Here is a 127634-nt window from a genome sequence, read left to right as displayed (position 1 = left end):
ACAGTAACTTATGCGTCTGATCTGAGTGAAAAAAAACTGAAAAGTGCCCAAACAAGAATTTGATTATTATTTTCTGGCTCACACTTCTCAGGAATAAATTATGAACATTAATGTAAAGAAGATGGTTATTACCAAAATCTAGGAGGAATATTCGGGTTTAATTACCATCTTTTAATAATTGCACATACTCAGCTTGTCTTTTCTCTTTTATTGGCTTATTGAAGCTTTTTGGGAACGGTAATAACCTCTGCCAGTTGTTCAAATAATAAAAGACAGAACGCATTAGTGCAATTATCAATATAAAAGCCAGGAGGGGGGCACCAACCCCTTTCTCAAAAGTCAAAATGCCATCCACGCCCACCTAGAGAAGAAAAGCGAGTGATACCCACCGAGGCATCGGCTCTTCGGCATAAAGTGACGGGTTTGCTCCTGATGACGAGTGTTCGAATCCCGCCTCCGACTTACCTGATACACATGGTGAGTGGGTCGTTGCGTGTATCTGTAGGGACTAGTCCTACTCCCGAAGGGGGTGGGGACATCCTACGTCATTAAAAAAAAAAGAAAAGAAAAAGCGAGTGTTAAAGGGAGTGGCGATTTATCATATCCTCTTGTGCAACATCGTGTCAAACAGTTGTTTTAGGCCCATCTATTGGATTGGCCATAGCTTAAAATTCACTAATTCCCTTTTTCTTTAAGCCGTCGGATCTGATGGTTGAACTTAGGATGACATCGGATGAACGGTTTGGATCATCTTGGTGGGTCTAATCACTATGTTTTTTACATGCAAATTCAACCACGTACTACTAGATGGCGGTCCTCACAAAAAAAAAAAAAAAAAAACAGTCATATTATCTCTAACTTACACTAAAAAATTAATAAAGTGAACGCAATTGATGATTAATCCTTTTTTAAGAGATTGATGAGAGTTTAATTAAATTCTTCCCTAATTTAACCAAAAAAACTTATCATAATTTTTTAAAATGTCCCCACTTTATATACACGGATTTGAAATTTGCCCATACAAAAACCAGTCATATACTAATCCATACAGAAACATGTGAGGGCATTTCAGTAATTCATTGGATCCTCATCCGATTCAAACATGCCCCATATATTGAATATCGGCCCATAACTTTCCGCACTAATGTGGATGTTGGAATACGAAACGGTACAAGATCTGTCAGGTTGAAATTAGGGTCGAAGATCCATTTGTATTAGATCGGAACCGTCCAATTATCCAACTCCATCGACAGCCCTAAGGAGACATAGATATGATCGAATCTTTACATACAAAACAAAGGACATTTCAATCATTTTAAGTTAGGGAAAGTGTCAATGGGGATAGGACTCAATCACAGCTTATAGTTGAGAAATAAAGAATGACGATAAATGCACCCCTTTTTTTTAACTCTACACACGAACGTGTAGTGGTTTCATGACTATTGTACTCTTTTGTTTTAGTCATAAAACTAGCGATAAGGGTGGTCCTAGTCGAGAAAGGGGGCCAATATATCATCTTCCCTGCTCATGGGTCCTTCTGAAATTAAATTTTTCCTTCCAACCAGTAACTTTGTCCCGAATATTTTCGAGCTGTCATAAGTGGGTGGTTTGGTCATTTAAATTCTCGTGTTTTTTTGTGAATCTGTATTTTTCTCCTTGGTCTTGGATTTTTCTCTCTTTTAATTAATATGTGTTGGGCAATGATAAATTCGCACCCCCTGGAGTATACATACGCACCCCTTGTAATGTGATTTGACGTCAAAAAGCGTTAAAGCTTGGCGCTGTTTATATTTTACCATGAGGTATGATAGAGACAGAGGGACCTTTGAATGGATCCACGTCATTAAGTGCAACCTAATGACGTGGATCCAGTGAAAGACCCTTTTCCGGCTGTTTAAGCAAGGGAGCCCTTACTTTTATGATTCCTCTTTCCCCATTTCAAAAAATACATATACAGGGGCCCTTTGGAATTTGGATGTAGGGAATTTTTTTTCCATGGAAAATGTTTTTCAATGTTTGTAAAATGTAAACCCATTTTTTTCTCAACTTCGAAATTTTTTCTTTCATCGACGAAAAGTGGAAAAGGAAATCCCTGGAATTTTGTTTTCTGTGCAATTTTATCTTTTCTATGGAAAATACTATATTTCACAAATTTCTTTACCCTTTATCCAAACACCCCATAGGTAATTGTCATACACAGTTGACAGTTTTCTAATTTACTTTTAAACTCTTTTTTAATTCCAAAGATGATCTGAATAACCAGCGAGAAAGGTGGTAGTAAAACGTGGTGCCACTATCAAAGTAAGAGAGGGAGGATATCATTTCCCTATATATAAATGCACATATAGCAAAACGGTATTTCCACCTTCTTATACAAAAGAGGTGCAATATACAGTTATTATTTTTTACCTTCTTATACAAAAGAGGTGGAAATACAGTTATTTGCATGAGAGAACAACCAGACAGGCTCACTCTTTAGCAGATTTTGTCTTATTCATTTAATTCATCGCTGGCTGTTCTCTCATGCAAAAAGCTGCGAAATTCCCTATCAAATTCCAAGTGAAAATATATGAAAACGATGCTGTCATCCGTTTCCGAATATTTCCACCCTCTTCAGCAAAAGAGAAACGTAGTTATTTACACGAAAAGACAAACAAAAAGGGTGGAAATATCATTTTCACACTTATTTTCCGGTATAATATAGAGTCTTCTTGAGGGGAGTAGGAATAGGATAACCATTCATGCATGTGTCAAACATGGAACATGCAATGGTCATGCATAGCATATATTTTGGTGAGTGGGTCCCACTTGAATGACACGGGAGGAGATAGGTCGTTGTCGGACTCTACCTTCATCTTCCGCACGCACTAGAAGAGACAGAAACGCTTTCTTAGAGTGGTTAATGGGACCCACTCCACTTCGTTGTAGATTTTACCTATAATTTTTTTTACAAAGCAGAGAGACAGGTTATTTTTCCCTGGGGAAGGGGATTTTCTTTTCCTGACCAGCATCCATGTCAGAAAAAAAAAAACTGTACTCTTTCTAGAACGGCTTCTTAGTTCTTACACAATGGATGGAAAAATATGAGCGGGTAGAATACAAGTGGGGCCCACTTGTACTATGATCCAGACCATCTATCTGATATGGTGGGCCCACTTGTACTTATTCCAGCTCATTTATTTCCTTGCTCAACCATCTTATGAAAGTCCAATTTTTCAGTGTTTGAACCGGACCCCACATCCAAGTAATGGTCTTGGGTGCAGGGTTATATACTGAGACTTTGTGTATGCATCATTTCTACCATCGAACTCATGTACATGTCCATCGTTTTCCATTGTCCGAGCAATGACCCACATCGTAGGAATCGGATAATCCTCACCGTTCGATCAATATGTTTGCTTTAATTACGTGGTCACCACTTCTATGTTATACATTTCTTTATAGATATTAAATACCTTATAGTTTTAGAGAGGTTACATGATGTGTGCGAGGGAAAATGTGAGCGGGTGGAAACATTCATGCCATGCAACAAAATCAACTCCCATTGTATAAAACCTTCAGTATTTTTAATTCTCTGTTTATTTTTACCTCATAAAAGTTTAGTCATAAAAATTGCATTTTTAAAAGATTAATTATTTTTTGTTGAGACCCAGGTAGATCTCACCCTTAATATTTACCCGTGTGGATCTTCCCCGAGGGATGTTCTCCATCCACAAAAGTACACCTGGTTACCAGGCCCGCCAAAAAAATATAAAAGGAAGTTAAGAATTTTTGGGATTGAGCCTCTAGCTCAATGGTCAAGGATTTATTCTTCAACCGAGAGGTCAGAGGTTCAATCCCAACTTACCTACCAAAAAACGTGAAAGAATTTCTGCACTCAAGTCGCATAGCATCATTTTTGTAATATAGTATAAAGTTATAGACATGCAGCAGTTGGTGTGGTGGAGTAGGTGGTAAAGATATGTAAATTTGCCCGATAAAATACACAGATTCAATGAAACAAATTGGAGATTGATGAAAGTATGGATCATATGTAGAAACATGAGAAGACTTTGGTGCAAGACAATGACAAAATGAGACACAGCTGGCAGGAATGAGATGGTCGTTGATGCCTTTTCTCTACCATCGTCATCATCATCATCATCGTTAACCCTTGAAATATTATGCCACAAATGATGAAATTACATTGAAAGTGTCATTTGGGCCCAATTAGCCTTGAAGTCACTTTCATGATGATTGCTAAAAAGGCAATTTCGGGGTCCGATAAGAGGGTATGTGAAACCAAGACCGTTGATCTTGTAGAACATCTAGAGGCCGCTAAAATAGTAAATGTCCCGTCACAGACACATTCCATGGATAAGAAAAAGCACTGCAACAAAAGCAAGGGTTTAGCTTTCCGAGCTCTGATTGATAGAGCTTATGATTTTTTTATCAAGGAGTTGTCCAACTTATGGCCGCAGTTTGGATCAATGGATCCGGTAGAATAAAAGTGGGACCGAATAATTGTCTTTTAGGAAGTTTTAGCACTTTCCATGTAGTTAAAGCTCCTAATGCCTCTCTCTTAGGAAGGAGCGTAAAAATGACTTTCTTTTTAGAACTTTCCATGTAGTTAAAGCACCTAATCTCTCTCTCTCTCTCTCTCTCTCTCTCTCTCTCTCTGCAAGGTCCGGAGGTTAGAGAATTGTTTGTTTTGTCAAAGTGGTAGTAACTAGCCAATTTAAAATTCATGTCTGTTTTTTCCTAACATTTGTCTCTTTGAAGTCTGCAAGTGTCGTTCCTTGCCAACCCACTTACTGAAAACCAAATTTGATGAAAAATCACCCTGACCAGGGAAAATAATCATTAAAGGAGCAGGAGCGATAAAGGTAGAAAAGCCAAATTGTTCTTCTTTAGAAAATTGCTTGTCGGGGTTCCACACAAAAGCAAAGATCCTACATATCTGAGAAAGTGAATTGATGTGGAAGGGGTTATAATTGTCAATAATAATAATAATAATAATAACAATAATCTGGACGGGCTTATAAGGACTTGGCCACCCTCCCCTTAACAGCTAGCATTTAAGGGTAAGTTTTACCTGGGTCCAACAAGTGGTATTAGAGCCGGGGCGTGGTAACCTCCGTGCACCATTGAGGATGGAGAAAAATCCCTCGAGAAAGATCTCGGTAACCCCGGTGTACCCTCGAGGATGGAGAAAATCCCTCAGGGAAAATCTCGTACTTCCTACGTTACTTTTGTGTTTTAGGGGGGTTCCACATGAAAGTAAAGATCCCACATCAGAATAGTGAATTGATGCGGAAGGGCTTCTAAGGACTTGGGCACCCTCCCCTTAATGGCTAGCTTTTAAGGGTGAGTTCTACTCGGGTCCCAACATTACTGGGCAGTACACTAGTACTTATATTTAATGGGGTGTGAAATCTAATGTGTGCTTGCTTAACATGCTAATCCTCTACACCTACTATCCTTATCCATCATGTATAGTCAATATATATCAGCAAAATGTGTCACTAAAAGTAAAACATATTATCACTAGTTCAGTGTTACAGTATCTTAAACACCATCTTCACTGGGGTTAATGCTTTTAAGTAAATTATGATTGTTTAAACTTAAAAGCATAAAAGATTTATGGGGGCTAATGATCATGAAACTTGGAAAGGAAATTTAGTACAGTCGACGTTTGGCAACCATAAAAAAAACTTCCCTTGAAGAAGGATTTTTAGGATTTTTCCAAAGTTTGCGAAGTAAAAATTATTTCAAGTAAAACTTTCTAAGCTTTTTGTTAAAAAAGTTTTTTACGGAAATATTTTTATCCAGGCTCCGTTTCTTTCGACGTAACGTCCATTTTTACGTCGAAAGAAACGGAGCCCCAAGGAAAAACTTTTCAGGAAAATTAATCATGGTCGCCAAACATGCCTTATTGCTTACATGAGTAAACCAGGGACAAAACGCTGAGACTTGGGTCATGATCATGAGAGTATACGGTCTTATTTGCTGATAAGATTCTTCTATGTTGAATTTGCAAATAAAAGATTACAGCTTCTTTGGATGCCACTAAATGTAGAGGACTGATATCCACACTACCATATTTTGATAATGACACAACTCACTGTCCTATACTTTTCTAATTAGATAGATGTCAAAAGGTTTTTACATTTCCCAAAAAGCTCTCACGAGCCAATTTAAAAGTAAAGACAAGCTGGGTTTGTGTAAATATTAAAACATGGTTGTGCTGATATAATGATTATCTCATTTGTTAAAAGAGCGATGATATTTTCACTCCCCCTGCATTACGCATGCGCTCCCCTTATAACTGATTTGAAGTAAAAAAGCGTTAAAGTTGTCCACTGTACACGTCAAATCACGTTATAAGGGGGGCGCATGTGTAATGCAGGGGGAGTGAAAATATCATCAAAATGATTAGTAACCTTATATGTAAATAATTTTAGAAGGTGCCAAAAAGAGGCCATTTAGGCTCTGGATTGTATGAATGTTCTGGAAAATTTTGGAAATGATTTTTTTCCCAATACTTGATGTTTTTTCCATTGTTCGTTTACATATAAAAATAAGTGACTTGAACTACCGCAGTCGAAGTTTTACTTTTACTCACCGGCACCTTCAATTTAAAATGAAATCTCTAACATTTTTCATTTAATTTCCTGCAATCCAAATAGAGCCAAATTGATAATGGGAGACAGTTCAGGGGTACCAAAGAGTAGATTGATAGAGATTGACTTCTCCATTGAGAAAGAAAGGAGAATCTAATCTGCAAGTGGGTTTTGGATTTTCTTTTAAATGCCATTTTTATCTAATTTGATAGACATGGTTGCCAAACATGTCCTATTCTTTTCATGAGCAAGCTGTGGTCAAAACCCATGACTGGGACTTAGGCCATGACCATGACAGTACAAGGCCTTATTTGAGAGTAAAGATTATTTTCAGTTGAAATGAAAGATTACGGCCTCTTTGGATTCCATTAAACATATGTAACTGATATCTGCGCTACCATATACTGATAATGTCGCTTCTACTTTGTTTTACACTTATTGATTGGAGGTTCATAGCATCATGAGTATTATAACCGTGAAAAGTTAATTAAAAAAAGTGTAAACCAAAGTGAGTAGTGATAGCATCAGGAGTATTATAAGAAGTTTATAACCGTGAAAAGTTACCCATTTTCTGCGAACAAACCTATCTCATCTGTTAAAATGATTAATAACCTTATATTGCGAAAGAGAGGCCATTTAGGGAATTAAATTGATAATGAGACGACGGTTCAGGGGTGCCATAGACTAGATTAGACTGATAGATATCAACATCTCCATTGAGAAAGAAAGGGGAATCTAATCTGCAGGTGGGCCAAATACTTTTCAATTATCTTTTAAATCCCACTTTTATCATCAAATAGTCTTTGAACAATCGCTTTTGAGGACTGAAATGGGTCTCAAAAAGAAAAAAGCCAGAAGTGATTAGCATTGCCAATAATTGGTTCACACAATTGACAGATTACATTATACACATCATTAAACTAATGAATATACTAATCAACTGATTAGGACCAATTTAAATAAGTGATGATTCTCTGCTAAAATAATTTGGGTGCTCCTAACAAATCAGGAGGCATTTTAGAAGAATCTGGAAACATGTCTGTTTTTACTTTTTACTAGGAGAAGCTGACATTGCAACCTCAAGGAACTGTTTAATATTGCAGTTTTCCCCAGATCTAACAACGATATAATCAAGATTTATCTAGTGTAATGGTCGATTAAGTCAGCAGTTTGCATTCAATTTGGAAAGCAAAGTAAAAATTTCAACTAAACACACCATATACATGTGTTTTTCTGGGCATGCTCGTGCACACGTGCATGATCATGTACCTCTTAACAGTAACACGATGTTAGTATGTGGTGGATCCTACCATACCAGAGAAACCCAAAAAAGGAAAACGAGAAAAGTGAAAGACAAACCCATAAAGGTTCCTGGAGCTACTTTGAAATGAAAAGTTCCACGGTCTTCCTTGTCGGCTTCAATACGTGTTCGAGAATACACCTTACTATTTGTACAATATCTTCTTCCTGGTACGAGGTCACGAATTTCACTGCAAAACCAAGGTTTCTTCTTTAGCATCGCCTGTTTTTCAAAAAAAGCTAATGTAGAATTATCCAAATTCCTCCAAGGCCATGTTCACTTTTAAATTTTGAATCCAAAATTGATTACTAGACTCAAAATTAAACCTAATGGAGTTGAATATCAGTTTTGGGACCAAAAATTAATGCAATTTTTAGTCCAGTAATCAATTTTGGACTCAAAATCAATTCCCAATATCCAATACAAAAGAGCCAAGGAGAATTTGGAGTTGAGTGGGGAAGTGAGCCAAGGAGAATTTAAGAGGATTCATACTATCAAAAGAGCACGAGAAGTTCAATCTTAGCATTCATTTGCTAGTCATTGATGTAGAGAAGTGATATATTCACACCCCTTTCTTCCCTGGGTCACTATTTAGGACTACCCTTCTAAACTACAAGCGGGTGGCCCAAAGAAGAAAAAGGGGTGAATATCATTTCCCTAAAAGTAAGATCCCCCAGTCATGAGTCCAAATCTTATGACATGAGATGCCTGATTTGTGGGTGGACCCAAAATCTCATAAGATGCCTTTTGTCCTACTAAGCCAGAACAGGATAGGTACAGTTTGAAGTTTGAATTCCCCCAAGAGCGGGTCATTGCCTCGTGTGTTTGTGTGTGTGTGTGTGTGTGTGTGTGTGTGTTTGAGAAGGGTTGGTATTATGGCCGCAGTCAACAGAAAGGTAGGGAAAGTAGTGAGATGAGGAAAGCAAAGGTGCTGGTTAGTTTTGGCTTTCTTTTCCTTGTGGGGGGAGCCGGGAGGAATGATAGAGCATCAAACAATACATACGAAACCAATATTGCCGTATAAGGACAAGCGAGAATGAAGACCGACAGGTTGGATATCATCCTTCCTTCCTCTTAACTCATTTACACGTGTGGTTGGTTGACTCCATGTTTTCCAAAATACATCTCCCTCAGTTGGAATTATAATTCGCATGGTGCGTATTACGCATACCCATTTTAGCATCCCTTTCACTCAACCGACCACACCAACCAAAGAATAAATGGGGAGACTAACTGCCTGCTAGACTAGTCTTTGTAACTCTAAAGAAATAAATGGAAGGGGAGAAGAAAAAAACATAGAAGCAAGGCTGGTCTCACGGAGAATCAGATGAGAATTCCGTATGTTATAGGGAAGTGATATATTGTCTCCCATCTTGCCTGTTCCGCACTATCAGATTTTGATAATGGCACTAGCAACTTTTTTTCAGACTAATCTAATTATTTTCACGGCCGTTACATTACTCATTATGCTATAACATCCAATCAGCAAAAGGTCAAATAAAGTGAGTAGTGCCATTGTCAAAATACGGTATACTACCATATTTTGATAATGGTACCATTCCCTCCTTTTTCACTTTTCTAATTAGCCTTTTATGGCTGTTACAATACTCAAGATGCTATCCACATCCAACCAGAAAATTGTAAAACAAGGTGAGTAGCGCTGTTATCGAAATATGGTAGTGAGGATATCAACCTCATAACATATTATATATGCTTATTTATATTTATACGGGCTACTGATATTCGCACTATGTTTTGACAACAGGGCAATCTCACTGTCACTAAGAGTTGTTCTGGGAATTGTAATAGCCTCTGATAGCAGATTAAATAATAAGACAGTGTGAGTTCCCCCATTGAGCCTGTTTCACCTTGGTCGCTTCTAAGTTTGTCGCCGAGAAATCAGCTAGGGATTAAAAACATGTTTTTCCATGACTAATCACAACCAAAAATGTCAATGGGCTGTATTGAGGTGAAGCACTTATTCGCGAGGGAGGTGAAACAGCCTCTTATAAAAACATAGTACTGCCCAATATATAAGCTACTGATATTCCCACTACCATGTTTTGATAGAGACAAATTCACTTTGTCTTTTCCTTTTTAATTGGATACGGTCACTGAAACCCTGAGAGCTTTTTGGGAATTCTAATAGCTTTTGACAGCTAGTTAAATAACAAAGGAGAGGGTGAATTTGTCTCATTATATAAACACGGTAGTGCAAATATCAGTCACCTATACGCACCTTGAAAATTCGGTTGGTAGGGACAATGTGTCCCAAGGAATTGTGTATAGATAAGCCCAAATAATAATAATAATAATAATAATAACACCATTTGAAAAATAATAATAATAATAATAATAATAGCTAGCATCACGTGTGCATGTAACAAAAGACAAGGGATTCCTGGCACCCACATGGGTACCCTTCCATTGCTTGTACCCATGGTTTTAAATTTCGACCGAAATCTCGGATTTCGGTGGGGACCGAAACCGAAATTTCCCGAAATCCCATTTTTCACTAAATTCGGAAATTTCATTTTTGGGACTTTTTTAAAATAAAAAAAAATTGTTACAAAATTCCGGCCAAATTTTCAGAATTTCAGTCTGAAATTCCGAAATTAATTAAATACTATTTTTAATTTCTTACCAAATTTCGACCGAGATTTCGGTTTTCCCATGGACCGAAACCGGTATTTTAAACCATGCTTGTACCAATAGGGTGCAAATAATGTTAGCATGCATCATAATTTTGCTAATACAGCCACTACGAATCTGTGGCCACTGATCTAATAGATAAGATTACCATACCTATTTGTTAATTAAAAAAATCTTTAAAATGTGACATCTTAACTAGTACTACATCAACATCATGTGTATTATAATTGTTAGTTAGCAGTCATATAATGTATGCAATGTCCTAATTTAATATTTTAATATTTGTATATTATAAACCTTGTCTTTTTATGTATGCTTTGGTTAATGTATCAATGAGAAACTATTATATGTATTCTTATAGGATCAACAATTTGAGTCACCATAATCTATAATATACTTTAGTACAATGAACCATCTATCTTGGGGATTGGCCACAGCCCAAAAGCCACACCAATCCAACAATCAATTTGCAGCTAGTGATCAGATGGTTGGGATCAGTCAATTTTAGCAAAAGTAGGGCAATGAATCATCAATGGGCTGATGAAATGAATAATTAGAGCATGGTGGTTGACCCAATCACAGTATCCCAATAAAGCCATCTACAGGCTTTTGATTGTATTATTTCCGTGCCATATATTATATATGAGGAATGATAGATACAAGGGAGGCCTTGCATAAAGAGCCCCAAAAGGGCTCATGATTATATCCACGTCATCAAATGTTACTGATTTTTCTTCTTCAACCGATTTTAAAATGCAACTGAGAGCCCTTTGGCCGCTCTTTATGCAAGGGCTCCCTTGTATCTATCATTGCTCTATATTAATAATATCAATAATTCATTCAACTCTTTGTAAATGGACTGCTATTGTCACCCTCAGAAGACTAATTTCTCACAACCCAAAGCACTTGTAGAAACCCCTATGATGCCTTCAAGTCCTAAAATTGGAAATTGTAGATTTAGGGGCTAGAAAATGCACCACCCTAAACATACTCATGCTAATTAGAAGGCTTCAAAACCTTCGATTTTGATCCTCAATGGGCCCAACAAATGAATAATGTCGATCACGTTGGTAGGTCCAATCACAATATCCTAATATAACCCCACAAGAGGGTTTTATTTAGTCTTTTCCTCCATATATATATGATATAAATATTTAATAATAACATCATTAATAACCTGCAATATCTACATACCCTATCCTTCAATCGCTTTATAAAGGGACTGCCACTGTCACCCCCAGAACATTACTTTCTCACAATCCAACGCAAGTATAGAAAAATTCTAGGATGCCTAAAGTCTATTAAAAGTGGAACTACCAGATTTAGGGGCTGGAAAATGCACTCCCCTAAAGATAATCATGCTAATAGAAGGTTTCAAAACTTTCCATTATGAGCCAAAGGAAATTAGGATCAGCTAATTGTGGCAAATTAGGACCTTGGGTTGGCACATCAAATGAATAATATAGATCATGTTGGTGGGCCCAATGAGGATGTTGATTGTTTCCTTTCTCTACTATATTACATTAAGAATAACATCAATAACGACATGCAAGATAAAAATCATCTTATCATTCCCTCTCTTTATAAAGGGACTGCTACTCTCACCCCACACGACTATATTCTTTTTTTTCCCCACACGACTATATTCTCATAGCCCAAAACACTGGAAATAGCTGATTTAGGGTCTGGAAAATGCACTCCCCTAACATACTCATGCTAATAGAGGGCTTCAAAACCTTCCATTTTGAGCCAAAGAAAAATCTTGACATTATGCCACTTCTCATGTTTCTTTCTCCCATCAATCATGGTAGGATTTATTTACTTTCTCCCACCAATCAGGGTTGGATTTATTATTCTCTTTTAAGTGTCCGTGGAAGAAAACCTCCTCGAATTATCTAACTGCAACTCAAGTTATTTTCTTCTGCAGTGACTCCTTGTCCAGCAACATAGTCGTCGGTTTCATAATCTTAATATTGCGATCACCAGTTAAATTTATATATAAATCCTAACAAACCTCAATGATACATTCAAAAACTAGGATTAGACACCTAAAGCAAGCCTCAGAATGGGAGTGAAGGAACTTCCAGTTGTCTTTTAATATGATTAGATGGCCATTTTGCGGGTGATATAGTTTAGTTGTTCAAGGGAGGATGTGCTTACCCACGCAAATAGAAAACATACCCCAAAGGCTTTAAAGTTCCATTTCTTCCACAATCCATTAATCACATAAGGGTCTGTTCCAATCGATGTAAAACATGCATAAAACAAATTTTCACGGACTAGCCGATTGTGTGCATGTTCCAATCAATGTAAACTTTAGTTAATGTGTTGAAACTATTTCCAAGAGCCCCCCCCCACCCCCCACCCCTACAATGAAAGCCCTTAAACATTTTACCCCAAAAAGTCGGTAAACCACTTACGAAGTAAAAGATAAGCCTTATTCGACCCAACTCTCTCGTTTCATCCTCATTTCCATTTTTTGTCTCCCCTTCCTCTCTCGTTGGGCACTCTCTGGATCAGATCTCCCTCGTTGGGCTCTCTCTGGATCAGATCTCCTTCAATGCTGATTTCAGAACAGCAAAGAAAAAAGGAAACCCTTTTCCTATTTCATAATCCATTGTCAATCTCTGCATACAACACATCTTTCTCCAATGTTACCCACTGTCATCCACATAACAAAGGCTTATGAATTCTGTTGCCATAAAGGGTGGAGGCTGTGGAGCTAGCCATTCTATTAATCTGCTCCCTCCCAAGTGTGCTGAAATCTGTTCCCTTCCATTGCACGATGTCCAATCTGATAATTTTGTGCATTTTTATCTGTTCACACCAAGCCTAAGCATATTTTTCGTATAAAGTATAGCTGAATCATGTGTTCTGAATCTTCCAAGTATTTTCCAAGTGTACTGGAAAATATGGGGGCACTGCACATGGCTTGTGATAACTGTCCGTTCACTTAATATTTTGTGTTAGTTAGCTTCTTAGATCTGATTGAATGCTGCAATTTTTAAAAAAAAACTATACCATAAAATACTATATGCATAGGAAAGTACATGAAAGGGCTTGAAATATTTAAAACAGCTGTAGTGAATTAGTTTCCACTTCCTAACTTTGTTGATACTTGACTACTGTTAGTTCAGCAGAGACGATGGTTTCCTTATTCATTGATGCAAATATGGTCTCTTTCAAAAAATCATTATGAATATTTTTTTTTGGAATGGCAGCAGATTTTATTGAAGCAAGAAAAGACTGAGATGGTCAATACAAGACAACCTAGCTAAAATAGAGAGAGAGTAAATACAATCGAAGGGAATACACCCAAATCATAGGAAGCTCAGAATGAAAGAAAAGTCTAAGGGGGAAGGAATTAAAACAACTCAAATGCTTCCTTGGATACACCATCTCTAGCTAGTTTATCAGCTACTACATTCGCCGACCTTCTCACGTTCTGAAAAGAGATCAAGGAGCAGCCTGCCCTATCCTGAATCTCGTCAAAAAAATGTGCAAACCGCCAAGGATATGAATGAGATCCCCTAAGCCATCTAATGATGTTGAGGTAATTACCAGTGTTTAAAAACGCGGATTTGACGCGGAACGCGCCCAAGAAAAATCCTTGTCGACTCGGCGCGGACGCGGCCAAGAACGCGGTTGACACGGTTGAAGCAGTCATAACTTGGGAGAGTCAAAGGAGTTTATTGACTCTGTACGGCAAAACGCGGAATGCGGATGTGGTGCAATGCGGAAAGCGGCCGAGGTAAAAAGGAGTCGACTCGGGCGAGTTCCTTGTCGAGTCAAGGAGTTTTTAAACACTGGTAATTACCTTCCACCACAACATTATCCACGGATTCCCTCTCTAATAATTTTATGCCCTGACGCACAGCTCGCACTTCCGCCTCATTAGAATCAGTGACTCCAATGGGACCCACGAAAGAACATCGTACAAACTCTGTCTCATCTCTAAGCACACCCCAATTCCATCTGGTCTAGGGTTCCCTAGGCTAGACTGATCAAAATTTCTGCATGAATGAGGAGCCCACTCTTGTACTATCATTGGCCTTGCCTCAACACTAGATCAGGTTATCCTTCCACCCCGCCCATAAATCATAGGCAGAAACAAATCTAAAACATGGAAGGATCTTCACCCATGAGATCGATAGGGCAATCACTTTAAAATAAAGAGAAGAAGAGCTCTTTCCTTTTGCTTTGAATACTCGAGCCTTTCTGGATTTTTACACAAGGCTGGGTCTTTTTCCCATATTATTTTTTTGAATGGATTTTTCCCCCGTATTATAAACGAATATAAATAACATAATTCTTTTTATTTATATATTGTATTTTACAATATATAGTTTATTATATTTTTATTGAAAATTAAAAATGATTATATTTTAAAAAAAAATAAAAAAACAAAAGCAACACATGGGTAAACCGAGCCATGCTCTTTTATACTTAAATTTATGCTATATTTTCTCAATATTTGCTATGTTTTTTCCATAAATAACATACAATACACAAATTCATTTTTTATATAAATGCATAGGCACCACATTTTACAACATATAAATATAATTTTACAAAATATAAATATAATCTAGTTTTTCACATCGTTATTTCCTATATCTAGAGACAATTTCTGGATGAATGAGAGTGGATTGATAGTTTTCTAGTTTAGGAAATGCATGTGCCGGCTCAAGATCTAATGCAAAAGTGGGTCTCCGAGAGGAAAGATAGTTTATCGTGTGGGTTGGGGATAGAAATACTTGGGTTTTTTCTTCTTTTTTTTGAGATACTGCAACCTGGCCAAGTTCATCATCTCAAAATGGTTTTGGCGATTGGCTCATTCTCACCTCGTTAAAGTCTGAACAGGCTTGTAGTTACTCTCTCGCCCATGTCAACAGAGAATTGTTGGGCATTTCAGCCAAAGACTTCAAGTATTTTAGAAAAAAATGGGTATTGGATAGAATCACTCCCATCGCTAGGCCTACTAGGCCTTTGGGAAATAGCTTTAGTGCTGCGCAGCGAGCCAGGGAAGATGCAGCCGAAGTTGCCCAGAGAGCTATAAGTGAAGTCCTGGGAATGAAAATGCCCGTAGAGGTAGTAGCAAGAGAGGCCAGGCCGGGAGGCGTGAGTCAAAAGCAGAGCTTACTAATAGGGGAGGGGGGTGACCGTGGGACAGGAAATCCTGCCACCGAGCCTGCTTTGGTGTGAGCTTTTTCTGAGTGTTGAAGCAACTTGTCGCCACATTATCCGTCTGGATCACAAAGTGCAGCCCCAACAGGTAGTGCTTCCAAGCGTTCGGGCAGTGAATTACTGCAATCATCTCCTTCTCGTGGGCAAAGTAATGGGTCTCGGCATCTTTGATTTTCCAACTTTCAAATCCGATTGGGTGTCCATTTTGCATGAGAACTCCAACAACAACATCTAATGCATCTGTATGGACTTCAAAAGGCGCCTCAAAGTCTGGTAACTTGAGAACAGGGTCAGTTGTCAACTCGACTGGAGAACATCATCTGCCCTAGAGGTAATGATACTCAGGAGCAATTTTCACCTATGAGAATCGAAGCTACGCACGTTCATCATCATATATGTCAATTAATTTCTGACTTTGTCATTTCTTTTCTTTTTTTTAAGAAAAATATGATAACCTCAACCTAAAACTCTACTGTAGGCGAGTGCAATGAGGTCCGTCGGGTGAGGGACCGAACGCAACGACTAAACACGCTCCTACGGCTTAGAAGACCTCTTTGATTCGCTTACCCAACTTAAAAAACTTCATTGGTTTATATTTCAAAAAAAAATTACATAATTTTTAATGGTAAAAATAATTTACATCATATGAATATAATTATGTAATGTTTATTTCTTTTTTCAAAAATGTCAATATCACCTACATTTTGTGTTTATTTGAAGCATATATGTATGTGGTTGTATACATTTTGAGTTTAGAATAAACCTTACTTTTTTAGACATGTGTCACAATGCATGTCACTGAGCGTTTGTTCTTGTTAAACCATTATGGATGGTTGTCTCGCTTATGTGATGGTTTCTAAGTATGCATTTGTGCTTATTCTAACATATCCTGAAGTTTCATCATTAATCTCCACCACTGGCATGTACATTCAAAAAATTTTGTGGTTTTACAGTATTTCCATCGAACTCTATGACCAAAACTGACATATTTCTATTCTTGTGGTGACTAAAATGTGTACCGAAACCAACATTTGAAACCTCGGTTACTATGCAAAATGAAAAAGAAAATACAATATGAGGAACTCAATTTTTTAAATGAGCTTTTAAAAAACCAAAGTACCGAACTACCCAAATCCTAACCCATTTTTTAAAACCAAAATAAACCTAAAGTACCTAACAACAAAACTTTCTAAACTAACAAACAAGACTCCTAAAGAAAATAAAATCCTAACCCACAAACAATACTCCTAATGAAAATAAACTCCTAACCCACTTGTTCGACATAATACACTATTCAATGTCAATTGCCACAGCAGATTGGGATTGCACATTGCTGATATCCTACCCCCTTGTAGTGGGATCAACAATCACTTGTTAGATCATATACGAAAAGGGAGACTAAAGCAAATTGCATAAGCATGCATCTTGTAACTTGAACATTACATCAAACAAAATGAATAAAACACACATCACGACAGAAATTTAAAGAGGAAATTGATGGAAAGAATCTTACACCAAGGTAGAAGAGGAAACTCCCAACGTTGCTTAGGCACGGTAATAACATATGAAGCTACCTGCATAACAATTGAACAGTCTTCCCAATGCAATGAAGAAAAGGGGATAGGAAACAATTTGCATTAAATTATTGATTTGTACTATGTAGATGAGCGTACCAAGATTGACGCAGCAAGCGAACGAGGAGAGCTATAAAGCATTGACATCTCTTCGACCTCATAGAGGAGATCCATGATATCCATGCATACATGAAACTCCACAACTTCCCCTACCTTTGCTACTTCCCTGAATGGACAATGAAACCAAATAAATAAGAAGACAGATTATGCGGATTTAATTATTTAACATGGCAGGAAAGTTCATTTTACTTCGTACCATGAGTTTGCCCAATGAATGGGTCTTTTAACATCTTACAAGTGCAGCTCACGTTAGTAACTTGGAAAAAATGTGTTAGGATAGAAATAACCCCCGTTTTCGGAAAAAAAAAAAGTAATTTTGATATCATTTTTTGTCATTACACTCAGCCTTCTTTAAATTACAAATATGACATAAAAATTGAAACCAAAATTGCCTTTTCTCAAAAACCCCAAAATAAATGATCAAACTCTCTCCCCTTCGCCCCTCTTCTCTCATTTCACCTCCTCGGTAGGGTTTCTACTTTCCCGACAAAGAAGCCAACAACGGATAGTCCAACAGAGAACAACATCTACAAATTGGTGGTGTTCCTGTCGGTCTAGTCTTCACTATCTACTTAAGTCCTAGCAGTCTCACTGCAATCGCAATCTTATCGGCCTCTTCCATTTCCATATTTCAACAAAAATTGAAACCAAAATTGCCTTTTCTCAAAAACCCCAAAATAAATGATCAAACTCTCTCCCCTTCCCTCCTCTTCTCTCATTTCACCTCCTCGGTAGGGTTTCTACTTCCCCGACAAAGAAGCCAACAACGGATAGTCCAACAGAGAACAACATCTACAAATTGGTGGTGTTCCTGTCGGTCTAGTCTTCACTATCTACTTAAGTCCTAGCTGTCTCACTGCGATGTTGATTTCATCTCACACCTGCCAGTCGGTTGTCGCAATCTTATCGGCTTCTTCCATTTCCATATTTCAACAAATCTATGGAGTCCGCCCAATGTGAACACTAGCGGTAGATACCCCCTCGAATCAAAATCAACTCTCCTGTTGTGCTAACCCCCTCCCCCCCCCCCCCCTACCTACAATCATCTTTATTCATTAGTACGTATTTGAATTGAAAAAACGAGAAAGAAACATTTCAAGCAAATTGAGACGGGCTTTCCTTAGAACATGTAAACCTCTATGCCTGCTTTTTTTACATATTTACGAACAACACAAGAATTGAGGAGATTTTCGCACAATTTGCATTAGTAGACATGGCAAGAAAAAAAACACATGAATTCCAAGAATTGCAAGCCAACTTCCCAGTCTGGCATTTCGTTTCCGGAGATAGAGAAACATTGGGGAGGGGAAAGGGAGAGATGATTTTTAACAGAAGGGCAATTTCAATATCAATTTTAATGCCATGTTTCTAATTTAAAGCATGCTGAGTAATAATGACAAAAAAGCCAATTTAGAGTTACATTTATAATTTTGACAAAAACAAGGGTAAACTTTGTCCAAAACATTTACAGTCTCACTGAAACTAGATGCCCCTCCTATCCCATCATTTTTTTTCGTAGGCAAGCTGGGATCCCATCGATTTAAGAACTATGAAAGAGCGAACACACACACACACAGATAAAACGATGATCATCATCCATACCAATACTCACACTATACACTACACACACCTCCAAGAAAGAGAGACAAATGTATATAAAAGAGCTTACCTAAACTGGATTACTAGCTCTTCCAAGTAGATGAAAGCAATGTCTGAAGCTCCAATCTCAAATCTAAAGACCTGAAAAAGACTTAGTTGAACCCAAATATTAAATTAAACCTCTTCATTCACATGAACTTTACCTTCATGAAGACCAGCTCCTGCAGAATGACATCATATTTGTCAATCATCATGGAGATAATGGAACTTAGAAGAAGCCAACTTTTGGATATCAAAGATTAACTCACAGCTTCCACGAAATCTCGTATAGTGAAATGCTGATCCCTAATAATCTCATCTCCCAATGACTTCAAACTCTTTACAGCTAGAGAACTAGTCTCGTGTAACTACAAAAGGTAAAGATGATATCAAAGATTTATTTATTTTTTTGAATAGCAAAAGATGATAGCAAAGATGTGAACAAAAATGATGATGATGATGATGACAAGCATGAGAACCTTACTTTACTTGATATCCATATAGAAACAAGGGCAAAGAGCTGCAAATTGCTCTCTCGCAAGGGTTGCAAAAGCCAATTTCCAGAGCCGTTGTCCTGTAAGAACCTGATTTTCATATTGCAGTGAAATTAGTAAAACAGAAGTATAAAACTTATATTGCAATAACGACAAAATTTAAAAGAGACTCATAAATTCGGAGAACCCAAAATCTTCATTACAGAAACAGAAAAAGGAAACCACTGAGTTGCATATCATTAAGCCCACAAATCAGCATTTCTTTTATTCAGTGTATAAAGGCTATGCTATTTGGGGCAAGAGGTGGGGAATGGAGGACTGATTTTTATCATACATCCAATCCCAAGGCACCACGGATCAAATAAAAGTACATTCTGCACCCAAGGAAGCCGTCTTTTGTAACCTACAAACCCTCTCCAATTTGACAACATGCAATCTTTTCCAATCTGTTAGCAACTGAGATCAGAGTTCCATAAATTAACAGGTAATAAACCCAAAAAAATGATCCTTTCGATTTACAGGGGTTAGTCTTCTAGGGAGCAAAATGTATCTTCGCCTCTATGCATTAAGATGGGATACAAATTTCTACACCTAAGGATCTGATTCCAATTACCAACATAAAACTTAAATCGATTAAATAGCAAGAAGAACAATCAACACATTCACTCTTCATGAATTTGTCTCCCCCTCTGATATTAAGACAAAGAACAACCAGTTCAAGGGATCTAAAGATTTTGTAATCACTTCAAATGTGAGAATTGTGAATTTGATTTTATTCAGTGAAACTTTGGAGATTTTGGATCGGAATTGAAAATCTGGTGCAGGGCGAAAGTGGTGTACCTTTGGAGAGATGGGAAGAATCGGTCGGCGAACAACGATAGCGCAGTGTATTTGACGATCGGAGGAACACCAAGTTGCTTTGGAGAAAAAGAGAGTTAGGGTTAGGGAGAAGATGAATTCAGCATAGAAATAGAAATGCGGAGAAACAAAAAAAAATGAGCTAGGGTTAGGGTTAGGTTAGGGAGAGGGTTTTACCGAAGAACAATGGATGAGAAACCCCACCATGTGAGTCCGCAAGTGTCCTAGCATAGAGATGGATGCCTCCATCTCTCTCTCTCTCTCTCTCTCTCTACTTTGTCTGGAATTTCAAATCTCCCTGCCCCCCGCTCGTACCCATTTTAATAAGAATGTTTGGACGATGATAAATTCGCTCCCTGTAGGATAATTCGCGCCACTCTACCGTGAAATTGAGGTAAAAAAGGTGCGAATTATCCTGCGGGGGTGCGAATTTATCAATCCTTTTGTTCAAAAGGCATACGGCTGCAACTTGGGTCGGGTTTTACTCGACCCGCATCGACCCGACCCGAAAATAGCTCGGGTTGGGTTCATGTTTCTCGGGTTTCGGGCAAACCCGCATGAATCTCGGGTCGAGCCGGATTTGAAGGGACCCAACCCGACCCGAGTTACTTAAGTTATAGTATGTATTTTTTTTCTAAAACTTTGTTACTTTAAAAGTAAAAACTTAAAAAGTAAAACTAACGCACACACGGAATCACAGGGACTCTTTACATCTTCTGTTCATTTTCCCCTTTAGCTCTAGGGTTTTAAGTTTCAACTAAATTAAATAGTTTGTTGTTTATCTCTTATGAGTGTAATCATTTTCATTTAGTAATGCATCAATTTATTCTCTTTGGACTAGTTATTAGTTAATGCATTAAAGAGTTTGCCATGCTTGAGTTTTTCTACTTCTATGAGTTGAGTTACCTTGCCAAATAAGAGTTTCCCTTAAAAAATTGTGTCAACGTAAAAAGACCCGACCCGATATTTATCATGGATAGAGCCGGGTTTGGGAATCGTGGGTTTTCGAAAAAAAAACCCGACCCGAGATATTTCTCGGGTAGAGTTGGGTTCTTCAAAACCCGACCAGCCGGACCCGAGTTGCAGCCCTAAAAGGCGAGATGCTAAAACACGCTTATTAGTCTTCCATCTGCCCCTAAAAAATGCTTATTAGGCTTCCTACTGCCCCTAAAAGACACTTATTTGGCCTCCTTCTGCCCCATGATTTACATGATCTCACCTGTTGATGTTCTACAAGATCAATGGTCTTGATTTCACATACATGCTCATCTCCTTTGTAACTTTGTAAGACCCAAAAAAATGCCTTTTAGCATTGATTGTAAAAGTGACAGTCTAAAACACCTATTTCTTTGATAAAATGATAAACATTGCCCTATAAATTAGGGGTGCAACTCAAGGTCGATTTTTGGGAATTCGGGTTAGCTAAACCCCAAAATGGGATTGGGTTCTGATTTCCAATACATATTTTTAGGCCCTGTTTGTTTTAGATTGTTACCACCCATAGTGAACTCCAAACGAATTATTGGAAATTTTGAGTCATATAATCTGTCTTGGGCTCACAATTCGTGGTCAGTGGTCACAATCTAAAACGAATATGGCCTTAGCAAAAGCTCAACCCGACCGGACCCGACCTGACCTGACCTGACCCAAGCTGCACCCCTACTATAAAGGTACACAGTAGATATTGGGGGAGTCAATTGGGATAACCCTCACACAAGGATGTCTTCCTGTTCATTTCGCTAAACATTCTTTTCAGAGAGAAATTATATGGTGCCTGACTGTGAAGTGTACTGTAATGTGGGCGACTGGGCGGTAAATTCACAAGTATGTCTTCCTAAAAGAACAGGAAGACATGATAGTAATTAGCAGATCCCAAATGAAATATCACCAACAACTTCACGTTGCTATTCAATTCTATCCAACAATTGTTGTGAGTTGTGACATAATAGTAACTAGCTTAACCACAGTCAAATTTCTCTAAAGACAAAGCAGTTATTATATCATATTTGTGAGGGAAATTTGATTTCCCTGCGAGAAGACTGATCTTTATATAGACATTAAGTTATATAGACTGATCTACTTTGTCTGGAATTTCAAATCTCCCTGCCCCGCTCGTACCCCTTTTAATGAGGATGTTTGGACGATGATAAATTCGCTCCCTTCTAGGATACTTCGCGCCCTTTACCGTGAAATTGAGGTAAAAAAGCGCAGCATAGCCTACTTTACAGGGGTGCGAATTACTCTGCAGGGGGTGCGAATTTATCATCTCCCTTTTGTTCAAAAAAGAGAGATGCTAAAACACGCTTAATTACTCTTCCGTCTGCCCCTAAAAGACGCTTATTAGGCTTCCTACTGCGCCTAAAAGACACTTATTAGGCCCCCTCTACCCCCTGATTTACATGATCTCACCTGATGATGTTCTACAAGATCAATGGTCTTGATCATGCTCACCTCCTTTGTAACTTTGTAAGACCCAAAAAATGCCTTTTAGCATTAATTGTAAAAGTGAGGGTCTAAAAAACCTATTTCTTTGATAAAATGATAAACATGCCCCTATAAATTAAGGGTGCAACTCAAGGTCCATTTTTGGGAATTCGAGTTAGCTAAACCCCAAAATGGGATTGGGTTAGTTCCAAATTTCCAATACATATTTTTAGGCCCTGTTTGTTTTAGCTTGTTACCACCCATAGTGAACCCCAAACCAATTATTGGAAATTTTGAGTCATATAATCTGTATGGGGCTTACAATCGGTGGTCAGTGGTCACAATCTAAAACGAACACGGCCTTAGCAAAAGCTCAACCGGACCTGACCCGACCCGACCCGACCCAAGCTGCACCCCTACTATAAAGGTACAGAGGAGATATTGGGGGAGTCGTTTGGGATAACTCTTACACAAGCATGTCTACCTGTTCATTTCTCTAAACATTCTTTTCAGAGAGAAATTATATGGTGCCTGATTGTGAAGTGTAGTGTAATGTGGGCGGTAATTTCACAAGCAAATCTTCCTAGAAGAACTGGAAGACATGATAGTAATTAGCAGATCCCAAATGAAATATCACCAACAACTTCACGTTGCTATCCAATAATTGTTGTGACATAGTAGTAACTACTAGGGGGGTAAACGAGCCGAGCCGAGCCGAGCCGAGCCGAGCTTGGCCAGGCTCGGCTCGGGCTCGAACCAGGGCTCGGCTCGGCTCGGTCAGGCTCGGCTAGGCTCGGGAGCCGTCGTGAGCTTTAACGAGCCGGTTATAAAGTTTCGCCTCTCTCACTAGCAAAAGCAAATTTCAAAAAAAAGTAATGATTACAAATAAAAAATAAAATAAGCTGATTTTCGCACGTCTCACTAGCAAAACCAAATAAAAGAAAAAAACGTAATGATAAACAGCTTTTATAAAGTTTGAAATGGAAAATTACGAATAAAATGTACTAATTTATGACAATTAATAAAAAATTACCAAAAAATTTTCAAAGTTATGACAATTACGGTTTTCGATTTTTCACAGCCGTTCATTTTTGCGTTGACATTAAATACGTACCATCATACCATCATTACATATTTCAGTATTTATTTTTTCACACGAGCCTTAACGAGCCGAGCCGAGCCGAGCCTGGCCTAGCTCGGGCTCGGCTCGTTAAGAATTCGAGCCGAGCTCAAGCCGAGCTCGAGCGAGCTTCCGAGCCCGAGCCAAAATTGACACCCCTAGTAACTACCCTAAAATTTGAGAGAATTATATTAAGGGAAGTGATATTTATGCCCCTTTTCATCACCGGGGACAACCAGTGCCAGTGTACGTGGCAATCAAGGCCACTAGATTCTTCTGACATCAACTACATTAGGCCCCCTTTAGTCATTGGTATACTGGCACCAGGTGTCCCTGGTGATGAAAAGGGGCGTAAATATCACTTCCCTTATGTTAATCTTGGATGATTTACATTAAGCACAAATGAGTGTTTTTATAGAACACCCAAATGATAAACATAGCAAGAGAATAAGATAATTATGGAAAGACACTATCCTAATCTAATTCACTTGCCTAATCTAACCCAATCAACCAATATAGCCTAATCAAATCAAATCTTCTAATCTCAGAATATTTGATCTTGATTTGATTTCATTCTCTAATACTAGACTGATCATTATATAGACATTGAAGTAAACCAGATCCCAAATGAAATGGAAGTAACCAGACTTTAACGAGAAAATCAAATGTTATGAGCTCCTTATTTGGAAGGTTTGCACCAAAGCTCATTCAAATTTGGGTAGGATGTGCAATCTACTTTGGGCAGATGGACACTCTAGATCAGGTCCAAGATGAAGCCATGGCTTGCCGGTGTCTCTCTGTTTCATTTTCCATTGGGTTGATTAAATATGCAAAACATCACTCGCTTCAATATCCATTACATTCCACTATGGAGGCGACTACCAAATTTATGAAAATCCTCTTCTTTATCGACGATGACCTACGGTTGGAGAAACGGGTGCCTGCAATTTGGTTTGGGCTACAAGTATTCCTGCTTGTCTGTCACGTGGGTGACCCTTGTTTGGATCCTTGGTTTAACGTCGCTGGTTACTGAGGTTCAATCACTCGATCTTGAGAGGGGTCGTGACCTGCGGCTAGAGAGACATGTGGCTGGAGGTTGAAGGCTTCTATTGGTTTTCACAGTTGTGTGTTGTCACGGCCAAAATCAGCCGAGTCTATGAAGACCAGCTTTTGCTATGTGGGAGAAGAAGGTAGAAAGATAAATCTCTTTTGGAAACCTAGCCTGAGAATTCAAGATTCCTTGGAAAAGAAAATTACAGGTCTAAGTGGGTTTTTAACTTTCCCTATTTTTGGAAGAATGTTTATTTTGAGAAAAACAAAATCCTTGCTAAATGAATTAACCAAACCTTGGAAAGCTTATTTTTTAAGCAAAGTTTTTTTCCGAGAAAGAAAAATGCCTACATCCATGCCCTAAATATCAATGAGAAAATTCATCAAATAAATGGTTCACTACTCGAAACATAAAATATATGGGAAAATTGTTTCTTCGCTCATAGATAGGGTGTCCACAAAATCATCCTAACCCTTCCATTTGTGGAGGGAAAACTGGGCAGATTCGTGGATAAACAAAATCTGTCTATTTTTCCCTCACAAATGGACACCCTAAGATGATCCAATGGAACTGATTTTTGGTACACACCCTATCTATGATAGGACCCATCAAATGAATGCTTTGGATCCTAAAAATTGTGGGCCCACCCCTGTTTTATGTACTCGAGCACATATAAGCTATCTACGCTAGAGCGCAGGAACAATTTTCCCATAATTAAGTATTCTCCATGTTTCAAAAGTTTCTAACTTTTTCACATATATTATGCATGCTTCATATTCTATAACCATACATGTGCTTTGCACGGAACAACCACTAAGAGAATATTGTATATGGTGTGATAGAGCACCATAGATAAACTAACCTAATATTTTGGCATGAGTAACTCTTATAAAATGTTACATATTCGTCCATTTACTATTACAGAGTTAGCTCAAATCAAATTAGAAAGGAATGCAAGTATTTATTAAATTAACAATGCTAAAGAATCAAGTGCGATATTGGAAGAAACTAATGTAAATCTTTCTTCTCTGAAGTGCGATATTGGAAGATATTGCACCCTCCATGAGCATTCTCACCCCTCCGCAATTATTCTTGAGCACTCGCAGCCAAGGAGAAACTGCCACTCGCTCCAATGCAACCGGGATTTCGTTAACACCGTGGAGGATTCTTGTCCCCTTGGATTCCTTGGGTTATTAGGAATTAGGAATAAAATGAGTTATTAAAAATGAGACATTATTTGGTGGCCGGTGAGGGTGGTACATCAAACGTAGCACCCATGTTATTTGGCCTAACAGTAGCCTCTTAAAAAGTGCGCTGTTGTTGGATCAAATATCAACTGCGCTGCAATTGGTTCTTCCGATACTGGCACTACCATGTTTTGCAACGGCTTGTCTTTTCTTTTTCTTCTTTAATTAGCTTCCGATAGCTTTTTGAGAACTATAATAACCTTTTGACAGTTGTTTAAATAATGAAAGACTATATGAGCTAGCACAATTATAAAAACATGGTAGTGCAAACATCAGTAGCCTAAAAGTTTATTAAACTTGAGTATTTACTACCACCAACAGTTTGGTGCTTTGGCAACCATTATTTAAAGGGATTCTTCTGCTTCTTTAGGTGTGAAGCCGGAGACTGAGATGAGCAAAAAATCCTCACAATCCTGTTCGGCTCACCCATAAAGCAAGTTTCCAATTTTCACCTACAAAAACTAAAAGTTGAGATTCTTCAGTCGCTTCTAAAGATTCTCATTAATCCGTTTCCGGACTCCCTAATTCTTCAATCTATTTGATTTTTCCAACAGGATTATATTTAACAAAGGTAGATAATGCATCAGATTTGTGAATTAGCAGAAATATCCAATTAAATTGGCTAAGTACGCTAACAAAAACTAGTAGCAGACGTCAGAAGTGAGGCTCCCAAATGTGAATAAATAATTTCCCAAGGAACAAGTTACTCCGAAAGTTAGTTAAAAAAAGTACCAAGGTGCCACACGTCAATGGTGGCTGTCTCACCAACATACGCTTGAGAAGAAAGATATAAAGTAGATGATCCGATAGGCTCTAGGGCATAGAGACTATTTGTGAAGGAGGACCTTCCCGGAGGATTGGTCCTTAATGAGACTAATCATTCTGGGTTTTGGATGTAGTCCTCCAAAGAAATGCTGCCCTTCTTTGAGGTGATGAGCTGAAATTACAGCTACATCTTATGGGTTCCGGTTGCTTTTAGAAGTAGAGATGAATGTCTCGTGCTAGGGAAACTTACAGATCGAGACGTAGTAAGCCACTCGAAATAATGTTAGGGCCCTAAGTGGTGTATGAGACTAGGTAGAACCCAACCATAGACTAGGTGGGACCCAACCATCTGATATGACACAGGCTTAAAGGGCCTAGCTTAGAGCGTTCCATGAGCTCTGGAGAGTTTGCCTGACATAATCCGATCTTGACTTTTACTCAGCAGTAGATGAGGGATTCAAGACACCCAAATGCTTAGCTAAGAAAGATTGTAATACTTAATAATATAGCTACTGAAGCTTTATTTGCGAAAGTGTAAACCTTTCCGCTCTTTACAATAGTTATGATGGCATGAACATATGAAGTTAACAGAAATTCGCTTTCTCGGCTTAAGCAATGCATAAGCGGAAAACCAGTCAAGTCCGACAGTCACACGAAAAAAATTGTGCAAAAATGACTGTTAAAACTTAATGTGCTGTAATGACTAGTGCAGCTAGCTCCATTGCAGACAGGTTCAATCATGAAGCTTGCACCCTCTTCTTTACGGCAAGGGCTGCAGCTCTGTACCATGCAGCTGCAGCCATGGCACCCGGGTCAGGGACCGAAGCAAGGACATCTCCTGATACATATGTTGAGCGCCCAGCCTGCATGCAAGTCAAAACCATAGTCAATACACTCAACTATGTTGTTGCTAGCTAATATCACTATTTTTGGTTTTGGATCTTCCAAATCATTCCAGCAGGAAATTCAGCTAAATTATAACAAGTATTTAGAGGGCCTATTTGTATACCTCCAAAAGGAAAATATCATCCACATTCCCATGTTTTGGTAATGAAAGTCCATACATTATTAAGCAATTTTATGATTGGCTATTAAGATAATCTCGGGAATCGCAACAATAAGATTTAAAACAAATTAGAAGAGTGTAAAGTCAAGAATGGAGTGTCACTATTGAAACAAGGGGTCCCGTTATCAATATTATTTGCATATCTATACAATATTTAATGGGACCTGGAGGTTATTTAAAACCTTATAAATGTAAAGTTTCCTTTTAACTGTTAAATACGTTAGGAATGAAGATTTCTTTATAACTCCGGCGTAATTTTTACCTTAGAAAAAAGTTAGTTATAAAAGCATGGTAGTTATTGCATGAACAATGTTTATATGCAAATGGTTTTGAGGTTCAACATGATTATTTGCAAGCAATTCTTTTAATAGTTGTAGAAATGATATAATTAATGGCTTTCAAAGAGACCTAAATGCCCATTTGCAAATAACATCAAATTTAAACAATTTTACATGCTAATAAGGGCCGATTAGGCAATTGGCTCTGCGAGGGGAAGTATCTAACCGTAGGCGCCTCAACAATCAAGCGTCTATGAATAATCATTCCATTTGCCTCTAAAGAACCAGATGAATACGTCAACTTTTTCAGTAGAGTAATCCAACATAAAATCCTATGATATTGATCAAACCATTCATGCCTGAAGGAACCACCATCTAAAACGATTGGTTGTGGACTTGTAGGGCTACCAACCTAGCAGGTGGAGTCCCTACGTGACAACCCTCCAACCAAAAGAGCAGATTACTAACACTGAGAATTTGATGCAAGTGACCACTAGATTGTGCCTGCCTTTTATGATGAAAAAGTTTCTATGTTGGTTCCATTTGGTCCACAAGTCAGGTTAAAAAATAAAAATGACCAGGAATATTATGGCTAGCCGAGAAGAAAATTGGGTTTCTCCTTAAAAGATATTTGCCACTGAAATCATGAAAATCTTGAATAAATATAATGATATTCAACCCACGTTTTCTTCCACATCATCATTAGGGTAATTCAATTTCCTGATGAAAGTACAAAATTATTGTTACCTGTGGATGCATATGTTTGGTAGACTCTGCACCGCTTAATGCTGCTTCAGATGAAAGAATAAAAGCAGTCACTGGGTTGTCCCCTGCACCTAATCTCTGTTCAAGAAGATGAGTCACCATAAAGTCCAAAGCACATACTTAATTTGATAATGGCACCCCTTCTATAATAGATGCTTAAAATTGAAATATGGGGCTGAGGATGGTCCCCATCACATAATAATCATCACTCACCTCACGCAGAACTGCTGATGCCGGAATAAGAGCATCCAACAATGTGCGATAGCCCGCCATGGCACCGCCATATTTACTGACTGCAGAAATGGCTGCTTCAAGAGCATCGGCCCCTGGACCAACAAGCGGAAATTCCTTAAGAAATAATACAAAGAGATGAGAAGATGACTCATTTGTGAAAATGATTTCATAATAGCATCTCACATTGTTTGGATGTGATGACAGCGGGTGCACTTCTATTCAACTTTGCATATGCTGCCCTGCAGAATATATCATATCTGTAACAGATAAATATTGAAGAATTTAGTTATCATATTAGAGCAGTATTATATTGTGAAATAACAACCATTAATAAAGAAGGTAAATACAGTACATGACCCCACTAGTTCCTCCCATCACCCTTCGAATAGAAGCTCCAATTTCATTGACTGTTTCTGCAGCATCATTCAGAGGATAACTGTGAAGCAGAAAGCTCTGATTAAAATAAATAAGTTGGAAAGAGGAAACAGCCTACTCTGGAACCATGAAATTGTAAACCAATACTGGAAGCACCTCCGTTTATATCAGTACAGATCTGCCAATAATGACATTCAATACAATGATGAAGTCTGAGGTTGTGCTGACTTCCAAGTTGAACTTAAAACAAAATAGTATTCTAGAAAGAGAAATGCTAACAAGACAATGATTGTCAGGCGGTTTTCTAAGTCAGTTTAGGGCCCACATGTGCGATGTGGATGTGATCAAGGTTTTAAATTTCGACAGAAATTTGAAATTTTGGGTTTCGGTCAAACCCAAAACCGAAATTGGGTAAACTAAATGTTACAAAATTTCGAAAGATATTTCGTTTTCCCTGAATTTAAGGAATATCTCCAAAAAATCTGAATTTTATTCTTTATTTAATATTTAACTGAAATTCCGGTAATTTCGTTCAAAATTTTGTGCGAGATAAAATATTAGTTTATTTGATTTCGTTAGAATTTGTCCGAAATTTCGAAATTTCAGCCTGGTTTCGGTGAGGAACGAAACGCATTCCGAAACCGAAATTTGAAACCTTGGATGTGATAGGGTCTGTTGATCCAACTGTCGAACACAAGTACAACCCGTATGCCATTGGCCCCACCTTGATCAGATGATCCTGGCTTGCTTCATCCAATAGGCCTCGTTTAGAGTTCCACAAAGAGAAGCTAAAGTGTTGATTTTTTAGGTCATAATCTGATCGATGTCATATTCGTTTGACATGGCACTAGGACCACATGGGATACCTCATAATGGCCTGCAATATCAATGCTTCAGATTAGAAGCACACCACTAAGTAATACCCAATGCTGATTGTCAAGATTGATCCTAATGGTGTTTGTCCACATAATCTGACTCCTTTTTGAAAAACACTGTTGGATATATGTAATAAGCCTGAGGGCATAGTGTCAATGTACTTATCTTTCTCTTATTATAAATACATTAGTTAGTCAGGGAAATCTCGCCCTCACTAATGTATTTAAAATAAGATAAAGATAAGTACAATGACAACTATGCCCTCAGGCTTATTACATATATCCAACACTCCCCCTCAAGCTGGAATGTAAATATTATACATTCCCAGTTTGCTACAAATATCATGTAACTTCGACTTAGGCAATGGTTTGGTGAAAATATCTGCTAACTGGTCCACAGATGGAGTAAAGGAGACATGTATCTCGCCCTTATGGATTCTCTGGCGAATAAAATGGCAATCAACCTCTATATGCTTGGTTCTCTCATGGAAGACGGGATTAGTGGCTATAGGAATCGCAACCTTATTATCACAATAAAGCTGAGCTAGAGAAGAAGAAGAGAAACCAATCTCTGTCATGAGGGAACATAACCAAAGAAGCTCCCCACTTGTATGGGACATAGCTCGGTATTCTGCCTCGGCGCTGGACTTTGAAACTACCTCTTGTTTCTTACTTTTCCACGACACTAGATTGCCACCAACAAAAGTGCAATAACCCGTGATTGATCTCCTATCTGCTGGAGATCCTGTCCAATCTGCATCACAATATCCTTCCACCCTGACATGTCCATTTTTCTTGAATATCAATCATTTCCCTGGTGCCCCTTTCAAATAGCGGAGAATCTGAACTACTGCTGCCCAATGAGAGGTACGAGGAGCACTCATAAACTGGCTAACTACTCTAACTGTATAAGAGATATCTAGGTGAGTAACAGTGAGATATATGAGCTTACCAACCAATCTTCTATACCTGCCAGGGTCTTCCAACAGATCCCCTTCCTCTGGAATAAGCTTTACATTGGGATCCATAGGCGCAGATACAGGTTTTACTCCAAGATTCTATGTTTCTTCCAGTAAGTCCAACACATACTTTCTCTGTGATTGAGATATCCCATGAGAGGAATATGCCACCTCTATCCCAAGAAAGTATCTTAGGCGGCCCAAGTCCTTTGTAGCAAACTCTTTTTGTAAGAAGGTCTTCAATCTCTGAATTCCCCCTGAGTTACTACCTCTAATGATGATGTCATCAACATACACAATCAACAGAATGCACCCTGCAGAGGATTGATGACTAAACACTGAATGGTCTACTGCACACTGTTTAAGTCCAAAACGTATGATGGCCTCACTAAATCTACCAAACCATGCTCGTGGAGATTGTTTCAAGCCATACAGTGATTTCTTAAGGCGACAAATAGAGATTGTTGTCATTGTACTTATCTTTCTCTTATTATAAATACACTAGTGAGGGGGAGTTTTCCCTAACTCACTTTTTCTTCTCTCAACAAACACATTGGCATGCACATACAATATCGGTACATACTTTGCATGGTAAGGTCAGGGACATTTTCAAGGTCCAAGACTAACCCAAACTTCCCCACATGTTGCATGGTGATTGGTGATGCGCAATGAGCGAAAATAGCATGCAAAATGTGTGACTTGGTGCACATTAGACTGCGTCAAAATGTGTGACTTCCCCAAATGTTGCATGGTGATTGGTGATGCGCAATGAGCGAAAATAGCATGCAAAATGTGTGACTTGGTGCACATTAGACTGTGTCAAAATGTGCACTAACAAAAACATAATCTAAGTTATTCAAGGTTGAAAGGCAAAACACTGCCTTAACAAGCAGCCCCTACGGGCTCAACCCCTTGCAACATCTTCATATCATTAGAAAGAGAGTGAGATTTGACATAAAAAAATTGTCAGTTCAAAGAATCCTGGTATAGATGAGTGACATTTGTCATACAAAAATTGTCGATTCAAAGAATAATGGTGTAGATGATCTTCAAGTCTTTGACCAAGACCAAGATAAAGATGGCTAGAGTATTATGGGCTTGTCAAGAGTTTTTGACGGTGTTAAAGCACCAAAGATTAAATGACGCCTTCTCCAACAGCTTAAGCTTTCGGAGTAACTGGTCGATTCACATGGTATCAGAGCAACAGGTCCTCAGTTCGAAACCTTGATATTATAAATTCCACATGCAATTGCCATCCCAAAAGTGTGGCAGGGCCACATGTGCCACGTGTAGGCCAACCCTAAAAAATTGCAAAATATGATTGTGCAAAGCCTACAACAAACGGTGGTGTGCTGTGTGCATCAATTGTTTGATAGAATTCCAAAGAAATATTCGGTCACATGAATCTCGATCATGTTGATAGAGCACGACCATTTGGTTAAATGTTTGAGAGGAAGCATTCATTTTGGACATAACTTGTAAAAACAAAACTGGTTATTTGGTTTGATGGAAGAAATTTCCTTAGTACATCTCTTCCAAGAGGAGGTCAAGTTCTCTCTAATAAGGATATATTGAAGCAATGCAAAATCTACAGTGAGTCAAGCCTCAATAAAAAACTCACGCATAATTACAGCATTGGTGCAGTTCCATCATTAATGTATGAGAAGCTTGACGACGAAGACAATCCATGGAATGACTTAAAGTTCACCCTCAACAGAAATAACTTCAAATTCAAGCATTAAAACTAAAGCCCATTGTGATTAATATTATATAACTGAATCTTATTTATCATAACAAAACTTAGGCTATGAAGCAATGAAAATGTTTATACGTCAGTGTATTAGACAGCAAACAGCAACAGAAAATTTCCAGCTATTATATGAAAGCAATGAATTCTGTGATAGCCACCAAGTTCCATAAAATCAATTGAAGTAGATGTACAGATAGCGACTAGAGATAAACTTACTGTTTCCTCATGTCCTCCAGAATAGCTCTTGCACCTCTAAACATCTGTAAAAGCACATTAATCCTGATGAAGTGCCAAACAAATGCACCAAGGAAACAATTAGCCACACCAATTTAGGTTACGAGGTGAACTCACTGTTGACCCGCAGTCACCGTCACCTACTTTGCTATCCCATTCGTTTAAACTATCCCTAAAATTGATAATTTCATTTGTTGCCGCTTCAATAGCCGCCTGAAGAATATAGCCTTGTTCATTCAGCTCTTGCGGTGGACCTAGTGCCTAGCCAACAGCAAATGTGGGACACTCATTTTTAGCTGAGAGAATAGTAGAAGGGGAGTAGGTAAAATAGAAAGAAATGATTTGGCAATAATAACACTCAATAAACAGTGTGCACTCATATTTTCAATATACGATCATCGTAAATTCACCTAGAATCATCAATTGAATGCATGTGACTAATACAATAAAAGAAATAAACAGGCAAAACTCTCACTCATAATGAAGCCAAGAAAGTCCTCACGGATAGTGACATCTTGAGAGAAGATTAACAGATGTGGTAAACATACTTGAGCAAGATCCAAAATCTTGTCTAAAATTGCATAAGTAAGAGAGATGGTAAACATACTTGAGCCAGATTCAAAATCTTGTCTAAAATTACATAAGTGATTCTTCGTGACAGAATCAAAACGTGCTCCTCAGTTTTTATAGAAGAAATCACCTCATCAGTTTGCTTTTATGCAAAATATTTGTTCCAAGTTCACTTTCACAAGTCTGATAATTATCAACTAATGGAGGACATCATAATACTAAGATCAAGGGGCACTAATCCATGTTTTAGCAGTCACCTCTCAAAAGAAGACATCAATTTCAAAGCATAAAATTTAGCGAGTAGATTTATCACCTATGATCAGACAGTTGACACAGTACTAATAGAATAATTAAAACCTTTAATAGCAAATAAATACTTCAAGTGTTACCTCCTCACTTCTTGTTGAACGAGATGCTGGTACTGGAACAGGAATCTTAGCAGGTGGGTGATTTCCTGCGTGTTAAAGCAACTTTTAATAAGTTTATGTAACGTAAGAATCAACAATCATACTTAAGCTTTTGTCTCTACTAGTGATGGTAGCACATCCTACTGAAAAGGGGTTTTTTGTCGGTATTAAACTATTAAACTACTAATGAGGGGAAGATTATAGATACTTCATCACATCACAAGATCATTTACACCAATTCACTATTTTAGTCAAGGTGCCTAAGCAGAGGTCTATTGCCAGGGGTTTAGTGGCTTATGCAATTCTGACTCTGCATGATCATCCAGTTATTAGGCGATTGCCTTGTTGCCTACTGACCTCCCAGAGTTATGCCAACAGAACTCCTATTGAGACAATTGGACCATAGGGAAAATATTCAAAATTATTGGTATCCTACCACCAACACCAACAGGCCAGTATGGAGCCTTAGTTGGGGCATCCAAAAGCTGCAAAATTGCCGGATCTGCCTTCATAACAGAAATGGAGAATCCTGTGGATAACAAAAAGAAGAGTGAACTTTTAAGCAGTTAAGACCACAAAACTTCTTCCCACTCTGAGACTACATATTATTTCAATGGTGCCACATTTTTTATAAGTTCAATGCAATGGTTGGCAAATTTAAAGATTAGTTACCATCATAAAAATTTTCCATCTTTTATTTCTTCTGTATTAACAATTTATATTAAACTCTCTCTGGAACAGAAGTGTGTAATCAATAATATTTCAGTGGGCTGGCCCAAGGTCAGGCTTGTAGAAGGGGCCTGCGTGGGTCAAAATGAGGGCATTTCGTCTTAAGCCAGGCCCAGGGTTAGTATTTTGGCGATAGCCTACCCATAAGAACTAACCTGCCATATCAAGAGAAGTCATGAAGGATCCCGTATAAACTCGGTCAACAGCCAGTCCATGTTCCAGTTGCAGTTGAGGAACTGCCTTCCTTGCTGCAATCATCAGTTCCATTATGGGGGTACCACCTAATCTGCATTAACAGAAACCATCATCATTTATTTCCTCCAGAATACATGTTGAGGACTCAACATAATATGACTATCAATGGAATGAAGAAATACAATCTAATGAAAGAAATTTAAAGGATTCCCGAAGAAAAATAAATAAGCTAAATAATTTTTTAAATTAAAAATCGAGCTCTGTTAATCGATAGATCTGAAAAAAACTCACATAAAAAATTGAAGCTAACACACACACACACACACACACACACACACACATACATATATATATATATATATATATATATATATATATATGAGAAAACATTTCCTACACACTTGTGTAGGTAAGTTACCTACACACTAGCTTAAAATACAGTGGGGGCCCACATTTTTTGGGTGAGATCCAAACCATTCATTTGAATGGTCCTCACATAGATAGGGTGTCCACAAAAAATCAGATCCATAGGATCATCCCAACCATTCAAACTATGGAGGCAAAAAATGGACTAATTTGTGAAGGTTTATACACGTCCATTTTACCTCCACAAATCGTAGGGTTGGGATGATCCTATGGATCTGATTTTTTGTGGACACCCTATCTCTGTGAGGACCATTCAAATGAATGGTTTGGATCACCCAAACAATGTGGGCCCCCACTGTATTTTAAGCTAGTGTGTAGGTAATTTATCTACACAAGTGTGTAGGAAATGTTTTCTCTCTCTCTCTCTCTCTCTCTCTCTCTATATATATATATATATATATATATATATATTTATTATTTTATTTTATTTTAAATATAGTTTTTACTTATTTTAAAGGATTTTCTAATAACTATAGATTAAATAATTAATTTTCAATCACATATAATAAAAATAGAAGCTAACATACATGCATGTATGATTAGTTTTTATTTAATAAAATAGGTTTCCAAATTAAAAACCATAAATCCAAGTAAAGTGAAAATTCATGCACTAACCCATGCGCAAATGCATCAAATAAACAATTAGTAGAAGCATTTGCATAATGATTGAATAATCAAGGAAAAACATAAAATAAGAACTTACCAAACAAAATTGTGAAAACTCAAGCTTCTCTATGCACTTTGGTTGAAACTTTGCATGTCGACTAAAGTTCTCTAATTTACATACTAAAGTGGTAGCGTTTCGATCGACATAAACTAAATGTCACCGAATCTATACATGTTGATTGAAGGAAATATGTCGGATGTTTTGAGTTGGTTTCGATCCACATTTACAACGATAAAAAAGCGGAATCATGAATATTTCGGGAAAAATAAAAACCTCTGACCATTGGCAGTAATATCAGTGTTTAAAAACACGGATGTGACGTGGAACGCGGGCAAGAAAAATCCTTGTTGACTCGGCGCGGACGCTGCCAAGAACACGGTTGACACGGTCATAACTCGGGAGAGTCAAAGGAGTTTATTGACTCTTTAGGGCAAAACGCAGAATGCGTACGTAAGGCAACGCGGAACACGGCCAAGGTAAAAAGGAGTCGACTCGGGCGAGATCCTTGTCGAGTCAAGGAGTTTTTAAACACTGAGTAATATAACATCTGATTAATGATATTGACAAAGTCTGGTATACTTTTCAAGGACCTGGCCATGACTACTCAACATTCGCCATTTCCCTTAGGGCCATGACTACTTTTCGACATTTGTCGAGCTCCAGGTTCATCCCTTCCAACTTGAGGGTATAATGTTCACTACTAAGCCATCAAGGAGCTCCACTAAGTCCTCCACAACCTAATGCAACCTATTCTGACAACTTTGAGATACTTGTCCAATAACAGCTCCTCTAGACGGGGTCATGGCAGGATGTGGACATGGTAATAGTCACAGACGTGGTTATTCACAACATCAGCAACAGCAACCCTCATTATCCAAATTAACAACCTCCATTTCAAGGGCCACAACCTGGTGCCTTCCCCTTATCCCAAATAACAGCCTCCATTTCCTCGTATTCCAGTCCAGGTCTTGCCCCTTATCGTATTGCCCCACAAGCTCAGGAATACTACAACTGTAAGATCTATAACGTCATAATCACACAGTAGTGGATTGTTGCTAGAGATATGATCCTCAACCAGTATCCCAGAATTCCCTCACCCCTCATATGGAAGATCTATCTCTCACTTTCCCATCTGAAGCTTCATAAGTTATAAATAAGGGCACCATCCATCGTATTGCCGACGGGGGCCAATCCAAGCCTTTGGATGGGATGCTATCAAGCCCTTTGGTGTGTCATGGGTTTTTCAAAAGAACATCAAGGTCTTACTCCATTGGGTAGGCGGTCCTTTCAGTTTTACGGGGCAGTCAATGTGGAAGTTAGTACCTTATGTACTGATTTGGAACATTTGGATGGAGCGTAACAAGAGGATATTTGAAGAAAAGGGAAAGAGGTAGTACCAAATTGCACTTGACGTCAAGATTGCACTAATAGCTCGGACGAGAGAAAAGGTTGGTCTTTTTTACCATGTCGGGGAAATTCTTAGAAACTGGAATGTGGTCCTATGGGAAAAAAAAAGGAAAGAGAAAATCTATCCTAAGTGGAAGGCTCCTCAGGTGGGTTGGGTCAAGTTGAATTTTGATGGAAGCTCTATTGGCAACCCTGGTCGAGCAGCCATTGGAGGTTTGATTCATGAAGCCAATGGTGTCATATTGATGTCATTCTTGGGTCCGGATGGCTTTTGTGATGCTAATGAAGCCGAATCGAGGGCATTGCTTTTGGTCTACGATGGTAAGCGAAACACAACCGGGGCCCTCTTGTCATCGAAGGCAACTCGTACGATGTGTTACCATGGGCATCTAATAAGTATTGGGGACCTTGGAAGCTTGAAAACACCGTTGCTGAGATACGGGACCTGGTTCGAGTAATTTGTCCACAAATCCAACACACGAGAAGATCAACCAATGAGAAGGCTGATCGCTTGGCAAAGGACAGAGTGGAATTGGCAAGGGTTGAGGTGATTCAAGGCCTCCCCCAAGAAGGTGTCGGATAATCCTCTTGGCAGCGTCATCGAAGCTCTCTTCTTTGTTGTTTAATCCTACTAGTTTCTGGGAACTGTTATTTTTCTATATTGCCTGTTGAAGGCTCTTGTAATCTTGTATGGACTGCATTGTACTCTTCAGGGGACAACTTGTCCCCTGGGTTGTATCTCTTTGTTTCCTTGGAATGAAGATTGTTACCTTTCAAAAAATCCATCGTACTGCCGATGACTCAGGTAACATGTCCTCTATTAGTCTGTACTCTAGCTCTTCACATATTAGGGGGATGGGTCGTCCATTCTCATCACTTATGTTAGTATCGTCTACATTTCATCTTCCTCCAGCTTATTAGCATCCTAAAGTGTAAGTTCTTTTCTTCTTTTTTTTGAGAAACAGTAACTTTATGAATCCCAAAACTGTTAAATGTATAAAAGATAAATAATGCCTTTCTCCAACAGCTTAAGCTTTTGGAGAAGTTGGTAAATTAACATGGTATCAGAGCCAAAGGTCTCGAGTTCAAACCTCCCGGATAGCAAAAATCCACATGCGATGATCGGCCCAAAGTGGGCCACACGTGCAGGGGAGTGTTAAAGTATAAAAGATAAGTAATGCCTTTCTCCAACAGCTTAGGCTTTTGGAGAAGTTGGTAAGTTAACATCCTAAAGTGTAAGCTTATTGCATCCTAAAGTGATTTTTTTTTTTTTTTTGAGAAACAGTAACTTTATTAATCCCAAAACAATAAGTACAGTTAATTGGAGTCAGAGACAAGGTGTCGCCCAACTCAAATACAATCTACATGGTAAATATTGAGCCGCCCTATGCATTTGAAAGAAACGCTATTAACGCTATTCACGATTTATGACAGTGACCTCCATACTCGATTTCTCAACTCCCTCTTCGGCAAGTTTATCCGCATACTTGTTTGCTGAACAGAGCATGTGCAAAAGCCGAGGGCGGATGATCCTCCAACAATTGCGGATTTCCAAAATGATGTTTAATAACTTCAACGGGCCAGGTGCGGAGTTATTTGCCCATGCTATGGCGCTAGATGAATCTCCCTCCACAACCAAAGGGTGAGATAAGTGCTCCACAAACCACTTTAATCCCCACAATAGGGCTTTGCCCTCCGCTTCATTGGAATCACAAATGCCAATAGGGCCAGAAAAGGACATCCAAATCCCTCCTTCGGAATCACGGATCAGAACTCCAATCCCTATCGGACCCGATTTCCCTTTAGCACTACCATCAAAATTAAGTTTCAGCCACCCGATCGGAGGAGGTTTCCAGCAAGGAGCGGGACGATTTTTAGGTACTTTCTCCCAAATTAACGACCTCCAGTTGCGTATGATAGCCGCCGTGGAGTATGGGGTACGGGATCCTTCAATGTTGTCCCTAGTATTAGAACAATTTTCATTCTGTTCCCTGGTTTACGTCTCAATTTGGTTCTTAATTTTATTTTTCTCTGTGTTCTTGTGAAGTATCCTAAAGTGTCTTGCCAGAGGTGTTATCCATGGAAAATTATACTTCATGACAGATACCTTTGAGTTGCCACCGACACATCAATGTCAAGCTCTCTCTGCATCAATCTATTCATCATCATTGTAGGTATGGCATCAAAACTTGGACCACACCAATGCTGGCATTCCGAAAGTATCTACATATTTTATTTCCTCATGTAATAAGTTTGTCGAGTTGAAATTATGTCCTAGTGGTCAACTTGCTAAGCCCGTTACACCTGGATTTATTTTCTTCACAATAAATCTGATGCCTCGAAAGCTTTTTCTACATTTCATACACTTGTTACTAAGCACTATGACAAAATTATCTTACATCTCCAAAGCAACGGTGGGGGTGAGTACACCCCTCAGGAGTTTCAAGCATTTTGCTCCTCACATGGCACTCGCAATTAGTAGTTTTCAACTTTTCATGCCCCAACACACCACACAAAATGGTGTAGCTGAACGGAAGCATAAACATATCACAGAGGTCACGCTGTTCACGGTATTTTACTCTGAGATTCTAAAGCATCTCTGGACTGAGGTCTTCCATATTATTGTGCACGTTAACATGCTCTCGTCCACCACTCTCTGCTAGGCATGGCCCACCTAGGTACTTACCAAAACAGATCCAAATTATTCTTCTCTTAGATTGTGAGGTTGGATTTGCTATGTCTATGTACCACTTCCACTTGGAATATTTTCTACCCAAGGTTGCCACACGTCTTTGTGGGATATAATGATCACCATAAGGGCTACCCGTGCTATTCACTATCATTTTGAAAAATCCTAATCTCACATCTTACATACGACGAGTCTTCAACAACCCATTGAACATCAACAGTGAGATTAAGGGGGTGATATCCTTTGAAACAGCTTTATCTGAGCCCACTTCTGTGAACATTGTCTTTCCCACGCCAGCTCCCATGAGTGCGCCCACTACTATCAGTCATTCTGTCACACTATATGAGAAGCACTGTGTATGCCAAAAATACAGGCAAGTATAGCAGGATCTTAATGCTCAAAGTACAATAGCAGCAAAAGATTCAGTGTTGTAGTTTGCAGTGACAAAAGGATGAAAGTGATGGAGAATGAAATGAGGGCATTGTATCGTAATGACACATGGGATATTGCCTACATACAACCATGTAAGAACATGACATGTTCCTAAAGTAGAGGTACCATAGATCATGGTCTACTCTTTAGGGCACAGCATGATAAGACAATAAGACCATGTGGATATACAAATGCAGACCGGAAATGAAATCCAGACACATGGAGGCTAGTGTCACGATATTGTATTCTACTCAATGACATGTTTAATCTTATGGAGCTGCGAAAAAAAAAAGAGCAAATGAACGTAGTATCATGCATTCTGTAGTCAGGTAGTAATGTAGTATCATGCATTCTGTACTTGCACATAGGAAGTTGTGTTTTTTTTTTTTTACATTTATGTATTGTCGAAATTGTCGACAATTTCTTAGACCAACATAACCTTTTTCCAAAAAAGGGTTGAAAGACTTGATTGATTGGCCAAGTACTCAACGAAGTTACAAGTAAACTCAGAACCTAATTGAGTCCAAGTCAAGTTTCATGCTTTCAAAACCTTGATCAAAATATTACAATGAAGACCATAAAAGTGAACTTACCCATTGACCATGAGCACAACTCTATTTCCTCGTGTAATAGGAACGTAATGAGTTTCCTGCAAGTAGTCGAACCAAGATAAGAAAATACCAACGTGACCAACAACATAGTCACAGGCATAGTTACAACGTTCCAATTTTGGAATACAATGTTTGAAAAAATGGGAAATGTTTGGGAAGAGTTCAGAAAAAGATGTTTTACACTATTTATGCAAATAAGTTACAACGAAAGCATGGAAGGATGGCTGGGTGCATGTGTTTGCTAGATTAGGGTGGGAATTCAATTTTAGGTTTGAACATCTCTTGAGATTTACAAATAATATAAGAAAAATTGATGGATTATCCATCAAACTTTTGTTTAATTCGTCAACCACCTCGGTCTCCTTTTTTTATTGAATTTGTAGTTTCCAATAAAAAAACTTTTTTAATTCAAAAAAAATTGGGTTTAGTTCAAAACTTTTCATTTAGATTGAAAAATGTGAGAATTTTGATTTAATTGTAATCTTTTAAAGTTATAATGTGGCATATAAAAAATTGATAATAATAAATTATTGACACAGACCGTTGATAAAATCTGCTTTAGAACATGAGATACCACCACATCCACAGGCTGGAGGTCAGCCACAGCAGCCCCTGGTTCCCCATGCTGGAAAGAATAACTGTATAATTAGCGCATTGGTCCGTAAAAAGAAAAGAAATATCTAATAACCAACACAAACATTAGTTGATTGACAGGAGGATCCTAAACCAAATGGAATGAACAAGCAATAAACCAAGTCCACACAAGAAGCATATCCATGATGAAGTGCATTTTAACGAAGAAAAGGTTTTCAACTCAAGGAACTAATTAATGAAATTAATCAACTTTCATAATTGCAGGCAAATAAGGTTAAAATCAAAAGAACTACTACAAGACCTTCATTACAATTGCACATTCGAGAAAGTAAATACAAGAAGACTAAACTGCAGATAAGGTAGAAATAAGATGAGTGGCTCTGTAAACATACAATTCCAAGACCCAGCTCCATTTTTCCCGGGCCTAAACGATCTGATGTGACCTGGCCTGGAAGTGTACAAACAGACAGAGCCACACCCATTGTCCCCACCATTTCAGATGCCTGCTTTGCTTCTGCGGCAACATCATCAAGAGAACGACCAGCGGCAGCTGCTGCTCCAGCTACCTGGCATTCACAAGTATAACATTTACTGCTAATCTATTATATTAAAGAATAAAGCATTAATTGAATTTAAAGCCTCATAGACTCTTCACCTTCACCACCATTTAGAAATGGGCGTGGTATATATAGGCACGTTGGTCCAAGAAACTGTTCTTGGTGTCCTATCAATCAAATAACAACTGCTTTGATTTGAAATCTTCATTTTACTATAATAATTATTTTAACTTGCAGTTGGGTTTTGCTATTTGATTCCAAGTCTATTTAACATACTGGCTACTGCTTGTCTGTAAATTTTACATACTCGAAAAAAAACAAACCTAACAAAGTTTGCAACATGCATTCTAAGCCTAACATGCAATGCTTCTGCCTGCAAGTAGAATTGGAATTCAGTTGAGAGGGTATTGTTCTTGGTATACTATTTATAGAGTAATAACAACTGTTCTTAAATCTTAAGGTTAATTATTTAACTTGAGTGTTAATATTATGATTACAGTACCTGCATATCAGAAGGAAGATTTGGTTAGAACAAGAAAAGTTAATACTTAGGCTTTTGCCTCACATATAATATAAAGTAAAAAGAAGGGGTAGGCCAGACCACATTGATTCAGATCTATGTCACAATTATTCACAAATGTCGTTCTCGGGAATTTCTCGGCAAGGGAAAATCTCAGCATATATTAGTTTTTATTATTTTTTTTCGGGTTTATATCAGGAAATAAACAGTAAAATTAAAATTATTTAAAAATAAAAAAATTAAATTTAAGAAAAAAAAATACCGTAAAAATATCAGGATAATATCGCGATATTATCGGGATATTTTATGATAAAAATGAAAATATTGCTATATTTTTAAAATCTTATGATTTGTGGACACGGACACGAGTGTCGTGTGTCGACACGGAGCGTCGGACACGGCAAACCCCCAAACTTTAGAAACGATGACACGGCTAAAATAGAAAGTATATTAGTGGATATGGATTCATGTGTCGAGTTTGGACATGGATACGAGTTGTCTAAATGAGGTAAACACAATATTCAATAAAAAAAAACAGAATGTCACACTTGACACGGTACAAAAACATGTCGACACACCCACATTAAGTCGAACACTTCCAGCAATACAAGTAAAAGTGTCCAAAGGAGTGTCAACACGTGTGGACACGGGTGTCATGTCGGACACGGCAGGACACGTGAGTCGGCAATAAATTTGATGTGTCGGCCAAATCATAGTTAAAATCTCGGGATTAGTTAGGGATTTTGTTTGTATCCCTAGTACTTTCCAGGTTCAATAATGAGATCCTAAAACACATTCTAAGGAATAGGGACTAAGCTGGAAGCAAGAGAATATAGCTTTGAACTGGAAACGCCATCTCCAACAGACTGAGATGGAAGCAATAGGCAATCGGAGCGCTCATGGGGATTCCGTCTGGAATCAGGTAAAAAGTTAGAAGAATTGAAAGAGCTAGGGATCGACGGAACGCTGGAGGATGGGGGGATTGGAGGTGTATAAGGTGTAAGTTTCGAAACTTCCAGAGAAGGATCGTATGCGAAGAATGTGACAAGGTTTGGTCTGGTCTAGATTTCAACTTCCCTCGCGTGGTTCATGGATCCAATACAGGAGGTAATGTGGTGAATCGGTTGGGGGTTCCCATCGCTCCAGAGTCATCGGCTTGTATTCGCAGGGTGCATCAAGTATCTTCTGGGATCTCCTTCAATATTGAGTCTGTACCGCTGATATCAGTATGCAATGCTGATCTTAGCCTTTGGGGTAAGATTCGGGCTGGTTGGTCCAGTGATATTCCGGCTTTGGAAGCTTGGCTCCATCGTAAAAGTGGACTGGATGGTAACATTGTGGTTTATAAGATCGATCCTAAGGAAGTGATGGTTTTTCCACCTATGGGTGTTAATCTCCTCAATATCCAAAAAGGTCTGGCAAACGGCTGTTAATTCCCCTTTTGTGGATCTTCTGCCCTGGACTGCTAAATTTCCTAGGGAAGGGTCGGCTGATTGGTGGCGACTATCGGGTGTTCCACCTGAAGCGTGGTGTGCTGAAAACTTCAAGGTATTGGGTAAGAAAATTGGGAAAGTTCTCGTTCTTGACCCGTCCTGTGAAGCGGGTGCCGGATACTCTTTGGCTTTGACTCAGATCGCATCGTATGGAGATACGGGTAAATCGATGGTGATTCCTTCATCTATTGATGGATCTATTATGTGGGTTTGGGCGGAAAAAGTCGAACATCCTAGCGAATATGGGGATCCGGATGATCTGGGCTGTAATACTGAGGATGATGGTTATGCTTCTTGTGATGAGTCTGAATCGGAGATGGACGGGTCTGGTGAGTATTCTACTGGCGGAGAAAAAAATGTTGTGGGAATAGCTGTGCCGGGTTAGGGATACGTGGGCATATCCTTCGTGTATTGGAGGTGACTTCAATGAAATCAGGTTTATTAATGATAGAGTGGGATGCAGGAGATCCAATCCAAACATGCTAGCTTTTGCGGAATTCATTGCCAAATATAAACTTATTGATCTCCCTCTTTCTGGTGGCAGTTTTACTTGGTCCAGGGGTGGAAGTCATTGCCGTATTGACAGATTTCTAATTTGTCCTGGATGGATTAGTAGGGTTCCTAATATTTATCAAAAAATTATTCCTCATTCTGTCTCGGACCATTGTCCCCTTCTCCTTGATCCTAGGTTGGAGTCGTGGGGTCCACTGCCTTTTAGATTTGAAATTGCATGGCTTTAGGAACCTAATATGGAGGAGAAGATGGGTGAATGGTGGGAGTCATTTAAAGTTGAAGGGCACCCCGACATAGTGATTGGCAAGATGTTGAGATTTTTGAAGATGAAATTGAAGGCATGGGCGGCAGACTGGAGAATGTCAAAGATGGAAAGGCGGAAGTGGTTGGAAAACCATATTAGGGAGTTATCGGTTGGTGATGAAAATGGGGTCGCTTCAGCGATTGATATGGAAGAGTTGGGTCGTGTTAGAGAAGAGCATAAAGGTATTATTTTACAGGAAAAAAATTCTTGGAGGCAAAAATCTAAGGTGCATTGGTTGAAAGAGGGGGACAAAAACACCGCTTATTTCCATGCTATGGCTAGTGCTCGTCGTAGGAGAAATAGAATTTCTTCTCTTAATATTGATGGGAAAGTGGTTGAGGATAAGGAGGGTATCTCTAGTGCAATTCTACAGTTCAATGGTTCTTTGTACTCTGCTGAAAATGTTGTTCGTCCTATTCCTGAGGAGGTGAATTTTAAAAGGTTATCTTTGGTGGAGAGGAATTTGTTGGAAAGACCCTTTGATGAGGAGGAAGTCCAAAAAGGTGTGTTTATGATGACTAGGGATAAAGCGCCTGGCCCTGATGGTTTCTGTATTGCGTTCTTTCAAGCGTGTTGGGGTTATGTTAAGAAGGACTTAATGAATTTCTTTCATGAGTTCTATAACGGCTTGGTGTTGGATAAAAGTACAGGTGCGACATTTATCACTTTGATTCCGAAGGTGAATGGTGCAGCAAAAATTTCTGATTAAAGACCCATTAGTTTGGTTGGTTGTCTCTATAAGGTTTTGGCAAAGATTCTAGCTGACCGGATTAAGGTGGTGATGCCCTCGGTTATTTCGGAATGTCAAAGTGCGTTTGTCTCTAAAAGAGAGATCTTGGATTGTTCTCTTATTGCAAATGAGGCGATAGATTCTTACATAAAGTCTGGTGAAGAGGGTATCTTATGCAAATTGGATATGGAAAAAGCTTATGACTGAGTGGAGTGGGGGTGTTTGGATTATTTGTTGGGGTGTATGGGGTTTGGGGACCGGTGGAGGGGGTGGATAAGAAGATGTGTTGAATCTGCATGGTTTTCAATTTTGGTTGATGGGTCTCCTCAAGGGTTCTTTAAATCTTCTAGAGGATTGAGGCAGGGTGATCCTCTCTCGCCTTTTTTATTTGTTATTGTTGCTGAAACTTTGAGTAGGTTGATGGCCATTGGTAGTAGCAAGGAGTTATTCCGGGGTTTTGTGGTTGGGCGTGATAGGGTGGAAATGTCGCATTTGCAATTTGCAGATGACACTTTGTTATTTTGTAGTCCTAGTGAGTTGCACATCTTAAACTTGAAGGCGACCATCAGATGCTATGAGTTGATAACTGGTCAGAGGATAAACTTTCTTAAATCATGTATATTTGCCATCAATATTCCGATTGAGAGGGCTCTTGGGTTTGCAAAGTTGGTGGGGTGTAAGCTGGAAGTTCTTCCATCTTCGTATTTGGGTTTACCGTTGGGTGTGGGGAGACCCAAGAAGAATTTGTGGGATCCTATTGTGGATAGAATTGAAAGGAGGCTTGAAACGTGGAAGAGAAATCTTATTTCTAGAGGGGGGAGATTGGTTCTGGTCAAGGCTGTGTTGGCTAATATACCTATATATTTCTTATCTCTTTTTAAATGTCCGATCAGTCTTGTATTAAGGATTGAGCAGATTCAGCGTAGATTTCTTTTTTCTTTTTTTTCTTTTTTTCTTTTTTTTTTTTTTTTGGGGGGGGGGGGGGGGGGCTCAAGTGAATCCAAGGTTATTCCGCTTGTGAAATGGGAGAGGGTGTGCTTGCCCTTTAAAAATGGAGTCGGATGGTCTTTATAATTTGAAGGGGGTGACCATGTGGGGAGACATTCTAAAAATAAATCATGAGTTCAGAAAGGGCATTCGGTTTAAAGTATATTCGGGTGAGCGGATAAGATTTTGGTATGATGCATGGTGCTCTCCCGAGCCCCTTATGTATGTTTACCCGGAGTTGTTTGTGGTTGCTGCTTCAAAGAAAGCTATGGTTAGTGATTGTTTTGGTCGTTCTGATGAAGGGGTAGTGTAGATGCCGGCTTTCAGGAGGAATTTCTTTGATAGAGAGTTGGAAGCGTTATCTCACTTTATTGAATTGCTTGAATCGTGCTACATCAAATCTTCTGGGTCGGATAAAAGAGTATGGATTTGGGACTCTTCTGGCTTCTTTTCCGTTAGATCTTTCTATTCGCAGCTTGTTCCGAGTGGTGCTCCTTCTATATGTGCAAAGGTGTGGAAATTTCAAGGCTGTGTTTTTTTGGGTGGGCGGTGTGTGTAGGGATAGCATCCAAACAATTAATTTTCTTCGGAAAAGGGGTATGTGCTTGGTGGATCATTGTTCCCTTTGTTTGGAAGATGGAGAGTCGGCGTGTCAACTTTTCATCCATTATAAATTTGCTAGAGAAGTATGGGGGTACAGTTTAAGGAGATTTGGCATTTGCTGGGTTTTTCCTTTCTCTTTTTCGGATGTCATTTTGTGTTGCGATGCGGTGCCTTGGAAAAAAGAGGGTAAGATGTTGTGGAAAATCTGCCTCCTTGCTACTTGGTGGGTCCTATGGAAGGGCGCGTAATGCTAGGATTTTTGAGGGATCTTGTAGGTCGCCTTACCGTCTATACATTAACATTATCGCTCTTACCATCTCGTGGGCAAAATGCTGGTCTCCTTTCCAATTTGTCTCAGCTTTTAACTTGTGGGAGGGTTGGAGGGTGGTGTGCTTCAGTGGTGAGTGCCAATCACAGGTGGTTCTAGAGTGGGAAGCTCCACCTATTGGATGGACGAAACTTAATTTTGATGGTTCAAGCTTGGGCAATCCTGGACCGGCAGGTATTGGTGGCCTTTATCGTGATTTTCGAAGGGATACCATTTGGGCTTATTTGAGGTCGTTGGGTTGTGTGATTCAAATGAGGCTGAAGTCAGGGCGGTCCGTCAGGGCATTAAAAAAATCGCTAGAAACCTTTTGGATTCTACTATCGTGGAGGGCGATTCTCTAAATGTGGTTAGGTGGCTCTGTGGGTCTGCGACGCCACCTTGGAGATTTTTGGTCGTTTTTTGATGAAGTCTCTGATCTTGTTGAGGGTTCTTCTATTGTATTTAATCATGTTCGAAGATCTGCAAATTGTGAGGCGGATTCTCTGGCGAGAACTGGGGTTGAAAGATTGGAGTTACAATGTTTTGATTTTTTGCCTCCTTGAAGTTATTGTATTTTTTCTTCTTTTTTCCTTGTAATCCTTTGGAGGGCCACTCCTCAGTCTTTCCCTTCTTATTAATATATTTGACTTACCACTCCAAAAAAAAAAGTTAGGGATTTTGTCGTTTTATCAAAATCTCGTGATAAAAACGCTATAGATTCAGATGACACGTGGATCACATGGAAGGTAAAGTGTAAAGTCGATTCTCTCAATGAACCCAATTTTGTTCAAGGATGAATTTGGTCACTGACATCAGTGGAATAGAAGAATAACGCGGCTTCTGTCTTGTGTTTATTATGTATAAAATTTCTCCATTGATAGCGTACATATACTATTTATAAATAACTGTAAACGTACAATGATTGTTTCCTTTAAAACTTGAGCACAATTTGTCTCGGAAGTTTTCCCAAATGTTGGATCTAAATTTCTAAAATTTTAATTAAAATTTCAGAAAATCCATGGGTTTTATAACCAGGGGCTTATGAAATCATTACCCTGACTTAAAACTTTCTACAATGGGAGAAAGCCTAATGGAGCAAAGCAATGCCGCATGTAGGTAGAAGGCCCACGGGCCGTGAACTTCTTTTCCCGGAGAAGAAGCAAAGATGGAGTCAACTCGAATCAACAAGAGACTTGATTCACTCAAGCCTTGTCAAGAACGTGATAGACTCGTCATGTAGAATTGAGTTTTGAGTCACTTGATCGGGTCATTCAGTAGGTTTTAAAGTTTAAAAATAGAAAAGATAAAGGCTATTTATGTCAATTAATATAGTAACTAACAAATTTAAATATAAGTTATTTTAACCTAGATATAAGTTAAATAAAGGGGATTTAGAGGAGATGAAAGAGGATTGAAAGTTTGAAACCTTGGACACATCCACTATCCGGTCATCGTCTTAACTATTTTTGGATGTAAATTGCCGATATTGTTAGAAGAACATGATGATCAGAGATGAGAATCAGGTACATACTCTTTTTTTATATTTTTTCCCCTCCTCCCTGGTAACATAACTTTTTCAATGTCCTCATTTTTTCCTCACTTTAATTCTATAATCTTACTATATGGTATATATAATTTTTCTAAAGGATTCATTTTGCCGACCCCAACTAGTTTGGGACAAAGGCTTTGTTGAGTTGAGTTGAGTATAGTATAGTATATATATATATATATATATATATAGAGAGAGAGGAAAAGGATTGTACACTCGACCGTACCTAAAGTTAGGTACGGTAGAGTGCCAAATCACATGGGTCCATGATTTTTGGTGGGCATCTAAACCATTCATTTGCAAGGCCCCATCATAGATAGGGTGCATACCAAAAATCAGCACCATTGAATCATCCTAACCCCTCCAAAACTGGAGGCCAAAATGGGCAGATTTGTGGACAAACACTGTCTGTCCATTTTGGCCTCCACAAATGGATGGGTTAGGATGATCCTATGGAGCTGATTTTTGGTATGCACCCTATCTATGATGGGGCCTTGCAAATGAATGGTTTAGATGCTCACCAAAAATGTGGGACCCATGTGATTTGGCACTCTACCGTACCTAACTTTAGGTACGGTCGAGCGTACAATCTTATTCCTCATATATATATATGAGAGAAGTGTTTTTGCGCAGCTGCGCATATAGCTATCTGCGCACTAGTTTCTTAAAATGATTTTCATGTGCGCATCTTGTTGGTATTTTTTTTTTAATTTTCAAACTTTAGAACCATTTCTAGGTAATTTTTCATTTAAAACTTTATAACTTCGCTATTTTACTTTTTTTTTGTAATGATTACTTTTTTTCTTACTTTTGCTTTTGCTAGCAACCTTTGCCCATGTGCGCATCTTTGCACAAGGATGGCCACATGCCGAGAAGTGGCATAGGAGAAGTTTGCTAGCAAATTCATATAATAAAAAAAAAAAGGAAATGTTATCAACACTACTGTTTTCTTACGAGGGCACTCTCACTTTATTAAAAGTACGGTATGGCCCACACCATAGGATGATCCAAACCGTCCATTAGATGGGCCATAGCCTAAATAGGTTATGCTCCAAAAATCATTTCCATAGGATGATCCTAACCCTCCAATCTGAATGTTAGAGGGTCATTTATATTTTGTACGTCAAAACTACGGGGGCTCGAGTGTCATTTTTCTTCTTTTGTTGAAATGTTAAAATGTATGTGGGACCCACTACCATCAGCGAATGAAAAGCATTTTAAGAAACTAGTGCGCAGATAGCTATATGCGCATAAAACCTCTCTCTCTCTCTCTCTCTCTCTCTCTCTCTCTCTCTCTCTCTCTCTCTATATATATATATATATATATATATATATATATGAGAAAAGTGTTTCTAGTCTGCCAACTAGAGATCATTCTCTAGTTCGGCGACCAAAAACACTTGGGTCCCACATTTTTTGTGGTGATCTAAAGCATTCATTTGATAGGCCCCATCATAGATAGGGTGTCCACAAAAAAATCAGCTTCATAGGATCATCTTAACCCTTCCATTTGTGAAACTAAAAAATGGACAGATCTGTGCCGATTTATAGCCGTCCATTTTAAGCTCCACAAATCACAGGGTTGGGATGATCCTATGGAGCTGATTTTTTGTGGACACCCTCTCTATGTCAAGGCCCATCAAATGAATGCTTTGCATCACCCAAATAAGGTGGGACCCATGTTTTTTGGTCGCCGGACTAGAGAATGATCTCTAGTCACAATCAATATTTTGGGAGTCCTGCCTAAATCTTTACCGACTCACCCCAGTTTTCAGGTTTTCAAACTACAACTCATGCCTCACAAAATAGAAAAAGAAGAGTCGAATGTCTAGCACTCTAGCCTGTGTCTTTCTCCTTTAAGGTACTAGGCTGACATTGTGATTAATGTCTTGTTTACCAATAAGCAAACAAAAACAATCTTGCTAGTAATCTTCCGCCTACAATGACGCTAAACCCCTTCCCACAGAGAAGCAAGTGGTTAGAAGAATAAGAAAACAATGAGACAATGAGGACAACAGCTAAGATACAACTACCGCATGTTAACTTGGGTAGAACACAAGATAACTCAACATGGACATGGACAACGTATCTACTGAGAAATGAATTGCTGGATTATAACAGAACCCAAATAGGTTTGGTTTTCTAGTTTCAAGCCTCCAACATGCACGAAGCAGATAAAAGGCCTGCCTCGACGAATAAGAGATGAATAAATATGAAATGGGAAAAAATGTACCTTGTGAACTAGAATAGTCCCTGCCAGACCTCTCCTCCCAGCAATGCCTCGAGGTGGTGGAAGAGCACAGTCATCTCCCACAATAACGGTCTGCATGTATCAGATCCGGTTCAATTTTGTAGGCTCAGAACATCCAAATAAGATCCAAATAATAGCTACAATGCAAACAAACAGAATGTACACCTCTATTTTATAGCCTTCTGATTTTGCCTGCTCAGCTGCCAAACCAAAATTTAGCCGGTCACCTGTATAATTCTGTCCCAAATTACAATGTTATGGATTAAAAAAGATAAGCAAATTGAGAAACATATGATACTATTGAGAAGGGCATTATGTGATAGTCCCTTCATGATTTTTACAACAAAAACAACAAAGGAAATTATTTTTCATAAGGTGCAAATAAAGAACAAGGATGCCTGATTTTCATGTAAAGTAAGATCACTGTGCAGTCCCAGAAGGTTTAATAGAAGAAAAACTTATTTGAATAATACAGTCAATAATTTGTAATTAGTTGCTTAGAAATTATAATACCTTGACTACAAGTAGGCATCCCATAGGACCTGTTACAGCTCGAATACCCTACAGAACTAAGTAATATCAGGATATGTATTTCTAAGAAAAGATTCAGGGTGGAAAATTTAAAAAAAAAGGCATCTGTGCAAGTGTTTTTCCATCTTTGGATAAATTAGCAAGAACCCTTACGGCTAGGATAGAATCAACAGGAGGCGAGGTGAAAACATCGCCGCAGATAGCTGCTGTCAGCATCCCTTCACCCACAAATCCAGCATGAGCAGGCTCATGGCCACTTCCACCCCCTGTACACCAAAACATACCAGTTAACTATACACTAAATGACTCAGCTAAAAGCAGTTCCACCAGCATCAGCAAGTTAAACATCCCTGTTAAAACAAATCAGTTTTAATTCAATGATCCAACAATTACATTATGGCAATTAAAATAAAATGGTCAAAAGGAAAACTACGAGAGAGAGAGAGAGAGAGCTAAAACTTTTTTTTTTTTTTTTGAAATGGCAGAAGTATATTATGAAAGGGAAGGGGACCAAGATGGACCGCACCCAAAATTACACGGAAAGAAAAAGAAAAAAGAAACAAAATAACAAAAAAACGAAAACAGCATAATCAACTACGGAGGGAGAAAATCGAACCACTCCAACTCCAAACGGTCAACCCCACTTCTAGCCAACCCATCCGCCTCCCCATTAGCACTCCTCCCCACGTAATCGAAGGTAATAGACGAACCCGATATTAGACCATCAATGTCATCAAAAAAGGATAAAAATCTCCAAGGAGGCAACACTACTCTTTTCAACCATCGAATCACATTGAGGGAATCACCCTCCACAATGGTATTATCCAAACACTCACTATCTAATCTCTTAATACCATGATACGCCGCCATCACTTCTGCGTTCGAGGCATCACATCTCCCCAAAGGGCCGGAGTAGGCCTACACAACTCCACGACTTTCATTACGAAGCAACCCGCCAACCCCAACCGGACCCGGATTTCCAAAACTCGAACCATCAAAATTCAATTTCCATTTCCCAAAAGGAGGAGCCTCCCAACGCTGAATAATCTGATGCCAATTTTCCATACTGAAGCAAACTACCCTCCATCCCTCCCATAGATCAAATGCCAATACAAATCGGAAGGATGGAAGACATTTCACCCAAGATATCAATAGGGCAATAATTTTCAAGTAAAGCCAATGAGGCGATTTAGCAATCCCTTCAAAATCACCCACCACACCGCAAGCAAACATATATTCCACAACGTTTTTCCTTTCATACTCCATGGCACACAACCCCATTGCTGCAGCAAACTTGGAATAGAGAATGGGAACACCCAAGCAATACCAAACCTCATAAATAGGAAAGCCCATATCTGATGCGTGAATGAACAATGCATGAAAAGATGAGCCACAGATTCCCCATCTTCCAATCATAGAGGGCAATGGTCAATAAGCAACATACCACGCTTTCGTAGGAAGTTAACTGTTTGAATCCGATCGCGGCTTACTGCCCACCCGAAGAAACAAACTCTTGGTGGACATTGAAATTTCCATACCCTGGATGAGATGGAGGATACACCATTAGGCATTAAGATAAGATAGAACGAGTTGACGGAGAAGATGCCCGAAGATTCCGCGGTCCATATTCCGGGATGCCGACTCTAACTCCCTATCAAAGAAATTCCTCCTGAAAACCGGTGTCCAAACAAACTACACCCCCAATAAGGGCAAAACAGTCCCCCACTAAAGCCTCTTTATCGGAAGCAACTCTATACAAATCTGGGAACAAATCCATAAGAGGCTTCTCCGCACACCACACATCATTCCAAAATTTTATCCTATCCCCGAATAGAGCCTAAATCTAATGTTCAAATTAAAAGAATGACCCATTTTCAAAATATCCCGCCACACTGTCAAACCTTTCTTCTTAAAGCAATCATCCGATTCCCATGACCCCGGCAACCAACCATATTTACTCCCAATCTTGATCAAATATAATTCAAATAGAGAGAAACATGCTAGATTACATAATTGTTTGAAATTCAATTCAACATCGGAACATTCCCTTTACTAAGCATTAGTTTTTTTTCCATTTTAACATAACTTTGCATCAACAAATTAAAAACGCCACCTAGACATATTAATGTAACTAATGAGAAACTACTGAGATGTTTTCCTTAATTATGCATAGCTTATCACTGAAATATTTTCCCTGAATTTGATAATTGAAGAAAATTAGTCGATCGGTCTAATTGCCTAGGGTTATCTAACTGAATTGGGACCCACAGTTCTCTTTGGGATTCCAGCTGATGAATTATTATCTCAACTTCAAATTTGCCTCAACACTCTCGTTTAGTTCTCTTCAGAGTATTCAAATAGTTCACAAAATCTAACCAGATATCCAAAAAATCAAAAGAAAATTCTATGCAGCGTAGAGTGAAAAATGTGACCTTATCACCAGATTCTTTTATACTTTTGTGGCAATAACTGAAAATTTTATTGGAAAAGAAAAGAAAAATTACATGTAGAGCAAAGGTTGCTTGGCACGTAGTAGCACATTCCATGAGAGGTTTTCCGACAAAACATCCCTACTTTTAGCAAGCGTCCACAATCTTGTTAGCGCTATGAGGTACATGAGAAACAGAAAAAACCCTCCCTCTACAAACTCATCCAAATCACGAGTTCAAATTCGGTAGATTGTTGATAGAGAAATGACACATCCCATTCCTTTAAAGCGGGAAAATACATCAACTTCTCCACAAACAGAAATCAGGAAGTTTCCCGATTTTCAAAAAACAAAACAAAGCAAAAAAGAAAATCCACACACCCAACAGATAGATACAATTTCAAAGATTCAGAGAAAAATGATCCAGTACACTTTTCAAGGGAAAATGTCAAATACGCTGTAATGCTGCTGACATCAGTTGTAAGCTGTACAATCAGAAAATGGTGCCCATTTCAAACTCTGTAAAGATGTAGCTGACTCCTTGTTCTTCCTCGAGTGATCAGATTTTATCCAAAACAAAAGATGAAACAACCAGACCTAGATTTTTTGTAAAACGTTTTTCAAAATTTACCTCAATACCATGTAGTTGTGCGTGGGAATGAGCTAGTTGTTGAGCATCATTTTCCTTTCGTTTGATATAATGATTGCCTTCGTCATGTTTTCTCTATGATTGTCATGGTTTAAAGTGTCGGATTCCTGATAAGCACCAGACACCTCAAAATTCAACACATAGAACAGTACCGCTTGACACAAACATTATCTCACAATACTATCTTTGTTGGATGAATGGTGCAAGTATCAAGCACCGATACATACATTTTTTTTGTTCCATCTACATAAATATCCAAGATGTATCCAAGGTTTGAGGTTTCGGTTTCAGTAAGCGGTTTGGTCATGATGGAAATGAAAATTTGTCAGTTTCGGATGGAAATTTAGGTGGAAATTATGTAATTTCGGTGGAAATTCTGTAAAATTAAAGAAATATTTGGGAAAATATCCAATTGATGGACATTTAAGATCAAACTTCAAGAAGTGCTAGAATAAGCACACGCACTCAAAAAACCGTCACATAAGCAAAAAAAAATACTCATAATGGCTTAGCAACATCAAACACATGGTGACTTATCGTTCAAAAAAAAAAATGGCTCATGTTTGATAATTCAATACATACCAAAATTTGCATGTAATTCATATTTATACATAATACAAATACCCCACTTCATAGAAGAGTGGCAAAGTTTACGACCGGCTGCCAACCTGACGCCAACCCTCCTCCTTTATCCTGTAGACAAAAATGATCCATGTAGACGAACCCAACTAGTGTCAGGATTAGACTTAGTCAATTTGAGCCGGGTAGATTCTTTCACCTTCTTCATGAAAATTTTCTAAAGGATTCACTAGCCGACCCCAACTAGTTTGGAACAAAGGCTTAGTTGAGTTGAGTTGAGTTGAGACAGATACCCCACTTCACATGTAATTCATATAAATATAATTATGTAACACATATTGGTATAGTATACAACTAATACACTTACGGTTATATTTAAGTTATGCGTTTTGGATTCGATATAAGTTTCGATGGGAATGGAAACATAAATATTTTGGTCGTTTCTTGTCGGCTTTGGTAAAAATAATAATACTATGGATGTATCAGGTAATACGTCTCAGTATCGATCAATGCTTGAAAAGTAGGTAGGTAAGCTAGCTCGAACCCACAAGCTCGTGGTTGGAATATGAAGCATGTTTTGACTAAGTTACTAGTTCAAGCCCTATCTACCAAGTTACACTGCTCAAAATATTAGTGATGAATTGTATCCCTGTTTGAAAACCAAAGCTCCCATGAGTTCATTGAGCTTGTAAACTCTCTAATCTCTACCTTGGAATGTTGTTTCTCCGTACTTTGGAATCCATTCAGCATTGTCTCTAACCATCATTCCTTTTAAAAGCCAACTAGACAAAAATTACACACCAACTCATGTTCTTTAACATGAGCAACGAATCTCTCTCCCACAATATCATCTGATTTTCCCATGGCATAGGCTTTAAATCTTTCTTTCTTTTTTCCTTTTGAATGATAAGAAATTTTATTGAGAAAAGGAAAAAAATAACTTGATCGAGATGGTCAGAGGATAGTAAAGGAAAAGAAAGCCGACAAACAAAAATATAAAAACCCACCTAAGGAGATTAAACAAAAGGGAAATGGATATAAACAAATAAGGCGGCCCTAGCATGGTTTTAAATTTTCACCAAAACCGACACAAAACGATCGAAATATCTCTGTTTTCATCCCCACCGAAACGGTACCGAAACGCATACAGAAACCAAAACCGTAAGCATATAAGTGATATACTATATAAGTACATGCAAGTAAATGTTACATAATTATATTTATATGAATTAAATATGAAATGTGGTGTATGTATTAGGTATATATATTTCTAAAAATTACATGTGAAGTGTAGTATTATTGGATTATTAGACACGTGTGACAGCACGTATCACTAGCTGTTTAATGTTGTTAAACCGTTATGGATGGTTGTCATGCATATATGATAGTTTCGAAATGTGTATTTGAGCTTATTATGGCACTTCCTAAAGTTTTATCTTAAAATTCTATCATTTGCATATATGTTCTATGATTTTACAGGATTTCAACCAGAATTTCCAACTGAAACCAAACCGTTTTCGTTCACGTGGCATCCGAAACCGAAACTGAAATTTAAAACTTTGATCCCTAGAAGAATTGATCCTAGCAAGGGAGACTGCCACAATGTTGGTTGACTCATATGTGCGTTGAAAAACAACAAAACGGCCATCAAAGAAGTCCAACACCTCCTCAATAGGCGACAAATACCCATAGGAATCCATTCCCTTCCATCACCTACTGAATCATGTTAAGAAAGTCTCCCTCCACATCAAAAAATCAAGGGAAGCATGGTCAATAACAATTTCGTTTTTGAGAGCCAACACTTGTCTCGTCTAAATCGTTGATCCCGAATGGACCCAAAAAACCCGGTCTAACCATACTCATGGCCACAAAGAATTCTCTGAAACTAATTGGCCCCAAACTACCCAAACTCGACCCATCAAAGTTGAATTTTAGAGCACAAGGAGGAGGGGGGGTCCACCTAGGTTATGGGGCTGCTAGTGCAAATTGCATCCAATAAGAAAAGATACGATTCAATGACACCTTTGAACTAAACAACCCCCACAAGCCAGTGGACTATCTCATAAATTGAACACATCAATTTACCGACACACTTGAAGATCCTAGAATTCCTCTCCTTCCACACCACGACAACACCAAAGCCATAGCCAACCACCATAAAATTTCTCCTTTGGCTTCATTTCAACATCTTTTTCACGCTTTTATCTTGGACATTTGAATTCATATTGTTTTCATTGTAATTCTGTCGTGTTCTTAGTGACATCCTTATACTTCTTGGGTAACTATCTTGGTCCTTTGAGAACCTTCCAAGCCTTGGATCTTTTCTGCTACCGCAAAAGGAAATCATTTTTTATCAGAACCGCACAAGACCTCTTTCTTTTTATTATCAAAACCGCAAAAGGAAATCATTCTGTGGATTTGATCTCCTTGCAACACAATATTCCTTTTTCTGATATAACTTCTACAATCTGGAAAAGTTTGACTTTTCCCCTTGTCATCGACATAGATATCATAAGTGGGCAGTCCTTGACTCCTTGGTATCAATTTTCTCTAGTCCTTCTCTAGTTCTAGAATCTCATTGTCATAGCATCTAATACAAAATGGCAAATCATCCTATTATTTCAAAAATTAGAATTGAAAAGATGTCAGTCCCAAGCACTAACAAGGTAACTTAAGACTAAACAAACAAACCACATGGAGTAAGAAGATGACAGCTATGCCCCTAATCCCATCAAAGGATTAAGACTCAAATTTAACCCTCCAAAAAAGTTTTGGAAAGCAAATGAGGATTTAGTTTTATCCCATTTGTCTAGATGTTTGAGGACTACTTAGAAACAAAATTCAGACACATGAGTGCCAAGATATGCCCTCTAAGAGTTTCGGGACTTTCTCGGTCTCGTTTTTTAATATATTATCTATTTACCTTTTCAAAAAAAAAAGAGTTTCGGGTGCCAAATTGCATCATAGAAGAAGAATAAAAGCTATGGTAAAAGTTTCCACATGAAGAACTTCAGTCTACATAAAACTTGTGCATAAGAAGCATCAACTAACCACAACAAGTTTGCACGACATTAACGTAATTGAGAAAATTCCAAGCCCTATTTTACACAATCTCAAAAAACCTAACTCCAAATCTCATATCCCTATCCATCCAATGTCCGGACACCTAATGCTAATCCACAAACCCTTCTATATGCACTCACTATATTTAAGTCCCAACATTGAAATCCCTTCAATATCCTCCTAGGCCCACAGGGCAACAACTTCTAATTCCAAACCCCAACAAAATCTTGAAAATTTAACCCAAATATTCCCCATCCCAACCTATGAACAACTGCATCCAAACAAGATGGCCAAAACTGAACCTCAAACAACAGTATTAAGAGACACCAATGTGGTAGAAAGAAAGTGATAATGGAAATGTTATAATTCCTTTGCACAGCAAAAGGACATGCTGCTGTAGTTGAAAGAAACCTAGGCACGAGATGCAGGCGACACCCTTGAGCATAGCTTATAGGCAATCAAGAGAAGCGGCATGTGTATGTTGCACTTAGACACATGACCACATGCAGCCATTTGTGGCCAGCCTAAAACTAAGGGTAGAAATCTAGGCACATCTGGTATGGGTAATCAGAGGAAAGTTGGGAGTGGCTAAATAACACTCCCCATCTTCACACCTCCTCACTCTGGAACCATCTCCAAAGGATCTATGACATCAAAAAAATCTATTAGTAGGATGCCCACTCTTTATGTAGAACATTGGATTTTTCTAGCTAAATCAACCATTTTTTTATTTTCTTACTGATAAATTGATCATTATAAGTATCAACATATGTTGTTCAAATAAAAGTTTATTGAATACTATGCAAGTGTAAGGAATGTACAAAAAATAAGTGAACTGCATGTTCTTAAGTAGTACAATTTTGCATTTTGCAACAACTTTCAGTATCAATAGCATCGTTACATGGTTGATTTATCACCTGAGATAACAGCAACCTTGTCATATGTACCAATTGACACATCAGCGCGCAGCACAACCTTGACCTGTGGTGCCACAATTGCGAGCAAGGGGTCACGAACAAGCCATAAAATTTTATTCGCCCAAAACCGCATAAACCAGCACGAATGAAGATATCACAATTCAATGCACAAAAGCAAAATCCGAGAGTATATAACACAAATTGACACAACCCTAATTACCTCAGGGAATCCATTCAAGTATTGCAACCCTGGAAATGTTTCAACCAAACCCTCGATGAACTCAGTCACCACATCTGCAATCAAAGTAACAGAAACAATACTTTAACTCAAATTTTCGGACCAAAAAATCGATATCCAAGAGCGAAAACAAAGAGAAACAAAATTAATATCCAGAGTTATTTGAGGCTTTGATCGATCAATATTCAAGATTACATGCAGAAAAACAAAAAACTCTTCAAATCCAAGTGCTAAAATCATTTCCATTAGGTCGGACAAGGAGCAATTGAAGAATTCTTAACGAGGAGACGAAATCAAGAACGAAAATAGCAGAAATCTGAGAAATTGATAGATAGAACATGAGAGCTAACCATTGGGATCGTTGATGAGCTTTTTCCCGTGAGAAGACATGTTCGAATTCCTTACGAGGAGATTTTTTTTTTTCCCCCTTCGATTAAAAGGAGTTCTTCCTGTGCATTCCAGAAGGAAATGGAAGAAATCGAAGAGAGGGTTTGCAGAGGGAGAAGAAACCCTACCTTTGTACGGCAACAACAGAGAAAGACGGATAGAAACTGCTGTTTTTCTCGATGATGCCTTTGCGCTCCTTCTCTTTAAATACTTAATTTATAAGCTTTGCTTTGCTTAGGACACCAAATTAGCTATCTGATTGTCCGGATAAGTAATGTCAATTACATTGATACCCTATATCTTTTTCATATTTACGGACATATCCTATCTTTGCACTAACGTTGGGGATTCAGTACATAAATAATCAAAATCACCTCAATGACCACTAAGAAAAGGCATTTCGATCCATCAATTGAGAGTTTGGCATAACACAACTTTAGCTAGTTGCAGTCCCGTGCATCGCACGGGGCGAAGAAAAATTAGTATTCTAAAAAACTATCTATAACCTTTTCTATATCTACGGAATTGCAATTTTTTTTTAATTTCGTGTGTATCTATTCATAGAAGTTCAATAGGCATTACTCTCCATAAATATAGCGTGTAGGTAATCTATACACACAACTTCTATGTATAGTCTCTTTTAAGAGAGAAAAATATACATGTCAGCTCTGTGTATAGACCCTTAATTTTAGGCGATATTTTCATTCCTTGATTTTAGGCGTTTTAAATTCCGAGTGCCACATCCCCTTAACACGTTTTTAAATTTCGTTATTAAGGTTACGTGTGATAGAGGAATACATGTGAAACGGTGTGCCACATCCCCCTTAATGCGTTAGTAAATTTCTGAATGCAATGGGGGGTGACACGTGACATAGCCTCAGCTTCCCACATTCAGCTTTACTTATATATATAGAAGATTTCGGGTGCCACATCCCATTAACACGTTTTTAAATTTCGTTATTAAGGTTACGTGTGATAGAAGAATACGTTTGAAACGGTGTGCCACATCCCCTTAATGCGTTATTAAATTTCTGAATGCAATGGGGTGACACGTGGCGCAGCCTCAGCTTCCCACATTCAGCTTTACTTATATATATATATATATATATATATATATATATATATATATATATATATATATGAACGAGATTCATTAAGGGTATGTTGTTAGTTTAGGTTGTATTGGATGTCTAAACAATTTCCCAAAAAAAATTGTCAAGGCTTCAGAGGTGGAGCCAAGAATTTACACTGGGGCGAACTAATTTACCCTTGGTTGCATTGGTCATTGGGGGGCCGTGGCCACTAAACTAGCTAATCATGCATGTACATCAATGCAATATAAAAGGGATTTTGTAAGTCATTGGGAATGCCACAGCCCCCTCATGCTATATGTGCCTCCGCCCCAGCAAGGCTTACTTTTGCATGAGACAATAGCCACCTTAGATTAATTGAATGAATAAGACAATATATATACTACGAGGTGGCTTTTTTCCTGCAAAAGTGAGCCACGAAATTATTAATTTTTTGTAAAATTTCCTAAACATTCCCAAAATTCAACGGTGAAAATTGTGCGTTGAACTACTTCCCTTCGATGTTTCATAATTTGCAAGGTCTATTGTAATTTTGCTAACCACATAATAAAACAGTCTGCATGTATCGATTCGTAACATAGTGCGGTGTTGAGGGAACCAAGTAACCTATGTCCTACCATACTAATCTTCTAATCAGGATGAGACAAATTTCCCCGTGTAATTTCATGGCAGCGGATTAGATCAAAGGCCGTTATTATCGGTAGAATATGTCGCTTGTATGCAGGCCCAGAAGCAAGACAAAGATAAAATGAAAGATAAAGAGTATTTTGTTACTAAAGATAAAACACAAGTAAAACAAAATTTAAATAAAATTTTGAAATTTAATCTTTTAGAACTTATTAAAGTCCTGTTTGTTTTGGATTTTGAGAATCAATTGTTAGTCCAAAATTGATCATTGGACCCGTAATCCGTTCTCAAAATTTTGTTACGGCTAAGTTGGGCTCACGACACAAGGAACATGAAGAATTCAGATTTTATTCATTTTAAAAACTGGTGAAAGTGATCTATTTCAGTGCATCACAATAGTGAAAAACAGTAGGTAACTCAGACTCCCACTCCCATTAGTGTTGAGTGATGGGACCTCACGAACATGAAAGTGTTGAGCCCGGCCACTATCGGACTTCTTTGTAGAGGGGATTTGAACTTGGCCGCTAGGGTAATTCTGTGTTGTGATAAGGAAATAGATGTAATTGCACCACCACTCCTTTTTATATAAATGGACCTCAAAAATGACAAAGAAGTCCTAATCTATAGACGGTTGCGTTTGGGAGTTACTGAACAAGCGACAAGTGTCTGGATCATGGGCCCATCTCAACATCCGAAACCGTAGCTTTACCTAAATTGAAAATCGATAGAGCTACAAATACCAAAAAGAACTTGTGGCATTCTCGTTTTAGGTTCTCTGCTTCTCCTTCACGTGACGATTGAGGACTGTGTTAGTGCACACGTTTTTAAACATCTCGCCACAGAGCACAAAATTTATTTTACTCTCATTTTACAAAAGAAAGGGAGCCTCGAGTTTTTTTGGACCTTGTTTGGATTGCAAGAAAAATATTTTTGAGCCAATAAAATATATTTTTGACGGGGAATTTTTTTTTCTGGAGATTTTTTTTTATTTTGAGAATTTAAAAGGAATTGATATGAATATGGTTAATTTCGAGTGGTATTACCATAAATTAATCTCCCTCTAAGTAAAAATTGTTATAGAATTTTCAAAATAAAAAATTGATTTTGAAAACGTTATTTGAAAGGAAAATGATATGGAGACCTAGAGTATGACCTAAAACGGGACCTGCAATGAGAATATGCCATGTGTTAAAGAAAAATTCACTTTTTAATGATTTCCCTAAACTTAAGGGATTGCTCATGTCACTAGTGATGTTGTGGCGTGAAACAATTTGTTAGGTCCCCTTTTAGGTCCTGCTCTCAGTTTCCCTAGCATTACTCTATTTGAAAAGTAGGTGCTTTTGAAAGAGAGGAAAAAAGTGCTTTTGGGAGACAAAAATGATAGTTCTACATGAAAAAGTTAGAAAGTTTGAGAGCGGTATATAAAGCTTTACTCACTTCTCTCTCTTGTTTTGTTGCACAATGGGCTTTAGCCATGAGTGGACCTGCGGGACGGTGCAACACACCATTTGCACACGCGTGCAGCGTGGGCAGTAGGGCGCTAGTGACTCTTTTTGACGCACTTTGCATTTCACAGTAATCCCGAGTAGGTGCAATCCAGACTGTAGGATCGCGCTCGGATGAGTTTAACGGCTAGTGCTGGATCGGCCTTGATCTGGTGCATTGGATCGTGTCTAATGGCTAGTGCCCAATCGAGTTCGATTTGGGGGTGCAATCTAGACCTAGGATCGCTCTTGGATGAGTTCAACGGCTAGTGCTGGATTGGCCTTGATCTTGTGCGTTGGATCGTGTCTAATGGCTAGTGCTCGATTGAGTACAATCTGGACCGTTGGATCATGTTCATTTGCGTCCCATAGAAGCTCTATAAATAGAGCAGATTCTTGATATTTACAGGATAATTCGAAAATCCAAGTGGAGACTCCTTAATTGTAATTTCCCAAAGCATTTACACCCGCCAAGGCCTTTTCTAACTTTGTTCTTTGCTATCTTATTACAAGTTTTTTTTCTAGTGTACTGTTATTATGTAGAAACAACCACTTGAGTCTCGCATACTGGAAAAATCCTAAGGATGATTCGGGTCTTGGATGCGAATTCATGGTTCCCCTCTGCACACTACTTGTGGGGGTGGATATCGTCTTAAGGAAAGCAATCACGCACCTTGAAGCATCTCGTTTTATTCATTTTCACCATCTCCACCGTCCATATTTCTCCAACAAAAATTGACCATGTTATCTTTTTTTCGTCTGCAAAAGAAGTAAGAAACTTTCGAAACATTTTTCATTTCCAAACTTTTTTCAGAAAATTCAACGCAATCCAAATAGAGACTTGATGAAGAACTTTTACCTACAAAGAGGGATGCAAAAAACCATTATTCCTGAAAAAAGTTTTCAATACCTAGATGTTTGACAAATTGGTAATATTTTTTGTTACTGTGGTAGGAAAAGTTAAAACTAAACCAATGGGCTGTTTATATTGTGGGCCCACATGAAAGATAATTACGATATCTAAGGTAATATGGACGTTGATCTAATTGAGGGGCCACATGGATGTGCCAATGTAAAAAAGAGACAGAGATAGGACGAGAAAGTGATTTTACTTTTGCTCACTGAATGTGATCTAGAGTTGAACCCGTAGCTCAATTGGGTGATGGATCTCGTTGAGATCGTGGGTTTATTACCATTTTACCTGCAAAAATTGAATAGATATGTATATGAAGGCCTCAATGGATAAGATCATATAATTGCAATGCTTTTTGTTCTATGTACCATCTAGCTAGGTGGTCTCCCACTAGATCACCATGTGGTCATATCTGATCTTAAACCCCTACTCTTCAATTGACTGCCCACCAGTTACAGAAACTACCTTAATATCCAAAAATAGCATCCTTGATTCTCTTGCCAAAAACACTGCCATCCCACCGTTGAGAATTCTTGTCCCATGCACAACACTCAATACACACACATGACACGTTTAATTCCACTTTGTTCTATGCCCGAGCCTAGGCCACATGCACTAATTCTCCCGGTCCTCTTCCATGTCTTCAATATAGTTGCCAAGCCCACATCACAGCCCAACTTTCACCACTCTCAATATTGTCTTAGATGAATGGTAGACCAAGAAAATTTGTATCGACACCCCCCCGACACACACATAAATTTAGATAATTTGCACCATGTTAGTCTATCATAGTTGGTTTTCTTTTACCCTTTTATAGAGCGTGGCTAGGAAGATACATCCACGCGAGGGATTTCCCTCGTAGCCCTCCTTGTTCTCTTCGAGGATGCGTTAATAATAATTCTTTATCACAAAAATATCTGTGCCACTTGATTACACGAGTTTTTATATGGTGTCCCCGCATTGCTGCTAGAAATCAGGACGCCATCCTTGATAATTAAATTTTAATATCACTTGCAAATCAATGCAACTCTAGTGGGCAGTATTTATTGTTTGATTTAGACTTTGCGGAATTAATTAGTACTCTTAACCTGTTTCTTTTTTTTGAAATGGCAAATATTATAAAAGAATCACAAGTGACACCCGAAAGGGAAATCCCGAAGTTACACAACACAAAAATAAAAAAACTAATTACACAATGAATAGGACATCAAATAAGAAATTGATCAGACCAATTCATCGAGTTGCATACTATTCCTCTTCTAGCCGACGCATCCGCATTCTCGTTAGTAGACCTTCTAACATGGATCAACTCAATATTTGATTATGCCAATATATCTTCCATTTCGTCAAAAAGATTCAAAAACCTCCAAGACGGAGCCACCCACCCCTCCCCTCAGCCACCGGATAACATTAAACGAGTCCCCTTCAACAATTACACTCTTCATATTAGTACTCTTAACCTTGTATTCATTAAACTTACAAATTGCCATTTCCTTCGGTCCTATTCACCCCTTCTTTATTTTATACAAGGAATCTCGTTTTAGAAGTATTTTCCAACTTGTATTTTGTTTACAATGAAAGTAAAATGGAGGAGTGGGCTTTGGAACAAAGAAAGCGACTATATACATTCTCCGGTATAGAACTTCTTAAGCTCCTTTGAAATAAGGATCACACCATGATAAACCAGATTATGATCAAAGCCTAAATTTGAAAACTTAATCTTCCATTGTTTAGAAAATCATCACATGAGAACATCTCAAAATGGTTCATTCTTCTGTCGAATCTGTCCGACAAGAAGACACTATCCAAAGTTTTTGAATTTCTCATGACATCAACCTCAGCCGTGAAAATCGCTTGAACCGGTCTATGATCAGATAATCTAGACTCGCCTCTACTGTATTGATTTTGTGTCAACCCCTTCCCATTCCAAATAATGCGATCACACCTGCAATACACATCCTCCTCAGTATTTTCTTAACATAATGTCTTAATTTCTTGGATTTGATCAAGAAATTACGCCAAACAATTGCTTACCACGCCGGAGCACGCTTCTTTTCACCCTTTTTACCTTGATTACACCCATAATATTTGTGGGAGTTTGGGTAATATTTATACGTTGGAGCGAATTCTATGATTCCCTCTTGCCAACCTTCGAATACTCCGCCCTCGGAGAGCTCGACCCTTAGCTTCATTTCCATGGAGATTCAAAGTCAAGTTTGGAATAAATTCATTTCAAGAAAATCTCAACTTTTGAATGAAAATTTCAGTACCTGATCATTTTTTAACAAGATGTTCCAATCTCTACTCTCTACTTGCAATCGGGTCATGGCCCCCGGCATGGAGATTCGATAGTTCAAGTCACCTAGCCAAATTATCCGACTGCATGGGGTCAGACATAGTTAGCAAGACCTCCAATTTATTAAATGGTACTAATCTTACAAATGCGTGAGCGTAGTTAGCAAAACTTGATTCGGGTTAAAATGGGACGGGAAATTTTTTGGTCTAATACGGTATTAGTTTAGAAAACTCTAGTTAAAAAGACGTTCAAATAAATGGAAACACAGGTCATTTACAAAATATAGCCGGGTAAAGTTGAAATGTTGGCCAAAGAAATGCGTTTTAAACATTTTCCTCAAAGTAACGGAGACTGTAAATTAAAGTTTTAAATTGGAGTATTAACCAGCAAACCTATAAAAGATGTCTTTTTTTTTTTTTTTTTTAAAGTTTAAAACTGCGCTTTGCTAGCTATTGATTATTAAACAGCAAACCTATAAAACATGATTATTTTTGTTGATTATTATAATACAAGCTTTTGGTGTTTTCAACATTTGATAAATCTAGAGCTGAGTTGGTTTACCTAGCAAATATTCTTTTTAAAGTGGCTTAACTGCCCAATAATTACGGTCTTTGATCCGTTGATTCCAATCGCTAATTAATTAAATTTTACAAAAAATATTCATCAATTTAAAATAGTTTATAAGATAGAAAATGATTTAAAGTATGTTCAATTTTCAACCACCACCCAATTTTGTAATAGTAAGTGCACGAAGTATGGTCACCCACAGCACCTAAATCAATATCTTGCATGATCTCAAATCAATATAACTGATACACTAGGGATCTATACCGACCTCTTACTTGTCATGCCAAAGAAAAAAGGGATCAATAAATAATTAATTTCAACTAATTTAAAGAATCAATAGATTAATGAGTAATTTAAACTAATCTAATTAACATACTCGTGATCTAGAATCGTTCGCGGCAAATCAAGCGAAGGGCCACGTGGGAAGCTTGTCCTACGCAATATTTCCTCAGCGTCTGAATTTCTATGCATCTCATCCCCTTCTTTCCCTCCAGAAGCCAAATGACAACACACAAAGCAAAAGCTCGTTTCATGCAGGAAAAATCTAATGGACACCGAACCCTGCAAGGAAAAAAGTTTCAAAACAAATTAATTAAAAAAATTCACACACACACACACACGTGTGTGCGTGCTAGCCATATTTTCATCACTTTTTTTTAGCATTTCCACCCCCTTTATTTGTCTTTTCCCAAAAATGACTTCATTTCCGCCCCCTTCTGTTTTTTTTTTCCTGATAATAAAGTTATTTTTTTAGAAAAAGACAAAAAAAAAAAAGAACTAGTGGAAATGTGGAGATGGGGGTGGAAATATCATTTCCATACATGGGACTTGCTAGGCAATTTCGCGGAAAGCCATTTTGCAGCTCATTTTTGCAGGAGAGAACAGCCACGAATTAAAGGAATAACATAAAACCTGCTGAAAAGTGAGCCTATATGGCTTTTTTCCTTTGCAAAAGTGAGCGGTGAAATGGCTTTCCGAGAAATTGCTTAGCAAATGAGCCATTTTGCGGCTCACTTTTGCAGTAGAGAACATCCACGATGCCATTTTAGGGGGATGTTCTCTACTGCAAAAGTGAGGCACGAAATGGCCTAGCAAATCTCTATATATCAAATTAAAACTTTGTGACAACAATAATAATTCTTTTCTACTAGTCCATTCTAAATAAAAAAGTGACACACCTTATTTCCTAGGCAACTCATGAACCCACAGCCAACACAGGAGACATTTGGATTCCGAACGTATCTAAGAAGGTCGGCTCGAACCCAAACGGAGATGAAAATTCCAACCATCTGCTTACTGATGATGCATTTGAATGGGATGTTGTCCCTTGAATCGCCATATTTTACTGGATAAACCTTCTGTCTTTCTCCTACATTAGATTCTTGGTTCTTCTTTGAACTGGGTTTAGTCTTGTTAAGAGCCTCTCTAATCAACGAATTCCATTTCATGGAAATTCTATTACGTTCTGAGCCTAGAACATTTCCCACGCACAACGGCACAGTCTCTTGGAACCTTAATTAAAAATGTGCATATGGGTAATCATATATTAGAAAACTTGTTAAAACTTTTTAATTGTTTTTGGCTTTAATAAGTGGAGTAATTACCCAAAAACATAGATATCAAAAGAGTTCTCGCATGGATCAGGCCAGTCTTCAAACTTCAAATCATCTGTTGGTGCAACGCCTCCAACATTCCATGTTCTAACAAACAACCTTATACCACATAAAGAGTCAAAATAAAAAACCAAAGTGAGAAAATAAACCAATGTAAATTTTTATTAAATGGATACAATAAGATTAAGAAGTTGAAAATCCTAATGAATACTCAAATATTAGAATTGTGAAAAAAAAAGTGTTAGATGATTATGTCTTGGAAACTTACTTGAATTTGCGGGTGTCTTTTTTTTCATTGCAAACTTCGAGAAACTCCTCCAAAGTTTCAGTGCTTGGACAGTCAGCAACGAATCGATTGCTTCCCAACCTCTTTCTAAGAAGTTTATTAGCTACTAACTTAGGCCATATGATCTTAAAATCATAGAAACTTGGGTTAGTCATTCATTCTTATCAACAAGAAACCAAACCAGCAATAAAAACTAGTAGTAAAGAGAAATTTGGATGAGAGAGACAGAGAAGGTTGCTTACTTCTCCTTGCTTTCCCTGCATGGTGCGTGGAGAAATTTAGGAGAGTTGTTCTGGAAGGAGAATCAACAAGGTTGGATGGACAAGGCAAAAACAGATAAAAACGGAATAGAGACATGGTTTTGGGAGAGATAAATGTCGAAGGAATGGGGCCCATAGGCTTCACTAAGACCCAAAAGATGTGGTTTGGCAACTTGCAGAGGGGGAAAGTCCTAGTGACGTTGAGGATGATGCATGTCAGATCAAATGGTGGGAATATTTTCAGAGAGATAATAGTTGGCTGGGGAGAGACAAGGGAGAAGAAGAAACAGGGAGCTATAGTCTAGAACTATCCTTTTATGAATTTTATTTTCTTAGTTGAGGTTGTGCTCAACATTTGTTTAAGGTTGTGAGGCAGGTAGGTGGGTCTGGCACTGAAACGCATGCAACAAGTTGTCTATGCAAGTTGTTTTTATGAGGCCATGGCAGTTGTTTAACAATCTCACGTTGAATTTGGGTGAAACTCACACCCATAAAGACAAGCAAGAAGACAATAAGGAGGGTGGCAGCAAAAGGGCCTTTGGGTTTACACCATGAATAAGTGTATGTGAAATTCTAAGGGTAGGCCCGAGTACTATACTAATGGCAACTAATGAGGAGTGAAAATTAATTAGGTTCCTAACAAGTTTTAATCTTTTGAAAACTCAAACTCAATTTGAAGATTAAGAGATCAACAATGAAAATTAAGCACACAAGTTAAATCTAAAGTGCAATGCAAATGTAAAGCAAGAGATAAGAGAGAGTGCACCCGAGATTTAAAGTGGTTCGGTCCTCCAACGTGAGGCCTACTCCACTCCACCAACCAAACCCGTTGATGGCTTTACTATTTGATCTTCTTAACTTCGGCGAAGATCGGTGCCGATTACAATTCCAATTGCCTTTAACCTTGGTGGCAATCCTCACCACGGAGAGTGGGCTCCGCTTCTCCGAACACTCGCCCAAATACAATCTTTTGAATAAGAAAGAAAGAACAAAAAAATCTCTCACAAGGGTTTACAAAGATTGTAGAAGATGTACAAATTGAGCCTATGATCCAAATCCTAATTCTAGAGGATGAGAGACATAAACAAGCTTGATTCACTCTTAGGATATTCCAATAGGTTTTTAGAGTGCTAGGGTTGATTATTTTGAAGTTTAGAATACTCATATATATAGAAAAAACCAAATATGATCGTTTGAGGGCATAGTCGTAATTCTGGCAAAGTTCTCCAACAGATATATTTTTTCCCGTTACAGTGGTCTCGGAGTTCCGGGAATACAAACAGAAGTTGAAAAAAATGCTACTGAACCATTTCTCGGAGCTTCGAGGAATCTCTCTGAGTTCCGAGCTCGGAGCTCCGAGAATTCTCTCGGAGTTCCGAGAAGCCTATCAGCAGATTTTCAATTTCTTGTTTCTTATTTATTTGGGCTTCCAACATTACACCAAGTTGGGATTGCTATGAGGGTTCCAAAGTGTTGGAACACCACAAAGACAATCTCTTAAACATTTAGGGTGTGTGAGATTAACTTTATTTATGCCTCTAAACACCTATAACTAGGATTGGATCTTTACATTCTAAAACGACTTCGATCTTCAATTGCGATGCTTCAAGTCTTCATGCATCTTGGATCTCCGATGTCTTTGGCCTTCTAAATGTGGTCCAATGAGAGCTTCTTGGCCTCAATCCAAGCAATCTTGTCTTAGCACAATTAAGATCTACAACTTAGACATATAAACACATTAGTGATATAAAATCACTTGTGTATTGGAATCATCAAAAGAAGATGGGAATGCCAAGGTGGGAACCATTGGGCTTACAATCTTCCTCTTTTTTATGATGACAAGCACAAGAGATTTTCCAATAAAAGCACACTTATATTTCCTTACACTAGAATTCTCTCCCCCTTTGGCATCAATAAAAAAGATGGGTTATATGAAAATCAAAGGGATAAAATTTACAATTTTAAGCTCCTCTTTTTTAAAAGAAAAGGACAAACATAGAACTCTCCCTATTGGGAAAACAAATTCAATACAAGAGGGGATTTTAAAATTCAATGATAAAGATATACAAATTATTAATTGCAAGCCCCTAATCTAAACACATATGAAGAGAATCATATGGGGGCTTTGGGAACCCAAGCTTTCTTGGTTCCACCGCAATCCCTAATTTTAGATGCACATTGGAATTGGTAATGACCATTGATTCCACAATAATGGCATCTAACATGAGGGTTTGATAGACTAGTCCTATCATAAAATGCATGATTAGGTCTATGACTAGCCTTCTTCAAGATTATGTCAATAATTTTATCACTATTTAGGAATCCATGGTGACATAATCTTAACCTTTCATTTTCATTATGAAGATGGGTTATTTGATTTAGAAAATCATTAGTGTCATCTTCATAAGATTTGGAGGAGCTTGACACATCTTGAAGTTTAACAATTTGGCAAGTTTTCTCATCCAAACAACCCTTAAGGGTTTCAATCTCAAGTTTAAAATTTTCAAGTTGTGCTTGAGATTTAGATATGGAAGAAGATGACTCATTTTTTAAAGTATCAAGTTCATTTTCTAATTTTGAAATAGATTTTTTAAGAACTTTATTTTTTGAAATTTGAGAATGCAAGGTTATGCACAATTCATCATAAGATATTTTTTCACTATCACTACTTGATGAATTACAAGAGGGGTTAGAATTTACCTCATCTTCATGGGTGAGTGCCATGAAGCAAAGATCATCTTTATTATCTTTCCCTTCGCTTGAACTTTTGCCCGACCTGTTTGACTCATCCCAAGCGGCGACGAGACCCTTATTCTTCTTCCAATCCTTTTTCTTTCCCTTGTACTTTGAAGAAGATGACTTGAGAAGTAGACACTCCGGTCTTTTGTGTCCCGTCTTCTTGTAATTGTAACACTTTATTCCTCCTTCTGCTTCATTTTCTTCTTTCTTCTTTTTTTTATCCTTTTTGTGCTTCTTTCTCCATAAGCTTTTAAATTTTCTTAAAGCTTCTTCCTCATCACTATCCGCATCAGTTGAGGATGATGAGTCCGTCTTGGAGGCCTTTAGAGATAGAGATCGACTTTCTTTTTCTTTCTCTTTCGGCTTCTTCTCTTCTTGACGGCCAGTGAGGAGCATCTCATGAGTGATCAGAGATCCTACAAGCTCCTCCATAGTTAGTGTCTTGAGATCCTTTGATTCTTGCATGGCGGTGACTTTTGGATCCCAATGTGGAGGAAGTGACTTAAGCAACTTACTTCAAGCTCATCAGTAGGATAAGATTTACCAAGATTAGCTAATTCATTTGATATTTTAGAAAATCGGGTATACATTTCAGAAATATTTTCATTTTGACCAATTCTAAACATTTCATATTTGCTCTTTAATAAGTTTATTTTGGAATCCTTGATTTGTGATGTTCCCTCATGGGTAACGGCAAGAGTATCCCAAATAGCCTTGGCGGAATCAAAAAGAGCTACTCTATTAAACTCCTCCGTAGATAAGGCGCAAAATAAAGAGTTTATAGCTTTGTAATTTAAATTTGCATGCTTTTTCTCTACATCATTCCATTCTTCAAATGGTTTGGAAGGCAAAATGTATCAATTTTCAACAATATGCCAAAGTTTCACATTTATAGAAAGAAGATAGATGCGCATCCTTGTCTTCCAATGTCCATAGTTGGACTCATCAAAGAAAAGAGGTCTAGTTGTGAAATGGCCTTCCGGAAGTCCGGTTCCATTTATGTTTGCCATTTCACAATTAGAAAGTTGCCAAAGATCTTATGATCTTTCCCTTGTTAAAATTAAAAAAAAAATTTACCAAAGATTTTAAGAAAAGAAAATCTTTTAAAAGCCAAGGCTCTGATACCAAGTGAAATTCTAAGGTAGCCCGAGTACTATACTAATGGTAACTAATGAGGAGTGAAAATTAATTAGGTTCCTAACAAGTTTTAATCTTTTGAAAACTCAAACCCAATTTGAAGATTAAGAGATCAACAATGAAAATTAAGCACACAAGTTAAATCTAAAGTGCAATGCAAATGTAAAGCAAGAGATAAGAGAGAGTGCACCCGAGATTTAAAGTGGTTCGGTCCTCCAACGTGAGGCCTACTCTACTCCACCAACTAAACCCGTTGATGGCTTCACTATTTGATTTTCTTAACTTCGGCGAAGATCGGTGCCGATTACAATTCCAATTGCCTTTAACCTTGGTGGCAATCCTCACCACGGAGAGTGGGCTCCGCTTCTCCGAACACTCGCCCAAATACAATCTTTTAAATAAGAAAGAAAGAATAAAAAATCCCTCACAAGGGTTTACAAAGATTGTAGAAGATGTACAAATTGAGCCTATGATCCAAATCCTAATTCTAGAGGATGAGAGGCATAAACAAGTTTGATTCACTCTTAGGATATTCCAATAGGTTTTTAGAGTGTTATGATTGATTATTTTAAAGTTTAGAATACCCATATATATAGAAAAAACCAAATAAGACCGTTTGGGGGCATAGTCGTAATTATGGCAAAGTTCCCCAACAGATATATTTTTCCCGTTACAGTGGTCTCGGAGTTCCGAGAATTTCTCTCGGAGTTCCGGGAATACAAACAGAAGTTGAAAAAAATTCTACTGGACCATTTCTCGGAGCTCGGAGCTCGGAGCTCCGTGAATTCTCTCAGAGTTCCGAGAAGCCTATCTTCAACATATTTTCAATTTCTTGTTTCTTATTTATTTGAGCTTCCAACTCTACACCAAGTTAGGATTGCTATGAGGGTTCCAAAGTGTTGGAACACCACAAGGACAATCTCTTAAACATTTAGGGTGTGTGAGATTAACTTTATTTATGCCTCTAAACACCTATAACTAGGATTTGATCTTTACATTCTAAAACGACTTCGATCTTCAATTGCGATGCTTCAAGTCTTCATGCATCTTTGATCTCCGATGTCTTTGGCCTTCCTAATGTGGTCCAATGAGAGCTTCTTGGCCTCAATCCAAGCAATCTTGTCTTAGCACAATTAAGATCTACAACTTAGACATATAAACACATTAGTGATATAAAATCACTTGTGTATTGGAATCATCAAAAGAAGATGAGAATGCCAAGGTGGGAACCATTGGGCTTACAGTATGTTTGGCCAATGATATTGGTACTTAAAAAAGGGTGTACAAGTACAAATCTAGCTAAGAAAATAGATGGCTAAGGATTGGATGAGTGCTACTATGTCAGAAGATCAGCCAATTGTGATGCTGATCGACTAGCTCGAGCAACATTCGAGAGAATGCCCACTTCGAGTTGTTCCATTCTCTTTCTCCTTTGGCTCCTCTTAGACTCTTGTTCTTTTTTTACTTGAGTTTCCTATCTGTTTTCTTGTATTTGACCATCTCGCTCATGGGTTTTCCATCATTTTATTTAATAAAATTCTTCACCATTCAAAAAAAGAAAAAGAAAAGATGAATGCTACCATAAGTTATGGTCGACAGTAGTGATCAATTGTCAAATAAGGCAAGTTGACCCTTTAACTATTTGAATGTCTTTGGCTTTGGAAGAAAATTCGGCCTTCTAATAGTTCATTATCCCATTATTAGTGGATCATATGGTTTGTAGCTATGATTAACAACAAATAAGAAGAACCAAAAGTGACTAAAATAGAAGGATTCTTACGAGAGAATATGAATATGACAGTATTAAATATTATTGTAGTCTTTTAATATTAATTATACAGATGACAAGATGGTAATGCCAACGTTATTTTTAGATGGTAAAACTGTAGTATCAACAGTTGATTCTACACAGTTAGAGGAAGATCCAGTCATCCGCTAGATTATCAACTTGCAGTGGAATGATCACCATCATTTATGAACATCTTGGAGGGCATCTAGTTATCTGCCAGATTATTAGGTTGTTGGACATGTTTTATCTATAGTGGAAATCGGTTCTTTTTTCGTTTTTTGAATGGCCTTTTTGTTCGTTAACGGAATTAACCAGACAAATCAGCGGAAATCAGTTCATGCCCCGACATATCTCTCTCATTCCACTGAATTTCGGGGTGAGATTTATTTCATCGGAAACTACACATCCAGAACATCAAAATAGAATTGAATTATGCCTGATTTGATTTTAAAATGACTAAGATATACCTACTTAAATTTAGACCTGAGATTCTGGCATTGACTTCTATGCCGATATATGTATATCTTGTATTGTCTTACTCCGTGTGGCTTATCATTGTTACTTTGCAATTGGTAAAAGGGGATTATTTCCCTTTGCATATTAGATTATTTGCAAATAAAATTCATATAACAGGATTTGTAAATATTTTTTATCGGCATCCAAAAAGGGGCCCTAAGAGCCGATACCTTTCAAAATAATTTGCATATAATCTTAAATGCAAATGGTTTTGAAGTAAACTGAGGGCCCGTTTGGATACCTCAGATTTTGTATTTGGATTTGGAATTGAGTTTTTAGTACAAAATAATAGATCTGCCATCTCATGTTGAGGGAGAAAGAGGGAAGGGGGTAATTCGTGCTGCAGGGAAGAGGTTGAGTAGCTAAGAGGGTGAAGGAAACTGCCAGATCTGTGGATTTCCAATTTCTTATTTCCACAGCTTATTCGAAAATCTGATTTTTTTCACTGTCACTGGTTGAATTGGAAATTCAAAGATTTGATCGTGATCCAAATGTCAACGCAAAAAGGGCTGCAAATGTGAGAATTCCAAATTAAAATCTTCTTGGCATCCAAACGGGCCCTAATATGATTTGCAAATAATGGTTGTGTTAGTTTTAGAAATAATATAAGATTAAATTAAACTATTCTTAATTATTTTAGAAATAATACAGTCATCGGTTGATAATTTAATGGCTTTTGGGTGTAAACAAGGGCTCTAGGGTCTTAATATTTATAAACAAACCCGAACATAAGTTTAATCCGTCCACAGAAGTCACCACCGTCCACTTGACCTTTGAATATTGAGGAAAACCAAAATTTTAACTTTTCGGTGGTAAATATCTCATTTTCGGCTATTGAAAAATCCAAGGACAAGCTTTGCAACCAATGTATTTCATTTTCCTGATGCTAGGACGGTGATAACTAATGCAATTATTATATACTAAAAACAAGTTTAGTGTTTCATTTTTTTTTAAAAATCTTTGCAAAACCTGGATACTTCTTGTCTACATATGACTAGACTGCAATTTTTTTCATAAAAAGAATTAATTTATAACTACAACAGTTCTAAAGAATAAATTGGTCAGTCAATAAGAAGGGACTTGCTAGCAGAAGGCCATTCCGTGGCTCACTTTTTTAGGAGAGAAGAGCCACCTTGTACCAGATTTTGTCTTATTCATTTAAGTTCTCTCCAGCAAAAATGTGCCGCGACGTAGCTTTCTGCCAAATTGCCTAGCAAATGCCCGTTAAGAAATAATATTAATATAATTCGGTGGAAGAGAAGAAACTAAAAATATAGGCAGTTGTTGAAGGGATTTGCTAGGCAATGTTGAAGAAGGCCATTTCGCGGCTCACTTTTTCAAGAGAAAACAGTTGCCGGTTAGAAAATTTTGTCTTATTCATTTAATTCATCTCAGTTCTCTCCCGCAAAAATGAGCTGCATCATGGATTTCTACGAAAATTGCCTAGCAAATCCCCATTAAGAAATAACTTTAAGGCCCTGTTCACTTTAGATTTTGACGATGGATTTTGAGTCCGAAACTGATTAGTGGACTAAAATTAAATGTGATTTTGAGTCCATCAATCAAGTTTTGGGCTCACAATCGGCTGTCAAAATCTACAACGGACAGGACCTAATATAATTCAGTGTAAGCAATTATAACAAGCAGCTGATCTTTGATTAGAGTGTTAGACAGTCATTACACATATAGGTTGCTAGGTTGTTTAGGTCAAGATCATATCAGATGGTTTTAAGTAATCAATTACATTGAAAATCTGACGATCCAAACAATTAAATGCTGATAATTGCTCTTTATCCATTCACTTATTTTATAGGGGAGTGATATTAGAAGACAGACAAATCTGAGTGGAAGTACAGACATTAATCTTGGGGGCAAGTTGAATGAAAAACAAAATTATCTGTGATTGGATATGATTTAGAAGAGCCCATGACATTGGTACAGTACCCAAGCTACCTAAAGCTTTTCCATTTTCCTCTTAGATCTTCTTTATATCCGTTGCTAACTTTGGCCTCTATCTTTTTCTATTGAATGATGGCCTCTACTTATTTTAGTTTTTTCTTTAGCAACTGGGTTCAGATACCCCAGACATCGATAGGAACCACAAAACCAAACCAAATATCTCTGCTTGATAGTGACCCTATCAGCAGCAACATGGACTACATATCTTTCTCCCATTAAACTAAACTTTATTTTTTATTATTAAAGAAAACTAGTGGATATACTATATATATATATATATAGTCTATTGATATCCCCACTATCATAATAAAGAAAGAATCTTTCCACTAATTTTGGATGAATTACAAAGAGCCTAACGAGTGTTCATATAGAACACTATCCTGCCATGGCTCTGTAACTAAATCGATTCGAGCGGTCATGGCGGATCTCTCTTCCGAAAATGCTCAAAACAAGGTGGATTTCCTCTAGGCCAAGGAAGTAGGCCTCACAGACGATTTCTGTCACCTGTGTCCCGTCAATTGAATCCAGTCAGCTTCGTGAAATTTTCATTTCTAATTTGCATGGTTAAATCCAAAATCTATGTTTTGATATTTGTAATCAACGGCTATTAGCGCCCTGTTTTTTCACACCTATCCTTTAGAGTAAGGATTGGACTTGCATTTTGTACTCTCAAATGTAATATCCTTTGTTTTTTAATAAATCGGTAGGGTCCGTCTAACCCTAGCTTACCCATTAAAAACAATACCTCAAGAAAAAATGGTAGAGATAATTTAGGGAAGTGATATTTACGCCCCTTTTGATAACTAGGGACACCCAGCACCAGTGTATCAATTGCTAAAGGGGGGCTAATGTACTTGGTTTGATTGCCACGTACACTGGCGCTGGGTGTCCCTGGTGATCAAAAGGGGCGTAAATATCACTTCTCATAATTTATAGCAAACATATTATTTTTGGTAAAACCACAAGTTACTATTTATAGTACATACACAACTTACTAACAAGTATGAAAACTTACTAGTTTTAGTAAGATATTGAAGGAAACTCCTATAAGTAGGGGACATGCATCTCAACCAAGGGAGAAAAGGAAAAGGAAGAGAGTATTTCTCTATTCCTTTTTTCCTTTGAGTAATTTCTTCTTTATTATTGAATCAATTTTTTTTTTATTTTTTTTTGGTAACGAAGGGTGTCCCAACCCCCTTCGGGGGTAGGACTATTTCCCTACGGATGCAAGCAATCACCCGGAAACCATGCGCATTGGGTAAGGAAGGGGGGATTAGAACGCTCGTCATTGGGGGAGCAAACCCATGACTTTACGCCAAAGAGCCACACCCTTCCGGGTTTGAATCAATTTTCCTTCCCTATGTGTTAGAAGAAGAGGAAGCAGTTTGCCAGTTTGAATAGATGTTAGTTTTTAATCTTTCTAGATTTGAAAAGTTAATCAGTATTATATTTTAGTCTTTCTAGTTACTGGAAAAGAGTCTTCGTTGAATGGCTTGCTTTCCCTCTTTATAAATTGATCTCCTTCTCAATCAGAAGTTACATCCATGCATACGTGTGATTGAAAGCCTCATAGGCCAGATCGGACTAACGACCCTATAAATTCTGCAAATACACATTATTAATATCCAAAAAATAATTTTGGGTCAAACACTCAAGGGATAAACAAATAAAGATTAGGATTAATTGTGGAATGAGATAAAGAGGGAACCATTCTAATCTAACCCAATTACCACATCAAGCTTCTGTTGAGATCTTACATAAGTGGTAATTGGGTTAGATTAGAATGTTTCCATCTTTATCTCATTCCACAATTAATCCTTATCTTTCTATGTTTATCTTTTGAGGGTTCTGTATGAACACTCATTAAGCTCTTTGTAATTGATCCAAAATTAGTGGAAATCTTCTTTTTTTAATATATCAGTCTTAAACATATGTTACACTCTGCCCTCTACACACTCTTTATTGATGAACCTCCATCCCTATTTATAATCTCATGAAAAAATGCCAGCTTCTACTCTAACTGAGCTTACATTTCACTTTTTTTGGAAGTCAACTTCCAACCTGAAATGGTGAAGAAGTTCAATTCAAAATCTTAACTTAAAGATACATGAATAACTTCCTAATTTAAGATCCTCATAAAACCATTCAATATAAGATCCCCACTACCTTGTCTTCTTGCGCATGTGTCACAACGTAGGGTTTTGTCTTTATTTTTCAAATGAAATTCTGTTTTGCTAGCAGCCTCTAAACAAAAATAATCATAATTTCATTGTAGATGTTGCCTTTTCTCTGTTATACTATGAGTTAATCCAGCCTTATTACTGGATGGATGGTAAATTATTCTATTTACTAATCACACAATTAAATATTAATAGTGCCATGAACAATGAACTTTTTGTGTTACTCTAATCTGCGCTTTTTAATGTTAAAATTATGCTATGTCACTTTGATTTGTTCCTGACAATAGAGGCATGTCTACGTTAATCATCAGATTATCAAATGATTATAAGAATTTGAAAATGTGTAATTGGAGGGCTTATTGGCATATTATATGTTCTTGAAAGGACTTAAAACTATTAAAGAATGATGTATCAGTTAATCATCCCATTATCAAATGAGTATAAGAATATAAAAAGTTGCAAATAAGTGCTTGTTAGCTTATCATATGTTCTTGAAAGGATTAAAACTCCTAAAAAACTAGCTTAATCAACGCTCGAGTAGTTGACCACTAGTTAATTAACATTTCACAACCGTTCAAGCACTAAATCTAACAAATACCCTTTCACATGCAATCCTCTGTATTTCAGTATTGTATTTGTCATTCTTTTAATAGTAATGCTAGCGAAATCAAGAGTAAGACCAAGCAGGGAACTGAACAAAGGGGTTCTTGCCACAACGTAACAAGTGGCGTAAGCCAGCCCTTTGGTTTAGGAAAATCAACAAAAAGTAAATTTTTTAGCACACATGGCACATTCTCATTGTTGGTCTCTCCCATCGGTCTTACAATTGGTTACCATATCATTTTCCTTCTTTTAATTTTGCATTTTCAGTGCCATTATATATGTAGTTAGGTGACGCGTAGTGCGCCCTCCCTAAACATATCGGTCAGGTGATTGTTTAATGTGACATCCCTCCAACCTGAAGAGGTTTCTATAATGTGTCAACCCTAAACATGTCAGCAGGGTTAGGATCATTCTATGTGAATGATTTTTCAAGGCACAACATTTTCAAGTTAGGGCACAACAAATGAATGGTTTGGATTATTTAACCATATGAGGACCACTACATTTTTTTAAAATATGAGAACATGGACAACATAAAAAACCTCCATATTTTTTTACTAGTACTCTGGCCCATGCTATGCGTGAGTCTAAAATGGGCTGACACACACGATAAAAAAAAATCTTAGTTGCAAAATGGTGGGCCCCACGCAAGAATGATAGCAATTTGTTACCATGGAGAGCAAATATTGGGATAAAATGTGTACCTCGTTACAATTAGCAAATATCACTTGTTTGAGTAAATAAATACCTAAAATCTGCATAGATACAGCTCCTAGGTCATAATAAAATGCATGTAATTTCCAAGTCTATGCTGCACAACCAAACACTATTTACCACTATTCTCCAAGGTAATTCAAGGCAAATCCAATGCTTGTCTCCTCCCTATTGACTACTTATTCATCTACTCTTTGAGTCTATGTCGCGCAACCGAATAGACTCGAAGGGAAGTGATAACCCACCCCACCCACCCACCCACACACACCCGCCACACACACACACCACCACCACCACGACAACGCCAACCCCTTTTTTTCCCTCAGCCACCTTCTTTAGTCTACTCCTTTTACGCTAGAAGGGGGTGGCCCGGGCAAGAAAAGGGGGCAAAGATATCATTTCCCTTTTAAGAGGTCTATTGAATTGGGCTCCTCGTAAAGACACATTTCAACTACTTATGAGAAATCTTCTGATTTGGGTTCCTCAAAATTCAGACAATGGAGAAATTATATGATGAATGGGCGTACAAACACATAAAGGTAATACGATGGAAGTACCACCCTTGATATATGATCCAACAGTAGCTTTTTAAAAGTGAGCTGCTGTTGGATCAAATATCAAGGATGGGATGATGAGTACGTGTTTATGCGCTCATTCATCATAAATATTATGCTCTACTTGTAGAACAAAAACAATGTGGTGATGTGATCAGTGATTTCAGCCAGCATGTCTGCTGGTGCATATTTTTTCGGTGTAGATGTCCAAGTACCCATATTTCTTTTATGCATGTGAACGCAAGAATATTATTGGACCGACGGTATCTTCTGGTTTGCACCATCCAATCTGATTTTAGGGTCATTAATAACGACATTTATATTGCATTAGTCTAATCTATGCTTTTAAGATGTTCAATTAATATTATATTCAATTTGATTTATTCCTAACAAAAGGCATGTCTCAATCAATTATCATATTATGTGTATGATCAGGAAGACAAAAGCATATGAGGATTTATAATTTAATTGTTCAAAGAATGTGCATGTCTGTCAAATAATTCATTAACCGTGAATAACAACAGCTTACTAGGCGCGCTACAATGTCACTTTTTGATGATAGTTAGAGCCTCCCAAAGTGCAAGGGATTTTGATAACTCTATCTCCAAAGTTCAAAAAAGCCAAATTCAAGCATCAATTTAAAATTAGCAACTGCTAATTAAGAAAAACAAAACCATTTTGACCAAAAAAATAAATTTTATTTAAACCCAAACCCGGACCCTGACCTCAGCCCGGCGATGCGCGTGCATGTGTTTTAATTTGTTCTTTGTAAAACTGGATCACCTAACAAATTCCAATGCCCCCTGAAAGGCCCACAGCGTCGGTTTTGACACTACCTCTTCAATGGAGGTGAAAGTTTCAACTTTCCAATGTCGGACTAAAAAACATGCGTTGGATTTCAAACTCACACACCACACAAGGTTTCGGGTTCAAGTATCCAGACAACACTAGAAGACAAATGGTTTCAAAACAAGAGCTAAGTTCTTTATTTTGAAAATGGTTTGAAAACAAGAGGTAAGTTCTTTATTTTGAAACTTCCCTCAAAAATCTTGGTTCAAAATTCCAACACATCTCCTTCACCTGCAATCTTGAAGACAGATGAGTTTTCCATGAACGTCTCTAAACCATCCGCCACTAGTGTAATTTTTGAAAAGATTGTGATTTGCAAATAAAATCTACGTAGAATAAGCTCTAATTTCGTTGGTGAACGCTACTAGAACACCAATTCAGTAAAACATAAGATCATTTCTATCATAGCAAAGGATTTAGCAAATTAGTCCAATTTTGCAAGTAAAATATGAAGATCCTCACAGAGAACATTTGTAACAAGTCTAGTTCCAAAACACCTCACCTTCATAAACTTCACAACATCAGCCCATGGATCATAAATTAATTAACCAAGGATTTCCATATAGATGTCTTCTAAACACTCACCTGTTACATTAAAGTAGTCGCCACATATTTTGGCGCCAGAATGTGAAATTGCAACAATAAGCTGAGTTCTACATCCACCGATTGCAAAATGGCAATCCATTCTACACAGTCCATATTCCTGGCAGAAAATATCATTTTGCCATTTTTTAGCTTTCAAGCTAAACCTTTAGCTTAAAATTCAACCAGTCGATGATGTCTTTCGTGATGGCTTCTCGCTCGGGTTCAAAGAGTAGATCATGTAAGAATCCTTCATACAGTTTGATGGATTTGTCTGTAGATGATGCTTCTTCGTACAACTTTTGAGAAGCTTCAGAATCAGTTACAGTATCGGCAGTGCCATGAAGAACTAGAAATGGAATGGTTATTTTGCCGAGGTTTTGTTGCAAGTAGGATGATATACGTAAAATCTCAGAGCCAGTTCTGATTCTAATTGACCCAGTGTAGACAAGAGGATCAGAATACTTGGTGACTAGTGCCTCTGGGTCACGAGAAACGAGCGATCCCTGCTTATTTGCTGCACTGAATTGGTATCTTGGTAACAAAAAGGAAAAGATCGGTGCAAGTACCTGCGATCAAAGTGGAAAATTAAAAACAAAAAGTGTTTTAGAATCTGCCACTCCTAACCATTGATTCATCTTTGTTTTGATATAAATTTATAATAATGTTCGATAGGGGAGCTGTCCTTACTCCAAAGATTGGATGAGCTGGCTGAACTCGTATTGCAGGCGATGTCAAAACCATGCCTTCTATAAGGGCTTTGATTTTCTGGTCCAGTACTGCCTTCAAAAATACATGAAAAAAGCGAGAAAAACTCTGAATAAATGCTTAGGTTACAAGAAGGATCCTGATTTTAGTTGCAGGCTTATATAGAGTACTTCCCAAAGGCACATTCACCATAAAAAAATCTTACCTTCAGAATAATAGCTGCACCAGTTGAGTGTCCAAAGAAAAAACATGGGAACCCAGGATTTTCCGCTAATACCTTCTCAAGAAATGATTTCTGTAAATAAGATAACAAAACATAAGGAGAGAGGGTCCGCTTGTTATACACACATTTTTCTCATTTATACTATGTGAGACAACATACCGTATCACTGACAGCATCGTCGAGAGAATGAACATAAGCATGCAGCCCATCACTTCCGCCATGTCCTAGGGAGAAAAGTCATCTTATAAGATAAGGAACCAAAACAAAAGAAGCAAGCATAATTTGGCTATTAAAACTAGCAAATATAGGATACTAATATAAAATATTCAACGCATGTAATTCAATTAGACACAAAAAAAACAGCAGATTCAAATATATATTATTGCAGCAAATCAAGCTATATATTATTTATTATTTGTGTTCAATACCAGCAGAGAAAATTCTATCAGGTACTTGCAATGGAAAATAGAAAATTCAGATGATACTAAATCTTTTAATCCAGAAAAACTAGATCCAATATTCTCCAGGAAGTCAAATAAAATGGGACATAAGCCATCATTGAGTCCTAATCAACTTTTGAGCTTTTAAATATTGAAAAAAAATGACTTCAATTTGAAAAGCTTATAAGAGAAGAAATAACAAAAATATACAGGTCAAAAGAGAGATGCAATGAAGTAATGGTCATTTGAAGTTTTGACCCTCTGAATAACTTTCTTTCGATCTTGGTTATTTAAACCTTGGAAACTCGTTCTAAGTCAAACTTCAGTTCAAGATCTTCATTTTCAACTAGTAAGTTGCAAAACCTACTTTCCTTGATTAACTGAAGTGATGCTTATCAGGAAGTGGGAGAACTAATATGGAAGTTATTTATTTGATCCATGATGCTGATAACTCCAGTTAGACAGGTTCTGACTTCAGCTGCCAGAAATAGATATAAATACGATTTTGCAAAGACATTGTATAATCTGTGCAAGTTTTTTCTTTCCCACACTACATAGAGCAAATTTCCTTTCCATGTAAGAGGGTGAAGACCATCCATTCACACCTTTAAATGACTCAATTTTCTCTTCTATCTTGGATTATGTGATGTCCTTTCTGCTTTCCTTGCGTATCTCAACAGAATTAAGCAAAAAACAAACAAGACATCAATTTACACGATTAGATGACTCGACTTTTCTCTTCATATCTTGGATCACATGCCATGATTACATAGCAATACATGGAGGAAACCGAGGAAATTACACATGAAAAAGCAAACAAGACTAATGAATTTTTATGTTCGAAGCGATTAGTCATGTGTAAAGAGTTCCGACTAACATATTCAGGCAAGACAACAAAGACAACTGAGCAGCCCATCATAAGAAGATCAGGTTGTGGTGCTTAAAAGTTTCCGAAAACTTACCAATCCAATCCATGCCGTACACTTTATACCCATTAGCATTTAATTGCTTTGCAAAATTATCATATCTGCCACTGTAATACATAAAACAAATATCTTAATCAATACTTAATGTTGTACAAACTCATTTCACCAGGACGTTTAGAAACCTGAACAAGTGAATAATTTATCTACCTGTGCTCATTGAGGCCGTGTAAAAGAACCACAAGTCCCCTGCCCAATACAGACACTAACAACTTGTAAGTAACTATAACTGCCCAATGAGAAATATGACAAAGACAAAGTTGGCGAACAAGTGGAGAGGAAGATGATGAGGATTCAGTTCTCATCTACTTCGCTCCTCGCTTGTTTGATGATATAAACTATATTTCTTTGGTTTCATACCATAGTTAAGGAATATGTGTATATATATTAGATGGTGTGTGTGTGTGTGTGTGTGCATAGGTATATAGGTATACATAAAAGAAGTTAGTTCATCCACCAAATACAGTTGCATTGACATGAGGAGACCCATCAAAACAGTATAAGACAAATACAACTCAACAAAGATGACTAATGTGAACCTTCAAAGCCTAAATCTTTAGACCAGGATAATGCATTGTGCTTTAGCAGCACATGTGGGAGAAGGTATAAATTCTGGTACAGGAGCATTTAAGTTCCAGAAACCAGGTGTGCCGAGGAAGCATCGGTACACGCATATAAAGAAATTTGATAACTTAAATAATTGTGTTTATGAAATTTAGATCTCGATACATTAACTGAAATAAACTACCAATAGCAAGGAATTGATTGCGTCAAAGATGGGCTTGATAGAATCCTAATATCAGTAGTTGATAGTAGTGGCAAAGAGGAAATTTGGAAGCATGGACAGAAAAGGCACCTATGCGTTTGAAGATTCCTGCAACATATACAAATATTTTAGCAGAAAAAGAAGATTGAACACACTTCTGTCTGAATGAAAACATTATAATATACTCCAACCAATTAAATACAAGGGAAATTTTGCAAACATTTATACGATAAATGACATATCTGAGACTGTTCAGGCATTTCTGGTATAGATCATAGCAAAAGGTAAGCAGTTATGGCAAATGCCCCTCATTATGTTACCAAAGGACAGCAAGCGCATATCAGGGTATGATCTATACCAGAAATACCAGGAAATTCGTTCCCAAGTATGTGGCAGTAACTAGTAACATAGGTTGCTGCCACATACTCCAATCCGCTAAAGCATACGGTTTTTGCATAGAAAGCATATGGTTTAATCCCAGGATTTATTTGAGCAAATGAAAATCAGAAAAGAACTATTTCGGTATACATGAGCATTTCTCAATGCCAATAAACTATCATTATCTTATGAAATAAAAATGAGAAATGGCATGCTAGAATATACTGGAGTGGAAAAATGTTTGCTAAAGTATAAAAGATTAAAAAACGCCTTCTAGCTTAAGCTTTTAGAGTAAACCGGTAGTTTCACATGGTATCAAAGCCAAAGGTCCTGAGTTCAAACCTCCTTGATAGAAAATCCACATGCAATGGCCAAACCCAAAAGAGGGCCACATGCGCCACGTGTGGGCCAACCCTAGAAAGAGGGGCCACACGTGAGGGGGAGTGTTAAAGCATAAAAGGTTAAATAACGCCTTCTAGCTTAAGCTTTTGGAGAAACTGGTAGTTTCACAATGTTGACTGTCTCATTCCCACATATAGACACCAGAAAAGAAGATGGGAATTATGATTAGTTGTGAGAGCCTTGAACTGATGGCCAGAGGTGAAATTTCCTCTACTATTCATGACCAAAAATCCTGGTGCTTCTCAATGAAATCAATTACATCCCCTGTCTATATGATTTCATCTATAAATTTCTGAAAATTATCATCTTCAATAGGCATTCTTATTTCTTCCATTTGTCTTTTCGGAAACATTCAAAGCAAATTATGATTCATTAATAATGTGGAGTGCACATGAATTAACTACTTACATCAACTGAAAGATGTTGTCATGGATGGATTTGCCTAGAACTTTGATATGTCTAGAGCGTAATGAAAATCTTCTTGGTCTTTCTCAAAGAACTAAAGGAGGCTTTTGGCTTCAAGACTGTTATTGTTTCTATCTCGTGCCCCGCTAGTTCAATTCTTATCAATGGATCTATTTGTGTTATTTCTGATTCCCAGCTCCATTGTCTCATGTTCTCTACAGGTTAGCAAGTGAGGCATTGCTATTAAGAATACTCTAGTATTCTTATTAGTTTCTGGCCTGAGTAACATGATTTTGCTTCTTGAAGAAAATAACTGAACTCCATCAAAATGTACTCCATCAGTTTGTTAATACTGTATGGAAAAGAACAAGGAGGCCATGGTTACATAATGAGGCATTGTTGTCATTAGAGAACAGATTGTATCAGTAAACAAGCTTGCAAGTAGATGACCATTCTGAATACGCACTACCGAAGAAAATGATATCTGAATGGAGTTATACTTCTATCTGACAAGGCAAATAATCTTCTGGAAAAACTATTATATCTCAAGTACTGAAATGCTAATCTGCACAAAGAGTACAATGCCATGATATTTAGATTCAAACAATCTCCTACTATCTTTCTCAGCCATTCTCTAAGACGTAATCCAATGTTTCTATCCCTCATATTCCAATGAAAGCCTTGGTACAGTGCAGACAGACTCAACTCCAACTCCTAAACGGCTAAAAGTTTCCCCAGTCATTGATCAACCAGATTCAACTCCAGCTCCTAAAAGTTCCCTTCGTCATTGATCATCCAGCACTGCTCAATTGGGGAGGAGGAGAACCCTACTGCTTACAGTTCGAGGGAAAGAATAGGCCTTTGAAGGGATTGGAAAGGAAGGAATGGTCGAAGAGGATCCAACGAGGGATATCAATCTATAGTGTCAGATTGTTGTTCCCCTTTCACCCCATATTATTAAGGCCTGTCTAGCCCTCCCAATATTCTTTCAAAAGGATTTTGAAGGTCTTTATTCTTTGAAGTTTTCAACTGCCAAAGGGGAAAGATCAGTTCTGTCCGAAAACCTTAACGATGTGGTAGCAGACAAAGTAGAGGAAACACAATTCCTCTTACGAAGAATCAAACCGAGGAACTTATATAAGGCATAGACACAAATGATAAAAGTGTTCAGTAGTACATATCTTTTCTGGTTGTCGGGGATACATTGTGTAGTATGGATTTAATTTTAATCATCCAAGACTAGGAGATAACGATGGGGGAGATGATATTTTCACCCCCCGTGCATTACGTGCACACCCCCTTATAACCTGATTTGAAGTGAAAAGTGGGCAGCTTTATGTCAAATCACATTATAATGGGGGTGTGCAAGTACTGCAGTGGGGGGTGAAAATATCATCACCCTAATGATGGATGCTCTTCCCAGTAGCTAAGACATTGACTCGTTGTACTCATATTGTTGTATGTTATCATTTGGGTAGTAATTATCGCAGACGAATGTGAAGAAAATGTCTCATCCCACTGATCATCATGGCATGGTCCATGTGAAGCCACTATCATCATGATATTCATGCAACATCCTTCTCGTACATCCCATCCTGGAAATGAATTAAATGGCCCCAAACAAACATCTCATGCTTGTGTCAGAAAATAAGCTCTGTTTCGGTTAGCATTCTTCCAAAAGAATGTCAATGGTTACTCTTTGTCAAAAGTCCAACCTCTACACTTGGTAAATACAGATGATAACACCATTATGGTTGAAAATGAATTGTCAATAGTCGAACCTCTACACTTGGTAAATACAGATGATAACACCATTATGGTTGAAAATGAAATCATGATTTCATAGCTCAAGTCCTCTACTTCAACAAGTTCACATCAGGATTGAGGTCACCTTGTACTTTCTTGTTAGGTTTCCCCATGATATAGCCTCAACTCAATGAAATTATGTCCTATTTCTATTAGAGCAATAGGAAATATTCTCCGAGGATCTATTCTAAGATACAAAGGCCCATCAGGGACTTGTGCTTGAATCTATCTCACTCTTACTAGACCAAATATACACGGTGATGTTAATTTTGTTAGGTCGGCCACGAATAAGATAAGACATAGACCTCCATTAAGTTATATCCTGATTCTGTATATGCATGGATCCTAACATACATGGATCCACTATGTTTTGTCTTATTTCACCTTAACCCATGCTAGCCTTTCTTTTTAGTTGTTGATTAATGGCGATCAGAATGTCTTAAGCAGCATTGGACAAATTCCAGCAGAAGTGCTGCTAGTACAGCCAGTTAATTTGAAAGCAAAAGAGGATTGAAAGAAAGGAACCAAATGAAATTGAATCTTGATCATCTTTTCCATTCAATTACAAGACCTATTTGTCCTATAAGGTAACAATTGCTCAAATAACCTCAGGTTACTAAAGTTACTGCTGGATTTCATGTCAGGGGATAAATAGTTTATTAGAAGTTTGTGGATGCAAATCTATTGATAACTAATAGCTTTGGAGTTCAGACAACCATTTCATTCTGAAACAGATTATAGAAACACTGTGATACAGCACTGTCACTGCAAATAGAATTGAAGAAAAATAAACTTGTTGAAATTCCAGATAATAGCATTCATTGCTAATCAATAGACTTAAGAGATCGATGCCGAGCAAGCCTGCTATCAATATTTTGTCCCTGGTAGTCAATAATATCATCCACACAATCTTAATTTAATATTTTAAGACCAGACTATGGTCCCTGTCAGATAGGTTCAGAGCATTGGTTCACTAAATCTGTGTACCTATTGACAGGTGTATCAGGATATTATACTATTACCAGAATTAGTGAGGGCATCTCTGCAGCAAACATCTAACGACTGTCTTTCAAGTGGGTTTGGAACAATGATCCCTAAAGCTGTGTGCCAGAATATATTGTTGTCCTGTTAAGAGAATTAACAGAAAGGTATTTTCTGCACTATTAAATTAATGAGGGCATCTGGCATGTAGTCTCTTTCAACTTTCAAGTGGGTATTGAACATTGATTACCTATAGCTGTTTGTCTATTGGAAGGTGTGCCAGAATTTTGTTGTCATGTTAAGCAGAATATTGTTGTCTTGTTAACAGAATTAACAGAAGGATATTCTCTGCACTAATATGAGAATTCACAAGCAGGGTATTCCAGCAGTATATCGTTCTATTATGAGAATTCAAAGAAGGACACCTCTGCAATCTATTGTTCTATTATTGTATTATTACAAGACATAACAGAAGGGTATTTCTGCAATCATATGCTGTAAATACAAGATAATGACAGTGCAAGTAAATTCCAAGGAAGCCTCCTAATAAAATAGATGGTGGGTGAAGAAACAGCCAAAAAAAGAAGAGGATAAAGTTCCTTGGGTATGGTAATCCCTTGGGGGGGGGAGCTGTCTAATTTAAAACGAAAAGTGTCTACACAAAAAACCCATATCAATGCAGAAACAGATATCTAGAGAATATGCTTCCAAAAACCTACAACATTGGAAACACAACCCATTTATACTCTGTTTTAGCAACCTGGAAAAAAGCAATGGCGATTGATTCTAGACAAGACATGCTGGCGTTCTTCAATTTTTATTTTGAAGGTATTCTCAAATTTAACAAAATCAAACACAAAAAACCCATATCAATGCAGAAATAGATATATAGAGAATATGCTTCCAAAAACCTACAACATTGGAAACATAACCCATTTATCCTCTGTTTCAGCAACCTGGAAGAAAGCAATGGCGATTGATTCTAGACAAGATATGCTGGCGTTCTTCAATTTTTATTTTGAAGGTATTCTCAAATCTAACAAAATCAAACACAAAAAACCCATATCAATGCAGAAACAGATATATAGAGAATATGCTTCCAAAAACCTACAACATTGGAAATATAACCCATTTATCCTCTGTTTCAGCAACCTGGAAAAAAGCAATGGCGATTGATTCTAGAGAAGATATTCTGGCGTTCTTCAATTTTTATTTTGAAGGTATTCTCAAATTTAACAAAATCAAACACAAAAAACCCATATCAATGCAGAAGCAGATATATAGAGAATATGCTTCCAAAAACCTACAACATTGGAAACATAACCCATTTATCCTCTGTTTCAGCAACCTGGAAAAAAGCAATGGCGATTGATTCTAGACAAGATATGCTGGCGTTCTTCAATTTTTATTTTGAAGGTATTCTCAAATTTAAAAAAATCAAAAAAATTATTTTACAGAGAGGATCAAAACAATAACAACCAATAGAATCAAAGTTATTTTACTAAATTACTTATCTTCAATATCGAGAAATCAGAAAAATCAAAATCAAAATCAAAATCATACCCAATATTTTTCTTCTCAAATTTATACAAAACTAATAACTTAGTTTATAGACTCAATTAAAACGATAACAACCTTGACAATGAAAGTTATTTTACTAAATTACTTATTCTCAACATCCAGAAATCAGAAAAAAAAAAAAAAAAGCATTAAAAAAAGAAATAAGAAAATAATAATTTCCCACACCTAATTTTCCGATCAAACAAGAATGGTATTGACTCAACTAATTGAACAATGCTTACCTGACCTTAACGGAGACCGGGGTCCACGACTGCACAAAAAGCGTCTCTCCTCTCTCAGTGACAAAAACAGAGAATTCTCTAACAGAATTTCCATCTGTGTCCTGCTTCACCCTCCCTATCGCTAGGGCCCGCCTTACCGCCACATCCTGATCGACCGCCACCACAGCATTGCTCCTTAAAACCATTGCAGCCTGGACTCGCAACACCGGGCCCGCCTTCCGGTGGCTAATTTCTGGCTTCTCATCATTCAGCTTCTCCATCCTGCCCGAAATATATCGTTTTTGTCTCCGAAAGGGAAAGAGCAATAGGAGGAGAAACCCGTTCAGGAGAATGAAGAGGCTCTTCAAAGCTCGTAGAGAGAGAAGGGCGTTCACACGTCCGCTCGCTCCTGATGTTAGAATCAACGATGACGGCTCTTCTGAAATCTTGGCCGTCGATTCCATCCTCGTTTAGATTAGATTGCCTGAATTTGAGCTTTTCTTATTGAAATTCGTGGGAGAGTCGGGAGAGAAATGCCGATAAAAAGAAGATTAGAATTTCCAGAATTGGAAGGTTCTAGAGCTTTGTTGGGAAAAAATTGTCTGTAATTTTCAATAGAGGAGAGATATGGAGATCTGGAGAAAACCCTAGAATAAGGAAAAAGGAGGAAATGTTTATATTAGGAAAGTGAGGAAACTGCCAGGTGGCAATACCAGTTTGAGGTAGTTGGCAGATATGCGGCGACCAGGCGCTTGGCTTCGGAAATGGTCGTGGGGAACTTGTGTTGTGCCTCATTGGAGGTGTTTCTTTCCTTTTGGCGTGGTCTTTAAAAGTGAACGACACGTAAGCCATTGGAATTGTGACACGTGGAAGCGAGATTGATTTCAAATAGGCAGCTGATAAATTCGCACCTCTGTCGGATAATTTGCACCCCTTTAATTGCGAGATTGATATCATCGCCCTTTCCAAAATGTCCCGGAGGCTGACGCTTAGCGCGGAGCTGTTAGAGGTGGGGCCGCGGTTAACTTTTTGTGGGCCCGACATGTGTGGGTTTTAGTTCGATGGCCTAGGGCCCAACAATTGCCTAACATTATTAGGAAGGAGGGCGAATGTCACGTGATGTAATCGGGATTGTTGATATGATGGTCCATCACAGGGTGACCCAATGGGTCTTGCTGTTTGGAGATCTCATTCGCAAGATATTGGAGTGTAAAAATCATCGGCTTAAAGACTGATCAACGGTCTAGAATCGTCGACGAGGTTGAGAATAAGGGCAATATGGACATTGTTGTAGTACGCTTAGGAGAGTTTTGCATCGATATAAACAACACTTATGCTAAGATGGCAGTAGTTATGAAATAATGAAATGCTATGCACAAATGCACAAAAATAAATAAATCATGTCACTGTTATCATTAATTTGTTTATGGGGGGGGGGGGGGGGGGGACCTAATACTTTGTCTTTGGGTCACAGCTTTTTTTCTTTTGAGAAATTCTCTGGATCATACTCCGTGTGTGCTCATCAGGAGATAACTTACATAGTCTCGGTCCCATGCATGTCCCATCTATAAAATTACAACATACACACACAAAAAAAGAAAAAAGAAAATCTAGGGTTTAGCTTTTGTGGCAATCCTTGATGACCCACCCTTTATTGAACAAGGTCCTATATATGATCATCCAACTACAGTGGAAACAGCTACAATGGGTTCGATTCAGGGTGTGTTTGGATTTCTGGAATCAGTATCATATTCCGATTCCAGCATATTGGTTCGAAAAAATGAATGGAATGAAGGGGTGGAAATGACTCCGAGGTGGATTTAAATGGAGAGAAAATGCTGGAATCTGTTTCCCACTCCATGGTTGCGATTCTGATTTCGTCCCAATCGGAATGAAATTTTTATTGAAAAATTTTGAATTAAATTTTTTAGGAAAAAATTTCAACCAAAAAGACAAAGAAGAAAACAAAGTTCGTAAAATAACATTAGAATGGCTATTAAATCTAACCCACAGATTGTGAAAGATTTTGTATAAAAAATCATTAAATAATAAAAAGAATGATAAAAATTTAAAACTACATGAATACATCTTTTCTATGTAAATTTGTGAAATTTGAAAAAGGACAGAAGAAAACAATGTTAGTAAAATAACATTACATCATAAAAACAATTGTTATAAAAAAAATCACAGTAATTGCACCAAGCCCTAAGCTAATTAGTTCTAATTGGACTCCAAACTTCTTATGCCCATGGGAGTGTAAGACAATTCAAAATAACAGATCAAAGGTCATTAATCTTGGGCAAGTAAATAAATTGATAAAGAACTTGATAATAATAAAACAACTGCTGAGTAAAATGGAGTAAAAAGGAATAAATCTCCATATGCAGGAAGATGTAGGGCAATACAAATGAACGATGAAAATGGTATTCATACCAAATGAAAAGAAATGAAAAGGGGCAGAGAGTTAGCTTCTCTCTTTATTGCTTCACACAGTAAAGAGAGAGAGGGGAGAGGGGTAAGCTTTTCTTCTATATGCTGCTTCACACAGCCCAGAGCATGATCAGAGAAAGAGGAAAAAAAAATCATAAATCCTAGGTTTTCTTTAATAACAGGGGAGCGAAACATAAAAAAAGGAACATGCACGATTTAATTTTGGAGAAGATAACGATGAAAAGAAGAAGAAAATAGATGCATGTTGTTGAGAAGTTTTTGGAGAAGATAATGATGAAAGGAAGGAAGAAAATAGATGTTGTTGAGAAGTTTTTGGAGAAGATTAAAACCAAAGAAGGGAAGAAAATAGATGTTGTTGGGAAGACAAACGATTTGCCACTTCAAAAGTTCAAATGGATCAGGTGAAGACGTAATTAGCACCACTTATAACGATTTGCCCGTAAACATCCAACCTCTTTATTATAGTATATAGATGTCCTAGTGTGTGGGACCCTAGAATTGATGTTCACCGTAAATCTCAACCGTACTTTTCCCTCAAAATATCAACAAAGCAAAAACAATTCTGTTTTGGAGTCCGCAATCAGTGGTACGAACGCGTAGAGAATATAATATTACGGTTTACTAACACCTGACTAAATAAACGGCGATGTTTTATTCGCACCCGTTTAGGATAATTCACACTTCCTTTAACGTGAAAAAGCGTTAAAGTCGGCGCACAATTCAAGTTACAAGAGGTGCGTATTATCCAACAGGGGATGCGAATTTATAATCTACATAAATAAAACAATAGCAAATAACAGACGCTAGCAATTCCCTTGTTCGATATTTGGGTTTAAGAGAAAAGCTACATGTCATCTTCTTTCAAATAGCTTTTGAGTTTTGAGAGTCAGAGAGAGAGAGAGAGAGAGAGAGAGAGAGAGAGGGTTTTGGAGATTTTATTGTGTTGAAATGTCGAGTTTGATCGTTTCTCCCGGGCTTACTTCGCCTCGCCAAGATGCCACCGAACTTTACCGTGCTTTCAAAGGTACAATTCTTTCACTTTCCCCCTTTTCTTGAATTCTATCTTCTTTTCTCTCTCTTTCTCACACACACATAAACACAAATCCTCTGTCTTTTTATGCCCTTTTTGAGTTCTTTTGTTCTTGCTTGAATTCGTTAGTTTTTATCTGTTTTTAATATTTTTATCCCTAGAAATTCATACGGTTATATGGGTTGCGGTTGGAATTTCTAGGGTTTCTTTGCGTATTTCATTTTGGGTTTCTCATATTTTTATATGTTGGGCTTTTTTTAGCTCTGGAGAGGAGCTCTGTTTCTTCAAATTTGAGATGGTTTGTGTTTTTCTCCAATTGCAATTAGTACAGATGAGGAGAGAAGAGGAAAGTTGGTAATGGTGGTGAGACCTAACCTCAGGAAAATTAGTGTCTGATTATTTGCACCACTAAATTTTTTAATATTATAATTTATATCTGATCTATATGTTATAATCTATTGTGCATGCAATCATGCAATTTCTTAATTGCATTGGGTTAAATAATGACTATGGGTAATGTCTGTTGACCACTAATTGATCTCAGAGTTTCAAAACTCCTCCGTGTGTCATCGTGGACTCCCTCGAGTCTACTCCCTTTTACCTTGGCCGTGTTCTGGTCCAAATACACTTTTTGCCCTACAAAATCAATCAAAACTCCTTTGACGCTCCCGAGTTATGACCGCATCAACCGAGTACTCAGCCACGTCAACGAAGTACTCGACGAGTCCACTAGGATTTGCTTTGGCCGCGTTCAGACCCGCATCCGCATTTTGAAACACTGGTTGATCTATTTAATAAAATGGAAATGGGGAAGGAAAAGAGGACTTGTAGCATCACTCAAGTGTGTTCAAAATATTTGATACCAACATGTTGCAATTAGATCAGACAATAGGATATATCTTTCACGTGCTGGGGAAGGGGGTTATCCATTGCACCAATGGTTATGTGGCTTCACACATCTCAATACAAGCATCCATGCCACTATCATCTTCCGAACGAAGAATAGTGGAGAGCAAAAGAAGAGTTAAAGCCATGGAACGAGAATTGTCAAGTTAACAAACTTTTCCATATACATATAAGTGATACCAATCATGAACCATTGGATCTAGTTTGCGTCAAGCAAGAAATTAAACAAGTGAATTAACTTTAACTATAATATTCATTGCAAATATTTTTTTTTTCTTTGTCAATTGGCTTGAGCTTGTAGCTCAATTGGAAGGTGCTTAATGCCTCAGCCATGAGGTCTCAATCCAAGCTTACCTATCAAAATAAAATAAAATAAAAATAAAAAATAAAACAGCTTAGCACTGACAGGAAGAAACATCTTTTCTATTTATCATATGAAAAATTCAAATCATCTCCCAATCCATCTTCAGTATTCATGCGTTAATCTTCTTCTCTAGTAAGTTTTTTGAACATTTTGTACAATATTCATCCCTACTTTCAAGTACATTTTCTTTCGCAAATGTTGAATTTCGGGTCGCTGACAACTTGCATTCTTGGGACTATGGACGAAAGACCTATTTAACTCAGTCCCAACTTCATTTGAGTTTTAAGGTCTTCTACTTGTGCTAAGAACTCCAAGATAGGATTGAATCAAGCAACAATTAGTTGAGATCCCCCCCCCCCCCCCCCCCCCCCCCCCCCCCAAGATAGGTTCTATATTGGTAGCAAACTACTGGTGTTTCTTCCTTTTTTTCTTGGTGAGTGGATGTTTGCTCGGAAATGCATTTTGAGTGATTGATTAGACCTTGACATTGGCCCAACCACACCAATTATCCTTCCCAACTAATCCTAACGCAATCGGCCGAGAAACTCATCTCCACTATTCCTGAACAACTTGGAGCCGGGGATGTGACCCATTACACAACCTCATAAGAAGGATCTCATTGTTATGGATGTTATTTCAAAGTTAAGGATAAAGCTTAAATAATGATGGCTAGTTTCGAAGTTACATGCAGACCTTGGCCAAACATGAATTCAGTTTCCAGCTGATCCCTTTGTTAAGCCGTTAATATGTACCTATCCACCCGGTGCTATAGACATACACTATTTGATCCTCCAATGCCTACTACCTGTGGCAGACTTTATCATAGGTATTAGGTAGTAGACGCATACTACAGTTTCATCATCCGAGGAAAAAAAAAGGAATCGGTCACTTCTGAGTAGCCTGATCTTTATTTCAACAGATCGTCTGCGTCATTACCGTAGAAGAGATGGTCCACTTTTAGCTGTTCAAGCGATTCTGCCTGTTCCGCCCTAACATCCATCCCTATCAATGTTTCATTTACAAACCCTCTTGATGTGATATTTGACAATGAAGGAATAGCCTGAATACTCTAATTGTAGCTTTTGAATTTGAAAGACCACCTATGAAATATGTTCTCATCTTAGTGATGGGTCAATGTAAAATTGTTAATTGACACTTTTCTCTATTTTTCACCGGGTAAGTTGTGAATTTCAAACTAAGAACTGCCAAAAGGAGCACAAGCCACTCAAGAAAGTTATGGTTCATCAAACTTCTATCACCTTGATTTGGGTATGAAATTGATTATCTTAACATGATCTCCTGACCGTGTACATCCAGGCTTTTAGATGTCCATTTGCCAATTTTAACACTAACTACATTGACTAGGAAGGTATGTTATTTTATTATTTGTATAGCTAAATACAATATGTATTAGCAGCTTAGTCACAAATATTTGTCTCAGGAATTTCTCGCAAGGGTATATCTCTGGATATTTTATTTTTTGTTATTTTTGGGTGTACATTGGAAAAAATTGAAAATAATAAAATATTTAAGATATATGAAAATAATTAATTGAAGAACATAATTATGACAACAAATAATATCCTGAATTTATTGCAATATTTTTGTGATAGTTTTGCAATAAAAAATAAAATATGAAGATACCAACTCCCAAGTCCCAAAGTACAAGCTTTCCAAAAATGTTTATACTAATTGCACTGTGATGATTTCTGTTCAGGATTAGGCTGCGACACTGCAGCGGTTGTCAAAATTCTTGCCCATCGTGATGTAACACAGCGTGCTCTCATCCAACAAGAATACAGAACCATGTATTCTGATGAGCTCACCAAACGTCTGTCTTCAGAGCTTAGCGGAAACCTCAAGGTATCGATATATTCTTCAATCACTCACAGAACCTAAAAAGGCTGATTTTTTATTTTATGTTTTTACTTTGCAAGCATCTAATTTACCTGTTCTGTCTTAGAAAGCAGTGCTACTGTGGCTGCATGACCCAGCAGGACGTGATGCAACCATAGTGAGGGAGGCATTAAGCGGGAATGTTATTGATCTGGAAGCTGCTACTGAAGTTATATGTTCGCGGACCCCATCCCAGATACAAGTATTTAAACAAGCTTACTATGCAAAATTTGGTGTCCACCTCGAGCATGACATCAATTATCAAGCTTTCGGTGATCACCAAAAGGTTCTCTCTCTCTCTCTGTGTGCGCGCGCGCGTGTTATCTGATGCTCTTTGGTAAAATACACTAGCCTTAAAACTCCCAATTTTCAAATATTCTTATTTTGGGAAGCATTTCATACTTACCTTTTCTCTGAAAATATCTACATCAGGCACATCCCCATATTCCTGAATATTAGGTAACAGTAAGTTAATTGCCCTTTCCTTCACCAAAGGGAAACCATGCCAGTTATATTTCGATTTCTGATGAAGTCTTGTGTTGATTCTTCAAAGAAGTTGATCTAACGCAATGGATACATTGATGAACATTAGGTATCTAATGATGATGAACTATTAAGAACATAGGAAGCACACAAGATTTATTTTGGTAAGATTGGGTTCTTTAAGAAAGCGAAAGTAGAAACAGGACCACCTCCCATACAACTACCAAGAATATCATCAACCCACATTGGCTATGGATGAACTTGAATTTTACTCGTTGGAAACTTCGAACTCCTACAATATCAGGAAAGTATTTGTAGGAAGATCCTATTGGGAACATGAACTGTGCCATGCCCACTCTCTTCAAGCTAGTGACTTTAACATTATAAATGTGTCCAATATGTCCCTTTCAAATGTAGATGGCATAGTCTTGCTTTATTAATATTTACTCCTTCCATAATCCTTCTCTTCATTTTAAAAATATTACCTGCCATCTTTTTTCATTTAATTGAAATACAAAAATGTGCTTATAGATTCCCGAATTCATTTTGATGAATTTATTCCTGTCATTCAGTTGCTTGTCGCATATGTAAGCACAACACGTTATGAAGGCCCAGAGATTGATCCAATGATGGTAGAGAAGGATGCCAAGGATCTCTTTAAAGCTGGGGAGAAAAGGTTGGGAACAGATGAGAAGACCTTCGTTCACATTTTCGGCCAACGAAGCAGCGCACATTTAGCTGCTGTTTCTATTACTTATCATCATATGTACGGGAACTCACTCAAAAAGGTAATTCCTTAATTAAGGGTTTAAATCTTTAATACGGAAACAAATGGAGAAAGGGTTGTTTTCCTCTTTAGCTTTGATGTCATGTAAGTTTTCAAAATTTATTTACGAGAGTTAAGAGACAGAGATGAATGCTAAGAAGGCAAGGTAATTACAGGTTTCCCCTTAAGTGACAAACCAGGAATGGCCAACACGTAGGCCCTGTTTGGATTGCAAGAAAAATGTTTCCAAAGAATTGTTTTACTGGGAATTGTTTTTTATTCCACAATTTGGACGGAATTGATATGGTTATGGCTTATTTAGATGAGTATCATTACAAATTCAAAGTCCTTGTAAATAAATCTTGAACTGTGGTGATTCGTATTACTTGTTTTCGTGTGTAATCAAGCAATGGAAGAGCGAGAAATTCTGCCAAAAATTTTCTTATCCAAACTTTTCCGAAAAATTCTTGCAATCCAAATAGGCCCGTAGGGAAAACATGGAACAATTCAATAATACAAAACAAGATACCCTCAAACATCGCAATACCCATGAATGTAATAAATTTAATAGCATAAATTATTAACAAGGGTTTCCCTGTTTATGTTTTTATAGTCCCACAGGTCTATTTTTTTTCTTTGGCGCATTTTTCTTTGTTCCTTCCATGTTGGGCAAATGGCATCTTGTGTTGTATTTTCATGTGAGTATTTCTTAAACAAATTTGATGTGTTACAGGCAGTAAAGAGTGAAACATCTGGACATTTCGAGTATGCACTTCTCACAATTGTAAGGTGTGCTGAGAATCCTGCCAAGTATTTTGCAAAGGTATTGTGGTACATTTTTTTAGTTTTTTTTTCTGTCTTACATTTCATGGAAAAGATATATTTCTCTTGAATTTTTGTATGCGTTGTTGCATAAGAAGGGTAATTGACTTTTATCTTGAATTTTTCGTCAGTGTGAATTCTCTAATCCTTACAAAATATCTCCTGCTACAATAATGATGGATGTTGAGTTCCCACCACCCTGATAATGAAGGTTAGAGAACTACAATTTATTAATTTAACTATTATAATTTATAAGTAGGAAAACTTGTAACATAATACTGAAAAAGGAAACATGTTTTTAGCTGTTGGATTTTAACAGCTGATATCTAATCTGGCCATAATTGGCGAACATGGATAAGGGGCTGATATATAAGATCAATCCCCTTCTCTCAGCTAGAGAATAATTGAGAAAATACATTAAAAGAGCCCCAATAAGGAGGAGAAATCCTTCTTCACCCCATTTTATACCTGTTTATTGGAAGTAGAATGGAAGCCCTGCCTCACCTCAATCCCATTTTTGCACCCGTCTCTTCTTTTGCTTTGTTAGTTTCAGCGTCTTCTTCCCGGATTTCTACTTCTCTGTCATCTTTCAAAACTGGATTTGACCTAGAGGGAACAATGTAAAATGATGATCATGTTGTCAAAAAGTCGTTGCTGAAGTTATAGACCGAGCCCTGGGGGTTACTTTGTGAGTTGGTCTTGTCTAATGTACCGCATTGATTCAATTATTATCAGAACCAAATTTTCTATTCGGTGCATAACATATATAAATCTTTGTAATGAAAATCAAGACAAGCTTGATGAATAAGCCATAATATTTTCCCAAGTCCATTTGGGAAAAAGTTACCTTGGGAAAAAGTTACCTTGATGCTTTGGTCCTAGGTCGTTATGTAACTACAAGAAGCCCCCATCTCTAAAAAGAGAACGACTTGGAACATTTTTTGGAAGGATGAATGAATGAATCTTTTGAAAGTTATTTTCTGCAATAACTTGCAGTTGGAGGTGTGAAGCCTTTTCAAGTGTGATTTGTCTCTAGAGTGTGAAGCTTTAGAACATACTAGAGTGATTCTAATATATTTATCTCTTGTGATTCTTTGATATTGGTATTCGTTTTCTGCAATTTTCCTTATATTTGCTGTGATATCTATTGATTAGCCGTACTTTATTTTTCTATTCTTGATTTAAAACTGTAACTCCTAAATCAACCTAAAAACCTCATAATAATTCCTTCCTTTTGTTCATTAATTATCCCCCAACCCATCCTACATTAGTTTGGGACCATTGGGGATTATCAATAATTCTTTTACGTTATTATGAAGTCGATTGTGAGTGAAACCCATCTCCTCGCTGCTCAACATTATAAATTCTTTTCCTGCATACATCTAACAGTCAACCATGGCAAAGTAAAAACAAGCCACAGTGGCAGTAGCGACTATGAGCTTTGAATGTAAGGTCTCTATTTTTGCCACTCAATAAAGCTGTGGAGGTACATCGTCACGTGTTTATGAAAAGATCTTGAACAAGGTGTCTGAGTTGTCATACAGTCCAACTAGTAACTTCCAACTAATATGAGTTCGAAATCTTCTTAACTTTTTGGAATCAAGGATGCCATATTGATCTAACAAGAGTTTTGAAAATCATTGCGTAAATTTGTCTGATTCCGATTTCGGTCATTGGTTTGTCATTCAGGAATACTGGTTTTGATGCACAGAAGTTTGTAAATTCCTGTTTGCAGTTATTACATTTTGGTGAAAGTAGAATATTTACTTATTTTCAATTAGCAGCAGGTCAACTTTGCTTTTGTCCTTTGTTTTTCACTCTCTGCCATGGGTTTAACTAAGTGATTCAAACATTAAGACTGAAAATATTAGAATTCTGAACCAAACTCCTTTAGATTGTGGCATGTTTACTTGAAGTAGCTTATTTTGCTGATTACTATAATAGCTTACGTGTTCAACACATTTTTGTACAACCCATGAAAAGATACTCCACAATCCAAACTGCAATTATCAATTTCCCATATAAAGCAAGAACTCCATCTTGTTAAACTTTTCAGGTGTTACACAAGGCAATGAAAGGCTTGGGAACTGATGATACAGCACTTGTAAGGATAGTGGTGTCAAGGACTGAGATTGATATGCAATATATAAAGACAGAATACCAGAAGAAATACAGGAAGGCATTGGGAGATGCAATTCACTCAGAGACGTCTGGCCATTACCGAACCTTTCTTCTTTCCCTTGTGGGTCCCAAACATTAGCTAGACATGGATCTCATAAGTACTGTAATATTGAGTGTGTTGGTCTTGCTTCAAACTTTTCTTTGAATCATGTTACTATCTGTAAATAAAATCCATGATGGTACTTTGGTGAATGTAACATCAGTATATGAGTGAACTTGTGGTTTGTTGGGAAGGATAATTGGTGTATTCATGTAGAGGGTCATAGTACTGTTCGTTTTAGATTTTGAGTCCAAAACTGACTATTGGACATAAAAATTAACAAACACAAGCTACCATGTGTTTGTTCATTACGAAGCTACCAAGTTGGCCAGGTCCAGTACCCAATTCCTTTTTTTTTAAGTTAACATGTTGTACAGGGAGATTATATGATTATGGTTTATGTAGATGAGTATTTTTATAAATTGAATGTCTCTCTGTAAATAAAAACTGCAATTGTTCAAATATTTTTTCATGTGCAATCCAAACAGCGCCTAATTAAAAAGTAATTCTCTATGATTTTTGCAAAACTTTTGGTGTGTGTTTAGCTATGCTGAACTATTTTCCTGAAGAATGTTTTCCTTGAAAATAAATTTTTTTTTTAACTTTTTTCCTGAAGAATGTTTTCCTTGAAAATAAAAAATTTAGGCCATTGGCAATCCATAATTTAACAGAAATTATTCAACAAGAAACCTTGAAAAAAATGGTGTATTATATAGGTTCGTTTGGATATAGGTTAGGAAATTTACTGGAAAATTTTCCCTAGAAATTTTTTCTTTTCCATACCTGGAAATTTCCTTTTATTTTCTAGGAATTTTTTATATAAAATGGCAGTTTTAAAACGACACTACAAATTTTAAGTGTGCTAATGTTAGAATATGTGTGATCTCACCGTTGGATTGAGTTCAGATTCACCGTTGGATCATCTTGGTGGAAGATTAAGCAAGTTGGTTAGATGGAGCAACCTAGGATCTTTAGAGGGTTATGATCAACCTATGGAAGTGGATCCCTATACAGATCAGAGGGTTAGGATCAACGTATGGAAATGATTTTTGAAGCAATACCTATTTAGGCTGTGGCCCATCTAATGGACGGTTTGGATCATCCTATGATGCGAGCCATACCGTTCTTTTAAATTTTAATAAAGTGAGGAGTGCCATCATCAAAATGCAGCAGTGCAGATAACATTTCCCCTAAAATTGTAATGTTGTTACTTTTTGCACAAAAAGACAAGGAAGATGGAGAGATCTGAGGCAAAAGCAAAGAGATATAAGGTGTGGTCTTTAAAGAGGGGACAACGACTGAGGCCTTCTATGGAATGGTGAAAAACAAGAGGCTGAGGCGCCTTTAGGCATCTCTCTTGCCCTCTTTTCATTCTTTTATATCTTACATAGCTGTTCATTGAGTTAAAAAAGGTCCAGTCACTTTGTGTTTTTAGTGGATGTCTCCTTCAAGTGCGTGTCTTGCCCCCACCAAGTCAATCAAAATTCCTTTCAGTCATGCATGCCAGTTAATGAAAAATTGGCTGCATCATCTAAACGTAATGTTGAGTCCAATAATTGGTTTTCGACACACAATCGGTTGTTATAATCTTCAACAACATGGCCTTAATAAGTTGAAGCATAAATGATTAAGTGATACTTTCACCCCCTTTTCATCCTTTGGCCACACCCGAAGAAGTTTAAGCATAAATGATTAAATAACGCCAACTCTAACAGCTTAAGATTCTGAAGTAATTGGTTGTTTCACGTGGTATGAGAACAATTACCCTATCGCAGGTCTTAGGTTTAAAATCCTACAACTCCTTAATATTAAAAATTCACATGTAAGGCCAGCTCAAAAGAGGGGCCACATGTGAGCGGGAGTGTTGAAGTATAAATGATTAAATAAAACCAATTATAACAGCTTAAGCCTTTGGAGTAATTGGCTGGTTCACATAATATCATAATGAGGATTCATATAAGGAGATGCATGCCAAAATGCCATGTAAGATCACTCTTATTGGCTACTCATCTTTATCCCTTTTGACATTACATGTGTTATTTTTTTTTTTGATGGGTGTTATTTTTTATTGGCTATTTGTGCGTGGCCCTCTTCAGGTAAGCAATCATTGATCTTGTAAGTGAACTACATGGGCCTTAGTCCCATGTTAAACAGACATCCCAGCCAAATAAAGGAGTCTTAAATGAGTCTTGATGGATCAAACCGTTAAGAACATTCAGTCGTGGGATGTAGAGTTGCCCTCGCCAGTCAGATCAACCTACTCTAACACATCCACATTTCACATGTTAGGCCTAGAAAGAAGAATTTTTGTCTTTTTAAATGGTGAATGTACATGAATAAGGACGGCCACGACCGAGATAGTCAAGGAGCCAAAGTTGAGAGAAGAAAGAACAGAGAAGATACAAGGCACAATAAGCGTAGATAGTTTACTAGGTATGTTCTAGTGAATATATACTCTCTAAACACCCATACGAGAGCAAGCCGATCCTCCTCTCTATTCACCCATCTCGTCACGTTATATTCTAGTGAATCTTGTTTTTATGGTCATTCATAAAAAAGAAGTTTGTGATTTTTAAAAAAGTAATGCTAAATTTTCAATTATTGACAAATTTTCTAGGGATTTGCTAGGGTCGACTGCAAAAGGCATTTCACGGAACGTCTGGTGCGTGAGAGAGGTGCTACCTCATGAATAAGGACAAAATCTGTTGGAAAGTGAGACTATGTGGCTGCTCTCCCATGCAAGACGTTCCACGAAATGCCTTTTGGGATGGACTCTAGCAAATCCCAATTTTCTATATACTAAAAAATTATGTTTCTGCACGCAAAGAGCTGCTGCTTTTCTTTTCTACTTTTTTTTACTATTAAGGACAATGCAAAACGTTCGTTTTACAATAAATTGTTAAAGGAATATTGGATACTCCGAGAGTGCATATGGGGAATGTATGTAAGATCAAGAAATTTGGTATCTCAACCCTCAAGACTGGAAACGTCTTTGACTTTGCAGAAATTAGCCGATAAGAGGGCCCTTGGCGCCCTTCATTGTATCATAATTGCACAAACTCAGCTTCCCTTATCCCCTTTTAATTGGCTTCTGATAGCTGTTTAATAATAAAAGACAAGATGAGTTAGTGCAATTATCAAACGTGGTAGTGCCAAAAGAGGGTTTTTTTCCTTTCCTGGGATTTATGTGGGTAAAGGTAGGAGACAAAAAAGGGAACAAGCATTAATTAGAGAAAGATATTATGATGAATGGAGAGAGAGGGTAGAGAGAGAAAGAGAGACCACCATTTTCAAGACAAGATTTTGCTGATGTCAGCAAGAAAAAGCTGATGTGACCACTAAATATTCTCCCACATAAATCCTAAGAAAAAAAAAAACCCAGCAACCAAACGGCATTCATGTGTAAAGCTAATCAAGAAATGGAAAACCATGAAATTTTGGAGAAGTTTTTGTTTTCCATTCGTTTTCAATTCCTGCAATTCAACTAGAAAAATAATGTGGTGCGAGGGAACATCTCAAAGCCAAGACGTACTTTTTTTTAATACAAGATGTATTATGAGAAACCTTTTAAAAGCACAAATCATTTACGTAAGACATGAGAAAGCACGACGTTGACTAGTCGATCGAAATCTTGACGGTGGGGATTTCACGATGGGTCTTCATATGCCACTCATAATTGAAGCAATGGGAGTTAGAAAAGGAAAGAGTTAATTAATGGAAGCAAAGAAGGTGTTATCTTTAAAGAGGAGGACAACGACTGACCTACAAATTGGTGGTCTTGCTTTTGGGGAAAGGTTAAAAAAGCTTGAGCGTGAGTCACGTTTAGGAATCTCGTCACTTTTAAATGAAAAGGCTAGGGTACTGATATTGGCACTACAAATATTTTGATAATTGCACTATCCCATCTTGTCTCTTCTTATTTACCTAGATGTCGACCGTTATTACAAATTCCAAAAAGCTCTCAAAATCCAAATAAAATGGAAGCGGTCATTTTTTTTTCATTTCCTTCAACCACACAAGCTTTTGCCAATGTTTCATCGGCTGCTCCATCGGAATAAATCACTATTTACGTTTATTCTAAGTCGTAAGAACAAACAAATTTTCAATACCTTTCTTTGATTTTGAAAAAAGATCATTTTGTATTCACATCAGGTATAGATATCGATAAGGATAGGGGTGGAGCCAAGAATTTACACTTAGGAGCCAGACTAATTTACATTTTGCATACACATTCCATTGGGGGCCGTGGCCACCCCAACACTTGGGGGAAGGGGGCACCCCCAAGCTATATATGGGTCCACCCTTGATACAGAGGCTGCATGTACCAAATATTTCCGTACTGCCACATTAGACAGTTTTGTTCTACCAATGCAATGGAGAACAAAAGTGAGAGAGGAAAGTTCATTCTTTTTTTAATTTTGGCTCGACCAGTGAAAAGATGTACTATAGAATTTTTGCTTCATGAGAAGGAAATATAAGTCCCAAAGAAAGTAATTTCTAAGCTCTTTAGTAAAAGGCAATCAGTGGGCCACACTTCCTCCTAGTTTAACCTGTTTTTAATCTCTTTCTTAAATGATAATTTTACTAAAGTAATTTCCCTCGGGCATGGGAAGTCCGTTCAGGCTAGGAACAAGAGATTGTTGGTTGCCTCGTGATGCTCCATAAAGATAACAGTCTTAATGCGACAAATGGACTCTTTCTACGACCCCAACAATGGCCTTTTTCTATCACTTGTAAAGTGACTATTTTTGTTGTTGTTCTATGAAATACGGGATTTTCTAGGTACTTTAGCATAATGGCATTTCGAGGTTGGCTGTTGCATGTGAGAGCAGCCAACTCAAGATAACAGAATAAAAGGAGAAGGAAAGAAACGCTCAGTGAGACTATAAGAAAGGTTTTTTTGTAGGGTGATGGTATTTTCACCCCTCTCCAGTACGCATTTGCCCCCTTATAACGTGAACAGTGAGCAACTTTAACGATTTCTGACGTTAAATCACGTTGAGAGGGAGCGAATGCGTACTCCAGAGGGGTGAAAATATCATCTCCCTTTTTTTACTTGTTTGAGATTTTTGGTACCATTTCTGTGGGGCCTGATTAAGACTGCTGGAATTTTTTGGAAAAGAAGAACTTTTTTCAGAATGTCCTGGTTTTTCATTGTTTGATTACACAGGTAAAAATTGAGTTGAAGTACGGAAGTTATGGCTTTATTTACACGGGCCTTCAATTTACACATGAGGAGTCGATTTATCATTTTGAGGGGTCGATTTATCACTGCCCGTCCCTAGTCCAAATTAGCCATAAACATAACATGTCTACAAAGCAATTTTGGAGCCCCTTTCCAATAATTATGATGTGTCTTTTCTCGGTGGAGAAAGAAAAGAGGGGCCTCGAAATGACCTGGTGTGAAATTGCCTAGACAATCCCGTTTTCTCTATATGGGTCCCGCTTTATGCATCCAAATGGTTTAATGCAATAGAGGGGCTGGCCTAGGCAGGAACGGGGGACGAATATATAGCTTCTGTACGAGATTCCCCTCCAAACACAAATCATTTAATTTCTCCATTAACCTCTTGGGCAAAAGTGAAACATGTCACTTGACATGTGAAAATAATTCAGATGACGTTTTAACGATGACGTTTGACTGATTTGGACTTATTGCTTATGGTGCGTACCACGTTGGAGATGACATAAGCCTGAAAAATCTGACCAATAATAGTCCTTCAAATGCCAAACCATAACTTACTGGCGTACCACGTAGTAGATGTCATGAGCCTGAATAATCTTGAAGGTATTGATCGCAAGATGAACGGTCCATATTGTTTGGCATCACGTGAGTGTGGGCCAGTTCTCATAGATAGGGTACATAGGTATTTTACATTTGAGGCAGTGAAGTTAATTGGAAGAGAGAGATGTACATCTACCTCTAGCCGATGAAGGGTCAATATTGTTTGGCGTCACGTGAGTGTGGGCCAAACAATAATTGAAGTTAATTGGAAGATAGAGATGTACATCTACTTCATCGATAAACTTAAATAATTGAAGCAAAGATAGCAGAGGGCGACCAACGACTCAGGTTCTATAGTGGTCTTCCTTTTGGGAAAGGCAAAAGCAAGAACGTGAGGCACGTTTTGGCCCTATCTTTGCATTAATCTTGGTAAAATCTCGAATAGTTTTGATCCAGTTTCAAGAAAGTTCTTGAATAGTATTGGATTATGAGAATGGATTTCGAATCCCAGACTGATTATAAAACTTAAAAATTAAGGCCCATTTCATTTTGGCCTTGTTTATGTTGTATATGTTGAACAACATGTGAGTCCAAAATAATTATTGACGTAAATTTGATTTTGAGTCTTAAACTGATTATTGAAATCGAAATTAAAATCCAAAATGAATAGGACTTTAGCCCTTTAAGTTAGAAGAAAGCAAACAATTATACGAAGAGAAGGAATTAAGCCCCGACCAAGAAAGTCGGTAAAAGAGTAAAAGAGGAATCAAGAAACTACAAAAAATACATTACATCAAGACGGTAAGAAATCGAAGATATGGAGAGATGGAGAGATGCGGATGCGACCGCATCTTTTGACAACTTTGAGCCAAGGCATTTTGTTGCTAATAGTTACCATTATCTCTAGCAACAAACTATATTTGAGATTCTAAGATATAGAGAAATTATATGGTGCCCGCCGGAAGTCCCATGTGGGTGGTACGACAAGAGTACCACCCTTTATGTTTGATCCAACAACAGCGTTTTAAAATATGGGTTGGTGCTGGATCAAATATCAATGCCGGTACTGCCCAGTTAGGACTTCACGCTCTGGCACCATATAAAAACTCTTAAGATATTGTTAGGAGTTTTATATCTTCGATAGTTTCTATATTTTAGTAGTTTGAAAAGTTTAAATTTATCAAGATTCTATTATTAGAGGTTTTCCATATTTTTTATGAGGTTAATGGTTATCTTTAGAAAGTTGCTAGTATGAGGATTTATATTTAATATAAAAGATGTGTAAACGTTTCTTTATGAGACTTTTATTGATTTTATGAAACAATGTAGAGAAGGGAGAAACGTGGATGTTTTCCTTCTATATTCTTCTCCAATTTGTACTAGTAGGTGTGATTGTCGTTCAACCTTGGTAAATCATAAACACATGCACAACCACGCTACATCATCTGGTATCAAAGCATATTCTTGCGTTAATGAAGAAGTTTGGTTGCAAAGTTTGCGTGGATTTGCAATGGCTGCATAGTATCTTCAATCACTTCAAAGAGTTGTTGAATGCCGAGAATGGGAGGTAACAACAGACTTGAAATCATTTTATTATTAAATAAAAGAAAGTCATAGATCGGGAGTCACCACTATTATATGACGAATGATCAGACGATGGATATTTAATAGTTATGAAAGCTCAAGTATTGTGTATGCGCTAGTGAGTAAGATGATAAATGTAGTTGAAGAAATTCCAGAGTTGGTGAGGCCCTTGGTTCAGAAATTCTCTGATGTTTTTCCATATGGCCCACTACATGATTTACGTCAATAAGAGATATGCTGAGCAATGATCCGTTCTTTAGCCCTATTTTTGAGGACATCCTAGTAGGACAACAGACGAAGTTGACGAGTGTTCTTCGATACTTCAAGACTTGAGGAGAAGTTTCACTAAATCATGGGAAAATGATGCCCACAAAAATCACTAAGAACATGCATGTGCCCTTCGGAAGATTCAAATAGAAGGACGAATTTTCTCCGGCCCGCCTGAGGAGTCTGATGCAGCCGCATCTTTTGGAAACTTGGAGCCAAATAATTTTGCTGCTAATAGTTACCTTTATCTTTAGTAACTAATTAGATTTCAGATTCGAAGATATACTGTTAGGACTTTTATATCTTTAGTAGTTTGGAAAGTTTTCTCTCATTAGGAGTTTATTATTAGAAGTTCTCCTATTTTTTCAGAGGTTTGATGGTTATCTTTAGAAACTTGCTAGGATGAGGATTTATATTTAATATAAAAGATGTGTAAACATTTCTTTATGGGACTTTTATTAATTTTATGAAATAAAATAGAAAAGAGAGAAATGACGACATAGAAAAGAGAGAAATGTCGACGTTTCCCTTCTATATTCTTCTTTGATTTGTAATAATAGGTATGATTGTCTTTCAAGCTTGGTAGATCGTCCACACACACACACACACGTAACCACACTACATCAGCAGGAGAAGAAAGTTTGTTATCTAGTTCTCTCAATGCCATGTTGTAATCAAAACTTGCAAAATCAAGAACACTTATGAAAGATGTGGACGCAATGCATGATGTTTTTCTTTTTCAACTTCCGTATTTTCAGCTCTGATGCACATTTTTACCTTCTATTTATAGGTATCCACTTCTCATCTCTCATATATTTAGAATTTTAAGAATACTTTTATTAGTTTTTCTAAATACAAACAAAAATAGAGTAAGAATCTTGCTTTTGTGTGGAACCCCCAATAACAATCTTCCCCTCAACGTAGAAGCAACATGGACAATCTTGCCCTTCCACGCGGAGGCAACATGGGAACTACGAGATCTTCTCCGAGGGAATTTAACCATCTCCGGAGGCATGCTGAGATTACTGAGATCTTATCCGAGGGGCTTTTCCGCCCTTAGAGGCACACACAAGAGTTACCATGCCCCGGTTCTGATTCCACTTGAAGTTTGGACCTGGGTAGAACTCACCCTTAAAAGCTAGTCATTAAAGGGAGGAGGGTACCCAAATCCTTATAAGTCCATCCACATCCTTTCACATATCCGATGTGGGATATTTGCTTTTGCGTGGAACCCCTAACAGGGTGACTCTTTAAATGTTGGCCAAATATTGCCTACTTGAGTCAGCTAATATCGTTTAATGTGGCAGACTCCCCAAATATTCACCACATTGCTATTTACCTTGTTTCCTTTCTACATAAAGTTGTCAGAAAAGGCATTAAGAACTAGAGGACATGTGGCGCCCATGGATTGGAGCTTTGCCACTATAAAAACCTGCCTAATGTTGCCAGGGTTAACAGATTTCTCAAGTAGAAAACCCAAAGAAAAAAAACCCAAAGAAATGTCAAATTGCAGCATTCCTTCCGGCGTTGATTCTTCTTTTTCCCCGGCAGGAGAGGATGCGAAACGACTTAATATTGCTTTCATAGGTATGTTTATTTTCATTTTTTTCATTTTTTCTTTTCTATAGAAATTATTAGCATATTCCTTCCCTAATCTGTTCTTCCCAGGTGTTTGAGGCCATTAAACTAATGGCTTTTGGGATTTGCTAGGGAATATCGCAGAAGGCATTTTGCAGGCAGGCTGTTGCATGATAGAGCAGCCACCTCATGACTAAGACAAAATCTGTTTTAAAGTGAGCCTATGTGGCTGCTCTCTCATGCAACAGCTGGCCAGGGAAATGCCTTCTTCAATGGTCCCTAGCAAATCCCAACAGTTACTCTCTCATCTTGAATTGACTTTGAGTTTTCGAGGTCTCTCTCTCACAACAATTTTATTGATGATGATTATCTCCAGGAGTCGGTTGCAACAGTACAGAGGTGGTCAATGTTCTTGCCCATCGCGATGCAAAGCAACGTGCTCTCATCCAACAAGAATACAAATCCATCTTCTCTGAGGACCTCATCGAACGACTCTCCAGCGATCTAAGAATGCCTAGCGATCTACTCAATAGCATAGATCTCAGGGTATATGAATAGAGATTGTTATGTTTACTAGCAATTTAGTACAGGGCAAGGTCTAGGCTAGCTAGTTATCCTAGGTGTTTCTTAGTTGGACTAAGAGAGTAAGAGAGAGATATAGGTTTTTTTTGTTTTTTTATCGTATTAGATTACCATGGGCGTGTGGTGAGAAACCACATGACCATGTGAGTAGTGGTTGTGAGAGAAAAAAAGTGAGAGTTAATTTCCTCGTGGAAAATTCTCATATGGTGAGAATGATTTTCTCATACGTAGCTAAGTTAGGTTATGTATAAGAAAATATACTACTTCAGATAATCTAAATATTATAAAATTTTCTACATCTAACACTCCATCTCAGTTTAGTCCAACTAAAATCTCATTAACTGACTAGATGTTTGTATCAGGGAGCAATTCTACTATGGATGATGAAACCAGAGGAACGCGATGCAACAGTAGTGGGGGAAGAATTGAAACGTGTTCGCTCATATTTTGGATTGACACAGCTAGTGACCGGGCTGCGAGCTACCACAGAAGTAATATGTTCTCGTTCCCCAGCCGAGATACAACTTTTTAAACAAGCCTACTCTTCTAAATTCGGAAATCAGCTGGAAGATGACATAACTTCTCAAGCCCTCGGCAATCACAAAAAGGTAGCCTCTCTCTCTCTCTCTTTCTAAATTTAGATGTGCTCCAAACCATAGTTAGCAAAACTCCGTTTTAAACTTTTTTTTTTTTTGAAAAAAATGTGTTTTATTAGTGTGCCGTTTAATACTCCGTTTAAAACTCTATCAGTGAAAAAATCTCCCATTTTGTGGAAAACGTTTTAAACACGTTTAATTAAGGGAAATGATATCAACACTCACATGTTTTAATAAGAGGCGCTTAAGTCTCTTGTCGTTTAGTATTTTAAACACGTTTAATTAAGGGAAATGATATCAACACTCACATGTTTTAATAAGAGGCGCTCAAGTCTCTTGTCGTTTAGTATTTTAAGGGCTGTCGGAAGTATATTACAGTTTTCAAAAAGCTCTTTCAAGCCCTTGAAATACTAAAAGACAAGAGACTTGAGCGCCCTTATCATAACATCTGAGTGTTGATATCATTTCCCTTAATTAAATGTGTTTTTTGCTAACTTTACCCTCACCATATTTTATAAATAACAAAATTTTAAACGGATATCTTTGTGTTTCCATTTTTTTATTATGTTTTTTTAACAAATACCTTATTGAACACAAATTTTTCCGTGCCTTTTCCTCTTTTTTTTTTTTGCCGAATCACGGTTTGCTAACTATGCTCCCAACACCATTTTGTGTCTCAATTTCTCTTCTCACACTTCTAGAGGAATAAGGGTGCAACATGAATACATGGGTTAGACTGTTCAGATTTGGGTTGTGAGATTTAGAGGCAGGTTAAGTTATATTTAACCATCCTTGAACCGAGGCTTGGTTTGGATCGGGTTAGGGTTAAGGGAATGCTATCTCGGGTAGGGCTAGGGTTGGCCTCAACTAGACCTAACCCGGCCCGAGTTGCACCCCTTAGATAGAAACCATGGGGGTTGATGGTATTTGACCGGGATTCCTGCCAATATCAATTGTGGGGCTGATATTGCCACCCGGTATTTCGGCACATATTATGTTGCAGATAATGATGAATTTAATATTGTGGAGCAGATGCTGCTTGCATATGTGAACACAGTACGTGATGAAAGCAATGGAGTTGTCAAAACATTGGTGGAGAATGATGCAACGGCGCTCTATAGAGATGGAGAAGGTAAATGGGGCACCAATGAGATGACTTTTATCAATATTTTCAGCCAACGAAGCAGGGCACATTTGGCTGAGGTTGCTGCTGCTTACCAACGAATGTATCCCAACTCACTTGAGAAGGTGATCTCTCTCTCTCTCTCTCTCTCTCTCTCTCTCTCCATCTTTTTTTTAATGGTATTAGTTCTCAAGAGAAAGATCCATCCTGTGCAGGCAGTAGAGGGAGAAACATCTGGAGATTTCAGGGATGCACTTCTTGCAGTTTTAAAATGTGCTCAGAATCCACCTAAGTTCTTTGCTGAGGTATCTTTATTTTCAAAACGAATATGGCCTAAGAATTAGGAGTCTCATTGATCTAATAGACCATCACTGAGGGTCACGCTTGATCCGGGTCCATTCTCGATGGGCATCTCATCTATAAGATAAGGCCAACAAAAATCAACACTTTAGTGCATCTTGAGATATGCTCGTGTGTTGAAATACAAATAATTAAATAACACTAACTCTATGAGCTTAAGCTTTTGGAGCATTTGGTTGTTTCACATGGTATCGGAGCGGGCAACTCCTTGGTTCAAATCCCAACAACTCCTTAGTAATAAAAATCCACGTGTATGGCCAACCCTAAAAATAGAGGGGCCACAGGTGAGGAGGATTGTTGAAGTACAGATAATTAAAACACACCAACTTTATCAGCTTAAGCTTTTGGAGTATTTGGTTGTTACACACTCTTAACAATTATTTGCATGAAATCTTATATGGAAATGGTTTTGAAGTTAAATACCATTATTTGCAAACAATGGGTGCAATAGTAACAAATAGGAGGGGTGCAACTTGGGCCAGGTCAGGTCAGGTTGAACTTTTGCTAAAAGAAATGATCGAATTGGATCAATCCAAACCAGAGCCCATTTTATGGTAAAAGACCAACCTGAATTTCTAAAAGTCGGCCCAAGTCGCATCCCTACTTACAAAGAGGACCTATAATAACCTATTTTAAAATAAGATATATTAACATAAAATAATCTCATTTGTGAATAATGACCAATTTGAGTGGCCTCATTATAATCAAGGGATGGTACCATAGGATCTTTCTATCAAGGTGGAGCCTATCACATCCACATGGCACATGTGATGGCCAAGTGTAATTGTTAGGAAAAGATTTTAATAAGAAAAGCACCTTTATTTTTAATTTTTTTTTTTTTTTTCAATCTTGAAAATCCGCAGGTGCTGTACAAGTCAATGAGAGGTTTGGGAACTGATGAGAGAACACTTACGAGGGTAGTTGTGACGAGGGCCGAGATTGACATGCCGTTTATAAAGGAAGAGTACAACAAACTATATGGGAAGTCGTTGAAGGAGGCGATACATTCGGACACTTCGGGCGACTATCGGACCTTTCTACTTGCCCTGGTGGGCTGAGATTAGCCATCTGTACTCTGTATTGCGTATGTTGTGGAGTTTGGTTTGTGTGCTTTTTGTGAGCGTGTGCGCTTGTCAATTTGTGTGTGGACTAGTTTGGTTTATGTGTGTATGGGAGCTCGTGTGCGTTTGGCTTTTCTATGTACAATTTATGGACTCCTATGAAGGTTTGCTTCTTTGCTCTGTTCCTTTTGTTGCAAGACACACTCGTGTCAGGGTACTTGTTAACAGCTCTCTCCTAATGCCTATAGATTTAGTAACACTAATGAATAGTTTTTATGACAAAAATAGCCCTCTCGCTATTATAAATATCAAATATAGCCCATTTTGGTACACATGGCTATCTTAGGAGGCCACGTTTGGCTACCACGAAACTAGTGTCTTATGTGGCTAGAAAACAGGAAACAAAAAATTCTACTCAAAATCTGTTCGCTTTTTTTCCGATTATTAGCCACATCTCTCGCTCTTCTCGATCGTGCCATCTCAAATCTCCCTCCTCCCACTGCCCTACGCTCTAACCAATAGGGAGACACCGATTTATCATGAAGGAACAAAAAAAAATCATTATAGCCAGACATGACCCACATATTGGGAACAAGGATAAACAAGGCCTCGTTTCCAACGAGGAAGACTCTCTCTCTCTCTCTCTCTCTCTCTCTCTCTCTCTCTCTCTCTCTCTCTCTCTCTCTCTCTCTCTGTGGTTGGGTGGGATTGAGGCAAACCGTAAAACAACCCATGGTAATTACCTCGTCCCTGACCCGAACCTGGGTTTAAGAGGGTAACCACAACCCACCCAACCCAACCCAACCCAACCCAACCCAACCCAACAAGTCTAGCCTGATTCTTCAAAACGGGTTGGGTTAGGTTCAGGTTGGCTAGGGAAAAGCAGGGGTGCGGGGCATGGATATTATTAATTTTCTTACGTCAAATCTAAGGGAACCTTTCTCTCCATCTAATCCCGCTATAATAAACCAAAGGTCAGATCTGTTCTAATTCATTTTAACAATTGAAAGATTAGAAGAAAAAAATCTAAAAAAATAGGCACCTTTATATGCAGAGATCTTCAACAACCGTTAGATCACCTTTCGATTGATGACACTATCATCAACAGCAAAAATGCGAAGTTCTTGAGATGGAGATTGAAGAAGGCTAAGGAAAGCATTTTTCCATCAGCTCCGGCCTCGATTGCCTGAAAAACACGCAGGTTCTTGTCATTCCGGCGATGTGAATCTATGTCTCTCTGTTTTCTTCAAAACGGTATGAGCACCTTGCCACGGTACGCAAATCCAACAGATAGACTTGGGAGAAGAGATTCCCAAAAACAACTTTTTATTTATAACGAAACTAGCCTTTTATGTATGTATAATGCTCTGTTTGGTTGCCGGGTTTTTTTTGTTCCTGGGAGTTTTGTGGGAGAGTAAGTTAAACCCATCCCATGTTTGGTTGCCTTTTAGCACTAGGTTTATTTTAATCCCACTCTTGTAATGATTACTTGTGGGGTGAATTTTTTAATCCCACTTTTGTAATGATTGCCTTTTCATCCCATCCCAAGATAACCCCAGGAACAAAAATAAACTTAGGAACCAAAAATAAGCTTGAGAAGAATTTTTTTCTACTCAACAGTTCAAGCAACCAAACAAAGGTTTTTTTTTTCCCACCATGTCTCCCAGGGTTTTTTTTTCTCCCACATAACCAAACATCGGATTTTTATTTTACCAGGATACTTCCAGGACTTTTTTTTTCCCACCTATCTCCTAGGGTATTTTTTTCTCCCACATAACTCCCGGGAACAAAAAAAACCTGGCAACCATACATAAAGGCTTTAGATAGTTGGGGGTATTATGGGTATTTGAAGGGAGTTATGATTGTGATGGGCCACATAGATGATAGTGACTGCAGAGAGTTTGTCGCTTTCTATTTAAAGGAGAACTTAGTGACAGTTGGCATGCATGAAAATAGGTTTTTTTATTATTAAAAATTAGTTACTTTATTTTAGGCTATCTTTTCAAAATCTGACAGTAGAGAGCTTACAGCATATTTTACTCGTGACTATGAGTCATTTCTATACTTTCGGGTTATTCGGTCAAACCGAAATATTTTTGCCCAAAACCGAAACCGAAAACCCTTAGAACCGAACCGAATAATGCACACCCCTAAGATTATTGGGTTTGGGGGTCAATTTGGATTGCAATAAAAGCTCGATAAAATTAGGAAAATGTGATCGGGCTCAATTTGGGTCGGGTTGTCCAAAGCCCTAATCCTGACCCAACCCCGGAATTAAATTGGGTAACCCAACCCAAGGGAAGGCCACCCGACTGAGCCAAAATCGGGTTAAACCCATTGGGTTCGGTTTGGGCCCGAACCAAGTAGCACCCTTATGCAAGACACATAACAACAGTCATTAACAAAGTTAGAAGTACTTTAAGAACAAAAAGATTAGCGAAGTTAGAATTAAATGAAACATGCATGATGAGCTCCATATTTGACGAAGGTGCGCCCATTTTCTTCACTAAAGCAACTAAATTCAGATACTAAAGATGTCTTTTGGGAGAAGATGAGGAAGACATGATCTTCTTGAGTAGGCAGAGGATCGAACGTGCGATATGAATCGCTGGGTCTGCGCTAGCTGCCTCTCTGAACGTGGCGTGCACTCGTAAAGCCACGTCGATCCCCACCCCGAGCTTTGCCTGCTCGTCCTTTATCGCTTCTTCGCACAAACCACACACCCAAATACCCCCAAACCTCTCCTTCACCCACCCTATATAGCCCACCGTGCACTCCTCCCACATGCCACAGCACCCACATTCGGCCCTCTTCACTACCTCATTACTACCCATTCTATCTTCTTATTTTTTTTGGTCACTACTATAACTTCTAATACAAATGCTTCAACCAACTGATCTTTTCAGACCATCTTGTAGGAAACTTGTTAGGAAGGAGTTCTCACAACTTTCTTTCTCTTGTTTATATAGATACATAGACATGTGGGGGAATTCTTTTTTCTGGATATTTTACAGGAAAAGGAAAAGGAAAAGTTAGTGAGAGGCTTCTTTATGGGCTTTGGAGTTCGCCTTGTGCATTGATTTCATTTGTTTGTGTGGAAAGATAAAACAATGCAAGCCGAAACTTGGATAACTATAGTAGTTGAAAAAGCCCTCCCTATGATTGGGGGTTAATCCCGAGTGGTTGAGCCTATTGCCCCCTGATTTTTAGCAGTTTAAGAAGGCAGAGATATACCAGTTTATTCACTTGTAAGCATGATAGACATTTAAGAGAGAGGCGACCTCTGCTCATTGAGTTGAGGTAGTGATATTTTTGTTTAAAAAAGTAGGGGCATTTTTTCAAATAGTTGAAGGAAGTTTTTAGTAGTTTCTTGGATTGGTTTTTTTGTACAATCATTTTTGCAGCCTATTTTTTTCAAAAGTGGGATGCCACCTTATGGGCTTTAAATGAATGAGACAAATTTAGCTACGAGGTGGGTCTTTCTTTCTTTCTTGAAAAAGAGGGGCCTAAAAGCTGTCCACACATTCACTTTTTATAGATTTATCCGTGAATGGGGTGATAATTGGAGGTTTGTCTTTTGGTGCCAATCCATTGTTTGGAGAAGAAATCCATGTGCTAGAAAAGGCTAGGGTTTGATGGATAGACATGCATCGAAGTCTGAGATATTAATGACCAAAATTATTGCATGCATTATTCTTGTTTAAAAATTGGAAAAAGTGGTCTCCATTCACTGTACATAGAAGGGACAGTTTTTTTTATATTCATTATACGAATTCTTTTTAATAGATATATATATGATGAAAGACGAAAAAATAAAATAAAAAAATCCCTAGGATATGGTGGGCCCTGGTTACTTCACCACCTTGAAGGGCAACTAGTGAGCCCCACATACCCTAGGATATGGTGGGTCCTGGTCACTTCCATTATGGCAAATAGCATATAAACTGAATGTTTAGGTATGTGAGCTGAGTCTGTAAATCTCTCTTCATCCTCGGCCAACAAAAAGGCAAAGAAATGGAAATACCACATCATTACTAGGTTGAACAAGAATTTGTTAATACATAATACATAGGAGGTTAGATGATCCATGAACCAGATACTAAACTTGAGTGAACTTGATACCACAATCAAAGACATATAAAAGATGTCTCATGAACAAATACATTCCAATTGTCCTGTCCATATCAAAGATTAGGGAAATCCCATCAAAAGGGTACAAAGAGCAGGGATTAAAAGTCATAAAAGACCCATCAAAGACTACTTGAAAAAGGTAAATCAATGCAGAAGGGAATATGATCTGATTTTGTTGGAGATCTTGAAATAGTATAGTGTAATAATGGGTAGACATGTGGTACTTATGATTGGTTCACGTGGCATGTTTAAAAAGAATAGAGTGGTGATGAGCAGAGGGGTTCGAGGCCGTTGATTTGGAGCTCCATCAATGGATTTTTCTCCACCGAACCACTTTTTTTTTCCATCAAGATATTCTTTCACGAGAGAAGACGAGATGATGAATGTACTACTATATTCGTTTGCTTGCTCTCGTCTTACTAGTAGACTTCACAGCATGTTAGTTGCCGGTCGCCTATTGTCTATACTTAGGGCTGCAACAGGGTCGGGTTGGGTCGGGTTTTTCAAAACCCTAGCCCAACGCTGGATCCCATTATCTCGGCCCTGACCCTGAGTCAGGGCCGAAAAATCTCAACCCATTGCCCGCCCTACAGGGTCTCAGCGTAGCCCCTGGCCCGCCCTGATTGGGCCGGCCCAGACCGGGCTGGCCCTGATTGAAACTAGTGCAAATACCTGTTAAAAATGCCAATAATAAAGCAACTACATATCATATAGAACAAAATAATCAATAAATAGAGAAAGGGAACAAAATAAGACAATATGAATTCAACAACATGATGGGCAGCAGAGACAATCAATTAATAATAATAATCTAAAGAAACATCATTTCAAGATAATAGAAAACATTAGCAAAGAAGCATGCACAAATGGATCAATTCTATAATAGAAAACTTAGGGTCGGGTCGACCCAAGGTATTAACCCTAAACCCGACCCGATCCTGACTCAGGGCCAAGAAAATGAACCCTGACCCGCCCTCAGGGTTGGAAAATGCAGCCCAGACCCTGTTCGGGCTCAAGGTGGGTCAGGGCTGACAGGGCCAAACTTGCACCCCTATCTCTACTTGCAGAAACTTTGTATAGAAAAGAAATAAAATATTTTGGGCCTTTTTGGTTGCACAAATGCTTTGCTATTGGAATTTCAAATGCCAATAACATATTCCTTGTTTAGTTGCCAATGTTGCATTGAAACTCCACTTGACTCCCCAATGTGTTTCTTACATCATTATTGTTTTCTCCATGTGGCACCCATGCCGCATTATGTCCCCCTTACTCAGCTTCCAACCAAAATCTGCCAAAATTTTTGGCATAGTAGAAAAGGTCTTGTCTTTTCTCTTTCTCTTTCTCTCTCTTCACTCTATATTAGTAATGACACTACTTTTTCCACTACTCTCCGAGAAAGCTGCTGCGCAACAAACACTACTTACTGCTATTACATTATTCTTTTAGACAAATCAAATGCTTGTCTCTTCTTATTCTACTGCTCTCCAATCCACTCCAAGAGGAATGCTAATTTTAAACATCTTACCTAAACCTACCTAATAAATGGTGATTGAGTTAATTACTCCCTAGAGTAGGATAAGCCGGATCGGTAGCCGGGAAAGGCAAGCGGCATTCATGGAATGCCAATAAAAAATTTGGGCCGGGAATGCTGATAACGAATTTGGGCCATCATTGGGACGGAAAAGCACGGGAGGTGCTTTGGGTCCGGCCAAAATGACTAATCTTCTTCCTCGATGAAGAGAAGGAGACGAACGGGGAGAAGAAAGATTTTAAGAGAAGAATCGGAGAGCTCCTTTTAACGGCAAAAGGATGTGTCTTGTGTAGTGAAGGTTGGACTTCATGGCTCATGCTGAAAAGGGCTTTTTCCAATGTGATATAGAGAAGAAAAAGACCCGTGTACGAATGGGATTCTTCCAAATTTATAATGGGCCTTCTTTCCAATGTGCTGTAGAGAGGAGACAAAGCCTGCCTACGAAATGGACTACTTCCAATTTTTAACGGGCTTCTCCGAATGTGATGGAGAAAGGCCCAAAAATTCTTTTTTTGGGCATGAGGATCATCCAAAAGGGGTAGTTTTTAGGATTTCTTTTTTCTGCATTTCCTTCACAGTGTAATATAAATTCGACCTGGCAAAAAGTGACCCGGACCCATGGGTCCACCCAGCCCGGTGCAAAAGGTTTTATTTTGGCACCTTTTGGCCTTTTTTTCCGCAATTGTCATAACTTTCTATGTATTTTTTCCGTCATTGTCATAAGTTTGTTTTTTCTATGTATTTTTTTCTGTAATTGTCATATTTTAGAACATTCTTTCGTTTTTTTTTTCGTAATTTTTCTACTTTGCTTCCACTTTTCCGTAATTTCTCATTTAAAACTTAGTACACATAATTATTATTTATTGCTAGCCACCTTTTCACAAATCGTACTTTGGCCAATCTCTTCAGTTTGCACCACGCGACAATAAGACAAATCTCTCAAACAGTCAACATAAATGGTTGGCGAAGGTGGCTAATAGCAAATCGCTATACAAATAAATTTTTTTAAAAAAAAATATGTCAAAAATCTGGGTGACCTGTGGGTGGACCCGGCCTGTACGGGCCGGGTGCTTGTCCAAGCTTAGTGACCCGTAAAATTTTCCAGGTCAAAATGACCCGGCCTGTTTGACCCTGACCCGTACGGACCTGGTCAAATCCGGACCGGCCCCCCGTTTGCCTGGTCTAATATATATATGGAGCAAAGAAAATTTTACGACCCATTTTTAAGTGTAAAATGAGGAGTAAAATTTGTTTAACACCCTGTCTATGTAAGAGACTGAGCCTTTGGGGAAAATAGTCTTGTATAGTCTTGCCACAACATAAACAACCCAATCACGGCATGCACATACCACGTGGACAATGGGGTCATCAAGATTAATTACTAGGCATGGTTATATTACTAAGGTTAATAAAGGATGACCGAATTTCAATCTAACTTTTTGTAAGGCCTGGTTATATGCTTGATGGAATGTATTTTTATTGTAATATTTGTCTCTCACACAAAATATAATATTTTACATAAAAGAATTTGCATTGACAAATTATCATGCGTGCTCTTGGTGAGAAAGTGTGCAATTTTTTTTGCATAATCCATGGCCACAGGACTATTGCAATGGGTTTGTAGAAATTTGTTTGGTTCAAAGGATTATATAGCTAGGTTAAATATTAAGCATCTACATTCTGTTAGACGGTATTTGATTGTCAAGCTCCTACCTTTCTCACTTCTAGTTAAATTAGGAGACAGTATTTGATTGTTACCAAGCTACCTTGAAGATTTTTCTGTTGGTGTCTCACCTTTCATCATACAAAATAACCATTGATCTTCAAAGTTCAAGCACTAGCTATATACACCATTGAATCATCCCGAATTTACTCTACACGACTCAATCAACACAACCAATTATGCATGTGTAGCTTTCCTGTGTAACGAACAATGCATAAATAGATGATCCGTAGATTCCCCATCCGCAAGACATAGGGGGCAATGATCAACAAGCCGTATACCACGGTTTCTCAGAAAGTTAATGGTTTGAATCCTGTCGCGACATGCGGCCCAACCAAAGATACTAACCCGCGGCGGACAGTAAAATTTCCACACCTTTGCTGACAAAGAGGGAGTCGGGCAGGGCATCAAGCTCGTATAGAAAGATCTGACAGAAAAAAACCCAGAAGAATCTGTAGTCCATATTCTCTTATCCATCCCCTTTCTTTTAATGTAGCCATTATCCAAAAGCCTCCTAAGTCTAGCTACAGAATCTAACTCCCAAGCAAAGAACCTTATTCTATAAGCCGGACACCATTCCCAAACACCATCCCTACTAACCATACACTCACTCACTATAGCTTCTTTATTCACCGCAACCCGAAAAATTTTCAGGAACAACAACCTGAGCGGGCTATCACCACACCATAAATCACTCCAAAACTTAACTCTATCCCCTCCATAAACCCTAAATCTAATATTCAGGTTGAATAAGGGGGACATTTTTAAAATATCTCTCCACACCGTTAGCCCCTTTGACTTAAAATTATCGAAAGACTTCCACCCTCCGGGTTGACAACCATACTTACTATAAATGACCCTAACCCACAAATGAGATCTTTCTTCGCCAAATCTCTATAACCACTTTCCAAGCAAAGCGTGGTTAAACTCTCTAAATCTTCTAATACCCAAACCACCCACTTGATGGGCACACAAACATCCTTCCAACTCACCAGAGAGATTCCTTTTTTGTCCTCATTACCTCCCCACAAAAATCTACGTTGGATCATTTCAATCCTCAACTAGACACTGACAGGACACTTGAAAAGAGACATAAAATATACAGAAATATTTGCTAAGACTACCTTGATTAAAACCGATTCCACCTCTAGATACTAAATTTCTCTTCCTAGTATCCAACCTACGCCCAATCCTTTCTAAAATCGACTCCCAAAATGTCTTATTTGGTCTTCCAACCCCCAAGGGCAGACCCAAATACGAGGCCGGAAGATTATCCATCTCGCAACCCAATAACCTCGCGAACTCCAGAGCCTCATCAAAGGAGACATTCAGCGCAAACAATCTAGACTTATGAAAATTAGATCTTTGACCCATTAACATTTCATAACATCTCAAAGCGGACTTTAAATTTAACACTTGGGATCTCTCCGGAACGCTAAACAAGAGCGTATCATCCGCGAACTGGAGGTGAAAGACCTCCACACAGTCTCTCCCAATACGGAAGCCATTGAATAACCCTACATTGCATCCTTTAGCTAACAATTTACTCAGAGTTTCCGCCACGATGACAAACAAGAAGGGAGATAAAGGGTCCCCTTGCCAAAGACCACGGAAAGACTTAAAAAAGCCTTTAGGAGACCCATTTAACAACACTGAAAACCACGCCGAGGATACACAGGACATAATCCATCTGCGCCATCTACTCCCAAAACCCATTTTAGCAAACAGGAAATCTAAACAGTCCCATTCCACTCTATCGTAAGCCTTTTTCATATCCAATTTGTAAATAATTCCTCTCAACTTGAGCCTACGATAATAATCTATGGCCTCATTGGCAATAAGGGAGTAATCTAATATTTGTCTCTTCGCTACAAAAGCACTTTGATAATCAGAGATAACTAGCAGTAGAACTTTCTTCAAGCGGTCCGCTAGAAACTTAGCCAAAATTTTATATAAACTAGAGTGATTCTAGTATATTTATCTCTTGTGATTGTTTGATAAAGGTATTCATTTTCTGCAATTTTCTTATCTATTGATTAGCCTTTACTTTTTTTTAATTTCTATTCTTGATTTTAAAACCCTAGCCCTCCCCAGACCCCGCAATGGTGGCAGCCTCGTGTGCTGGGCCCCCCTTTTATTTTAAAACCCTAACAAAATCCCCTCAACAGTCCTAAATCAACCCTAAAACCTCATAGTAATTCCTTCCCTTTGTTCATTAATAAGCACACGAGGCTCATAAACTACAGCCTCGTGTGCTTAAATTTGTCTGACTCCAAGTTCGGTCATTGGTTGGTCATGCAGGAATAATGGTCAATGTGTTTTGTTATTGGATAATTTATTAATTATGTCATTGGTCTAATCTGAGTTGATGTGCTGAAGGTTGTAAATACCTCTTTGTAGTTATTACATTTTAGGTTGAGAAAGAATCTCGCTGCTGGTATTTTGGTGAAAATAGAATATTTACTTATATTCAAGTTGCAGAAGGTCAACTTTGCTTTAGTTTTTAACTCTTTGCCATGGGTTTAACTAGTGGTTGAAACATTAAGACTGATAATATTAGAATTTTGTACCAAACTCTTATATTGTAGCATGTTTTCTTGAAGTGGCTTAGTTTGCTGATTACCATAATGGCTGAAGTGTTCAACTCATTTTTGTACAACCCATGAAGAGATACTCAAGAATCCAAACTGTAGTTATCAATTTTCCCATACAAGCAAGAACTCCATCTTGTTGAACTTTTCAGGTGTTACACAAGGCAAAGGAAGGCTTGGGAACTGATGATACAACACTTGTAAGGATAGTGGTGTCAAGGACTGAGATTGATATGCAGTATATAAAGACAGAATAGCAGAAGAAGTATGGAAAGGTTTGGGAGATGCCATTCACTCAGAGACGTCCGGCCATTACCGAACCTTTCTTCTTTCCCTTGTGGGTCCCAAACATTAGCTAGACATGGATCTTCATAAGTACTGTAAATATTGAGTGTTGGTCTAGCTTCAAACTTTTCTTTGAATCATGTTACTATTTTTAAATAAAATCCATGATGGCACTTTGGTGTATGTACATCAATATATGAGTGAACTTGTGGTTTGTTGTTGTGCATTCTGCCGAACACGCCTGACGAATATACGTCAAAAATCAGAAACACGTGACGACATATGCTTAGGCCCTGTTTGTTTCGGTTAGAATCGATTTTGAGTCGTAAATGGATTCACTCCAATTTAAACATAATTCAGAGTCCAATGATTAGTTTTGGACTCAAAATCGATTCTCCAAGTCCAAAATAAAGATTATTGGACTCAAAATCAAACACATATTTTTGTCCAATAATAAGTTTTTGACTCAATATGAATTCTTAAAATCCAAAACGTAGATTTTGAGTACTGTTCGATTTAGATTTTGAGTCCAAAACTGACTATTGGACTTAAAAATTAACAAACACAAGCTACCGAGTGTTTGCTTATTAGGAAACATGATTTACAGGGAAATTATATGATTATGGTTTGTGTAGACGAGTATTTTTATAAAAAAATAAAAAAATGGTGTATTATATAGGTTTGTTTGGATAGAGTGTAGGAGATTTACTGGAATTGTTTCCCTAGAAAATGTTTCAATCCAGTCAGACTCTGGAATTTTCTTTTACATGACTTTTTTTTTTCTTCCAAAAAGAAACAGAACTACAAATTTTACGTGTGCTAATGTTAGACTATGTGAGATCTCACGGTTGAATTGAAATGAGTTTCACCGTTGGATCATCTTGGTGGAAGATTAAGCAAGCCGGTTCGATGAGGCATCCTTGAATATACCACCAAGATGATCCAAGGTGAAGCTCAACTCAATCCAACGGTGAGATCTAACATATTCTAGCTTTAGCACGCTAAAAAAGGGAAGCGTAATCAGC

At 37.9% G+C, this 127634-nt stretch overlaps 6 protein-coding genes across 13 annotated transcripts; 2 read left to right on the top strand and 4 right to left on the bottom strand.

Annotated features, from left to right (window-relative positions):
- Nucleotides 1–7674: 7674 nt before the first annotated feature.
- Nucleotides 7675–20744, bottom strand: CYCJ18 (cyclin J18). 2 transcript variants are annotated; one of them, XM_077378475.1, is made up of 9 exons: nt 20603–20744; nt 20408–20484; nt 19558–19657; nt 19343–19441; nt 19238–19255; nt 19105–19175; nt 17415–17541; nt 17255–17315; nt 7675–8092 (listed from the first exon to the last, which is right to left on the bottom strand). In XM_077378475.1, the coding sequence occupies exons 1-9, from the start codon at nt 20672–20674 to the stop codon at nt 7980–7982; spliced, it is 738 nt and encodes a 245-aa protein (XP_077234590.1). In that variant the 5' UTR covers nt 20675–20744; the 3' UTR covers nt 7675–7979. The 2 variants fall into 2 exon arrangements, with proteins under 2 accessions (XP_077234590.1, XP_077234589.1); XM_077378474.1 differs by lacking the exon at nt 7675–8092 and adding an exon at nt 12953–13495.
- Nucleotides 20745–27520: 6776 nt separating this feature from the next.
- On the bottom strand, nt 27521–61109 carry LOC143877835 (putative 3,4-dihydroxy-2-butanone kinase). 2 transcript variants are annotated; one of them, XM_077380097.1, is made up of 20 exons: nt 60865–61109; nt 60497–60570; nt 60277–60340; nt 52794–52906; nt 52623–52670; nt 52275–52346; nt 52092–52181; nt 42688–42861; nt 42243–42326; nt 41684–41739; nt 35430–35560; nt 34982–35074; nt 34528–34592; nt 33686–33829; nt 33551–33594; nt 29728–29811; nt 29559–29632; nt 29355–29467; nt 29124–29219; nt 27521–27895 (listed from the first exon to the last, which is right to left on the bottom strand). In XM_077380097.1, exons 1-20 carry the CDS (start codon nt 60902–60904, stop codon nt 27770–27772), a joined length of 1785 nt encoding a protein of 594 aa, XP_077236212.1. In that variant the 5' UTR covers nt 60905–61109; the 3' UTR covers nt 27521–27769. The 2 variants fall into 2 exon arrangements, with proteins under 2 accessions (XP_077236212.1, XP_077236213.1); XM_077380098.1 differs by lacking the exon at nt 60865–61109 and adding an exon at nt 55700–55824 and having other exon boundaries at nt 60497–60569.
- Nucleotides 61110–66717: 5608 nt separating this feature from the next.
- Nucleotides 66718–70168, bottom strand: LOC143876783 (DNAse I-like superfamily protein). Its single transcript, XM_077378473.1, has 8 exons — nt 70021–70168; nt 69761–69903; nt 69484–69591; nt 69058–69391; nt 68256–68440; nt 67287–67395; nt 67051–67202; nt 66718–66961 (listed from the first exon to the last, which is right to left on the bottom strand). Exons 1-8 carry the CDS (start codon nt 70039–70041, stop codon nt 66718–66720), a joined length of 1296 nt encoding a protein of 431 aa, XP_077234588.1. The 5' UTR covers nt 70042–70168.
- A 13325-nt stretch (nt 70169–83493) lies between these two features.
- LOC143877834 (uncharacterized) lies at nt 83494–93337 on the bottom strand. 3 transcript variants are annotated; one of them, XM_077380093.1, is made up of 8 exons: nt 92555–93337; nt 86763–86888; nt 86165–86203; nt 85994–86064; nt 84751–84815; nt 84574–84663; nt 84351–84443; nt 83494–84229 (listed from the first exon to the last, which is right to left on the bottom strand). In XM_077380093.1, exons 1-8 carry the CDS (start codon nt 92995–92997, stop codon nt 83822–83824), a joined length of 1335 nt encoding a protein of 444 aa, XP_077236208.1. In that variant the 5' UTR covers nt 92998–93337; the 3' UTR covers nt 83494–83821. The 3 variants fall into 3 exon arrangements, with proteins under 3 accessions (XP_077236208.1, XP_077236209.1, XP_077236210.1); XM_077380094.1 differs by having other exon boundaries at nt 86871–86888; nt 92555–93336; XM_077380095.1 differs by lacking the exon at nt 86763–86888 and having other exon boundaries at nt 92555–93335.
- A 2550-nt stretch (nt 93338–95887) lies between these two features.
- On the top strand, nt 95888–103894 carry LOC143877833 (annexin D5-like). 3 transcript variants are annotated; one of them, XM_077380091.1, is made up of 7 exons: nt 95888–96008; nt 99002–99147; nt 99248–99466; nt 100236–100451; nt 101163–101252; nt 101383–101462; nt 103308–103377. In XM_077380091.1, the coding sequence occupies exons 1-6, from the start codon at nt 95933–95935 to the stop codon at nt 101452–101454; spliced, it is 819 nt and encodes a 272-aa protein (XP_077236206.1). In that variant the 5' UTR covers nt 95888–95932; the 3' UTR covers nt 101455–101462; nt 103308–103377. The 3 variants fall into 3 exon arrangements, with proteins under 3 accessions (XP_077236206.1, XP_077236205.1, XP_077236207.1); XM_077380090.1 differs by lacking the exon at nt 101383–101462 and having other exon boundaries at nt 103308–103894; XM_077380092.1 differs by lacking the exons at nt 95888–96008; nt 101383–101462 and adding an exon at nt 96276–96377 and having other exon boundaries at nt 103308–103894.
- An 8582-nt stretch (nt 103895–112476) lies between these two features.
- Nucleotides 112477–116532, top strand: LOC143877832 (annexin D5-like). 2 transcript variants are annotated; one of them, XM_077380089.1, is made up of 7 exons: nt 112477–112635; nt 113003–113172; nt 113571–113816; nt 114837–115052; nt 115143–115232; nt 116151–116370; nt 116403–116532. In XM_077380089.1, exons 1-6 carry the CDS (start codon nt 112488–112490, stop codon nt 116343–116345), a joined length of 1065 nt encoding a protein of 354 aa, XP_077236204.1. In that variant the 5' UTR covers nt 112477–112487; the 3' UTR covers nt 116346–116370; nt 116403–116532. The 2 variants fall into 2 exon arrangements, with proteins under 2 accessions (XP_077236204.1, XP_077236203.1); XM_077380088.1 differs by having other exon boundaries at nt 116151–116532.
- The last annotated feature ends 11102 nt before the right edge of the window (nt 116533–127634 follow it).

Source organism: Tasmannia lanceolata, unplaced genomic scaffold, assembly GCF_043159265.1.
Source record: "Tasmannia lanceolata isolate RefF3 unplaced genomic scaffold, GAP_Taslan_0.1 ptg000005l, whole genome shotgun sequence".
In the NCBI taxonomy this organism is placed as follows: Eukaryota; Viridiplantae; Streptophyta; class Magnoliopsida; order Canellales; family Winteraceae; genus Tasmannia; species Tasmannia lanceolata.
This window is presented reverse-complemented; position numbering and strand designations above follow the sequence as displayed.

Bases quoted from the DNA above. Each gene is read 5' to 3' on its own strand.
- CYCJ18 (XM_077378474.1), bottom strand. From the start codon at position 20,674: ATGGAGGCATCCATCTCTATGCTAGGACACTTGCGGACTCACATGGTG. The intron at 19,658-20,407 runs GTACACCACTTT...TATGAAAATCAG, and splicing joins TTCTTCCCATCTCTCCAAAG to GTTCTTACAGGACAACGGCT. The intron at 17,542-19,104 runs GTAAGCTCTTTT...TTGTCCATTCAG, and splicing joins GAGCTAGTAATCCAGTTTAG to GGAAGTAGCAAAGGTAGGGG.
- LOC143877835 (XM_077380097.1), bottom strand. From the start codon at position 60,904: ATGTCTTCTCACGGGAAAAAGCTCATCAACGATCCCAATG. The intron at 29,220-29,354 runs GTGAGTGATGAT...CTTCTTGAACAG, and splicing joins CATCAGCAGTTCTGCGTGAG to AGATTAGGTGCAGGGGACAA. The intron at 27,896-29,123 runs GTAACAATAATT...ACTTGCATGCAG, and splicing joins CCAAACATATGCATCCACAG to GCTGGGCGCTCAACATATGT.
- LOC143876783 (XM_077378473.1), bottom strand. From the start codon at position 70,041: ATGCAGGGAAAGCAAGGAGAA. The intron at 69,392-69,483 runs GTAATTACTCCA...TTTTTAATTAAG, and splicing joins TTTGATATCTATGTTTTTGG to GTTCCAAGAGACTGTGCCGT. The intron at 68,441-69,057 runs GTGTGTCACTTT...TTTTCCTTGCAG, and splicing joins TGAGTTGCCTAGGAAATAAG to GGTTCGGTGTCCATTAGATT.
- LOC143877834 (XM_077380093.1), bottom strand. From the start codon at position 92,997: ATGGAATCGACGGCCAAGATTTCAGAAGAGCCGTCATCGTTGATTCTA. The intron at 84,444-84,573 runs GTAAGATTTTTT...GTATTTTTGAAG, and splicing joins GTGCAGCTATTATTCTGAAG to GCAGTACTGGACCAGAAAAT. The intron at 84,230-84,350 runs GTAAGGACAGCT...CTTTGATCGCAG, and splicing joins CAGCTCATCCAATCTTTGGA to GTACTTGCACCGATCTTTTC.
- LOC143877833 (XM_077380090.1), top strand. From the start codon at position 95,933: ATGTCGAGTTTGATCGTTTCTCCCGGGCTTACTTCGCCTCGCCAAGAT. The intron at 99,467-100,235 runs GTTCTCTCTCTC...CCTGTCATTCAG, and splicing joins CTTTCGGTGATCACCAAAAG to TTGCTTGTCGCATATGTAAG. The intron at 100,452-101,162 runs GTAATTCCTTAA...GATGTGTTACAG, and splicing joins ACGGGAACTCACTCAAAAAG to GCAGTAAAGAGTGAAACATC.
- LOC143877832 (XM_077380089.1), top strand. From the start codon at position 112,488: ATGTTGCCAGGGTTAACAGATTTCTCAAGTAGAAAACCCAAAGAAAAA. The intron at 112,636-113,002 runs GTATGTTTATTT...GATTATCTCCAG, and splicing joins ACTTAATATTGCTTTCATAG to GAGTCGGTTGCAACAGTACA. The intron at 115,053-115,142 runs GTGATCTCTCTC...CATCCTGTGCAG, and splicing joins ATCCCAACTCACTTGAGAAG to GCAGTAGAGGGAGAAACATC.